Consider the following 144,179-nt stretch of genomic DNA (forward strand, 5'->3'; position numbering starts at 1 on the left):
TGATTTGAAGTTTCTAATTGTTGATCCAATATGAAGATTGTTCTTGCTTCATATTATATTGTTTTCTAATCTTTCAAATGGCCATAATACCTTATTGTCCTGAGTAGAACTGGACACTTCTGACCAAGTGTTACCACCATTATAATTTAAGAGTAAATCCTGAAGGGGGGCCTGGGTGGCTCAGTCAGTCAAGTGCCCGATTTTGATTTTGACTCAGCTCATGATCTCACGATTTGTGATTTGGAGCCCACAGTCAGGCTCTGTGCTGACAGAGGTGAGCCTGCTTGGGATTTTGTCTTTCTCTCTCTGCCCCTCCTCTGCTTGTGCCTGTGCACATGTGCATTCTCTTTCTCTAAATAATAAATAAACATTAAAAAAAAAACAACTCCTGTTACGTTACAAAAAACAAATCCTGAAAATGGTATTTACCACAATGATCTGTTGTCCCATGACCCTTAGAAATGTGAACCAGCTAAAATCCTTCCAGTTTGAAACAATTGGAATTTTACTGTTCAGGAAGGGAAAAGAATTTTCCATGCACACAAAGCATGTGCAGCAAAACAAAAATGCTTTTAGATAAGACTCAGAGGGTTATTTCTCATTATTTTTGGCATCCCTCTTTCCACTGAAACAAGTCACGGGCATATCTACAGTTGATCAGTTGACAGATCAGCAATTCTATTAAGATGAAAACTAACCTTGGAAACGTTTAGAAGGGAAAGGGTGTCCTCTGATTTATTATGCCATTTTATGCTTGTGTCATTATTCCCCTTTCAGCTATGCAGACTATGTTAAGTGGAAACATCTAGCATTTTTAATAAAGTGCTGCATTCAAACCAAATATTAACCAGAAGCATTTTAGAAGAGCCTTCTGATTAAAGTAAATGAAATAAAGATCATCTAGTTCTGTTCAATAATAGAGAGTAAGGCATAACGAACAGAATACAGCAACATTCTTGTGATGACAAACTATGCTGTCATTTCTTTTTAGTGCCATCTGAGGTCTGGGTGTTTTCCTCAGAAATTATAGGGACATTTGCCTTCTAGTAGGTGGCAATGCATTCTAGTTATCTTGCACCTTAATAAAAGTTTTTTTTATGAGTGGTCTGTGCTTCATTTGTATATTTAGGTAAAGTTATTTTAAAAATGATTATTTGTTTTTGCCCAAAGTCAGGACCGATAGATATTTTATATAATTTAAGCTTTGAAGTTTAGGCAAAGTTAAATATTTAGATTTCCTTGAATTTCAAAATACGTATCCTCACCAATTTCTCTGTTTGCATATCAGAGATCCCATAATCCACTTTCTTCAGTGCATTATTCTATACTTTGTGAATGACAATTCTTAAATTCTTTTGGAATCTATAGTTTTATAAAGAAAGATTAGATTTCTGGGAAGGGTTTCTCAAGAAGGAAGACATAGAAGTGGAAAGATAGAGCTGATAATATTAGATACACTTTGGCACAGGATAATCGTGAAGCTGCAATAGTTCTCCATTAAACTTTAATTTTGGATGTTCCATTTACTAATTGAAACATAATATTCAATAATATTCTTGATTCAAATAGATTTAATTGTATAAACAATAATACTTTACAGACTTTTTATCTGTAATATTAAAAATTGTAGCTATGTTTCTTTTCTTAAGTGCTTTATTTATTTTTAATTTATGTTTTTATTTAAATTCCAATTAGTTAACATGCAATGCAATATTAGTTTCAGGTGTACAATATATAGTGATTCAACACTTCTATACAACACCAGAGGGGAGGTGGATGGGGGAATGGGTTAAATAGGTGATGGGGACTAAAGTGTGTACTTGTGATGAGCACTGGGTATTGTACGGAAATGTTGAATCACTATTTATTTATTTTTAATTTGAGTATAATCGACACACAATGTTACATTAGTTTCAGGTGTACAGCAGTGTTTTGAAAACATTAATTTGAGGGGCGCCTGAGTGGCTCAGTTGGCTGGGCGTCCGACTTCCGCTCAGGTCATGATCTCCCGGTTTGTGGGTTCAAGCCCCGCGTCAGGCTCTGTGCTGACACCTCGGAGCCTGGAGCCTGCTTCGGATTCTGTCTCTCTGTCTCTCTCTGTCTCTCTGCCCCTCCTCCATGCACACTCTGGTTCTCTCTCCTTCACAAATGAGTAAACATTAAAAAAACAAAAAAAAACCCAAAAACATTAATTCGAAAAGATACCTGGACCCCTATGTTCATTGCAGCATTATTTACAAAAGCCAAGGTATGGAAGCAACGTAAATGTCCATTGGTAGATAAATGGATAAAGAAGATGTGATATGTGTATGTAACGGGACATTACACCAACATAAAAAAATATGAGATCTTGACATTTGCAACAACACAAAAGGACCCAGAGGGTATTATGCTAAGTGAAATAAGTCAGGCAAAAAAAAAAGACACTGGATTTCTATTACTATCTACCTTATAATGAACATATTGAATGTGATTCTTTTTTTTTTTTGGTAATAAAGTAGTTGTTTCAAAATTTGTTCACCCTTTCAGAAATTAAATCTTCTCATTAAATTGAATTATTAATCTTAAGAACTATTAAGAAAAACTGTTGAGTGAATGGACAGCAAAAGTGCAGATTACATGGCTCCATTAAAAAGATGAAAAGAACTTTGAAAGAGAAGAGAATTTGCCAAGACTGAGTAAAAGTGGTTGATCTCAGAAATCATCCCACTGAGGTAGTATGAGAGGATTATGAAGATACAAAAATGGATAATAAACTTGAAAAAAATGTTGACTTGTGTTTTCCTCTGTTATCAGACAATAAACTAAAACTGCCAACCTAATTGGTATAACCTAATAATGCCTGGACTTAATCAAATAATTGGAAAGGAATAGAACTTTGTTGCCATTGAGATAATACAGGGTAAAACATATTGTTTGAATTTGTAAAGTTTTTTGATTATTAATATATTTTACTTTATTTGGTATTGTGATTTATGTATTTGAAATAGAGTTTTATCAATATAGTATTTTATAAATATTAATGATTTCATGGTGTTCTATCTCTGTGACTGGTGGATTTTTCTCTGATGACATTGCCAAACCCAGAGTGCTGTCAGTGTTACAAAAACTGAAGTCATTCTTTCATCTGAAGGTAGTATGTAGACATAAGACTAAAACACAAAACGGAAATTAGCAGACTATTTAGACTGTGCTACAGACCTTGAACTTTCCATTGAAGTTCAACTTTTAATTCTTTAGCATCTTAAAATAAGAAAACAAAAATCTTAAACATTCTAATTTTCAATAAATGAAACGGTAGTACCACAAAGATTCTTAGGCTATATTGATCCAGAAATAGCCACTAGTGTGACTGAAAGAGGTAAAATATAAATAAATAAATTGTGATAAATAAATAAATAAGTAAGTAAATAAATAAATAAATTGCAATGCCAATGACTGTAAACTAAAATTAGAGGTCTTTTCTTCAGCCATAGATGAGGTTTTTTAATCTCTGTGTTTGCTAGAACATAGAGCCAGAGAGGTGAATTAGTATTCTGTGAAATTAGTAATTAGAATGAACTTCTGCTAAAGTAAAAGAGAACAGGTAATTGACAAGATAAAATAGCCATCTTCCTGATATTCCCACTACTACATTCATCTATGCATCTCTATAACATCCATGGGTTGTTATCAACTTATCTACATTAAAATCCATAATCTTATATAGTATAAATAAAATACTTTTCAAACAAGCTATCTATATGTGTGTTGTGTGTATATGCATGTTTGATATAACAAATATGGCTTTTATATTTTCACTTTATTCACTTATTTTCACAGCAAAATGAAACAATATATGATCTAACTTTCACGTAACTATAGTTATCAATTAACTTTCCTACCTCATTTCATCTTCTTTTTAGCATCTCTCAAAACCAGTAAAATTATGCATCTTAGTTTCAGAACGTAACACCAGATTAAGAATGGAAAAATCTAGATACAAATGAAAGGTGCTAAGAAAACAAATTTGTTATAATATAAAATGTTGAAAACTACTAATAAATTTTCCTAACGATAGAGTAGTAGAATGCCAAATATAAAAACTCATTTATTTCATACATGCCATCCAATACAACATTCAGACACAATCTAAAAATCACCTCCTATCAGACAAATCTTGAAATATGCCTGTGAATATCGAAAAGTTTAAACACAAACTCTCTACTTATGTGATAATGGCAGTCTCCTGAAATTTCTCCTTGTTTGGCTTTTAAACTTACCCTTCTTTCTTTTTTTAAGACGATTCTGTAGTGGCATTTTTCCTTTAAGAGAAAAATCGCTCGACACAAGCAGAATTGTCAAGGAATGTCATATATTGAGAAATTCAGTGACAAATAAGAAAGGGCTGAGTCACTTAGAAAGTGCTGTGCAGACTGCTCTGGATAATGAGCAGAGCACTAACCTGAAGAAGAGAGTGGATGGTGGAAATAGGTCAAAACAGCCCAGTGAAGCGTAGTCATTATATGTCAAAATGACCAGTAGATATATTTACATTCTTAATAGGTAATCTGCTTATTATCAGAGGTTTGATGTTGATGATCCTCAAATTAGGTACTTTAATTCTGCCACATGCTTTGGTTTGATTTTACTTCTGCTCAATTTCAACATAGTGTTATTTATGAAGACCTTTTTAATTTATCTTAAATTTGTAATACTGCTCAAAATTGCTCTATAAATACGGTGACAACTCAAAGAACATATTGCTTGCATATTTCATGAAGCATAATTGGTAAAAATTTTTAAAAATTAATTGTGCATTAAATTTAAACTTTTGGAACTGGGACTGTAAGAAATTCAATCCAATTAAATCCTTTCAAAGAATGTTAAGATATGATAGCAATATGAAACATTACATAGGATATTAGTATGTATTAATCATACAATAATTTCAGTTGATGGTTTTTACTCAAACATAAGACATCAAATTATTGTTCATAAATGGACTTTGCTATCCCAGGCTGTATGAAATGATATATTATCAGGCAAAATAAAGCATATTTTTCACATACCAAAGAGTCTTTTGTGAGGAGATATTTTAGAATATACATGTTTCATATATTTTTTAAAGATAATGAGTTTTTAATTTTTATTTATTTATTTATTTATTTATTTATTTATTTATTTATTTATATTTTAGAGAGAAAGAGAAAGCATGAGCAGGGGAGAGGGGTAGCAGAGGGGGAAGAGAGAAAGAGAGAGAGGAGAGAGAGAGAGACTATCTTAAGCAGTCTTCATGCTCAGTGCAGAGCCTGATGCAGGGCTCAATCCCACAACGCTGGGAGCATGACCTGAGTTGAAATCAAGAGTCGGACGCTCCACTGACTGAGCCACCCAGACACCCCTAGAGATAATGATTTCGATATCACCAAGCTCAGAGTAAAAACAATTGAAGGGGGTGCTATATGAAGAAACAGCAACAAACTGTGCCTGCAAATAAAGATTTGTTTTATCTTTGTTGGAATATAATATGAATTTTTATAAACCTTCTTCCTTTCTTCCCTATATTTCTCTTGTGTCTCAGAAATTTATCTACTGTCATTCTTATTATGACTTTTTTCATACACTGGTAAAAGGCTGCTCAAAGACTTGCAATTTATGTTTTTTGTGTGTTTTTTGTTTTTACAATTTCGGATCGAATGAATGAAAAGAGGTAGGTCCCATTGGGATATAGAGGTAATTGCACAGCTATTTCCAAATTTCTCATTGATCCAACCTCTTGTATAATCCTTCGTCTTGGGGAAAGTTTACATTTCTCCAGGTATAGATATTTGACTCCCACAGTGATTTACTCCAGCTAAATCTAATTTTCCAAAATGTTCTTCAGATAACTGTGTTACAAAAGCTCTCACCACATGTCCTTTCATTTTCATACCACATGCAGAGACCACTCTCATCCTTCCTGCTTGCATGTGGTCAAAAATTTAAATTTACATCCCAATAACATCCATATTGCAAAATTCCCATTCAAATCCTGTCAAGCATTTTTCAGAGACAGGAATTTGTGGATCTTTCTATGAATTGCCATCACTTGTCCTCCAAGCCCAGCAGTTCTGAGGGATTTCAGTAGCATGTTAAGGTCATACCATCCAAATTCCTTCCTCCTATCCCTGGTCCTGTTATTCCCTACACAAAACATCAGTGCTTCCTACATCTTTCTATAGTTGATTGTTGGCCATCTTCTTGCCTTGCAGCATTAGTTCTAATTTCAGGGAATCTTCTTTTCAACAAGTGAGGTGAATTAAGGATTCTAAATAAATTCAGGTAGATCTACAACTGAATTTTTCTATCCCAAGAGTGGATGTAATTTCTCAGAATATTAGGCATCCATGATGGTTGCTTAAACCCAAATCTCCAGTCTGTTTCTTAGCTATATTCACATCCAGTAAATTTATCTGATGCTTTATAAGACCATACACTCTTTCTCTAAAGCATTCAAGTTCCAGTAATTAATCTCTTCTATACCATGATTCAGATAACAAGGCAACTTCTGTAGCTTCTGTCTGAAAGAGAGGGGATATTCCGATAACTCTCAAAGCTTAGACCAGGAGTGCCAGAAATAGTCTAGGCTTGGAGTTTTCTTTGTTGGAAGGTATTTAACTATGAATTAAATTTCTTTAAAAGATGTTGGACTATTCAAGTTATTTATTTTCTTGTGTATGATATGGTAGTTTGTATCATTTGAAGAAATTTGTCCAATTTTCTCTAATTTTTTAAATTTATGGGCATACTATGGTTCATAATGTTCTTTTAGTAATTTCCTAATGTCCATGTGTCTGTAGTTATTGTCTGACTTCAATTCCTGGTATAATTAATTCATATATTCCCCTTTTTTTTCCTTCTCTCTCATTACTTGCCCAATCTAGATAGAGTATATTAATTATATTGCTCTTTTCAAAGGCCAGCTTTAGACTTCATTGATTTTCTGTTTTTAATTTCATCAGTGTCTGATGTTATTTTTATTTCTCCTTTATTCCTGCTCAAGTTGAGTTTTTGACTTGCTTATTTTCCAAGTTTTCTAAAGGAAAAATTTAGGTTTCTGATTCAACACTTTTATTTTTAATAGAAACATTAATTACATAATTTCCTCTTTTAGTACTGCCTTAGCTCCATCCCTCAAATGTTGATATATATTCAGTTCTATTTATTTCAAGGTATTCTTAATTTCCACTGAGAGTTTCTTTTCTGTTTTTGGACACAGTGAAACCATAGGAACATATAAATACATGAACATAACATTGTGTGGCCATACACAATATTATGATCCAAACGCACTGTACAGTGTCATTGTACATTTGTTAATGTATTTGAAAGACACAAACTCTGGTGTGTCTTAATGAGTGTTCCATATGGACTTGAAAATAATTCCTGTTACTGTTGGGGGAAGGGTCCTTCAACTGTCAATTAGATCATAACATCTGATGGTGTTCAAGTCTTCTACATCCTTATTGATTATCTGTCTACTTGTGCTACCAATTATGGATAGCAAAGTGGGAAAGTCTCCAACTCTAAATATGAATTTGTCTATTTCTCTTCTCAGTCCCTTTCAGTTTTTGCTTCAGATATTTTGAAGCTCTGTTGCTAGGTGAATACACATTTAGAAATGTTATGCTTTTTTTAAAGTGACACTTTTATCATTATCTAAATTCCCCTTTTTCTCTGGTCACATTCCTCATTCTGAGATTTATTTTGTCCAGTGAAGTTACAGCTACTACAGCTGACTTTTGAATGGTCTTTGTTTGGTATGCTTTTTTAATCTTTTTATTTTAACCTTTCTATGTTTATGTATTTAAATGGGTTTCTTAACATCATCATATAGTTCTTGTGCATGTGTGTGATTTTAATGAGACCTGGCAGTCTGTCTTATAATTGATTTCTCTGTGTAACAAATATTCTTTTTCTACTTGTCTTCAAAGTTGTCTTTTTCTCTTTGGTTTTCATCAGTTTGAAGATGATATACTTAGCCATTGTTGTCTGCTTTTCTTTTATTATTATTGATCTGGATTGATATTCTCTGGGCTTCTTTGGTCTGTGGTTTAAGTCTATGATTTTGAAAAATTCTTAGCCATTGTTCCTTCAAATATTTATTCTGTTCTTTTCTAGTTATTTTCTCCTTCCTTATAATTGGGATTCTAATTTTGCATAATTCAGACCATTTGATATTGTTCTACAATTTCTTGGTTTATTTGTAATATTTTTCACTTTGTTTCTTTTTGTGTTTGGTTTGGATTCTTTGTAGTGAACTGCTTCTTCCTTTGGGTGTGTTGAGTTAAAGCTTTTCGATGTTTCTCATTTCTAGAATTTTTACTTGATTCTTTCTTATTGTTTTCACCTCTCTGTTAAAATTTCCCATCTGCTCATACATGCTGTCCACTTTTTCTATGATAATCTTTAAAATATTAGCCATAGTTATTTTTAAATCTTTGTTTTATACTTCAAACATCCATGTGATGTATAAGTCTGTTTTTCTTGTTTTTACAAGTTTATTTATTTATTTTGAGACAGAGAGAGAGAGAGAGAGAGAGAAAGAGAGAGAGAGAGGAGGGGGGAGAACATGACCAGGAGAGGGGCAGAAAGAAGAGAGAGAGAATCCCAAGCAGGCTCCGCACTGATAACACAACTATTGATGCAGGGCTCAAGCTCACAAATCATGAGATTATGACCTGAGCTGAAATCAAGAGTCAGATGCTTAACTGACTGAGCCACCCTGGTGTCCCTGGTTGTCTGTATTTTCATTACTTTGTACAGTCACTGCTTTTTCTTTACTTTTTAAATACTTCATAATTATTAGTTGTTGAAAACATACATTTAAAAAAAATTTTTAATATTTATTTATTTTTGACAGAGAGAGGGACAGAGCATGAGTGGGGGAGGGGCCGAGAGAGAGGGAGACACAGAACCCGAAGCAGAGCTGACCTGGAGCTGTCAGCACAGAGCCCGACGCGGGGCTTGAACTCACAGACCGTGAGATCATGACCTGAGCCAAAGTCGGACGCTCAACTGACTGAGCCACACAGGAACTCTGAAATACATACATTTTTGTTAAAATTGTGTCTAGCACAAATTGAATTATTTAGCTTTTAAGCCTGGAAATAAACATGCCTTTGCTTCTGTTGGGACTTTAGTGTAAAGGTATGAGTCAATTTAGAAATCTAGACAGATGTGAAGGAGGCTTGAGATCGACTGTTGCTGTGGTTATCCTCTGTGAATCACAGGCTAAAAATTTCTCCAGTGTTACCTTGTGTTAAGGTTAAGGCAGGTTTGCCATACAGTTTTGATAAAAATCTGCTTCACCCTCAGTTTTAGATATGCCATTTGCACTGCATCTTAGAAAAGCTCTCTCTTTCTCCACACCTTTATCCCTTTTCAAGCATTATTCCAACATTACTTAGCACTTGACATTTGTTTAGCCTGGTGGTGATATCTCAAGAGAGTAAACATTCCTTGCTTTTCTGGTTTTCCCACAGCTTTAGTCTGTGTCTATGGATCTCAGAGGTTTAGCATTTGTAGAATCTCTGCTCTGCACCAGTTCTTAATTCTGGGACCCATATATATTCTTACTTGGTCTCTGGACAGAGAGTATTTTTATAATTTCTTCTTTCAGCTTAAACATATTTTTACCATTGACCTAAAAGTGACAGTATTTGTTATTGTTCTCCCAGGATGTTGAGGCTTTTGTTTCATAGAGGAGAGAGGAATAGAGGATCAATTTGATGTTTTATGCCTTCACCATAACTGGACATTTATATTCCACAGGTCTTTACCAAGAGGTATAAATTCTCAGGAGCTTCCTTTTTTTTTTTTTTAAGTTTATTTATTTATTTTGAGAGAGAGAGAGAGAGAGAGAGAGAGAGAGAACGATCCAGGAAGGGGCAGAGAGGGAAAAAGAGAATCCTAAGCAGGCCCTGTGCTGTCAGCACAGGTGTGGGGCTCAATCCCCAAACTGTGAGATCATGACCTGAGACGAAATTGAGTCAGACGCTTAACCAACTGAGCCACCCAGGTGTCCCCTTAATTGTATTTGTAATCATCTTTGAGATCTTAGAGACGACCCTGCAAGTGGATGCAATTTTTCCTAGCATCACCAGCCCCTCACAGGTTCTATATTACCTTGGTAGCCCACACTTAGACATTTTTTAACAATTTTTGCTGATTTCTTCCTTTGGATGTAGACAGCACAATCAGTTTCAGTTAAGAAAGTTAGCTTGCTATCTTTTTTCACAGGTGCCTGTTTTTTCTTAGATTCAGAATTAGTTTGTTGATCTCTGATTTTTTAAAAAGTTGTCAATTTGCAGATTTTCTGGGGCTTTCTTATAAGTGTAAGAACAATGCTCTTTTCAACTTTGTACATCTTAAGTTGAAGCCAACAGATTCCTTCTGAAGTTTACCCACAAAAAGCCTTCAAAATCCTTCTGTAAGGATAAGGTTTAATAAGTGTTCACCCAACAAATGCTTACTGAGCACTTCTACATGGGATGTACTTTTTGGGAGGCAGGATAAATAATATCATTAGGATCTGAGAGCTCTTACTCTCATTGGGAAAGGGAGGACAGAAAATAAACAATGAAAATAATATGTACATAAATTTTATGGTATTTTAAACGTTGCTTAATGCTTTGGGGAAAGAATAAAATAAAAAAAGAATAGGGATCAGTGGTGACGTCAGTGGTATGTTTTTAACTTAAAATAAGATCAGGGAAAGTCTGATGGAGTTGGCAGACTTTCACCAGAAACTTGAAGAAGAAAACAAAGTTCACTCTGTAAAAATCTGGGATGGACAGGCAATATTTCCAGGACATGAAAATAGCCAGTGTGAACGGCTATAAGGCAGGAGCGAGCTCCCATGTATGAGAGAGCAAGGTGGCCAGTGTGGCTGCTTAGACTGGGTAAGGGGAAGAGTAGCTGTCAAGGAGGGGTTGGTGATGGGGAACAGATCATGAGTGTCCTGGCATGATTTGGGCTTTCATTCGGAGAGAAATGTGGAGGCATGGTAGGGTGTTGGGTACAGGAGTAATGCGATCTTTCATTTTAAAAAGCATTACTCCAGCCTCTGTGGGGAATGGAGTGGGGTGTTGAGCATGAATGGCATAATCAAATTGTCATGCCATTTAATAAGGGTGACCTTTAGAGAAGATTTCTCCTTTGAGTCCAATTCAGAGTGCTTTCTCCCTTCCAGTAAAATTATATTTAATTGTCAAAAATGAAGCATGGCTTTATTCTACAATTAATGGGACTTAAAATGCTAAACTGCAAATCATAGTGGCTTAAACCATACACCAGTAAAATTTGAAAAATATTCTGAGATATGTCAGATGATCAACTTCTTTGTGATGTCCCTGCTTTGCCATTAATCACATACATTTGGAGTGTCCTGTAAGAAATACGTACTAAATTTATAATATTTTTCATCCTTTTTAAATTTTGTTAATTTATATTTCCTATATTTCTTACTCAACAAGATAGTCTTCAACTTTAAGTACTTAGAGTTAATATTCTGTAGTTTGAAGAAAAAGGAAAAACAGACATGATTTTTTAAATTAAACATTCTGTCCTCACCTTAGTCCTCTAAGTAGACTTATTGTGTGTTAGATTTACTGTAACTCAAACTTTCCATTACACTTATTTGCATAACTTGTCTTCATGGTGGTATAATTAGCAGAAATCTGTTCTACTGTGTTTGTTGCAGGGCCAGAAAACATAAAAGCAAACAAAATTATTTACTCATAAACAGTATGCACATGTTCCTATTGGTATATTTTAATGTGTTCAGTGATAGTCTTTTAAGAAAATCCACTAAAACAATCACAAATTTTTTATTTTTTTTTTATTAAAAATTTTTTTTTCAACATTTATTTATTTTTTGGGACAGAGAGAGACAGAGCATGAACGGGGGAGGGGCAGAGAGAGAGGGAGACACAGAATCGGAAACAGGCTCCAGGCTCTGAGCCATCAGCCCAGAGCCCGACGCGGGGCTCGAACTCACGGACCGCGAGATCGTGACCTGGCTGAAGTCGGACGCTTAACTGACTGCGCCACCCAGGCGCCCCAATCACAAATTTTTTAATAATCAAAACGTCAGTTCAATTTTGGATGAATCCTTATGAATGTATTTTAATTTGTTACTTTTTTTTTCTGACTGCCCATCACTCCTATCCTCAAAGAAAATCCAAAAATGCAGGAATATCACCATCTTCTTCATTTCTAACCCCTGAAGAGCAAAACAGTACCTGGGTTAACAGGCTGTCAACTTTGTTACTGCTGTTAAATGAAGTACGAACAGTCTTACACAGTATTCGAAGCATTGTTTCTTATCCTTGAGCTCTCTATCTAGATAATTTTCGAAGACTTTAAATTCACTATGTCTATAACTGAATATATTGTTCCCACTTTCAGAGTTGTTCAGAAGCCTTCTGGTTCTTCAAACCAAGAATCTGGGAGTCTTCTTTGGTCATTCTTCTCCTTTACTCCTTGCATGCAACCACTCACCACCTGGCATAACTTCTACATCTTGATTATCCTTCAAACCGTTTTTATGTTTTGCATTTCATTATTGTCCCCACAGTTGATACTACCACTTCTTTCCCAGCGGCCAGCCATTAAGAGCTTTTTGAAATGCTTACTCTGGCTGCAAGCTAACTTCGTCTCCATTTTCCAGAGTCTGAGGAATTACTCCTGAATTCAGATCTATCATCTCACTTCCTTGTTTAAATCATTTTGCTTGTTGTCCATTGCTCTTAAGATAAGGGCAAAATTTCATATTATGGCCTATAAAGTCATCTCTGATCTAGGTTCACACTTAATCATTTCATGCCATATCCTGCTTCAGTTTTTATCTTTGAGCCAGGTTATTTCTTCCAGGCCCAAAGACAGATGGTGGATGTCCTGCATTGGTACCCTTTTCAATTCCTAGAGTGACCCCACGCCCCTCTTACTGCACCCTCCGCCCACTTTACCTGTTCCCCTCCCATAACCTCTCTCTTGGCTGAGTCTTACTCACTTTTCAGGTCTCAGCCTCAAGGTGTTGTTTGTGTTTGTGCTGTCTTTTTTTATCTTACAGATGAGTTTTTAAAAATTTATTATTATATTATTTTATCCTCCCATCCACAGTATTATGCACTTTTCTTTGCCACACTCTTTACTTTCTTTTTTTAAGATTTTTTTTTAAGTTATCTCTACACCATGGGGCTCAAACTTACAACCCCAAGATCAAGAGTCTCTTGCTCCACCAACTGAACCTCCAGGTGCCTCTTTACTTTTAATTACCATATTTTAAATCTATACTTCCCCCTTTGCACATGGTAAGCACAAAGAGGTCATGGGCAGTGTCTGTTCACTTCAATGATTTAACTCAGCTTTCAGCACAGTGTCTGGAACACACAGCGTGTAATTAATAAATATTTGTTGAATGAATGAATGGATAAATTTCAAATGAACTGTTTGAATACAACTGATTTTTTATCAAGTAAACTGTGAATAATATAAATGCTACTCATCCTATAACAGTAATGATTCAAATTAATTCTAAATAGGGGCACCTGGGGGGCTCAGTCAGTTAAGTGTCCGACTTCAGCTCAGGTCATGATCCCATGATTCGTGGGTTCGAGCCCTGCATTAGGCTCTGTGCAGACAGCTCAGAGCCTGGAGCCTTCTTCAGATTCTGTGTCTCCCTCTCTCTCTGCCCTTCCCCCACTTGTGCTCTGTCTCTCTCTCTCTCAAAAATAAATAAACATAAAAAGATTAAAAAACAAATTAATTCTATGGGGTGCCTGGGTGGCTCAGTCGGTTGAGCGTCTGACTTTGGCTCAGGTCATGATCTCACAGTCTGTGAGTTCGAGCCCCGCATCGGGCTCTGTGCTGATGGTTCAGAGGCTGGAGCCTGCTTCCGATTCTGTGTCTCCCTCTTTCTCTGCCCCTTCCCTGCTCATGCTCTGTCTCTCTCTGTCTCAAATAAAAACATTAAGAAAAAAAACAAATTAATTCTAAATATCATACATTTCTGAACATATATTTTTATAATTCATTTGACTATATTTTCAAAGAATTTGTTTTATTATTTTACAGAAAATGTCTAATCAGAACTAATAATACCATAATATAATTAACATTCCATTTAAAAGAGATTTAAACTGCTCTAATTAGATACCATTTTGGGGGTTGGGAATATGTTATCCATGTGAAATATCCAATTTGTAATTAAGAAATAATGACTCTTCATACAAAAAATAATATCTCTAAGGACATTTTATTGATGCTTTTACAAGTTTTGTGTTTTAAAAATTGTTTAAAAGTGTCTTTTTTCAGATTTGATATTTGATGCTTATTTTAGTTTGAATATTGAAAATTCTGGTGCATGTATTTGGATTTTTATTTATAACTTAAGGCGCTAAGGCAAAAAAAGTACATGGATAGTAGCAGAGAAAAACTGAGTTAAAGAATCACATAAAATAATGACAAATAAACATACTTGAATAATTAAAAATATTTGCATAACTATACCTAAGGCAAAAAAATCACTTAAATAGCTATACCTATGGCAAAAAATATATTTAAATATTTGTATCATAAACAGGATTTATAGTGTGCATTTACACTCTGTTCTTGTTAAGGTGCCACTGGTGTTTGTAATGTGGAACAGATACCTAAATTCCAATATCATTAATATATGCCAAGTATTACTCCTTTATCTGACACTATTCATCACATTCTAATTAATCATCAAGGAAGAAACCAACTATTCCTTTTCAGATATGGACCAATAACTCTTGGGAAAATTAAATCATCTTTCAGAAACATTTCATTCCTTGGTGCTAATAATTCAGTGCAAATGAATTTTCAGAATAACAGTCAGATCATATTATATAATTTTCTTTAAGATTCTTCATCTCATGTATTAAGATTTCATTCTGCCTTTTAAATCTGCTTTTGTCCCCCAAAGTCATTTGCAGTATTGTGATAAGTAGCAAAAGGCCATTCACAAAGTATAATATGAGCTTCAACCAAAGCTACAAAATGAAAAAGAACACTTTTTGTTTGCAAAGGCAAGACTGAATGGTGGGTCATTGTGAACAAGGAGGGAAATGCAGGATATTCTCATTCTTTTAGTAATATTTAATCTCATTTTAACCTTTGTCTCTTCACTATTATACTTGATAACATTTCAGTGGCCTAATTTTCTAGGATAATTTGCAATTCACTTATGCACTTATCACAGTACATAAACAAAAGTGCAAAGGGGAAAAAAACACCTTCAATGCCCATTTATATGTGTTATTATTTTAGATCCATTATTTCATTTTTGATGAGAATGAGTTGCCATAAGTAGGTGTGATACTAAAACCTGAGTCATCAAGGCAATTATGCACGGATCCTACTGTGGTTCTCATCCCCTCTTAGTACCCAACAACCATTACCATACTCCACAATCTCCAGTTTTGTATCCTTGAACCATGAGATGGCATGGAAAAGATAGAGGGACCACTTTAATGATTTTACCTTTTTGCAATTTGGGGGCACCGGCTCCATTTTATATTTTTAACAGATACAATAGTCTTTGTTATTTTTGTTGCTGTTATTTAAAAACTCATTGGTAACATTTCTGAGTGCTTCATTCTAATTAGAGGTAACTGGACTTACCAGCATAAGGTAATGTTAACATACCAATTAATTCATTTTTTTAATTTAAAAAATGTTTATTTTAGAGTCATACAGAGAGAGAGAGAAAGGGGAGGGGCAGAAAGAGAGGGAGAGGGAGACAGAGAGTATCAAGCAGGCTCTGCACTGTCAGCATGGAGCCTGGTGCTGGGCTCGAACTTATGAACTGTGGGATCATGACCTGAGCCAAAGTCAAGAGTCAAGGGTCAGACATTTAACTGACTGAACCACCCAGGGGCCACCATACCAATTAATTCTTAATGCTTTAAAGTTTCACCTGTTGCAGAGTAGGACCTCAGATTCCCCAACTCTACCCTCTTTGGCAGTTTTCCTCTGCCTTTGTTACTAGCATATGATTAAATAGAATAATCATTCTTCATATATATGTCCTTCTTCATATGGTCTGTGTCATATAATGGCACTTCTTGCTTTCTAGGTTTCAGTGATCATCTTCATGTTAGTTTGTGCCAAGAAGTGTTAGTGGGACATTAACCAGCTACTATCATCTCAGTGATCTAGACTCTTCTATAGCAGGATGGTATAAAAACCCAATTCTCTTATATAAAAATAACAGAAGTATTAAAATTTTTTATGTAGAATGGATATATAAGAAATGAAAAAAAATCAATTTATGAAATTTTATGCTAATCTAAGCAGGTACATTAGAGATTTTCTCTGTGTTGAAGTTCTTCTTTGGGAAAGAGTGAAGACATACTAGAGACAGAATATTCAACAAGTGGGTAATAATAAAGGGATTGGCAAATGACTATTATCCTCAATTGTAGCTATAAAGAATCAGTACATTCCTTAAGTATATTTAGCTTAATTTCTTTCAGGACAAGTGTGGAAGTAGAGATTGGATTCCCAGGTGAAAAAGAACCAATCATACTTCAAAAACATGAGTATCTTCCAATAAACCAGCAGCCCCAGATGTTTTGATGGATGTTATTCCACAATTGAGAGCTATCAACTGAGATATGACCCTGGTCTGGATGCTTCCTTGAGATACATGTTGGGATTTGGCAATGGCCAACATGTGGGATTAGTCTGGATAAGGGTGCTTACCTGTACCTCTACTGGTTTCTGTTAAAGAACTCAAAAGCTCTATAAAAATGATCACATAATGGGGTGCCTGAGTGGCTCAGTTGGTTAGGCATCTGACTCTTGACTTAGTCTTGGGCCATGATCTCATGGTTCCTGAGATTGAGCCCCAGAGAGCCTGCTTGGGATTCTGTCTCCCTCTCTGCCCCTCCCCTGCTCATTCTCTCTCTCTCTCAATATAAATAAATAAACATTAAAAGAAAAAGAATTAGCCTACTCTTGAGTTAAAATGTGATGAAAGAAAGCTACATAGTTTTGTTTCATTTACTAATATATCCTCAAATCAGTTGACTTTTATTTTAAGAGACTTAGTGCTACAAAGTCTTTTTATTAACTTTTTAAGTTTATATTGAGAGAGAGAGAGAGAGGAGAGAGAGAGAGAGAGAGAGAGAGAGAGAGAGAGAGAGAGAGAGAGAATTCCAAGGAGGCTCCATGGTGTCAACACAGACCCAGATTCAGAACTCTATCTCATGAACCATGAGATTATGACCTGAGCTAAAATCAATAGTTGGATGCTTATTTGACTGAGCCACCTAGGCAACCCAAAAGTCTTTTTTTTTAATTTATTTATTTGAGAGACAGGAAGAGAGAGAACAAGTGGGGTAGGAGCTGAGAGAGAAGGGGACAGAGGATCCAAAGTGGGCTCTGTGCTGATAGCAGACAGCTCAATGTGAGGCTCAAACTCATGAACCGTGAGGTCATGACCTGAGCTGCAGTTGGAAGCTTAGCAGACTGAGCCACCCAGACACCCCCAGAAAGTCTTAATTTAAATAATCAACATGGTCAATCATGAAGACTAAAATAAACTCTTGTCTATTTATCTCTTTAAATGTAAGGATTAAGCCTGGAGTTTACTAGTCTAGGTGAAGCAGGTCCAAGGAGCTCCCACTACAAGTTTGAGACTATAGGGAAGAACACACTTTTCAAAGAAACAAGAATTAGTACATAAAACTAGGGCCATGGGTGGATGTTGTACACAAATACTTTGACATCATTTTTTGAGAAAAGGTCTCTAAAACCACAGAAATTAATTGAACACAAAGGGCCAATATGAATAAGACCAATGGAGAAGAATGCCCCAACTTACTCATAGTGACTGAATCACAGAATTTGCAATTTATTAGGATGATTAACAGTGGGTAATGTTCATGTCCTTTAGAGAAGAAGTAACACCCAAGGCTGTGACTTCCTACAGTGATTTCAATGGGTCATATCAGAAAACAATATCCCAACTTTGGTGCATTTCCCATAGTCAAGCTACTTGATGCGTGGATAATATTGTGACAAACTACATTGTTGTGGTCAGTGTAGGTCCAGTGTATGTCCTCATCCTTAGACTTTAGGCTTGGCCATCTCGCTTGTTAGGGCAATGGTGTATGGGCAGAAGTGACAGAATGCCAATTCAGAGCCTAAACTCAAGACGTTTGTGTGCTCCACTTGCACCGTGCAATTGTAAGAGGAAAATAAACCTGCCCAGGTAGCCCACATGTGCAAGGAGAGTGACAGATACATGGGCTAAAATTACCCTAAGTGACCAATAGGCCTACAGTGAGCAGTGTTGTCCCGCTGTTCCTAAACAGAGACATACAGCAGAGCCCAGCCTAGATTAGCCAAACCCCAACTCATGTGCAAACTTATGAACCATAATAAATTGTGTTTGAAGCCACTGAGTTTTGGGGTGATTTGCAACTCAACAATCCTTTGTGGATACAATCATCAATAGCAATCCAGTCCAGACTGAGCTTTCACTGAACCACTTTTTATGTCCCTCCCCTGTAGGGTCAGGTGAAGTTCAGGTCCACACATCCCTCTGGGGCTCTTCTGTCTCAGCTCTGCATCTCCTGCAAATAACTACTGAATGGAGAAGACAGCTCCACAAAAATTGAGCAGTAGAGTACAGCACAGAGCCATCAGACTCCACTCCTAGAACAAGAAGCATAAATCCTAAGAGCCACGATTTCTGCAGAGACAAACCTCTCATAAAAAGCACAATAAATAAAATACATTCCACACAGAACATTTGGCTTCTCTAAAATATTTGTGTTCAGGTTAATGGTTTCTTCTCAGTTTTTTCCTTCTAAATGTGGAGAATATGCTTGCTTTCTATATGAGTAATTAAAGGACTGAGTAAGGAAGTTTTCTCAGGTAGAAGGAAACTTACACAGAATAATTCAAGTCCTTGCCACTGAAAAAGACAGAAATCTTTTGTATTTAAAATGTCTCTTGGAACTTTAGTTCAGACAGTATAACACATTAATAAAAATACTGAAATGAGAAAATCCTGTTATATATACAGTTACATATTTCACTTTCCCCACAGAATGCATTATGTGCATTTTTTCTTAATATTCAAATTTTATAAGACACAATATTGATTGCTGCATAATATATCATCACATCAATATACCAAAATTCACTGAAACAGCTTTCCCTCTCTACACTAAAGTTATTCCCAAAGTTTGCCTGTTATAAAGATGGAGATGGACATGTGATTTTTAAAATTGTTTCTCTGGTGACTTTTTATGCTAAATCAGAATTTGAATTTCTTGGTCAAAGATTTAAAATGGTTTTAAGCTGCTGATTTAATGTTTTCAATAAAAAGCTTTTTATGCACCTTAAACAACATTCTCAGAATGACATGACCTGATTCTAAACACACAGTTATTAATTTTTCAATATATGTATTCTCTGCTAAATGCCATATACTTATAATATATAACATTACATATAATATGATAGAGACTAAGGGCTATTAATTATTAACTATATATGCCTCTATTAAAATATAATCTCCATGAGGTCAGGGACTATTTCCTCACCACTGTATCCAGCACCCAGAATAATATCTGCCGACAAAGTAACGTTCCATGAACATTTGTTCAGTGAATGAGTAAGACCCACAGTTGGATTTTAACTTGCTTTAAAAATTATTCTTTAATAGTTGAATAGTTCAATTTCCTGGTATTGAGTCTGTGATTACTATCCTTAAATTGCACTTAGATACTGCAGGATCCAACATTAATAAGAGTATCAGCTATAGCATAATTCTTTTATTAGAGAACTCTATTTTCATAGTCGTTTAAAAGGGTTACTGCTATGGACATAGAGAAATACAATTATGCTGTAGAAGAATTTTTTTTTTTTTACTTTAGGGTAGATGATAAAGTGGCCTGGTGTTTATTTGTACAATGACCTTTATGTCTTTTATTCTAGCTAAATCTGACTTTTAATCCTCTAACTGCAGGTGTTTGAAACAATCTGAAGCCTGCTGACATTTAAAAAATATTATTACAGATAGAATGAGAAGAAAATAGAAATTCTAAACATCTGCTGTTTTAATATCTTCTATGTTCTAAATTTCTCTAGCTGGATGTTAAGCGCTGAATATTTCCTGATTATCCTTTTTGTCTATATTACATGATTTTCTTTATTCTTTGCATGACTTTTCTGAAATTTTTTTCTCTTGAATGTTTATGCTAATTCATTTTGTATTTACAAAATGCCCTATCTACATGTCTATTTTTATGATTATTTTCTAGGCTTGTAAACTTCTGTAGACTTTAAATTTAATAACTATGTCCTTACCAACTAACTAAAGCTAAATTATTTTTCTCCATGCTGGAATTAGAAAAAATGTTTACTGATAATGGACAAGTAATAATAAATTAGAGAAACAAGTACAAGTTTATGACAGATCTTGGAACAAATTTTGATTATTGGGATTTTCTGAGGGTTATAAAAATGGTATTTAAAAACTGTGTTTAATATTTACAAAAATTTGCAGGTAGTATCATATTTCATGGTGATAAACAGGACACTTTCTACCCAAGATCAGGGACCAGACATAGAAATCTTCTCTTAGCACTGCTATTAAACATACTGGACCCCGTAACTAGTACAGTAAGATAAGAAAAGGTAATTAAAGGTATACAGATTGGAAAGGAAACAATAAACCTGTCTTCATTCATAGATGACATGATTATCTATATAGAATATCCCAAAGTCTCAACAAAAAAACTTCCAGAACTCATGAATGAGTCTAGCAATGTCACAGGATTAATGGACAAAAGTCAGTTGTGTGTGTGTGTGTGTTTTAATATACCAGCAAATAACAACTGGGATTTGAAATTTTAAGAACAATGCCATTTAAGTGGTGCCTGGGTGGCTCAGTCAGTTGGGTGTCCGATGTCAGCTCAGGTAGTGATCTCATGGTTCATGAGTTTGAGCCCTGCATCGGGCTCTGGGATGACAGCTCAGAGCCTGGAGCCTGCTTTAGATTCTGTGTCTCCCTCTCTCTCTGCCCTTCCCCTGGTCATGCTCTGTCTCTGTCTCTCTCTCAAGAATAAATAACCATTAAAAAATTTAAAAAAAGAACAATACCATTTAAAATAGCACTAAAACAAGAGAAATACTTAGATATGACATTAACAAAACATGCAAGGAGCTATATGCAATACACCATAAAACTGATGAAACAAATCAAAAGAGTTCTAAATAAATGGAGAAATATGCCATGGTCATGGTTAAGAACATTCATAATTGCTAAGATTTCAGTTCTACTCAATGTGATCTATAGATTCAACACAATTCCATTAAAAATTTCAACAGGTTACTTTATAGATATTGATGAAAAAATTCTAAATTTTACAAGAAAAACCGGAAGACCTAGAATTGCCAATCCAGTATTGAAAAGGAATAGTTAACATAAAACTACAGTAGTCAAGACAGTGTTGTATTAGTGAAAAAACAGACACAGAGATCAATGGAAGAGAATAGACAGCTAGATAGACCATATCGATATAGCCAATGCATCTTTGCAAAGGTACAAAGACAATGCAATGGAAAAGTATGGTCTTTTCAACAAATGATTCTGGAACATTTTATGTCTATATACAAAGCAACAATAACAAACTGCTAAACATGGCTTAAACTTTATACCTTTTACACAATTTAATTCAAAATTGATCATAAAACTAAATGTAAAAAGCAATGCAATAAAATTTTTAGAAGAAAATGCCTGACCAAAATTATCTTGAATTTGGTGATGAGTTTTAGAAGGAATACCAAAAATGCAATCAATAAAGGAGAAAAAATGGAAAGTTGAACTTAGCAAAATTAAGAAAAGACAAGTCAGAGACTGGGACAGAATATTTGCAAAACATGTTTGTTAAAGGATTGGTATCCAAATCTACAAATAACTCTTAAAATTCAACATTAAGAAAGTGAACTCCCCAATTAAATAGTATCCAAAGGCTCTGAATACATACTTCACCAAGAAAGATATAGACATGCCAAATAAACACTTAAAAAAGATGCTCAACATCATTTGTCATTAGGGAAATGCAATTTAAAACACTGAGATACCATTGCACACATACTAGAAATCTAAAAAGCTGACAATACCAAACGATGGCAAAGATATAGTGCAATAGGAACTCTCATCCACTGCTGGTGGGAATGGAACGTGGTACAGTCATGATGAAGAGACTTCAGCAGTTTCTTACAAGGCTAAAGATAATCTTATCATGAAATCCAGAAAACACACTCCCAGCTATTTACACAACTGATTTGAGAACTTACATACCTTTCAAAAACTTGCATGTGAATGTTTATGACAGCTTTGTTCATAATTGCCAAAACCTGGAAGCCACCAACATGTGCTTCAGTAGGTGAATAATTACTGGATTTGAACAATTAAGTAAATAGAAGATGGATGGTGAGAGCCAGGTATCATACAGTTGGGGTTGGACATTATAGATAAGCAGAGGGAGGAAGTTATAATGATCCATGTGTTAATAAATTAGAGTTGGAGTCATCAGTACGAACTCACATTTAGCTTAATCTGGACACAGATTGTTACATATAGAAATACCTATAGATATGCTAGTATGCACCCATATATTTACCTATTTTCTCAGATGAGAGAACCTTGAAGAAATGACATTCCAATAGCAAAGAGCACACCTGGAACCAAGATCTTTGTTTCTAATTTCATTATAAAACAAATAAACAAAGGCTCCTTAGAGAAATGGATGATTCTAGGGCTGTAATGAAAATATACAAAATGACTGAAACTGAAGCATAATGTAGTGCCATATAGTAAGGAAGGTCTCCAACACATATATACACACATATACAAGCAAGATGGTGGTATTTTATTTTATTTATTTAGTTTTTATTTAAATTCTAGTTAATTAACATACTGTGCAATATTGGTTTCAGAAGTAGAATTCAGTGATTCATCACTTACATACAACACCCAGTGCTCATCACAAGTGTCCTCCTTAATGCCCATCACCCATCTAGCCCCTCTCCCACCCACCTACCTCCATCAACCCTCAGTTTGTTCTCTATCAGTAAGAGTCTCTTGTTGTTTGTTTCCCTTTCTTCTCTTCCCCCCTTCCCATATGTTCATCTGTTTTATTTCTTAAATTCCACATATGAGTGAAATCATATTGCATTTGTCTTTCTCTGATTGACTTATTTTGCTTGGCATAATACATTCCAACTCCATTCATGTCATCCCAATAGCAAGATTTCATTCTTTTTCATGACTGAATAATATTACATTGTATATGTATACCACATCTTTTTTTTATCCATTCATCAGTCAAAGGACATTTGGGCTCTCTCCATAGTTTGACTATTGTTAATAATGCTGCTATAAACATTGGAATGTGTGTACCCTTGTTCTCCAGAATGGCTGTACCAGTTTGCATTCCCACCAGCAGTGCAAGAAGGTTTCCCTTTCTCTGCATCCTCACCAATACTTGTTGCTTCTTGTGTTGTTAATTTTAGCCATTCTGACAGGTGTGATGTGTCATCATGATTTTGATTTTAATTTCTTTGATGATGAGTGATGTGGAGCATCTTTTCATGTGTCTGTTAACCATCTGGATGTCTTCTTTGGAAAATGTCTTAACTGCCAATTTCTTAAATGGATTGTTCGTTTTTTGGGTGTTGAGGTTGATAAGTTCTTTATAGATTTTGGATACTAACCTTTTGCCTGGCATGCCATTTGCAAATATGTTCTCCCATTCCCAAGTTGCTTTCTAGTTTTGCTGATTTTTTCCTTCACTGTGCATAAGATGTTTATCCAATGAAGTCCCACTAGTTCATTTTTGCTTGTTTCCCTTACCTTTGATGACATGTCTAGTAAGAAGTTGCTATGGCCAAGGTCAAAGAGGCTGCTACCTGTGCTCTTCTCTAGGATTTTGATGGTTTCCTGTCTCACATTTAGGTCTTTTATCCATTTTAAATTTATTTTTGTGTATGATTAAGAAAGTGGTCCCATTTCATTCTTCTGCATGTCGCTGTCTAGTATCCCCAGCACCATTTGTTGAAGAGATTGTCTTTTTACCATTGGATATTCTTTGATACTTTGTCAAAGATTAATTGAGCATATAGCTGTGAATCCATTTCTGGGTTTTCTATTCCATTCCATTGATCTATGTGTCTGTTTTTGGGCCAGTACCATATTATTTTAATGACTACAGCTTTGTAGTATATCTTAAAATCCAGAATCAAACAGTCTTAAAATTTGTATGGAAACACAAAAGACCTAAAATAGCTAAAGCAATCCCAAAAAAGAAAGACAGTGGTATTTTAAAGTGACACAGAAGCCAACCAAAAGATCACCCAATAGCCAACACTATAACACTTTGAGCAACAAAATTAAGTAGTTTGGATTAAAACTGAAAGTATGAAACAAATATCTATAAGTCTGTACTGATAGAAATAAATGATTGAGGGGCGCCTGGGTGGCTCAGTCGGTTAGGCGGCCGACTTTGGCTCAGGTCATGATCTCGCGGTACGTGAGTTCCAGCCCCACGTTGGCTCTGTGCTGACAGCTCAGGGCCTGGAGCCTGTTTCAGATTCTATGTCTCCCTCTCTCTGACCTTCCCCCATTCATGCTCTGTCTTTCTCTGTCTCAAAAATAAACAAACGTTAAAAAAATTAAAAAAAAAGAAATAAATGATTGAATAAATGAATACTGTAAATAAATGCAGAGAATAGACAAATCTCTCATATATTAGAATTCTAAATAATTTACATAAATACTTCATTCTTGAAGCATACTCTCCAATACTTAAGTGTTGACTGTACATACTGACTTCCTTTCAAGAAATACATTAGGGTGGGAAGAAGAGTTTTGGAGTAGAGAAACCTTAGAAACTATATCAGTCAGGTGATCAAAGTTAATACCAGCAGTAATAAGTCATGTTAGTAGTATATACCTTTAATACAGTGTGTTGAGAAATGTTCTTTACCCCTCCAAAATCCAGTCTAATAATGAAAAAAATATCAGACAAAACCCAAAGGAAAGATCGTTTACAAAACACCGATACTCCTTCAAACTATCAGGGTCACCAAACACAAGGAAAGTCTGAGAAATTATCACAACCAAGAAAAGCCTGAGGAGATATGATAACTAAATGTAATGTGGTATTATGGATGGGATCATGAAATAAAAAAAGGACGATAGATAAAAGTTAAAGAAATCAGAATAAAGTATGAACTTTAGTTAATAGATGCCTTTGATTTTTTTCTCTCAAGCATATTTTAGGGGCTATTTGAATTTTTTAAAAGAGTTTTTATATCCCATTCATTTTACATTTTAGTAGCTTCTGTATTAAATTCATTTCAATCATTTAAAAAATATGCTATAACACATTACAATTTTGGTCTGTAGAGAAAAGAAAGCCCAAGACTTTTCAGTTTTCTGTTATAGAATCAGTTTTGACATCATGTGTACACAGCAAACAATAGGGCAAAAATACTTATAACTCTTTTCTGAATGGTCTAAGCCAAGAAGTAATGTAATCCATATGTTTTTCACAAATGGTTCATCAATTATTGATTAGGCTTAATGAGTATGCTAATAAGCAGAACTCAAGTGGCTTCTCTAGCCCTTCTGTGCTTTCCAGGTCCTCATAAATGTTTGAAATGGTAGCTGCTGGAAATAGATGATGGATTGGTGCCAAGCAGCCATAATGCAGACCACATATGGTGTTCAAGGGCTGATGTTTGTCCTTCCGGGGTAGTATCAAAAATGCACTTCGTATGACATTTGTTCTCAATGTAAATTAATTTATAAAGTTTCCCCTTGTGTGCTTGCTACACATATTGTTTCCTCTTCACAGGAGATATTAAAATATGGATTTTGTTCATTTTAAAGGGTACATTGTGAACGATCAAATTAAAGCCATGTTGTCCTTAGAGATAGATACAGTAATGGAGACCGAGATTTCAAACAGAAGCATCTGTAGATTGGTCTCATTGTGAGAAGCTTTATTGTCAAAGTCCTGAAAATAATTTCCTGACCCTGACTCATTTACTTTCACTCTCTAAATGACATTGCATGTAGTAATCTATCCTTTTTAACATGGTAATGCATTCGGATTATTATATCATCAGAAACAGTTAAAGTGCAGTTGCGTTCTTGGACAGGTAAAGAGCAACACCAAATACATTCAGAGCATAATTAAAGTATAATTTTTGCTTGAGACAATGAGCTGCAAACTGTTGTATTTACATATAATCAACCTTCTATAACACGATCTGGAAATAATATGAATAAAAAGCCATTAAGACAGTTTATTAGAGACAATTACTTGAATTTTGCTTCAGATATTTCAAATTAACATCCTAGTTAAACTAAATTCTCTCTGAATGGATATTATAATGATGGCTTATTAAAATTATTGCAAATATATTGAAAAACTCTTATTTAACAGCATAGATGTTATTGTGGTATTACAAAAGATAAAATTTTTCCTATTGTTACTTCAATTTGTTCTTAGGATTGTTGTTCAAAACCCCTAAGAATTAAGAAAGATGGACAATAACATCTAGCTACAATGATATTGTTCATCAGAATATCAAATTCTTTGTTTTAAGATTCTAAGAAACCTTGCTGTACCTTCAATGCTGAATATACCTTTAACAACCTTCATAAAGAAAGCAACACAATAAAATAGATGCCACCGAGTGCTAAAATGAACACAGTTGGCTTTATTTTGGTGCTTGTTTTCCCTTTATGACTATGATCTTTACTACTTCTAGGTTCTTATGCATCAAAATACTAATTTCTTTCAGACAACTTTAATTTCGATAACAGCTTTTATGCTTTCATTTTGAACTTCAGTAAAATGATTAATGTTCAATTATTTATTTAATCCTGTTTCCTAAAGTTCAGACTGTCATTGTTGACATAAGTGTCATATCAAAGCTGTGGTAAAAGAGTAAAACCATACGAGACAGATTAAAGAATAGATAGATTTAAAAGAAACTAGATGCAATTATCCAGGGACAATAGTTTAAAATGGTGAATAATGGTGTCTGGGTGGCTCAGTCGGTTAAGCATCAGACTCTTCTTGATTTTGGCTTAGGTCATGATCTCATCATTTGAGCCCCAGTTGGGCTCTGTGCTGACAGCAAAAACCTGTTTGGGATTCTCTTTCTTTCTGCCTCTCCCCCGGCTCCTGCACATGCTCGCTCTCTCTCTCTCTCTCTCTCTCTCTCAAAATAAATAAACAACCACCACAACAAAAATCTTTAAAAAAATAAAATGGTGAACCAATAGTTGGTCACTTATTCAGGTATTTCATAACAAAGGTATAAAAATAATTTATACCAACCACTGAAACAAAGTGCTTATTCGGGTGTTTTGTTCCTTTATCAGTACAGCTTAAACTAAAGTCTTTCTTAACTTATCCTTTTGCTACCTTCTTTTGTTGAAAAAAAAAAAAAAAGAAAGATAATGAAACCAATATTCTAACCCTCTTCAAAAATTTACAGCCACCAGAAAAATACCATTTTCTTCCAAAGTTGTGTTTGATATATGTATTTAATATTAGTAGGTAGGACTCCTAGAGAAAGAGATTTCATCACTAAATCGTGACAGTTATAATTTGACCAAGAGCTAGCATGATTTTTAACTTCAATACTGTTTGTGATGTTATGGCCCTCTCTCCAGGCTCATTGATTTCTGGGAGTTATCAGTTTTAGCTTAAAGATATTTTACTTTCAAAAACATTAGTTCTTTTACCCTCAGAAAAATCAAAGTTTACCAGAAAACCATAAATAATCACAGAAATAAATAGCAGGATCCTAATTTACATTTAACCTTTGTTTTAAATGATTAATGGATGCTATTTATGTAAACTATTTCTACAATGCACCATGAAATGAAATTTAAATTGCAGATTTTACAGTGGTGTATTTTAACTAGTGACCCTATCCCCAAGAAGAAAAATAAAAGAAAACCAATTACATTTGTAATAAAGATGCTAATGCATTTCTTGTTTTAAAGTTAAGTTGTGGTTGTGTAAGAAACTTTTATTTCTAATGAACTAGGAATAGATGCTCTGTTTCGTGGAGCTTTCTAAGAGAGAAATGACTTGGTTTCTGCAACACTCTCAACTGCAACAAACTTCTCTCTCTGGACCAGTTCCTGCCAGAGTCAGCAAGTAGACTGGCATGAATCAGGTCTGGGATATTCTGTGCATGCAGACTGAGGGAGAGGTGTGAGATTTGTGTTTGGTGGGTCAGTCACTGGAGAGGCTGGACACACCATCAGCCTGTTCTAGTGTGGGGTCAGAACACAGGGCACTCAGAAGAATTCAATTCACAGAGATCTGTGGACCTTTCAGTAGGGTAGTTGAGTGCACCTTTGAGGGCACCTGGTTCCTCTGGTCCCAAGCATCCAAAGAGGAGCTATTAAGGTGGGCTATTTCTACTACTTTCCAAGACTAAGAAAACAGCCTACTTCTGCTGGTGCTACAGTGGGGGATTGAAAGCTGGTCCAACCACTTCAAACCAAGAATACAGCAGAGAATACTTTTCCTAATATCACTCACAGATCTATTAAAACTTATAACTTGCACCCAGGTCCCAATCTCAAATAGTAGACAAAGAAAAAATAGAACACCTCAATGAAGGGAGACAGGAAGAGACACAGAATATTGAGAGAATACAATCAAAGAGAGTCCGTGAAAGAAACAGAGCAACTTAAGGGCGTCTGGGTGGCTCAGTCGGTTAAGCTTCTGACTCTTGATTTCGGTTCAGGTCACAATCTCAGAGTTTGCAAGTTTGAGCCCCCACGCCAGTCTCTGTGCAGACAGGGTGGAACCTGTTTGGGATTTTTTCTTTCTTTCTCTCTCTCTCCTCCCGAGCTCTCTGTTCTCTCTCTCTCAAAATAAATAAGTAAACTTTAAAACAAATAAATAAATTTCCAAAAATATCAAACTAATAGTTAAATTTTTACTCTGGCACTTCTAAAGAAGAGCCAAAATATATAAGATTAATCATAAAATAGGAATAGTCACAGATATAAAAGAAGTTAGACAAATACTAGATACAACTCTTTGACAATTAAAGTTGAAGCCCTTGAAGTGTTACTAAGATTCCCAAGGACAGTAACTTTGTCCCCTCTGATCTCCAATGTCCTGACTCTATCCTGGGTAATGGAACTGTAGTTAGTCTGCATGGGTAGATCTTTCAAAGGCTGGGCAAGGCAGGGGTGGGGTGGGGCAGAGGAGGGGACAAAGTCTCCAGAGTCTCCAGGGCAATTGCTGTCCAACTTTCTAAAGGACGAGGTTGATCTCCTCATGTTTGGCTGTGACAAGGCAATAATTTTTGGATATTATAACTTCTCAGGAGGAAGAAATGCTACAAGAGGGGTTCCTTTATATTAGTAAGCATTACAGTAAAATGAACAACCAGATGTATACGTTCCTTTTATCTCTATACCGATGATTACGTGTTGTCACTCTTGTCCTAGTTTATTTTCAACCCTTTCTATTTTTATTAATTCATTTATTCCTTCTGTGCTAAGCCTGAAACCTATGAATATTGGTCAATGATATTTCAACTCCCAATATCTTTCACAAGCTATATTTAGTAAAAGTAGTCCTCACTATAAAAATTGTTTTTTGTCTCTGTTATCCACAATAACTCACACTGACAAAGGAGATGATATATTTAAATGACAAGAACACCCAGTGATAGCATGTTAGACTTTCAAATTTTATATATATATTACATATTATATATATATATATATTTGTGTATATGTTACATGTAATCACTATATAATTCATATTAGAGATATAATTATACATGTATATTATACATATGCAAGTAGTATATATAAATTATATATTATATATATTGCCAATATGAATTATAACAATAGAGTGCTCCTGGGAAAATAATACACCAAAACATTGTTTGCAGGTTTAGCAGTCTGTAAAAAGCTAAAAGTTATATATTAAAATTAATGAGGTACCTATATAAACATAAATAATTTTATTTACAATGTGAAGTTAAAAGCACATTCCTACCATAAACATTTTGTCTGGGACATTCACAGATCACTAATAGTTTACTGAGGCTGATATTAAAAAAACTGAATTCGCTTCAGTTTCTCCGGCAACTATGTTTTCTCAGTCCTTACCAACCTATCTAGTATAAAATAAGCATTAACTACATCCTCACTACACATCGTTTCCTGACGGCTGCATACACACGTCCCTCCTGACCCTTCACACACCCGTCTTGTGCTCCCAGAAAACACTTCCATTGTGTGACTGAATCACAGGTAATTAAAACTGTCTTTTCCATACCCTTCTCTCTGGCAATTAAAAGAGTGTGTGAGACAAAAGTAAGGATTTGAGCAAATGTGTGGTGAATAAAGGGGTATGATCTGCCAAGTGCCATTCTATTGAGCAACTTCAGTGAACAGTTCATCTAACAATTTAACTGAAAGAACAAAAAACAAAAAACCTTGGTATGTGTCTTATTAGCTGATGGCATTTTCAACTAACATTTTCTAATACTGTTGTTCAAAAATTTCATTCAGTTTTGCAGTCAGGCTAATTATGAGCCTCAAACAACTCTCCTTCCTTTATTTCAGGAACGCTAGGACTTGGAGATTTTTCCATTCATTTAATTTACTGTCTTTACAGTCAAATAGAATGTTGTTAAATGACATACACTTATTTTGAAAGAAATCAGGCAGACGTCTTAGAAGGTCTGTTTATACATTATTTTCTATTCGATTTGCAAAGAGTTTGTTTGAAAATAATGACTCTTGGAGCACGTGGGTGGCTCAGTTGGTTAAATGTCTGACTTTTGATTTCAGCTCAGGTCACGATCTCACAGTTCATGAGATGGAGCCCTGAGTCAGGCTCTGCACTGACAGTGTGGACACTGTTTGGGATTCTCTCTCTCTCTCTCTCTGTCTCTCTCTTTCTCCCCTCTTTCTCTCCTTGTTGCTTCTCCCCCGCCCCCCACACACTCTCTCTCAAAAAACATAATGAAAAAAAGAAAATTAAGCCTTTTAATATCTTGTTTACACAGCCAAAAAGATAACCTTGTTATCAGCTTGTGACCTGATTGTAGGACCAACTTGTACAGATTTGAGCAGAGGTTGATAAATCATCTTGACCTCAAGAAAGGGATCTTTCTCATCTTAACCATTAGCTTTGTGCATTGTGAGTTTCACAAAACTCCAGTGACAAAAGACTTTCACAACTGTGAAACAGAATAGAAGAATAGAGTCATGATATTCTATTTGCTGCTTTGCCCAGCAAAGCCAGGAGCCTGATTTTATGGAAACAAACAAACAAACAAGGCATAAATTTTAATAAAGAATCATACTGGAGAAAGATCAGCTTTATGACTTTTCTGAGCAGATGTAGAATTTGATGAAACAGAAACCAAACTGGAATTTTGATTTGTCCCTCAAGTTACAATTGAATTACATGTAACAGGAACCTTAGGTTGAGAAATTTACTATGCCATAAATAAGGCAATAATTCTTAGATGTTATAACTTCCTTGGAAGAAGAGATGCTGCAAAAGGTTTCTTTTATATCAGTAAACGTAATAATAAAATTAGCTGTGAGAGTACCCACCAGATGGATGTGCTCTTTTTATATCATTGTTTCTGTATCATCACTGTTGTGTCTTAGCTTATTCTCAACCCTTACCAAGTCTGGAAACCCTGACTATCAAATCTCTATCTCCAACACACACACACACACACACACACACACACACACACACTCTTCACACACTTTACTCCCTATTGGTGCAACACACATTTGTTCATTTCTTCTCCCAAATAATCTTATACATATTTCTATGATGGAAATAATACATAAAATGGTAAAATTATTTTAATTTTTTAATGTTTTTATTTATTTTTTTGAGAGAGGGAGAGAGAGAACAAGAAAAGGAGGGGCAGAGAGAGAGGGAGACACAGAATCTCAAGCAGGCTCCAGGCTCTGAGACGTCAGCACAGAGACCGTCGCTGGGCTCAAACCCATGAACCGTGAAATCATGACCTGAGGTGAAGTCGGACGCCTAATGACTGAGACACACAGGTGCCCCACTAGGAAAATTATTTTAAATACTTTTGATTTTCACTTCCCACACTGGCTCAAAATTTGAAAAAAAATAGACATCATTATACCCACATGAGTTTAAAACTTCTTACAGGTGGTTCCAGGAAGACTCAAGGAAGTTTGAAAGTTTATACTTCGAATTATAGGGAGTAAGTATCCATTGATTAAATAGCCATTTTTCTCATTTTCATACTTTGATAAGGGAGAGTGAGATTTTCCATAACTATAAAAGAAGTGTTTGCAGATAGACAAGAGTGATCCAATGCAAATAACACAATTGATGTGTCTGGAGAGAAGAAAGAGGGGGAAAAAAAAGAAACTGAAAATAGAAAGTACTATGGGATCAAGATGGCTTATGAACATGTAACAAACATCCCCTGTAAAAAGTCTAGAATTGCTGGATAAATTACAACCACTGTATTTAAAATATATATATATGTATATTCACAAAATGATAAGGACATTCATAAGGTGCTGGGGGAGAGGGTGGGAAACAAACAAAAAGGAAGATGGAAGGAGGGAAGGAAGGAAGGGAGGGAGGGAGGAAGGAAGGAAGAAAAAAAGAAAGACAGGAAGGAAGGAAAGTTAAGATAGGTAGCAAGCACAGAACCTGCAGATGACCTAGGATACTGTGCAAATACCAGATTTTAACATCCACATGGAGAATAGGAGACAGTTTGGGGGTTAAGTGAGGCAGGCAGTTGGGAGTTGAGATTTACTCACCCTTTCAACACACAGTGTCAAGAACTTCAAAAAAACTATAGTATCTGTGAAAGGGTGGGTTAGGAAACACCTTTTTCCAATAGCAAAAAAATCAACAAGGAGAATTGTATGTTATTTAGGGGGAAAATTGGAAAGTAAGTTTCCTTCTCAATCATTTGTAACCAACTTTAGGAACACCAAATAGAAACATTCGGAAAAGCCCAGAGCCAGGTTGATAGTGTCTGTCAGCCCAGTACATTGAGGAAAAGCTTACACAAATCATTGGCTAAGTCATTCATCAATTCTGTTGTTTAAAATCAACCAAATCTGAACTCACAAACTAAACTTAATACGAAAGGACTAAGCCACCAAGAAAGTCAAAAGTAGTGGCAAAAGCAGAATCAGGTCTCCAAAGACTTCTGTAAAAGGTAACTTTTAAAAAATGAGTTTTCTTTGCTTACAAAGGGGAAAGAGGCAGCTGTCTTCTCTTTATCTCGAGTCTCCTTAAAAATAATACTTTTTTGAAATGCAAATTGTTCTGTCTATGCACGGCATGATTTCCGTCTCCAGTTTATAATGCAGAGATGTTTTGAAGATTGTGGGCCTCATAACCCTGTGAAATGTAAACCCTCCTCCAGAGTCAACTTAGAAGCCTATGTCATCATGCAACCCTTTGTCTCTTGAGAGGATGAGAAAAATTTTGTTCTTTCTTCTGCTTTGGGGTATACATAATGTGAAATTTCATTGTGACTCACAGTCTCTTAAGGTTACCAACATGCATGTACTCTGTTGTGCTTAATAATAAAAGCAGATGGGGAAAAATGTAGAGCAAGAAAGCAAGGCGTTCGGAGGTAATTCCTCACATTCTAAGTATTACTTCGCCCAGTCTTCCCTGATCTGTCTGACAACCTGGATACCAGCTTCCTGGAAGAGTGATAGAATCCCTTCAACTGTCCTGAGCATCCCAGCAAGACCCAGTGATTTTTAAGCTAAAGTAGATAGTAGCCAGGCTGTGCCAAACCCTGGCAAAGGACAGGTTTAATTTGGATTTAAAAAAAACCACACCAGGATGTCCAGCTGTTTTCCAATGCCTGACCTATCCATGGGTATTGATACCCACTCCCCTTGGGCCAACGCTGGCAACTCTGAAGGTCAGTCCCACCCTCAGAGCTCTCAGCGGGGTTGGCTGCCATCTTACTGTGACCGCACTGCAGTCCAACTTTTCCCTTTGGCCAATTCTGCTCTCTTTCCTTCCCCCCACATGCCACAGGTGTTGATCCTGTGAGCACTCTCCAATAAATTGCCTACATGCTAATCTCCTTCTCAAAGTCATTTTCCCAAGGAACTCTATGTGAGATACCCCATAGTTTGCATAATTTAATTTTTTACCTACTAAATTATTATCGTAGATTTCACTATGTCATGAAGACACTAGTCTAACAAAATTAAGTTATTCATTTAATGCATTGTCAAATAAAAAATTTAGTAAGAACTTTTTTTGTAGAAATTGAGGAAATAATTTTTAAAAATATGAGTGACAAAGGGGCAAAATAATCAAAGAAAAATTCAGTGGGAAAGAACAAAGAGAAGGACCTGTCTACTAAAATGACCATGCAGTATTACCCAGAGGTCAACAAATTGGCCAGTGGAATATATAGGGAAATAATATAACAGAGGAGATGTTACAGATCAGCTGGGCAGGAATAGTTATTCTGCCAGTGGTCCTAAGACAACTGTTTAAGCACATGGAAAAACATTGTCCATCCACTTTACATCTTACAAAAAGCAAATTTTAGATGGATTAATCTTAACTACGAAAAACAAATCTTGAAACCTTTCAGGTGAACATGTAAGAAAATATATTCTTTTAGATGGGAAAGATTTTTTAAGTTACAAAAGACAACAATTATAGGAAAACTTCTCCAACTTGAATATAATAAAATAGAACATTTTTCTTCATTAAAGGATAGTATACTAAATGTAATGTGGTGTCCTGGATTGAATCTTGGAACACAAAGAAGATATTCAGCGAAAAACTAGTGAAATACAAAACCACAGCCTAGAGTTTAATTAATAGTAGTATAATAGTGCTGGCTTCTAAATTGTGACAATGTACCAAAATGTACCATATATTTATAAAGCATTCAGAGTATATGGGAACTCTCTGCACAATCTTTGTACCTTGTAGGTAAATCTAAAATTATTTGAAAGGAAAATTCTATTTTTAAAAATGATAGTATAAAACAAAAACAAAAACCACAAAGTGGGATAAGATACTTTATAATATATAACAAAAAATATTTTGTGCCCAGAGTATATAAGCAACCTTTATATCAATTTTTTTAAAAAAGAAGCCCAATGGAAAAATTAATTATAGCCTCTGCATGGAGGAAACTTAATATTATTTTGCATAATATTCTAAAAAGCAAATTGCAAAAGAATGCATAATATATGAATAGATATAAAGTTTTAAAACGTGTAAAACAATATTGCTTAGATATATATTCTCATGTAGTAAAATAGTAAAGCAATATGTAAAAAAATAAACTCAAATTTTAGAATAAGGAAGAATACATAGGAAATTTCAAACACTATGGTAAAGATTTATTTCCTAAAGTGGATAATATAAGCAAATTATACTTTTTTGTATAATTTACATATTGCCTGAGAAATAGTAAAATATAAATACTAATCTTTAAAAATTATTATATGAAAGTATGGATACATATGTATAAAGTTAGATGGTTCCTTAGACAAGTTTCAAGAATGAGAATGCATTAAAAATGATGGTAGAGGTTGACATAATTAAAAATAAAACAAAACTTGTAAATGGCAAAAGGCATCGTCTATGAAGTTAATGGATGGAATAATAAACCTAGAAACATTATTTGCAACATATAAAATAGATAAAGGCTAATAACACTAGCATATAAAATGGTTCTCAAATGATTAACATTTTATATACAAAAATTAATGTCAAACTATATGTTGAATGGTCACTGAAGAAAAATAAGTTGTATCAGTTTTCTATTGGGTTATAAAAAGTTACCATAAATGTAGTGGCTTGAGACACACACACTTATCATCTTACAGTTCTTGAGGTCAAAAGTTCAGTACAGGTTTCACTGGAATAAAATTGAGGTGTTGGCAAAATACATTCCTTTCTGAAGGCTCTAGAAAGAAAGGAACCTGTTTCTAATAGAACAGAATCCATTTCCTGATTATTTTGGTTATTGGCAGAATTCGTTTCCTTGTTTTTTAAAATGGAGGTCACTGTTTTCTAGATGACTGCAAGATAAGGGACATTTCAGCTTCTAGTGGCCACTATTCCGTAGCTTATGACCCCACTCCTCCATCTTCAAAGCCAGTGGGACTTTCCTTCTCTCGTTCTCATTGTGTTTCTATTACCCACTCTATTGCCTCCCCGCCCCCCCACTTTTAAGAATGCATGTGATTAGATTGAGCCAAACTAGATAATCCATGATAATTTTTTCACCTCAAGTTTCTTAACTTTAAAATATCTGCAAAGTCACATTTGTACCATAAGGTAATATATATTCACAAGTTCCAGGGATTAGGGGGTAGACATCTTGAAAAATCGTCATTTTTCCTACCACATTGTCTTATGTAAGATGGAAGAATTATGTAAACCTTTATACTCTTCGGAAAACAGCATTACATTTTTTTCATTCATTGTTGTTGAAAACTCTGATATCTATACAATACTTACTTGCATGTAGACTATCTCTTTTTGTTTTCTGGAAAAGATAGCTTTTTTTTTTATCCCTTTCTTTAACCTCTTTAAAAGAAATGCTTCTGAAGTTCATAGTCCAGACATGCTAAAAGGCAATAAAAACAAAACAAAACAGTCTAAAGAGAAAAACAAGCATCAACCAAACTCAGATGACACAGATTGTGGAATTATCAACTAAGGATATCATCATACTTAATTGTAACAGTTTTATGCTTTCCTCCTAAGATTGCATGGGGTATCTGTTGTTACCACTGCTGTTCAACAGCCAGTTGGTACAACATGGCAGAAATATTAAACTTAAGTTGTATAGTTTAGAAAGAAAAAACAAAACTTCTGAAGACACAATGATTCTTTTATGCAGAAAATCCCAAAGATCCTATAAAACATTTAATAGAACTAAGAAGTTAGTTTAATAAGATCAAACAGTGCAAAGTTCAAGTGTATTTCCAGGTATAGGCAACAAACATCTGGAGATTGAAGTTAATATAAAAAGTTCAATTTACAACATTACCAAAAACATAGTTATGAACATAACTACCCATATAAGTGTTTTTTTTTGTTTTACTTGAAAAATGTTTATTTATTTTTGAGAGAGAGAGAGAGAGAGAGAGAGAGAGCATATGGGCAGAGAGAGAGGGAGAGAATCCCAAGCAGGCTCTGCACTGTCAGCACAGAACCCAGTGTGGGGCTCAGATCTCATGAACCTGTGAGATCATGACCTGAGCTAAAATCAAGAGTCAGATACTTAACTGACTAAGCCACCCAGGCACCCCAAGTTTTTTGTGCTGAGAACTATAAAACACTGAGAGAAATCAAAGAAAGCCTAAATAAACACCTCTGGGGAGGGGAGAAAGGCTGGGATTTGGATCAGTTGCCAATGGCCAATGATTTAATCAATCATGCCTATGTAATGAATCCTCCATAAGCAAACCCAGAAACAAAAAACAAGTTTGGAGAACTTCTGGGTTGGTGAACACATGGAGATGTGGGGAGAATAGTGTACCTGGTGAGGGCGAGGAAGTTCTGCACCCCTTCCCGTAGACTTTGCTTTAAGCATCTCTTCCCTCTGGCTGTTTCTGAGTTGTACCCTTTTATAATAAGTCAGAAATCTAGTGAGTAAATGGGTTTCCTGAGTTCTGTGAGCCGTTACAGCAAATTAATCAAATCCAAGAATGGGGGTGTGGAAGGAAACCCCTGGCTTGCACTAGTATCTGAATTGGGAAGTGAGGACGTGCTCTCTTGTAGGACTGAGCCCTTCACCTGTGGGAGGTGATGCTGTGTGTAGTATATGGTGTCTGAGAGTTGCTTGTTGGTGTGGGAAAGCCCCTTCCACACATCCACATTGGCTTTGGGTCTGGGAATCCAAAAAAGGTATGATTTCACTAGACTTTTAGTTCTTCGGATATATTAGGGGCTTTTTCAGTATTGATTAAATATGGTATCAATTTCTTACTAGAGATGGAGTACTATCTTCTAATAGACAGAGGATAACTGAAATTGATTACATAAGTGAATGCAGGGTTTTTGCTCTAGCCTAAACATGACTGTACCAGAAAATACTCTAATCACTTGCACTGGAATACTTCATACTCAAGTCATTAAGATGAGATTAAAAAAAAACTATTAGAAGCAACTATCTCTTTCAATTCGTTTATTTGCAATTTTCCACATCACATTAAAGTTTATTTATTAGAGATGTACATAATTTCCTGCAATCCCTGATACATTTAATAATAAGTTGAGCCAAAAGGTAAGAGCTTTGGTATTTCATTCATCTAAAAACCAATTTATTTTTTCAAACTTTAATGCAATTCACAAAATAAATATAATAAGAATATTAAAATAAGGAAGGAATATTTTGTAATTGACCATGGTGAAAAGGAAACAGTAACTTTGGATCATGTTTATTGAATATAAACTCTGTTAAATTCTATCCTAACAAATTGCTTAACAACAGTGCCAGAATGAGTATCTTGCTTTTTCTACAGCTGGTTCAATATAATATTACCAGTTAACCTTTTTATCTGGAACATTGCTATTTTTAATACTATTGTTATTGACTCTCTTCTCCCTTATCTATGTAAAACTAGGGAAAGAGTACATATTTTTCTTTGATCTATTCACAGAAAAGGTCTTTACATAATCTGTCCAAGATTTTTCAAACAGACTTTAGGACATGAGGCGCATTTATTTGTCTCATTCAAATAAATACCATTTAAATTCCATTATAAAGTTTTATTTTGAAAATAAACGGGACAGGGTACAAATTATGAGTTCAATAAATGGCCATGCAGGTCAAGGAATACAAGAGCAAGGGCACGCTTCAGGTCGTCTTGTTGTCTCCTCCCAGCCATCACCAACCATTCTGAACTCTGTAAGTCTAACCACTAATACAATTAGTTTTGCAAATGTTTGGGATTTTTATAAATGAAGTTATATGGAATTTACCCCTTTGTGTCTGGGTTCTTTCACTTAATATTATGCCCATTTGAAACATTCATGTTAATGCATGGAACAGTAGTCCATTTATTTTCATTTCTGCTTTGTATGCTATTGTATGATTACAATATATTGATTCAATGTACACAGCTGGTAGATATTTGGGTTGTTTCCAAGTTACTATTATTATGCATACCACTGCTGTGTGCATTTATGTACATTTTGTATGCTTTTGTTTGGGTAGGTATTTGGGAGTGGATTTACTGGCTGATGAATGGGTGTGCGTGTTTTCAGCTTTGTCAGATACTATACCAAAGTTTTCAAAGTGATTGTACAAATTTCCCTTTCCAACAGGAATGAGTAAGAGATCTAATTTTTCCTGCATATCTTTGGCAATAATTGCTGTCAGCCCTTTTAACTTTAGACATTTTGTGTATTTGATGTATTCATTGTTATTATAATTTTGATTTTTTTTTCTCCTGATGACTTAGGTGATTGAACACTCTTTTATATATTTACTGGACAAATGGTTATTATTCGTTTGAAGTACCTGAACATTTAAAGTTTGCTGTCGGGGTATCTCGGTGGCTCAGTCAGGTGTCCGACTTCCACTCAGGTCATGATCTCATGGTTTGTGAGTTTGAGCCCCACATTTAGCACTGCACTGACAGCTCAGAGCCTGGAGCCTGATTCAGATTCTGTGTCTCCCTCCCTTTCTGCCCCTCCCTTGCTTATGCTCTGTCTCTCTCAAAAATAAATAAATATTAAAAATTTGTTTTCAAATAAAAAAAATAAAGTTTGCCTATATTCTATCTGTTCTTAAGGTTTTTTTTTTTTTGGTTAGTGTTCTCTATATGTTCTGATTATTAAGCCTTTTTCAATAACAAATATTGCAAATACCTTCTCACACTCTGTGATTTGTTCATTCTTTTTTCCTTAAGAGAGACAGAGAGCATGTAAGCAGGTGAAGGGGCAGAGGGAGAGAGACAGAGAATCTCAACCAGGTTCCAAGCCAGTGATTCAGGGCTTGATCCCACAACCCTGGAATCATGACCTGAACCAAAATCAAGAGTCAGATGCTCAACCAACTATAAGGCACATAGGCTTTTTAAGCTTTTTAAGATAACCTTTTTAAGATATCCTTTGAATAACATAAATTCTTTTTCTTTTTAAAAATTTGTTCAATGCTTATCTTATTTTGAGAGAGAGAGAGACAGAGAGAGTACGAGCAGGGGAGGGGCAGAGAGAGAGGCAGACACAGAATCTGAAGCAGGCTCCAGGCTCCGAGCTGTCAGCCCTGAGCCAGACGCAGGGCTCAAACCCACAGACTGCGAGAACATGACCTGAGCCGAAGTCAGACACTTAACCAACTGAGCCACCCAGGTGCCCCTGACTAACAGAAATTCTTAATTTAATATTGATCAATTTATCAATTATTTCCCTTTTGGTTCGTGCACCCTGAGTCCCATTTAATAAATCTTCTTTGGCACAATAGCGAAAAAGATATTCTATATTATTCTCTAATGCAGAGGTTAGCACACTCTATACGTAAGATCTAGATAGTAAATATTTTTGGCTTTGTGAGCCATATGATTTCTCTTGTACCTACTCAACATCGCTGTTGTGCCACAAGAGTGGTGACAGACAATACTTAAACTAGTGGGTATGGTTATGTTCCAAAAGGTATTTATTTATAGAAACTAAAAATTGAATTTCATGTATTTTTCACGTATCATAAAATGTTATTCTTTATTACACATTTTATATTGAAAAACAAAAAAAAAAGTACATTCCTTTGTTTTAATGTGTATTTATTTTCGAGAGAGAGAGAGAGACAGAGCGCAAGCTGGGTAGGGGCAGAAAGAGAGGGAGACACAGAATCCCAAGCAGGCTCCAGGCTCAGTGCTGTCAGCACAGAGCCCTACTGAGGGCTCAAACTCACAAACCCCGAGATGATGATCTGAGATGAATTAGGGCACTTAACTGAGCCATCTAGGCACCCCCAGAAAATCCATTCTTAGCTCACAAACCATACTAAAGCAAGTGGCAAGCTGGTTTTGGCCTGCAGGTAATTTCTTGACAATCCTTGCTATCCTTTCACATTTATATTTACAATGTACTTTCCGTTGAGTTTGGTATGTGATATGATACAGAGAAGTCAAATAGAAGCTGGAGAGGGTTTATAAATCCAACTGTCCTACTTGCATATACTGATAATCCATGTGCCACTGCTCTACTGTGCTACCTTTGCTCAGTTGTCATTGCATCTGTGGTGCTGTTTCTAGATTTTCCACTTTTTCCATTTTTCTGTGTGTCCATACTTGGAATCAAACCACATCTTCTAAATTGTTATTAAAAAAAAAAAAAAGAACTTAGCATCCAGTAGAATAATTTCTCCCCCTTTGTCCATCTTCAAGATTTTCTTGGCTTTTCCTAGTCTTTACCTTTCCAAATGTATTTTAGAAATTATCTATTCTGAAAATTTATTCTGAGATTATTGTTGGGATTATATTGAATCTAAAGCTCCATTTGGAAACTGAGTTTTCAAACCTATGAACATAATATACACCTCTGTTTATTTAGGTCCTCTTTAATTCCACTAATTATATTTATTTTTAGTATAGGGAGCTTCTATAATTTTTACACGATTTATCCTTCAATATTTGATGTTTCTTGATGTTATTATAGATTATATATTTAAAGTTCTCTTTAGGAATGGTCCTGGTATATGGAATATGTATATATATGGAGAGAGAGAGAGAGAGAGCTTGATTTAATTTTAAGTCACATCCATAGTCTAGTTTATATTTGTTTATATACACAATCATGTCATCTACAAATAATGATAATTATATTTATTTGTTTCCAATCCTCAAATCCTTTGTTCATTTCCTTGCCCTTTTACACTGACTAAATGCTGTACTACAGTGTCACATTGAAAGTATGATATGGGGTACATGGGTGGTTCAGTTAGTTAAGCATTCAACTTTGGCTCAGGTCATGATCTCTCAGTTTGTGAGTTTGAGCCCTGCATCTGGCTCTGAGCTGTCAGAGCCTGGAGCTTGGCAGATTCTGTGTCTCCCTCTCTCTCTGCCCCTCTCCTACTTGTGTTCTCTCTCTCTCAAAAATAAATAAACATTAAAAAAATTTTTTTTAAAAAAGCATGATAATAGACATCTTGATCTCACAGGAAAACTTCAATGTTTCACACTCAGGTATGATTCATAGATACTTTTATTCAGAAGTTTACTTCTATTCTTATTTTGCTTAAAATTTTTTATCATGGGGCTCCTGGGTGGCTCACTCGGTTAAGCCTCTGAATTCAGTTCAGGTTATGATCTCACGGTTTGTGAGTTCAAGCCCCGCATTTGGCTCTGTGCTGACAGCTCAGAACCTGGAACCTGCTTCAGATTTTGTGTCCCTCTCTCGCTCTCTGCCTCTCCCCCACTTGTGCTCTGTCTCTCTTTCTATCTCTCAAAGATAAATAAACATTAAGAAAATATTTTTATCATAAGGATTTTGTGTTAAATTTTATCAATGGTCTTTCTACATGTATTGAGATGATTATTTCATTTTTTTCCCCCTTATTGACATGATGAATTTTCATTGATTTTTGAATGATAGCTAAGATTTAATTCCTGGAATAAACCCAACTTGATTTTGATGTACTTTTATTTATTTATTTATTTATTTATTTATTTATTTATTTATTTATTTTTAGTTTTATTAGAGAGAGAGAGAGAGAGAGAGAGAGAGAGAGAGAATTTTCAGCAGACTCCATGCTCAGCCCAGAAGCTGATCTGGGGCTCCATCCCACACCCTGGAAACAAGACCTGAGTTGAAATCAAGAGTTGGATGTTCAACCAACTGAGCCACTTACACGTCCCTTGATGTACTTTTTTTTTAAACTAATACCACTGGATTAATTTTACTAATATTTTATTTGAGATTTCGGCATCTAAGTTCATGAGAAACATTGGTTTGAAATTTTTCTTTGTTGAAATATCCTTGTCAGGTTTGGGTATCAAGTTTGTGCCAATTTCATAAAAAGAGCTATAAAGTGAGGCCCTTTTTGCATTCTCTAAACGAACGTTTAGAAAATCAGTGCTATTTTTTCCCTAAAAGTCTACAACCATTTACCAGTAGAGGCATTTAGGCTTGGATCTTTTTTTGTAGTTTAAATACTGACTTCACTTTCATGGTACAATTATTCTTTGAGATAGGATATTCTTTGAGATAGCATCGTTCACACTCTCTATTTCTTCATGTTTTAGTTTTAGTGATTTGATTCTTCGCAGATATTTGTCCATTTCACATAAGATTTTAAATTCATGGGAAATATTCATTTTACCAAATCCTTTTGCAATCCTATATTGGTTCTAAGCTGATGTCCTCTTTTTCTTCACTGATTTTGAAAATTTTTGTTTTCTTTCTTATTTCTTTATAGATCTTGACAGTGATTTATCAACATTATTAGAGTTTTCAAAGCATCATCTTTGATTTAGTTTATTTTTTATTGTATGTTTTTTATTTTGATTTGTGTTTAAAGATTTTCTTCTTTCTACTTTATTTGGTTTTAATTTTCTATTATTTTTCTTACGTCTTAAAATGAATTTCTACATTTCTGATTTTGAGCCTTTTTAAAAAATATATACTTTTAATGCTATAAAGTGCCCTCCAACCTTGGTATACTTAAGTCTAACAAAGTTTCTTATGTGTATTAATCTCTCCGTTGTGTTGTACATCCTTTTTTTTTTTCCTGTGTGTGCGCTAATCTGTATATTTTCTATTGACCCACTTTCTGCTGTACTAACCCCTACAACAAGCAATAGCAAGTAGTGGTAAGCCTTCCTAGCAAAACAGATGATATGCCTGTTTAAATTTTATGGATTTTCAAGTTCTTAAATTAACTAAATGTACTTTTAATGAGATTGCTGTAATGTCATAGGCTTATACGAATACCTTCCTATGAATTAGACTTCTGTTTTACTAGTGTAGTGCTCAAAATGAGAGTGCAAAACTGTAAAACTTCAGCATTTTATGGAAGTATATGTTATAGTGCTCAAGCTCAATATGAGAAAATGACATAAAGTTTCATAATGGGTTTATTTTTAGTGGAAGATAAAATGGAATATTCAAGCAAGTACGATGTGGTACTTTAAAGTGAACACAGAATACTTCTGCAAATTGTTTTTCCATTATAGTTCTGACAGATTTTTTAAAAATTCACTCCATTGCTTCAGTATTGCAGTTGTGGATACAATTATACACACGTTGCTGAGTGCTTGGGATGACGGGTAAAATCCATTTCAAGTGCAGGTGCAATTTTATGACTCAAAGACTTAAATAAAGGCTCTAAAAGTATTCTTCACAGAACATGACTTGATTGTACAATCTTTGCACACAGAATTCTTTCAATAAAATCAACAACAGTTTTGTTTGTGAACAGGATACGTGGTTAGTGAAGTTTTTAAAGCAATATAATGACTTTTTTTGTGTGTACACGTTGTTGAAGTCATGGCTTTGGCTTTTTTCATTCCTTTACTGGAAACATGAAGGAGGGATATCCAGTGTATACAAATTCATTTGGATCTTTGCAATTTGTTTTTAGATTTTTATCTGTTTAGATTGTTTTTGTATTATATTTACATGATATATGTTTGGAACAGCAAACGTCATGCTTTTTGACAGAGGCACAAATTTATTCACAGATAATTCATATGTATAAGAGAAATAAAACATATTGAACCAAGGGCTCACAAAATTCTTTGACATTTTCCTTTAACAAATCTAGATTGTTGGGAAACTGAAAAATTGATGTTAATGACTTATTTGAAAATCCAATGTCTTCATATTATTAATATGTCATTTTCAAAATTCACATAGAGAGGTATACTGATATGACACAAAATTCTGTATAACCCTTCAATAAGCTGCCTTTGACTTTTTTGACATTGTCATTTTGATTTTTTTCCATTTTTTTTCTAAGTTAAATTTCTTTTGTATGTTCATAGAGTGCAGGAGTCTAGGTAAGAGAAGTAATACTTTAATATACTTGTTTAATCATAATTGCTATGCTTGTTTTATACATTTCTACTATGTGGTGGAAGAATCCACCCAAATACTTTTTTGTTTGTTTTGTTTCATTTTGTTTTTGTTTTCCTTTGTTTCCCCTGGGGGAAATTTTTTTTTCTTTAATTGGGAATTAAGATATAATTGTTTATTTTGAATAAATTGACACCACTGGATTGAAGTATGATTCAATTTGTAATCAGTTTTGCTGTTTCCATGTGGCCAGTACCATGGGGTCATGTGGAAGGGCATCGTGTGAAATCTAGACAGAGTGAATGAGTTTGGCCCTCTGCCCTGTCAGCCTAAATCAGAACATCTGCTAGGTCAGGGAGAGGAGAGCTTGGAAGGGTATGGAAAATGTATGACATCTTAAGTGATTATGAATAAACCAAAAGCTGGATCAATGCTACTTTTGTCTATCAGGAGGGGATTTTCCTGTATTTGCACTTTTAGGAAGACATACATTAAATCGGATGTGGAATAATAGTTAAGCACCAGAGTGGTATTCTTTACTGTGGGCCAGAGATGGTTCATGAGACTATAATTTGGATAATATTACAACTAACATTTATTATACTCTTTACAAGAGCTAGGACTTTTCTTGACCCATTACACGTATTAGTTGGGTTAGTTACCAACAAGCCTATAGGAAGGGTACTATTAATATCCTTATTTAAGGGGCGCCTGGGTGGCGCAGTCGGTTAAGCGTCCGACTTCAGCCAGGTCACGATCTCGCGGTCAGGGAGTTCGAGCCCCGTGTCAGGCTCTGGGCTGATGGCTCAGAGCCTGGAGCCTGTTTCCGATTCTGTGTCTCCCTCTCTCTCTGCCCCTCGCCCGTTCATGCTCTGTCTCTCTCTGTCCCAAAAATAAATAAACGTTGAAAAAAAATCCTTATTTAATAGATGAGCAAAATAGAACATATAGTAGTTAAATAATTTGCTCCAGGTAAGTTATTACTTGCTTGTCTAATAATACTTGGGTGATTTGTCCTTCAAGACTATGGATCTCTTTTGTTTGGGAGACAAGAGCCCTGTAGAAGCAGAATTTAGGACTTTATTCCCTCCTTACCCTTTTCCTCTGATCTTACACACATAACTGCAAATACCTTAGAAAAAGAAGTCTTCTAGACTTTGCCTTCCCCCCATTCCATGGCTTGGAATCTCTAGTCTTAACCAGTTTCTCTGGTGTTTTCTGTCCTATTGTTTCACCTGTTTCCTTTTTCTCAGGCCCTTCTACTTGACGTTTTGTTACACGGTGGTGTTACTCTTTGTTTTGATTGTACCACAAGTGTCCCTTGTCAGTATCTCAGCATCATAAAATGCTCCCCATTGCCCAGGTAGGATAGAGAATGAAGATAAGGCAAAAATGAAAAAGAACAATACTTTTGAACTAGACACCTTGATAACATTAAATAAAAAAGAACTGAGGTGCCAAGGCACCTGGGTGGTTCAGTCAGTTAAGCATCTGACTCTTGATTTCAGCTCAAGAAATGAGCTGATCCCAACGGTTCATGAGATTGAGCCCCACATAGGGCTCTGCTGACAACCTGAAGCCTGTTTGGGATTCTCTCTCTCTCTCTCTCTCTCTTCTGCTGCTCCCCTGCTCGTGTGCACTCTCTCTCTTAAAATTAATAAATAAACCTTAAAAAACAAAAAGAACTGAGGTGAATAAGTTGGAAGTATAGGAAAGTTGTCCTACTTGAGATTTAAGATTCTAGATCAGGATTAATTTGGGCTGATAATATAATCCAGAACAGATTTGGAGGGAGTAAATACATTGGGACTAGCATGGGCTATATTATTGCATCTTAAAAATAGACACTGGTGTAACAGTTAATGTTAGTCAACATTTGGAATTAAAAAGTTAAGTGAACAAGATACTAAATTCTTTAAAGAATGGTAAGAATTCACTACGTGGTTGGTATATAGTAATAGCAACGAGAGGGAAAGGTGATATATCCAGTGGGTACAGCACTCAAAGAAGGAATGTCTTGTTCTATTTTGTTGTTGCATGTGCATTTGCAGACAGTTCCACAAACACCAACATTTTCTGATAAATATTTAGTTCAAAATAGTAGCCCTGCCTCTGGTAGTGCTCATTTGATTATGTTAACTAAAATACCCATGAAAGATTCTTCTTTTAGCATTTGTGGCACCCAGAGTAGGTCTGGGTCTGAATATTTTGAAATCATAAATTAAGCTATGACCAATGTTTGACCTCTGTAGCTCATTCCCTGGGCACATTCCTGCTCCATGGAGGCAAAAGGAAATGTGTTCTGCCGCAGGCAACCCCTGCCTTGGCTTGATCTGGGCGGAGATCTGTTTGGACAGGCAGATGCAAACAAGTCCAGTTCCTCAAGGGGCCAGGTCAGCTAGGCTTCCCCGCTGCCCTTACCCCACCTCATTTCACTTTTCTATGAATTGTCCAGACACTTCCAAGTACCTCCTAAAACACATGGGGGCGGGGAGGGGATGGCTGGAGAGAGCATTGTTACCTATGGTACCAGTCTGCCTAGACTTCTGTTTTGGGTGATTTGAGGCAGTAAAATAATAATAATAATAAAGCCACTTCTTCTCTCTGGTTTCCTTCTGCACATACTAAAGTACTCTTAACCTCATCTATGCTGGTAGTGGGGAATGGAAGGAGACAGCAGAAATTACTAGTTTAGATAGATAAATTCTTTTTCCTAATTCCCATAAACTCAACCATTAATGAACTTTCAAAAATCATTTTTATTATACTGAAATACTGGGAACTATTAGTGCCCTGGTCTTAGGTCAATATTGTCTACAAAGAAAACAAACAAACAAACAAACCTCCAGCAATAGTTAAAGCTACAACAAACAGCAAAATGAAACAGAAAACCTGGACACCCTCAGATTGTTCTGCTATAATTGCTAAATATGATAGGATGGTGGAGACTCTGTTGAGATCTATCAAAAACCGTGGTGACTCAATAATTTTATGTTCAGCCAAACAGTCTTTTATATGTGAATATAAAACTAAGAAATATACTACATGTTAATTTCTATAAAATATTAGAAGATAGGTTTCCACTAGATGACAGCTCTGTTTAAAAATGGGTGTGCTTCACTTATTAAAGGACTCAAAATGAAGCAAAAATCAGTTGAAATCAAATATCCAAATATTTCATGTAGGACTGTTTGTGAAAATAAATAACAGTATTGCTGCAATAATCCTCATATCAAATCTTATATTTTACTTACCAACAACATTCACCAAGTAAGTTAGAACAATATGGGAGAGAGTAAAATGTGAGAATCTTGAGATTGCAATTTCATTTTTGACTTCATCATTTTAAGAAAGACAAATTAAATAATGTGTTAAAAATGAGTAAGTTTAGCCATCTGTAAGTAGACTTTGTCAAAGAGTTCCCATTAAAAATGGCAACCTTACTCCTATATTCTCCACTTCGAAGACCTATAGCTTAAAACTACTGACAAGGCAATTTTTTGAAAGCATAAAGCCACAATTACTCAAAAACAAGAATGAAAACATTTTTGGAGGAAGTTAATTATCACAGAGCAAGTGTGTTTTGTAGTAACTGCCTTAAAGATTAAATAGAAGTTTAGCCATAAACAATAGTGGGGAAAATAGAAAACCAGCTTGAAATGCAAGACAGAATTCTCAGAATACTCAGGGACTGGCGCCAATGGTTGCCTTGGACTTAAAGATGAAGGGCACATGGAATACGTAAGGAGTGCTATAAATCTCTTTGAAGATTAGATTCTCAATTTCTCTACTAATACGGAGATTCTTTGTCAAAATGCCCCACAAAGTCATCATGTAGTTAATTTCAATGACCTAACAACATGCTGAAAACTTCCCATCACCTTTTATGTGTGTGTGTGTGTGTGTGTGTGTGTGTGTGTGTGTGTGTGTATTAAGGATTAGCAGACAACTTCCAGTCACCTTTATATATATGCATATATATATGTATATATATATAAAGCATTAGCAGACAATGAAAATTACCAGATATCTGAGGAAAATCTCTAATAAGGAAAAGAGAGAACAAAATAAATAAGTTAAAGAAACTTTGAGAAAACAGAGCTCTTTTTGTAGGACAAGAAAACTTCAAAAACGATTTGCATTATAGCTTTAGGTAAATAAATAAAGATACTGCATTATTTAAGCAAGCACAGAATGTAGTAAGACAGAAAGATTTACAGAACAAAAATTAACTTTTGGAAATTGCAACAAAGAAAGAAGAAATGAAAACAGAATGCTTGGAAGGTAAATTTGAGGGGAACTCACAAGAAATAAAGCAAAGCAATGGAGTTGCATAATAGAAAATTAGGAAACTGGCTGACAAGGGCAATAGCCAAATAATATGAGTTCTATAATGACTTTAAAGGAAAACAGACCTGAGAAAATCATCAATAAAATATTTTAAGAAAATTGAATAGAACTAAAGATATGAATTGACAGGGGAAAACAACCTGATAAGTATCTGGCATGATGAATGAAGGTCAAATCTTTCTGAGAATCCTGTAGACAAAGAGGAGACTCTATAAGCTTCTATTTAAAAATGTTGATTTGCGTAAGTATTTTTATTGAGATATAATCGACACATAGCATTGTGTAAGTTTAAAATGTCTGATGTGTTGATTTGATAGATTTCTATATGGCAATATGATTTCCACTGCAACATTAGCGAACACCTCTATCATGTCACGTAATTATCATTTCTTTTTTGTGGTGAGAGTATTTTACATCTGGTCTTCTAGGAACTGAAGTGTATAATACAATATTGCTGACAATAACAACTATGCTGTATATTAGATATCCAGAATTTATGCATCTTATAACTAAAAAAAATTATATTCTTTAACAACTTCTCCCCAGCACCTGGTAATTTCCCCACCCCCAGCACCTGGTAACCACCATTCTACTCTCTACTTCTTTGAGTTCAGATTTTTAGAGTCCACATGTGATATCACATAGTATTTATCTTCCCTGTCTGCCTTACTTCACTGAGTATATTGCCCTCAAAATCCATCCATGTTGTCGCAAATGACAATTCCTTCTTTTTCACAGCTTGATAATACTCCTTTATCTACACAGTCAGTTCCTAATTTATGATGGTTCAACTTAATGATTTTTAAACTTTACAATGGTGAGAAAGTGATATGCATTGAGCAGAAACTGTACCTTGAATTTTGATATTTTTTTTCCTAGACTAGAGATATGCTGTATGATACTCTCCTGTGGTGCTGAGCAGCTCCCAGTCAGGTACATGATCACAAATGTAAACAACTGATACACTAATAACCATTCTGTATGCATAAAAACATTCCATTATTTTCACTTTCAGCATAGTACTTAATAAATTACATGAGATATCCACACTTTATTACAAAATAGATTTTGAATTACATAATTTTGCCCAATTTTAAGCTAATGTAAGTGGTCAGAGCCCATTTAAGGTAGATTCGCTAATCTGTGATGTTTGGTAGGTTAGAGGTGCTAAATACATTTACAACTTTGCTATTTTCAATTTATGATGGGTTTTTGGGGATGAAACCCCATCATAAGTCAGGGAATATGTGTGTGTGTGTGTGTGTGTGTGTGTGTGTGTGTGTGTGTATTCTTTATATACATATTCTTTACTCATTCATCTATGGACAGACACTTAGGTTGTTTCCACATCTTAGCTATTATGAATCATGTAAACATATGAATCCTATAAACATAGGAGGGCAGATATCTTTTCTCTTTTTAATTTTTTTAATGTTTTTATTTATTTTTGAGACAGAGAGAGACAGAGCATGAGCAGGGGAGGGGCAGAGAGACAGGGAGACACAGAATCCGAAGCAGGCTCCAAGCTCTGTGATGTCAGCACAGAGCCGGACATGGGCCTCAAACTCACAGACTGTGAGATCATGACCTGAGCTGAAGTCAGACACTTAACCAACTGAGCCACCCAGGTGCCCCACAGGTATCTTTTCAATATTTTGTTCCATTTTCTTTGTCTATATTCCCAGAAGTTGGATTGCTGGATTATATGGTAGTTTTATTTTGATTTTTTTGAGGAATCCATAGTTTTCCATAGTGGCTGAATCAATTTACATTCCCACCAACAGTGCTCAAGGATTCTTTTTTCTCCACTTCCTTGTCAACACTTGTTATCTCTTGTCTTCATAATGATAACCATCCTAACAGGTAGGAAGTGATATCTCATTGAGGTCTCTAGTGACTAGTGATGTTAAGCATCTTTTCATGTACCGGTTGGCCATTTGGATGTCTTCTTTGGGAAATATCTGTTCAGTTCCTCTGCCCATTTTTAATCCTTGTAGAGACATAGAAATATTAGTTGTTTCTCAACACTTCTTTCCCTAACTTCCTTATTTCATTCAATAGAATCATTACTTCAATTGCCCAGTCTCAGTCTTTCTTTTTCACACATGATATTCATTTATTATCAAATTCTGCCAACTCTTCTTTCAAAGTAGATCCAGATTTCAATCATTTCTTACCATCTTCTCTGCTAACCCTTTGGTTCAATTTACCATCCATCTCACCTGGATTAATGTAAATAACTTCTTAAATGACCTCACTGCCCCTGACCCTGCACAAAAATGTCCCTGCGTGTGGCAGTCCAAATAATCCTTTAATGTGCTAATATATCCCATTTCTCTGTCTTGGGGTGTTTGTCTTACCCCGAGAAAGCTATTAAGTTTTTTCAGCATGAAGTATACAGTTCTACATGACCCTGGACTCCATGACTTTTCTGACCTCCCCTACTACTTTTCCCCTTACTTGTTCTCTTCTCCCCATTATGGACTCTTTGGTTGTGTAAACACAGGACCACTTGAGAACACTTCGTGACCTTGGCCTAGAATATTCTTTCGGCAAATACTCAGAAAGCTAGTTTATTTACCTCCTTTGAGACTGTGCCAATGCCACCTATCTGAGATGCACACTTTTTCTCTGCCCTGCTTTACATACCACAGATGTATTGTTTCTTTATTGTCAGCTTCTTACCACCAGAAGATAAACTCCATGAGGGCAAGGACACTGTTTTATGCATGGTTGTATCCCCAGTTAGTAGAAGAGTGGTTGGCACAGAAGAAAAAAATATATTCTTTTTAAGTGAATAAATATTAAACATCAAAATTTGCAGACCAGATTCATAATGAATTCAACTGTAAACAGAAAATATACACAGAAAATGTAAAAGAAATGTGGGGAGTGTTTGAAAATGAAATGCATTCTAAAGGAAAGCAGAGGCTGAAATACTAACATTATGAAAGATGCAATTTCAAATAGAAATTATAAAGAGATAGAATATATTGAGAAGTACAATTTTCAATTGTAACATTGTTACCATGAAATGTCATGACTATTTTCCACTAAATATTATCTGGACTCAAATATATATATACAGTTAAAGGTTTAGAAATTAAATAAAAACTGAAATTTCACAAGGCATCTTGAGGAGGTACCATGGTTTTCTACTATCAGTTTCTTTCTCTTCTATTTCTTAGCAACTGATTTTCTCATAAATGCATAACATTAAGTGGAGATTTTTCTCAGACAGAATGATTTAGAGAAAATTCTCCTTGGAATTTTAGAAATTTACAGCTTTTGTGTCATGTTGCCCGACAGTATCCCTGTTGCCTCTAGTGATAAATGTTGTGTTTGGGGTTAGGAAAAGTTTACTTACCTGAGAAATACGACTTCTGTCTCTTCTGTTCTCCCTCTGGCTAGCCAGTTTCTATATCTTATTCAATTTTTTTGTTAGGTGTAGCACAGGTCCAATTTAAATGCAATAATAAATCCAGTCATTTTCTTTTACTTTTATTCTTCTAAAGTGATACAGAAATAAAATTGCATACAGAATTACCTTTCCAGTATCTTACAATGACTAAAACACTGAAGCTTCTTTCATTTTTTCATTTTTGTAGCTGACTTGCATATTTTTATCAATTCATTATTTCGTCCTATTTTCTTTACTTCTCACATGTAGTTGTCAAACCATTATTAGGCACTGGGTGGCTGGGATATTGCCTTTTCTCTCCTCAAGACTAATTTATAGTCATGTTTTCTTTTCAGAAACCATCTTTCTTTTTAATCATCTGCAACTAATCTTTACATTTTTGTTAGGTAATTTGATAGCATTTGATATATTGCTGTAATTATTTTAATAATAAAACCAAATTATTGTATGGCTATTGTCTCAGAAAAGTTCTTATGAGATGAAATTGAACTAAAGCCTGTATTATAATTAAGGACTTCAGGGAAAAAGGCTTAGATATGCAATTAACAAGCTTAAGCATACAAAGAAAACCTCTTTAGTTTAAAAAGGGGAGATTTAAGGGATTTCACTTTGATTTTTCCCACTGATCATGTTAAAAGTGACCTTGAGATGTACCTTTTTCAAAGAAAATGCCAGTTTGGTGTTCTTGTTCCAAATGTTGTCAGGACACCTTTGAGTTCAAAATTCCTTGAAAATTTGAAGCGTTCTAAAATATGGTTCTTGATATTTGCACATACGCAATGAGCAACCATAAACCCACATAGTTACTTAGATAGTGAACTGTGATCTGTCACATTACAAAGGGAGTATACTGTTATAGAAACCAAGCACATCATAATTTGATAAATTCAGCAATTCATAATTTCCAATCCATTGCTAAAATGCTCATTTTCCTTAAGCCAATGCTAGCAAATACCTAGGAGGGCAAAGGTAGGCTTTTTTTAAAAAAAAATTTTAACGTTTATTTTTGAGAAGAGAGAGACAGCATGAGCAGGGGAGGAGAGAGAAAGAGGGAGACACAGAATCGGAAACAGGCTCTAGGCCCTGAGCTGTCAGCACAGCACAACACGGGGCTCGAACTCACAAGCTGTGAGATCATGACCTGAGCCGAAACCGGATGCTTAACCGACTGAGCCACCCAGGAGCCCCCAAACATACGCTTTAAATCATTATGAATATTGCTTTCCTCTTACCTCTATTAATTTCCTACTTTCTGTATTATTTCAGCATCTCAACTTCGTTCTCTGCACATCTGTCCCTCTGTAACTTTTCTAATATAAATATCAGTATTAGCAATAGATCAGACCTCTTTTTATTGTGTTATTGTATCCTTCTTTAAAGTCAAACTATGAATGACAGGATGTATTATTTTGTGGGCAAATTGCCTTTGATGAACAAATTGCTTGAACCACTCATTAGGTGGAGAAAGATTCCGGGGGTTTGTCTGGACTTAGAATGCAAGGAAACCATTATCCGTTAGTGAAGGCTGCTTCGGGGCGAAGGGATAGAACAATGTGACTTGCATAACAGGGAATCCTTGCTATCCACTCCCTTCCCCCCTGGCACATTAAGATAAATGAGCGTCACCACTTGCTGGAAATGATTCTATCCTGGTCTATTCTACGTCTTCACTCTGAAATTTCCTTCGTAAGGCATTTCTCCAGCTGACACACACCTTCTGATCCATCACTGTCTCTCTGCAGCACAGATACTGTGCTAACAGTAAGTCCACGTTGTCTACTACATTAGCTCAAGGATTGCTACCCAGCTTGTGCCCTGTAGTGAGAAATGCCCGTGCCATCACCATCCTTAAAACTCCTACAGCCCTGCTGGCGTTCATGCATCGCCATCCTTAGAACTGGGAACCTCGTAAGCCGTACTGGGTTCATACATCACACCGACTGCGCACTGTATTCACGTGGCTCCCTGGCTGATGCTGTAGGGCTTCCTGCACACCCTGTCCTACTGGGCTCATCCTCCACATGTTGGCCTAGCATGGTCTTTGCTTGGTCATCTCCGTCCGTATCTCTTATTCATTTCCACAATAATACTCTAGTTGTGAAAGCTTGATAGATCTCAGGCCTCTTGCCTTTTGGACATTCTTTTTTTTTCTTTTTCTTTTTTTTTGCATTTTCTGTCTCAGAGAGTTTCTCCACTCTTATGTCTTCAATGATCACCTCTGCAGTTTTGATTGCCAATTCTACAGAATTTATGTCTTATAATAAATCAGAACACCTTAGGTAGTATTTGTATTTCTTGTGATTATGTTAGGGAAAAATCTGTTACATAGTGTTCCACAGGATTGATAAGGGAATTTCAGTCCCTGCCCCAAGCCTTCCCTTCTGGGTTCTTGTTCCCACCCTGCTTGCCTCAGGCACCAAATTACTACTAATTAGGAATGCGGAAGTAACAGACGATAAATTGTACCCTCTGTTGATGCTCTGGGCTCAGATCTCTGGAGAATGATCTCTAAGCCCACGGTTGTAAAATAAACCTCTTTCCTCTCTTCCAAGATCTCCGAGTGCCGCTTGGTGCTTCTGCTGGGTGATCCAGACTAGTTTTCTGTAACATCTGTATCCTGGGTCTTTTTCCTGAGTACCTCTACCTGCCTGACTTCAAATCAGATGTCTTTCAGCATCTCAAATTCAAAATGGGAGTCACTATCCTCAGAGCCAAGCAAGCTTCTCCTTTGTAGCACGTGCATGATAATAACAGCATCTACCGAGTTGTCCGAACTGAGTTATCCAACTGTCAAACCCAAATTCTCTTTTGACATTTTGCTTTGTTTTTCTTCTGGTCATCAGATCACTAATTCTAGAAATAAAGGAGGAATAAGGAAATATGCTGACTCAGGCAAGTGTTATGGTCGGTGCTTTCACATCTAATGCTTGATTATATTTTCTTTAGCTGCTTCTCTGATTTTCCTGTAAATTTTGTAACTGAATCTGTATACTTTTTAAATTCATAATTATATATTGCTGACATTTTTCAAGTTTTCTTATCCAAAGTGCCCTGACATTTTCACTTCTATATTAATTATATTTTATTAGTTTCTCTATATCATTTTTTATTTTGAATTTCAAACAATCCCATTTGTCTAACTTGATGTTTTACAATTTTTTCACATGCTTTTATGATCAATATGTATACTGAATTTTTATGTTATGTAACTTCTTAAATTAAAAGTCTCCTCCATACCCAATAAAAACATTCTCACTTTAAAATTTTTTCAGTGTTCATCCACATATGAAATAATTTACATCGCAACCATTATCATTTACATAATTACTATCTATATTGTCCAGATTATTTCATTAATATTGTCTCATTTTGAATGAATTTTCATAGGGCTCATGGGCAGAATATCACTTAATGTTGCTATATTTACATATTCCTATATATCCTATTCAAACTACGTAAAACTTCAAATTATGTTATGTTATTCTGAGAAAGCCATATAATAAAATAAACAGTAGAATTCCAATCAGTATCACTTTAAATTCCCATCAAACAATTTTGGGTGCAACTGAATATATTAGTCTAAAATAAATCTTCAGTTTCCAAAGTTCAGGTACAATTTTTTTTCATCACTTCCATATTGAATTGTCCTAAGTATAGGAAATAGAGATTTTTGTCAGCAATCTAAAAAAATACTCGTGAGAAAATTGCTTAGAGATGCATACGGAATATAAATATACTTGAGACAAAAACCAAATGGCAAGTAGATGTTTAGGCTTTAAAAATGAGATCTGTAAAGAGGTTTATTAGAATGACATGCTGTTTACACTTTTCTCTAGGCATCTGATATTTATTTTTAGCCTCTTTACTTAGGATAAGATCAGGGTAAATGAAGCAAGAAGGCCATAGTTATTGATGGTCCATTGAGTACACATGTTTACAGAGAATTTCCTTTTTCAAAGCCTCCTCATAAATCAATATCGAAGTTTATTTTATTATCCCTAAGTAAACTTTATTTAGCTAACTGATAATCATTCATTACTGAGCTATTTTAACTGGTCAAGTTGACACAAAATACACCCTGCTCTTTGGTTCAATGAACATTAATAGCTGCACAACATTCTTCTTTGTATAAAAAAAGAACTATAAATATCTATATGCGTTAGCAGGGTTTAAATGAACCATTCTTTGATGTGTCTGCACAAATAAAACTAAGTTTAGATGATTCTCAGCTGTTCATCAGAAAAATGCCCTAAATGACTGCTTCCAGAGACTTTATTGAAATTGCTGTTTTCGCTTGTCCTTTCCAGCTTTATTTGCATAGACTTGACTCAGTTTCCTCCAATTTTCACTACCTGAGATATATATAATTTATCCAAAATTATTGAAACCTCTTTCTTATATAAATACTTAAAACAGTTTATATGGTAATGATCTATGTCACAAGCAAATAACGACAAGATTAGAGAGATGATATAATTGAATGATAAGCAGAGTTGGAAAGCAGAATCAACATGACCAATATTTGTTTTCTATAATATTTTGGTCAAATCCTATGATGGTTCTCTCAATTTTTTTCTTCTTTTAAATATATCAGTGCTTCTTCCATTGACCAGTTATTCTACTTGAATGACTAACATCTTGTAACTCTTTGCATGCTTGTTTGGTCATTCATTTCTTTATTTCTCAAAGGTTTATTATTTGTCTATTAAGTTTCAAGCACTGTTATGATGCCACCAGAGAAAAAAAAGTCTCTAATTTCATCACTTAAATTCTAGCCAAGGAAAATGGGTACTTAACAACTAAGTGAAGAAAATTATAATTCTGTAATGAAAATTTCTCTACAAAGCATAAAAATATAATGGGGAGTAGGCAGCGATATGTCACTTTCAGTGGTCAGAAATCTCTGAGATGACATTGGTAGAGTCCAATATTTGAAGATCTGGGGAAATGATACTGCATGCAGAGAGAACATGAGTGCAAAGGCTCTGAGGTTGAACCTGAGCCCACATGTTCAATGGTTGACTGGCGGCTAGTTAACAAGAGGAGACTCTGTGAGACATGAGTTGAGATAATTGGAAACATTGAATTTTATTAGCCATGGTATGAAGTTAGGTTTTATTCTAATTACAATGAAAAAAAACCATTAGAAGAATTTCAACTAAAAGATGGTATAATCTGATTTATATTTGGAAGACGTGTCTGGCTATAAGTTTGGATGCTATTGCCATAGTCCAGGTGAGAAATGAGCATGCTTTGTGCCAAATTTGTCGCAATGGTGATGTTGAGAAATTATTAGGTGAAGGCTATATGTTCATGGTAAAGCTGACAAGACAAGCTGATTTATTGAATGTAGAGAGTGTGAGGGTGAAAGCAACTGTATGGTAGTGTTACCATTAATCGAGGCGGAGAAGACAAAGAAGAAAAGGATGGTAAGAAGAAGAGCTTGAATAAAAATCCATAGCTTTATTTGGGACCTGTTATTTTTGATAGTCCATGAAACATGAATATTGTTATATTCATGTATGGTCTTACCCATGACAAGTGCCACTTTTAATCAAATAATCACTTATTCTAGTTGCAACAAGTTTCCCCTTTGAAAGTGCCCACTTCTTATTTAGTCTTTTTTTTTTTAATTTTTTTTAACGTTTATTTATTTTTGAGACAGAGAGAGACAGAGCATGAATGGGGGAGGAACAGAGAGAGAGGGAGACACAGAATCGGAAGCAGGCTCCAGGCTCTGAGCCATCAGCCCAGAGCCAGACGCGGGGCTCGAACTCACGGACCGAGAGATTGTGACCTGAGCCGAAGTCGGACGCCCAACCAACTGAGCCACCCAGGTGCCCCTACTTAGTCTTTATAGACCCAACTATAACAGAATGGAAAGATTTTGTTCTTTGTACAGATGACATGAGGATTTTCTTTCAGGAAAGACTCCATTTATCAAGAAAGTGGCTTTATGAGGTTGGTTAAGGAGATGAGACGAGAGAGACCTGCTGAGTATGATGGCTGCTTGGTGTCAAACCAGGATGGTTCTACATGGGGTGGAAAGAGGTTGTTTTCCCAGAAGGAGAGGAGAGAGAGAGGAAGAAAAAGACTGGAGCAAGTGGAAGATACTGTGGCAGACCACTTGCTCGGCCATGTCACCCATCCTGTTCACTTCGATCTGAACTAAAGCAACAAAAGCCAGCGAACCTTAGCTCTTTTCCATATGTGTACATGCATAAATAACGAAGAGGAGCATGGAGTCACTTAGTAAGCTGGAAACTAAGGGTTGGTCATTTCTACCCTCTGATGTAGCCTAATAGATGAGAAGTCAAATGTGATTTTAAAGTGAATCATGTCAAAAGGATTGGAAGACACCACAAGAGTCAAAGGAGTTTTGAGTTTCCAGCAATGTAATCAAGATGCTAGAAGCACAGTGCACAAAATAACAAAACTACAAATTGGCAAAACAAATGAAGTGTAATCTGGAATGGGCAACTCAGCAAAAACACGCACAGAAACAGGTGAGTGCCCTACTTCTGTACTATTACATTTTGGACATCCTCATCTCCATGTATCTTGTTTCTGGAAGGGCTTCTAGTCTTCTTGAAGGTACGTTTATGCAGAAGATTTGGATCAGAACAGCAAAGACAAAATACTTGGCTGCCCAAATCCTTCTGTGTGTCCTCAATGTGAAAACAAGATGCTATCTCACATGATGTTTTGGTATCTTAAAAAAGGAGGGCAATAAGGTAGGGAATAGCCTTTATTTACCTCTATCAAAAGTTTTCAAATAGCTTTACAGAAAGAGGAAAGGAACAGGAGAAGAAAATACCTTGTCAGCCAGGCTGAGATATAGAGAACTTTAAGTTTGTTTTGCTGTGTGCCTGTTTTCTCTTTTTTCTGTCAGAATCTGTTTCCTACAAAATGCTCACTGCTCACATCAAACATTTGGATGATACACATAGCCACTTGCAACGTGTCTTGCTTTCAAATTGATAGTGATGTTGGGTGGGGTGGGGAGGGGCGTTCTGTTAAACTAGTCCTATGAGTGTGTGCACTGTAATCTCCAGATCTTTCAGACCCTTCTGCTGCTGTTCTCCCTGGCATTAAAGGTTCCCTGGGTGATCTAACAGATGATTCCTGACACAAAATTCAAACTGCAGGGTGATAAGTTACTATATAAAACAGATTTCAAACCTAGGAATGCAAAGATAGGTTTTAAAATAATAAACTGAGTCAGTTTTTTTAGCTGCTTTTAAAATCACTTTGAATACTTAAAAGTGAAGTAAATCACTGAAATAGATTTAAGTTGGGAAGTACTCTGTACTTAAAATGAAATATGAAAATTATATGATTTGAGAAAGAACAATTACAGATAAACAGCTAAAATTATAAATAGTGGTAAAGGAAAAAAAGGGAAGAATCTATATATTATGTAGGCCCTTAAACCACAAAGGCAGCATTTTGAAATGTAAGATAAAAAGAAAGCATACCTGAATCTGAAAGATATTTTCTAAACTGTGAAAACAAAATATGTCTTTACTTTGCTATATAAAAGAGAGGACTCTTTTGATTTTAGATTCACAAGTGCAAACCTTAGAATAAAGCTATATTTTGTGAAGTTTTAAAAATAATAGACATAACTGAGTATAAATGCAAATGACCTATGAACAGTGCCTGGTTTCAGATTCTCTGGGTTCCATTTCCCAATTTGCTAGTTAGAAGGTATGAGATTTGGGGCAAAATACTCAAGCTTTCTGGACCTTTGTGTCCACAGCTGTAAAATAAGGAAATTAATAATGTCTACATGGACTGACAGTCACCATTGGATTCTGGAAATAGGTTTCACATGTTGATGGAGACATGGATAAATAATTCAGTGGGGTAAATGGGACACCAGTAATGTCCAGAATGTGCTGACATCTTGTTTACTCATAACGGCACCATCATTGAATGAGTTGTAGTTGGAGAGAATGGGGGGATCAAGTAACTATGGCTCTTGATTGTTTTGGTGACCATGGTGATTACTGTGGACTGGGCTAGCCTTTTCTGACTTCCCTGAAAGGTTTTACACAAAAGAAAAGTCAAACCAACAATTTTGACTCTCCCAAAATGCACTGGTAGAGAATCCAAAGACTATGAAATTATTTTAAAAACTACATATCTTCTGTACTCTTGGCTTACAATGGCTCCAAGTCCAGACTGTAAATGTTGTAGAGTTGCAGCACCGAATATCACTTGCTTCAAGCCTCACCTATAAGGTAAGGGGAAAACTTAAAAAGCCCTGAGATATAGAATGAAGGCATTTGAACAAACAATAAGGTCTGAGATTTTGAACTTCCAAATGCCCTGAAATGATATTACTTGTGAGAAGAGATCCTTCTTACTTCTTTCTGATGGAACCAGATTTCATTTGGTTAAACTCACTCAGGCATTGTTCAAAAGGAATAACTCTTATTTTCAGGTTAATAGAGAGAGTTGGATTACAGAATTTCCTAGATGGAGTAGTATAAGGTCTTCTATGCAATTAGAGAATTATAGTCAGAGAAATTGCAAGATCTTGCCAATTTTTATTGGCAAATATGCAAAATGGGTTCTAATGCTATTAGATAGAAATATAAAATTGGATCAGGCTGCTTTTATTAGTATGAAGTTCACTTACTCAAAAATAAGGATTGAATATGCTGGCTTAAGTGCCTGGGAGTGGTATTAATAGTTGGACTCATTGGTAGCACATTATATAGGAAAGATTTTGGAAGCACAGGACAATGGGAATGTTGGAATGGACCTAGTATATACAAAATCTCAGGCATTCCTTAGCCAAATTCCTCAGAAATAGGCCAAAGCACTATTAGTGCATAAGAAATGCATTGGTACAGGGAAAACAAGCATCCTTTAAGAATAGCTCTAAGCTGTTTTTTTTCAGATGTCCAATATAATTGTTCGGGGCCACATAATATTCCCCCAAAATTCAAATGTCGAAACTCTTACTCTAGTATCTAAGAATGTAACTGTATTTGAAGATGCGACCTTTAAGGAGGCGCTTAAGTTAAAATGAGACCACTGGGGTGGGCCCTAATCCAGTCTGACTGGTGTCCTCATAAGAAGAGATTAAAACAACAAAAAAAGGGGGTACCAGGGATCTAGATACAGAGAAAATGCCTTGTGAGAACACAGAAAGAAGGCATACCTTTATAAGCGATGGAGATTCATTAGGGGAAATCGAAGCTGCCAACACCTTGATCTTAGACTTCCAGGCTCTAGAACTGTGAGAAATAAATGTCTGCTGTGTAAGCCACCCAGTCTATGGTACTGTATGATGGCAGTCCTAGCGAGCAACCCGATAAGAATGGGAAAAGGCCACCGCAGAATTTGATTCCCATGGTTTGCGAGAAGAGTGGGACTCAGAATGGTGGTGTCCAAGCAACATCATAGACCCGCCTGTCAGAGACAAGGTGGCTGCACTTACCATAATAAGCCACAGGAAAAAAGTGTCAATCAGACTATTCTGGCCCATAGCATCTGTTATGGTGGTATCACTGAGGATAAAATCAATCTTGGTATAATTAAGAATAAAATAGGAGCATACTCGGCTACCACTTGATCTACGTAAGTTGTAAAATTTTAGGTCAGATAGGCAGAGCTTGATTCAAGTAACTATAAGTGGAAATTTCTGCCTCTTTTCTAGGTCTCAGAGCCCCTTATTTGACGTGGCCAGGTCCTTTTAAGAAATGTTCCTGTGCGCCTCCTGGATGGCTCAGTTGGTTAAGCATCCAACTTGGGCTCAGGTCATGATCTCCTGGTTTGTGAGTTCGAGCCCCACATCGGGCTCTGTGCTGACAGCTCAGAGCCTGGAGTCTGCTTCGGATTCTGTGTCTCCCTCTCTCTCTGCCCCTCCCCAGCTCAATCTGTGTCTCTCTCTCTCAAAAATAAATAAATATTTTTTTAAAAAGTAAAAAAAAAAACATTCCTGAAACATAACCACAAGTAAATCTTCCTCCAAGACTTTAGCAGAGGGACTTGAAGTCATTTACAAGTGTAACTGTGCATGAGAGAAATGGATTTGTCCAGAAGTTTGGGGAGTCATTAAATACCAGCACTGAAATGACAAAAATACCAGAGTATCGCACAGGTCAAAGTGGGGCTTATGAAAGTCAGGTGATAAACAGAGTCTTGGCTCACATCAAACTCAGTGGGGCCGAGCAGATTGTAGATCCATTCTGTGTCTTTTTCCCAAGTCCAGAGTTTATAGTGGGACTATTTTTTATTGTTGTATATTTAACATTTTATGCTTCTAATTCTGTCCTTTTATTTTTATTATGTCACTCAAGGCTATGATGCTAAGTACATTCATGTTTACTGGGAAGAGGTATTATTTTAGGAAGGGGGAAAAGCTTCTGGAACCTCCCACTTCCCATGTCCTGATCAAAACAGTATCGCAATGTGTGACCAAACTCCACATTCCTACAGGAATTGCAGAGGTGAGTGCCACTGTGAAACAGCTGTAACATGAAGGGTGTTGACCCCTAACTTATCTCAGTTAACATTCTTGTTTGAGCAAACCCTGCTGTGGTCTGGGATCAAATAATTCTGCTGTTAATTGCTTAATAATCAGAAAGGAGAGGAAAAGAAACCAGTGTGCTTTTCTTCTCCAGTCACTCAGGCAGGGCTCACTGCTCTTTTATGAGGCTTCATCTATACTTCAAGGACACCCAGAATGGTTTTCATCCTCTATGAAAGCTGACATATGTGCATGTTTTGGGGTCTGCTTCTTTCCTCACTCAGATCCTATCTGCTTTCTTTTTGTAAGTTTCCTCAAATGTTGGGATTTTAATGTTACTTTCTCTTATTTTCTATTGCTATTATGGATTGATTAATTTATCAGTCCATTCTAAGTATTTGCAATTGGAAGTTACAGTGGGAACAGAAGCTCTGTCTGCATACGATCAAGAAATTTCTCCCTAATTTTTTCTTTAGCTAGTGTATATATAAATATATTAACTTGTGCCACATATGCATTGTTTTATGAGTATTTTTTCATCATGGAGTGGCAAATATTTAAATAGATAGAGTAAATTTATTTGACCATAATGTTGTCATTAGAAATTTAGATTAGTTTTCGATCTTTCGTATTTAAATGGTTCTAAAATGAACATTTTTTTCCCAAAATTTTTTTCATATTTATGATTATTATTTTAGGAGAGATTCCTATAGGAGAAATCACTTTTAACAAAGTATCTGTATGTTTTAAGATTCTTGTTACATATTGCCAAATTGACTTCCAGAAAGTGTGAACCTGAATTTCTGATTAGCAAGCTGTTTATACAAATATCCACCCTATTTCACACTTGCTAGCATTTGGGGTTATTCATAAGATAAAAAAAATAAAAAAAGAACTTGATAGATTTTTAAAAATACATTGCTTACTCTTCTAATAAGTCTTTAATGAGCAACTATAATATACCAGATCTTGTTCTAGGTGTCTGGGATATGGTGGTGAGCAAGGTAGACAATGGCTGTTTCTTAGTCCCTCATGGAGTTTACCTTTGGGTAAGGAATGGGGAGGGGAGGGTAATAGACAGTGAGTAGAATAAGTAAATTAATGATATAACTTAGAAATGACACCATAGTATGGAGAAAAATAAAGAGAAGAAGGGAATGGCAGTGTACTTCGGCATTATTGTCACTCATCAAATATTTGTTACTTTTAAACTTCTACCTAATTCTGGAGGCCTGTGGTTGGCTGGGGCTGTTGGCCCCAACCTGCTGAATGCATTCTGAGTCAAAGTGACCTGTGTCTTTTTCAAGCTAGAGCATTTGTCATTGAGAGCCACAACAAAGACCTCTGTTTTTTTTTTTTTGTTGTTGTTTGTTTTGTTTTGTTTGTGTTTGTGTGTGTATGTGTGTGTGTGTGTGTGTGTCTGTGTGTGTGTTGCCACGGCTGGCAAAGGTATATGGTTTCTGTGCCATCTTAGGTCTGGTCTGAAGGTACAGAGGTGCTAAGCAGAGCCCTTTCCTGACCCAGGAATGACATATAGCAAGAACAAGAAATTTTGCTGCTTTAAAATTGCATTTATTTATATGGGCATTTGTGGGTTTTTTTTGTTGATATAAGAGCAATTATAGATCAAAGATTTCAACGTTTTGTGTTTTTTTTTAATGTTTATTTTTGAGAGGGGAGAGGGGAGCAGCAGAGAGAGAGGGAGACACAGAATCAGAAGCCAGCTCCAGGCTCAGAGCTGGCAGCACCAGCCCTATGCTGGGCTCGAACCATGAATTGTGAGATCATGACTTGAGCCAAAGTTGGACGCTTAACAAACTGAACCACCCAGGCGATCCTCAATTCTGTAATGTGTTAAAAGTAATTTTTAATTTGATTTCTGTAATTTTAATTGACATAATTTTATAGTTGCTATTTTATGTTGCTAAAAGTATTTATTAGCAATTCCCAATTGATTTTTTAAAATATTTGATGATGTGTCTAACACATACAGCTAGATTTGAAATCTAAGGTAAGACACCAACAAAGGGACTGAAATAACCAGAAGCTTGTAAAAAGAAGCCATGACATGAAGGCCTCAGCTCTTATATGAAAAAGACAAAAACATTCATTTATTGTAATGCGTTAATTGGAAATTACTTAGCATGAGCTCAGAGCCTCAAAGGATTCGCTCTGTCACTTGTAAGAGCCAAGATATGGTCTGTTTCCAAATTCTATTGCCCCTGAGATAATCCTGCTTATGATCAGCAGCTTGACAAAATGTAGTGTCCTTACATGGCTGTGCATTGATTGATACAATTTTTTAGGGGCTAGCCCCCATCTGTCTCCTGTTGTTCCTAGATTTTGAGGGAAGAAAGAGTATTTTTGTTACATGGTGTCAAATTTTGTCTATAAAAAGAGAAAAAAAGGAAATGAAATATATTCATTGAGATTAACATGTTCTGAATCAATATTAACCTGTCAGTGGGGAAATAAGCCAAAAGCAATAAGTAAAACCTTAAATATAACCACACTACAATTATAAGCAAGGGAGCATATAATGGAGTAGATTCAGATAGGTAATATCTGAAGGTGCAAAAACCTTTTTCCCTTATTTTACCTTTCGGTTTGTTTGTTTTTGTTTTCACAAAGTGATCAATCAATTGCTGGGTACATTTTCTAGTATTTGGCAGCTGCTTAAAATACTTAAGCACCTCACATCATTGTTCTTTGGCCCTTTGACAGGGTTATTCATTACTACTGCACTCTATGTTATTCTTAGTTTGTATTCAGAAAGGAAAATGGAATCATCAAGCATAACATCTTCTCCAGGGAACCGAGAACCGAGTCTGTGGTGTGCATGGGCACAAATGTTCTTTATCATAGTCTGTAAAGTGTAAGTGCTTAACACATAATAGTGGCTCGATATATATTTATTAAATTAATAAGAAAATATATATGGTATAATATTTAATTTTGAGAATTTTTACTAAGGATAAGAATATCTCCAATGTATTTTGTTTTATAATCACTGACCTTTTCCCTGGAAAAAAACATATAATAAATGAATAAATAAAATCAATGAAACAAACAATTCACTACTAGTTACCAAGGAACATTTATGTGCAAAAAACTATTCTATGCAGATGATAATCACAGGCATACATACACCCAAACATACTATATCCCTATTTACAAAAAGCTTAGGAAATCTTGAGTGTGATAGTCATGTTTCCTTCAGTATGGTATCCTCAATTCTCAGATCAGAATTTCTTGCTAGGTAGGAGGTGCTGGACTACTGTTCATAAGGGGGAAAAAAATGAATGAATGTGAAAATCAAAGTAAGGAATTAATTCTATTTAGATGGTGCGACGTGTGTGTGTGTGTGTGTGTGTGTGTTTGTGTGTGTGTGTGTGTGTGAAAGAGAGAAAGAGAGAGAGAGAAAGAGAGAATGAGGAAAATAATGAAATACTCACACTGTTAGCAGTAGTTTCCTCCAGTGACATGAATTATACTTCCCTGGAAAAATAACAAAAGCCTGACTTTCCCCTTCATTAATGGAGAGAAACTTAGACACATTCTTTCCTTTAATTCTTTCTTGAATCTGTTTGTTGAGGTGGGTTGTGAAGATGTTCATAAAAAACACATTTGAATTTAATAGTCAGCAGTAGGTAGGTGTTTAAATAATATTTCCAGTAAGAAAGAGAATCCTCTTTAAGAAATACATATTTGCAAATTCTCCCTCTGGTTTCACATTCCATACTGTTCTCCGGTAACATAAGTTCATGCCATTCATTTTCAATAACAAGGTGTATATGAAAAAAATAAAAGATTCATGGGTTAAAGCATCTGTACTGTCAGCTCTTTTCTTCATATAGTCTCCCCACTTCTCTTTATCTTACTTTTTCTCTCCTTCTGCTTCTAGTCATTAGGACATTTGCTTGTATATCCATCTCTCTTATTTGCTGAGAAAAAAGAAAAACCATGGATCTATAAACTCTCTAAAAATATTCATATGTTTTATATTTTACAGGAACGAATACCAACAACTTAAAAAATCATAGTGGCTTCAAGAGCATGACATTGAACATTAGCAAAGAAGTTTAAAAATAATTTCAGTTTTTTTTTTTACCTTATGCCTGCTAGACAAGTCCAATCTGTTCTATTTATTGTCTACATAACTTCTTGAAGAGGAAAAATGAAATCCTGCTTAAGGAGATTTATGCAGTTAGCTGTGTATATGATATAATACAATGGGAGGTACCCAAACAGCTTTTCAGGAAAGTGTTCTTTTAAATGGTTGGAAATACCCTTGTTCTCAATTTCCATATTATGCCTTTAAAGCTTAACCCTTTATTCCTCAAAATAAACCATGGGGTTTAACTTCAAAGTCTCCATTCATATGATTCAATCAATGAAGGGATTGCCTACGATTACATTTTAAAACTTGTGACTTTATTGCACATCCCTGGAACATGTGGCTTTGGTTTCCTCTCTTCTATTGTTTGCTAATACCAATAGGTTTTCAAAATTCAGAGTAAGGTACTCACCGTCTTGTTATGTTGACTTAAGATATATCGTGGGTCAATCCCAATTAAAAACAAATGGCAACAAATCAAAACCAGAAAAAGGAGGAAGAAGAAGAGAAGAAAGGAAGAGAAGGAGGAGGGGGACAGGAGGAGGAGGAAGAAATCCTTAGAAGTGTATCTTTAAGTGAGTTCTCTTATCTTCAAAATTTTAGTCACCTGTAAAGGCTTGATATAAGTGCCATCTAAAATTGCATTGGTTTTCAAACTGCACCTCAAAAGAAGCAGAGGTTCTCGGATATTCACATTGGATGAGATATTCTCAATATTTTATTATAAAACCTTTCAAACTAAACAAAATTCCAATTAAAGTAGAGGCAAGGAGCACTTGATATTACTTTTCTTGAATTGATAAAATTTTATCAGGAAGGGGTTAAATCTTTATAATTAATCAGAAAAATAATAAGTATCTGACAATTCTGAGATTAGATTTCTGCTATTATATTTTTTGGAAAGAAAACTATAAAAAGTATTTAATGATTCTTTCAGTCTTACTTTTCCCAGTGATACATTTCCAAAATGTCTGCTATCTTGATTGATATATGTGACCTTGCCATCTAAGTAGCCAATTAGAAGGGGCACTTCTGGTATGGCCGTTAGAAGTCTACAGACTCTATACTAAAATGGCATTTAGGTTACCCATTAAAAAGAGCTTTAAAAGCCAAAAAAAAATGTTTCCAGTAAATCTCTCTTAAGCTCCTCTACAGGCAGCTTTCTAAGCTGGGTCTTTGGGCCCAGAGTAGGGATGAAATTCTTTAGTTCTTTCAACCTTTCTGACTGCTTGTCAATCAGGATATAATATCCCTAAGTTTAAAACACAAAATCCACATTTTGGATTTGTGAAAAGGGTGGTTAATCCTATTTCAAAGAACATAATACCAATTAAATAGTGGGGGATCAATTCAACTGCAGGACTATCACTTCTTAAAAACATAAACAGGAAAGTTATTTGAAATTTTAAGTATCATCATTCTAACATTCAGATGTGGCTAATGAGATACCTTGAGTTAATTGTATATTAAATAGTTTAAGATACTAACAGTGTCATGTTGGAGACACATAGAAAAAATGTGCATCCCTTTATTCACTTATCCAAGTATCTTCTCATGTTTTGAATCAAGTGGTAAACAATAAAGCGTTACAATAAAAAAATATATACCCTATATAAACCCCATGGTTGCCCCATCTGTTTGCATGTCACTGTCAACTCCCATGAATCTACCTAGTGGAGGGCCTGGGGGACAAGGAAGATTCAATGGCTCTGGGGCCAGGACAAGTGGAAATGACTGTTCCTACTGTCCAGTAATGCAGGGTCAGAAAACAAACTACAACAGACTATATTTAAAATTTCAACATTTTTGTTCCTCTGGAATTTTTTTCATTATTTTGATTTTTTAGATATTTATCTTGATTACCACGTTTTCTGGCAAAAATTCCCTTCATTTCATTCTTAATGTGCATTTATTTATTTTGAAAGAGAGAGAGAGAGCAAGCAGGGAAGGGGCAGAGACAGAGGAAGAGAATCCCAAGCAGGCTCCGTGCTGTCAGTGCAGAGCATGATGTGGGGCTCAAACTCAGGAACTGTGAGGTCATGACCTGAGCTGAAATCAAGAGTCAGACGCTTACCCGACTGAGCCACCCAGGTGCCCCATCCCTTCATTTCATTCTTCAGGTTCATGACTCATTCACATCACTGCAATCCCTGCCCTGAAGAACGCTAAAGCACAAGCAAAATTTGTACCCCTGGAAGAGTCGAAGGAATTAGATTAAACAGAGGAACTATCAGACAACAAGAGAAAATATTTGGGAGCTAACACTCATATCACTGTTGCTGGTACAACGAGGCTATCTTCTCACTGCTGATTTAATCAGGAGAAATTCTAAAATGCTTGAGCAGAGGGAGGTCCAGGACTGCCATCAACTTATTAATCAATCCAAAAAGTCCTCAATTTCTACTTTGAGATTTCTGCCGCTGAATGGAACTTGGCTATAAAGAAACATTTCTGTACCATGAGATCCTACATTTAAGCATTTTCTAAAGTTAACTGATGAGAATTCTTAATCTCATCCTCTATGGATCCCCATGATAAAGGATTCAATTTAATCTTGCCTTAAGGACAGAGGCTGTTTGTTTAACTCTCTTTTCTCAAGTGGTAGACATTAAAGCTTTAATCTCAATGCAGAACCAAATTAGCAGGGACATATCCCCAAATTTTGTCACTTACTCATCTCTGATAGTTCCCAAAGCTGCAGCCACTTGTCCTGTGAGTCATCTCACCGCGCCCTCTGGTATTGTGTATTCAAATCAACCTGCAAAGGGACAAAGGGAATGCTGCTCTCTTTTCCTCTGATAATGGATAATTGAGCCCACTATTATTTTATCACCAGCCCCTGCGATTTCCAAATAGTCTTAACAGGTTGCACTGTATAAAATCAAGCTAGGGAATGGTTCTTTTGGAAATTAGCATGTTCAATCAAAATCCAGCCGGCTTCCCTTTTTCAAAGCATCTGTTGTCATTTCAAATTCATGAACCACTTTAGCACTGTCTGTGACATCAATTGGTTTTTGAGCGATCAGTTCCTAGTATGTAGCAATATGTGTTCCGCTGAATGTTAGTAAAAGACAGTATCAGCCTTTGATGGCTTATCAAAGTGTTTTGATTTAGCTACCTTTCAGAATCATTTTTGTGGTTTGCTTTGGGGTTTTAGCCTAGGAAGATCCATTCATCTGAGAGAAATGGGGGAAATCCAGTAAGGGAGGTCTCAGCGTTACAGCTTTTGTTCTGTCCCCCAAAGAGCAATTCTTTTCCTTAAGAGTTAAAGAGGCAATGTCTCAGTCAGTAGTATTCATATACCCTCCTTAACAGATCCAAGCTCTGCCATTACAATTCAACAGAAATTCTTCTTATACATATAGTCAAGAAATTAAAAAATAAGAACTTAAATTATGTAAACAGTGTCTTTTTCAATAACTTAGTTTATGAAAAATTTACCTAGGAAGGGAGGACCTCACTAACATCGATCAGTGCTTCTCAAACTTTAGACTGCTTAGCAAATAACCAGACTTGCTTGTTAAAAATGCAGATTTCCCAGCCTCATCCTCAAAGACTTGGATTCTAATTTTGTAGACTAACAGTCAGCCTTGAAACATACCATTCCATCTGATTATGATGCAATTAGTCCAAGGATCTCAATCTGAAGGAAAAAATGCATGCATTTTGAGGTATATAATCACACATGGCACATAGAATCACACTGGGCTCTCAACAACTATTAGCTCCTTTGCTTAATTTCAACGCCCAGTTTTGTTACCTGAAAGGCAGCATGCTAAAATTAATACCTGCCAAATTCTAATTTGCAATTATACATTAAATTTAGTAATTTTTTCTCAGGAAAAAAAAATTTTTTTCCAAAGACTAAGTTTGAGTGGACTTTTTCTCGTGGTAATATTCGCCATACAGTCTTCAAGTTTATAATGAATGTCAAAGAGAAAATAAAATGCAAGTATTACAAAAAAAAATTCCAGCAACTCTCTTTCTGGAATGTGTCTATTCCCTAGAGTAAGCAACACTTATAGTAGAAAATCAATTTCTATTCTCACAAAGATAAGTATAAATTGGGAGTTGCTCATAAAACCTTAGCCTGAAATAAAGGAAGCTTTAAAGAAACCAAGTTGTAGTTGAGAAAAGGTTTAGTTAAATGCTTTTAAAAACATGTTTAAAAAAACATAATACTTCTATATTTTCTCCTGTCATGCTCTATCCAGTTAATACAGACGCCCCCCTTGTGACCTAGTTAAATGTGAGAATTATTGATTAAAATGAAAACAAAATTTAATTTGAAATTCATATGCATTTTATCTTGGTCTCAAAATATATGTAAACAGTACACATTGCTACAGTATATAATGTTGATGTGCCTTTCGACCTTTTCCAATAAGTGATGAACCATATTCTCTGTGTTAAGAAACTATGTTTTTTGGGGCGCCTGGGTGGCTCAGTCGGTTAAGCGTCTGACTTCAGCTCAGGTCACGATCTCGCGGTCTGCGAGTTCGAGCCCCGCGTCGGGCTCTGGGCTGATGGCTCAGAGCCTGGAGCCTGCTTCCGATTCTGTGTTTCCCTCTCTCTCTGCCCCTCCCCCATTCATGCTGTGTCTCTCTCTGTCTCAAAAATAAATAAACGTTAAAGAAAAATTAAAAAAAAACTATGTTTTTTATTTATTTTTTAAAAATTTTTGTTAATGTGTATATATTCTTGAGAGAGACAGAGAGAGAGAAAGAAAGAATGAGTAGGGGAGAGGCAGAGAGAGAGAAGGAGACACAGAATCTAAAGCAGGCTCCAGGCTCTTAGCTCTTCAGCACAGAGCCTGACATGAGGCTTAAACTCACGAACCACGAGATCGTGACCTGAGCGGAAGTCTGACGTTTAACCGACTGAGCCACCCAGGAGCCTCAGAAACTATGTTTCTTATATAAATGCACATAAAATGATCCCATGTGTTGTATACATGACTATTACCTACTTTTATGTATTGTTATGTGGTCCAATCAAGAGATATTCTCTGCCTGGAACTAACTCTTGTTATATTTACTGCCAGCTAAATAACCCCTTCTACTTGCCTTATGGATGATTTCTGTTTATTTTGAAGTATCTTTATAATGCTTTGCTTATCAAGTAAATATGTGGTGTACTTCAAATTTTCTATATATACTCAGTCCTGCTCAGAATCTACAATTTTGAGGTGATGGGCCTAACAAGGGAGCCCACATTACCTGTGCAGTTTAGGTTAGATATGCTTTACAAACTGATGATCACTTCAATTTGTGTGATTTCTGAGTCACAGGGAAGCAGGCCCGTCTGGCCATTTGCTTTATGAAATCTCACCAATACATATTCATTCCTTTGGGACCTCCCCTTGCATTTTTTCTCTTTTTTAAAAATATTTATTTATTTATTTAGAGAGAGAGAGGACAGAGAAAGAGAGAGATTCCCAAGCAGACTCCGTGCTATCAGTACAGAACCTGAAGCAGGGTTTGATCCCATGGACCAAACCATGAGATCATGACCTGAGCCTAAATCAAGAGTCAGGGTGCTTAACCGACTGAGCCACTCAGGTACCCCTCTCCTTTTTTTTTTGTTTCTTTTTCTTTTTAAGAGCAAAATACAAACACTACTAGAAATAATAACTCTAGGGGCATCTGGGTGGCTCAGTAGAATAAGCATCTGACTTCGGCTCAGGTCATAATCTCACAGCTGATGAGTTTGTGCCCCGCTTGGGGCTCTGTGCTGACAGCTCAGAGCCTGGAGCCTGTTTCAGATTCTGTGTCTCCCTCTCCCTCTGCCCCTCCCTGACTCACGTTCTGTCTGTCTCTCAAAACTAAAGAAACATTAAAAAAATTTTAAATCAATAACAACTCTATTACATTATAAATATTATAACTCATGTAGTCTGAGTTAGGTATTTAGAATTTCCTTTTTCCCTGACAGGAATTTTCCACTGGCAAGAAGTTGAAAAGCATTTGAAATTGACATCTCTCATGAGTATATGTATATATGTGTATGGGAAAGAAGTGGAGTCTGGAGAAGGATCTGTGGAAAAGAATGGGTGGAATGGACAGTATTACAATTATGGTACATTGTATTACTTAATAATTTAGTGTAGGGCTTGCCTGGGTTATCGCACTTTTAGGTTATTATGAAACTGTCATTTAGAAATATCCTATTTAAAAAGCATAATAATGTTTGCCAACTGACTTAGTTAACACGTGTCACTGACTTGTAGTGCAGAGAAATGATGTTAATAAAATACTCTTACAGACAGAAAAGCATGTTGTCTCTGTCCAGTGAAGGATAGTGGTAACTCAGTTTACCAGCAAAGTGCACTGGTTTCCATTCAGGACGCAGGGCTGCCAAATAGGTAACTGGGTGTGCTCACCAGTCACAAGAGGTTTCTGCCATCACATGGGAATTTAAATGCCTGGAATAGAACTTAAAACTAATTTTTGGTACAGTTAACCATTTCCTATTTCTGTATTTTATTTTAGCACAGTTGCCAAATACATGTTTTATTATTCCAATAAAGTATGTACACATAGGTCCAGCAAAATAAAAATAATATTTTAAATAGCACATTTAGATATTATTTATTTCTTATTTACTTTGTATACTTTTTATTTAAAGCATTTCTGAAATGTTATACAAAAGAAAGAAGGTTCATCTTTCATGAAGATGGGCAATGGCATTGAAGACTCAAAAGTGGAGAGGTAAAAACATTACTAAAGGAGGGGGAGTAGCACAAAATTAATGACTTATTTTTTCTCTCTTTAAAAATTTTTTTGGTACTATGTCTTTAATGAAAATGTTTGGCTGTCTGATAGACTCTTCCTAAAACCCAACCATTTCACTACTAGGTATTTACCCAAAGGATACAAAAATACAGATTTGAAGGGGTACGAGCATCCCAATGTTTATAGCAGCATTATTAACAATAGCCTGTGGAAATAACTATGGAAAGAGCCCAAATGAGGACTGGCTGATGAATGCATAAAGAAGATGTGGGCTATAAACAATGGAATATTACTTAGCCATCAAAAGAATGAAATCTTGCCATTTGCAATGACGTGGATAGTATTACACCAAATGAAATACACCAGTCAGAGAAAAGAAAATACCATGTGATTTCACTCATAAATGGAATTTAAGAAACAGAATAGATGAACATAGGGGAAGGGGAAAAAAAAGAGAGAGGAAAACCGTAAGAGACTCTTTTTTTATTTAAAAAAATTTTTTTTAACATTTATTTATTTTTGAGACAGAGAGAGACAGAGCATGAACGGGGGAGGGGCAGAGAGAGAGGGAGACACAGAATCTGAAACAGGCTCCAGGCTCTGAGCCATCAGCACAGAGCCCGACGCAGGGCTGGAACTCACGGACCGCGAGATCGTGACCTGAGCCAAAGTCGGACGCTTAACCGACTGAGCCATCCAGGCACCCCAAGAGACTCTTAATAATAGAGAACAAACTAAAGGTTGGTGAAGGGAGGTGGGTGGGAGATGCCTTAAGTAGGTGATGGATACTAAGAAGGGCGCTTGTTGTGAGCACTGGGTGTTGTATGTAAGTGATGAATCACTGAATTCTACTCCTGAAACCAATATTGCACCGTATGCAATATTGAATTAACTAGAATTTAAATAAAAATTAGAAAATATAAATAAAAGACTCATAAATATTTGAGTTTTTTTTTACTTATGTTTATTTAGACTGTTCACAATCTGGTGAAATAAAAATACTCAGGTGTCAGAAGATAGGTGCAGACTCTATGCAAGAGGCAGGTGAAGCCTGGGAGAATGGTAGAAGGTGCAGTCTGCAACCATCTCAGACACAACAGGCTCTAATCAAACTGAACTGACTGACCTTGACTTTCACCTTCCTATGACAGACTTTCTTTGGTCTGTTTCCCTAGTGAGGGCATTGCTTTGTTTCATTTACATATTAATTCCTCTTGGGAAAATGTATATTATGTGCATGAGAGAAAAAGAGAGAGACAGAGACAAAGAGAGAGAAAGAGAACCAGAAAGAGAGACAGAGGCAAGGTAAGGGAGAAGCATATACAATACCCACTCTTTCCCCCAAATCTGCTTTCTCTAAATATTGCTGCTAAATTGTTATTTTACTAATTCATTTATGATAAAATGATTTTACATTAATCCATCTTTTTAAATTTTTATTTATTTTAGCGTTTATTTATTTTGGGGACACAGATAGGGATAGAGCATGAGTGGGGGAGGAGCAGAGAGAGAGGGAGACACAGAATCCAAAATCCACAGCTCCAGGCTCTGAGCTGTCAGCACAGAGTCCGACATTGGGCTCGAACTCACAAACCGTGAGATCATGACCTGAGCTGAAGTCAGATGCTTAACTGACTGAGCCACCCAGATGCCCCACATTAACCCATCTTAATATGCCTGTGATGTTCTTGAACCATAACCAAAGCTTTAAGGGGGGGGGGGCAAAAATTATTTCTTTTGATGATTGGCAGATAACAGTTTTTAGATCACTGGCATCTATGGATAAGCATCAGGGACTCTGTGGACCACCCAAAACTGTATTTAAATCAAGAGAGGAAGTGTTTTTTTGTTGTTGTTGTTTTTGTTTTTTTGGGTTTCTTTTTAAAATGTTTTAAGAATGAAGGTTATAGAGCCAAAGAACAAGTTCAAATCCCCTAGGATCCAGTCCTTTCCAACTCTGGCAAGCTACTTGACTTTTCCATGCATTCAGCTCTTTTTTTTAACCATAAAAGAAAAAGCATAATACTAATACCTAAGTTATGACTATTTTTAAAATGAGATGACTTGATAAACAGAAAACATTTTAGAAGAGTGCTTGTATATTAGATTTCATTTACTACTGTAACAAATTATCACAAATTTAGTAGCTTTAAGCAACACAAAGCTCTGTGGTTCAGAAGTCAGAAATATGTCTCCCTGGACTAACATCAGCAGGGCTTTATTCCTTGCTAGAGGCTTTCTGAAGAATCTGTTTCCTTGCCTTATTCTAGCCGCTAGTTGCTGCTGACATTCCTTGACTCCTGGTCTCTTCCCATCTTCAGAGCCAGCAATGGCTGGTCTTGTCTCTCTTATATTACATTACTTCAATACTAACTCTTTTGCCTCCCTCCTCCACATTTAAAAGACCCTTGTTATTACATTGGGCCCACCCAGATAGTCCAGGATAACCCCTTCCTAATTTTAAGGTCAGCTTATTAGCAACCTTAATGCCATCTGCAACCATAATTCCCAACTGCTCTGTATTTAACATATTTACCAATACCAAGGATTAGTACATGGGCATCTTTGGCAGAGTCATTATTCTGTATGTATCATAGCCTGATACATAGTAAGAACTTGAGTTTGTTAACTATTGTTATAATATCTTTGAGAATAAATATATTTGGGTTTTTCTGTCAAGGTTCATAGCTTTAATAAACTCAAAACAATCAAAAAATGGATAAAGAAAGCACTATTTGTAGAAATAAAGTACATGTGTTACAAAATAATGTATATGCATTGAGGTGAATACTAAAGAGTGAATGATCAGAATAAATCCTCATGAATTATGATATATAATCCTTAACTGGATCTGGATTTTTATTTCTCTTAGACAAGTAGTCTCTCAACTGAAAAAAAATATTAAGTGCATTTGTTTTCTGTCCAATTCTAAACATCCCATTCTATGGAGAAATAATGAGAAATTAATAAAAGCTCTTAAGTTCTCTAGACAAGTATGTGCATATTGCTTTGTTAAATTCCACAAGACAAAAGTCACTAACATTAAGTGAGGAAGGATAACTAACCCCAAGTGACTACAGTGTTCTGAACATTATGGCAGGTGTTTTATTTGTTATTTCATTCTCACCAAAAGTCATGTGGTTCAGAAGAGTTGCCCCATTTTATAGATAAGAAATTGAAAGAACAAAAGAATGGAAAGAAGAAAAGAAAGAAAGAAAGAAAGAAGGAAAGAAAGAAAGAAAGAAAAAGAAAAATGAGAGGGAGGGAGGGAGAAAAGAAGGATGAAAGGAAGGAAGGAGGAGGAATCTGAAATTTGGAATGGTTGAGAACCTTGATGAAATTTACATAGCTAGTAAGATGTGAAACTAGCATATTGACTAGATTTTTCCAACTCAGGGTCTTGTTTTTTTCTCCACCTTCTGCTTCCTCTCAGAAGTGCCTTTTATGTTGGTTTCCCATCTGTACCATTAAATTTTTCATAAGACATTGCCTAGTCTCCACATAATATAGGCATATGTAACATTTATAACATAACCACACAACCTATAACAGAGCATTTTGGACCGTTGTGACATTATTTCCTAATGCCTTATTAAGTGAGCAGAAACTACTATTTTAAAGGCAAATAATTTTTTCCACTTAGTAGTTAGCATATTTATAATTTTCACTCAATGCATGCTTTCAATTTCATACTATGTGATTCTGAACTAACAATTTCAAATCAGTGATATTTGTCTTTGTCTCCTTCTTAATGAACTGAGCATTTCTTAAAAAACTTAATAATGTAATTGTGTTGCTAAGATAAAGTCATTTTCTCTGCAGAAAATATTCTTACTAGACTAAAAGATTGGAATTAGTTGAGAGTGACCCATAAGAATAATTAAGTTCAGTTTGGTCAAGCTTGGCAGCTGGTTTTCCTCAAGCATAAAAATTTTACTTAGGATTCTTTTTCCTTAAATATCCTATCCCTTACACTTAGTCATATTGTGTGTGTAATAAACATTTTCTAATGGTTCTAGGAGTTTTGAAGTTGATCATGAGCCCCTTGAAGACCAAGCTTATATTTCTGTCTTATCTTCATGCTGTATAACATGGAAATATAGTACTAGTATACTTCTTCATGTAACCAGTTAACAGAAAGGACGTTAGCACAGCTATTTACATCCCTGTCCTCATAAAGTTCTTTGTTTGCAGAACAACATGATAGATTGAATGCTTGTGCTCCCCTCCCCACCAAGTTAAATATGTTAAAAACCTGATCCCCAAAGTGATGGTGTGTTGAGGTATGGCATCTGGGAGGTAATTAGGACGTGAGGTGTTGCCTTCAAAATGGGATTAGCACTCTTACAAAAAAAGAAGTGCAAGACAGTTCCCTTACCCCCTTCCACCATGTGAGCACACAACAAGGAGGTGCCATCTAGGAACCAGAATGTGGGCTCTCATCAGACACTGAAATTCCCAGTGACTTGATCTTGGACATCCTAGGCTCCAGAACAGTGAGAAAAAAATCTGCTGTTAATAAGCCACCCAGTTTATGGTAATTTTGTTATAGCAGCCCAAATGGACTGAGATAAACACTACCTTAATACAGTTACAACAAAGCATGATAACAACTGCGGTATCCAGAGCTTCCTTCAGCTCGCCGTCTTTGAGTCTATTTTCCATGCTACACCAGCTCTTTCAGGAGACCCAGCGTGAGCCAAGTCACTAGAAATGTAAATTACTCCTTTATAGCTTGGAGTCATGGTAAGAAAAAATGTATTTGTGAAAAGCTTCAAATTATTGTATAATCAACAAAAATTTAAATGGTTCAGTGAGCAAAAGTAATATACACAAAAATAGATTTTTTAAAAAATGGGAATGTGTCTTATCATTGTAAGCAGAGATAGTTCCCAACTATAAAATGGCTTTGTTGAAACACAGAAGACCGAACCTATGACTTATCCATAGTCTCACCAGAATACATTTTGGAATCGGTATATGATTGACTTAAGCTGTAAAGACAAAGGATAATTGTTCTATTCCATGACTTTCAGGGGCATGTTTCCATATTGAGTTCATAACATAGGAAGGCAATTGTCTCAAATATTCTTTTCAGAGAAAAACAGGATACTATCACTATGAGAGAATTTTTTAACAATAATGACCAGGCTGAAATTGTTTTTAAATGAGGATTCTTACACAGAAAGGAAATAAATGCACTTTAAATGTTGCTAAAGTGTTAAATATTGTTAAAGTTTTGCAGTCAGAATGGGGACATGTTTGAGATTCATTAACTGGGAGTGTGAATTATGGAATCTAAAGATGTATTTTTAATAATTCAACTTTATTGTCCCAGACTACGATATCTTCCGCTCATTCATTAGACAGAAACACAATTGCATTTATTTACTCTTTGATCATTTCACCTGTTTTTGTTTCTCTGTTTGTTGTCTGAATCACCATAATTGGGCTACTTGCCAAAACACTGATCCCAGCTCAGGGGGATGACTCATGTGACAGAAGACTAATGAAATCCAGGTAATTGATAAGGAGGGAACTGAGTAGAGGGGAAAGGCCAGTGGAAAAGTTGGAGATTTTCTCTGACAGCCTATGTGTTAGACACAGTGTTCATTTTAGAGTTTGGATGGAATCACCTATGCCCAGTCCCAGGTTGCAAAGCACAACATCTGAGTATCACTCACGTCTTCGCTTCTGCAAGATGCACTGAACATTCCCAAAGTGGTGATCTGACCTTTCCCCCCATAAAGGCTACTGCAGTTAACAGTGGAGCTGAACAGTTTTGTTCTCTTTTCCATCGAATGCTAACACGTGTCATCTCAAAAAAGACATCCTACTCTTCTTCTGTTTATTTTCCTACTTCATAAACAGGTTTAAAAAGATTCGTGTTTAACTTAAATTTGTGAGTAAGCCTGAGCTTCTTTTAAACTCGTTTTGTTCTCTTGACAGTGTGGATCTTTCACATAATCAGCCATGATCTTGTAGCCCTTTTTCCAACATTTGTATAGATCATTAAACCTTCTGAGTTGAATCTAAAGCTCTCTGTCATTTGCATTAATTTAAGTGCCTTTTTTTTCTTCCTCACTGGAATAATGTGTGATTATATTAGCATAACTTGTATCGTCTTCAAGTCTTCTTGAGTTATCAATGTTCTTAAGACTCTTAGAATATAGGGTCATAAAAATATTTTCCTGGAATGTTTTAATGTTTTATTATTATAAAATTACTCATTAGTTACTATTAGTTGAGCTACACATGTTTTACGAATTTATGAATAAAAGTCAAGTAGGCGTATAGTCAATAGACTACACTTAAACGCTTAATGACCAGTTCCCTCTAGGGGGTGTGTGTTGGGGGTGTTGGAGGTGGGAATAAAGATGTGAGGCATTTCCTGAATTCTCCAGTGTCAACACTCCCACCATGGCTAATTGAAGCAACCAGCATTACATTACTGGACCAGGAGTAGGGACCAGATGAAAACAGTTAACTTGGGTGAAGCTGGTATGAATTGTCTGTAGCATATCCCGATTATGTTAACAATGCTTGTTTGTTTGTTTGTTTGTTTGTTTGTTTGTTTGTTTTCCCAGTATACCCTCCCACCCTGGTCTCCCAAGTCGTCTCTCCGGAGGTGGCAACTTTGGACTCTTAGCTGTTTCATCTGACATTTAGGCATTTATCTATATATTTTATTTATTTATGTATTTATTTATTTATTTATTTATTTATTTATTTGCAAGGTTATACAGTTCCTTTTGATCTTAGATATTATCCATTGACTTATTATTATAACAGAGGAGGATTTAATTGTCTAATCTCCATCACCCTTGCTTCCCCTCCCTCTGCCTTTCTGTATGGTTGAGTGACAGTTTTTGTTTAATCAGTGTTGTTTTACTTAACTATGTTTTTGAATGTATAATTCACATATTATTGTGTGCTGTTATTACTTTTCATTTACTGCTTTTTCCTAAAGCTAATAGATATCTTTTTTTAATTTGCATGGCTTTCTATGATTTTTTCCACATCTTCAAACAGCTTCTAAGTATTTTTCAAAAGATTAATTACATAATGTAACCTAATAATTCCAACATTTTTAAAGAATATTTTCTCTTTTTTTTATGTTTATTTATTTCTGACAGAGAAAGAGACAGATCATGGGTGGAGAGGGGCAGAAAGAGAGAGAGAGAGATACAGAATCTGAAGCAGGCTCCAGGCTCTGAGTTGTCAGCACAAAGTCTGATGCAGGGTTTGAACTCACAAACCCTGAGAACATGACCTGAACCACACTCAACCTACTGAGCCACCTAGGCACCCCTGGAATCTTTCCTTCTAGAGACCTCTTCTTCTATCTGATTTCTCTACTCTTTAGTCTTAGTAAATGACTCTTATTATGGAACTTTTCTTGCTGCCCTCCTAAGAACTCTCTATACTTTTCTCCTAGTTGTTTTATCTATTTACCCATATGATAGATCTTATTTGTCTTTCTAGGTCCCCCTTCCCTCTTCTCCCCGCCCCCCCCCCCCCCCCGCTGCCTCTCTCTCCAATTGGAGCACATCTTCTTGTAGTTTCATTCAAATAAAAAGGCAGCAAGGGTGCCTGGGTTCCTCAGTCGGTTAATCATCTGACTTCGGCTCAGGTCATGATCTGGCAGTTCATGAGTCCGAGCCCAGCGTCATACTCTGTGATGACAGCTCAGAGCCTGGAGCCTGCTTTGGATTCTGTGTTTCCCTCTCTCTGCCCTTCCCCTGCTCACACTTTGTCTCTCTCTCTCAAAAATAAACATTTTTTTTAAAGTCAACAAAATGGCAGAGAATATGGTGTTGATGGCCTCAGTGTATTTACTTTGAGCCACACTGCTTCAGACCAAGTTGTCCTTGCTTAGTACATACCTGCCATTCTGAGATTCCCTTCTACCATCACCCTAGAGGAGGATATTTTAATTTCTCTCCAGGGTTTATGCGACTGTTTCGGTTTACCTAGTATCTTACTATGTGTTGGTTTCCTTTCTCTTTCCTTTTGTGGAGCATATCTTAAAATAATTTTATGAGAAAGGGAGGTAAATATCTTGAGATCATGTATATCTAAAAATGTCTCTATTCCTCTATACCATTTAATTGAAAGTTTGGGCATACAGTTCTAGACTGAAAATCATTTTCTATCAATATTTTGGATGCAATTTTCAATTACCTTCAATTTTCAATTGCCTTTCAATTCACCAACCTTTGCTATTAAGAAATTTGAAGCCATTTTGATCCCTTTCCCTTTTCAATTACCTTTTTCCCTCTCTGGATGTTTGTACCACACTCAGTGCTACACCATTGCTCTGAGATATTGAAACAACACTCCTTAATGTGAGTTGCATTTCTTTAATTATTCTAGGATCTCAGTGGGATCTTTTAATCTTGCAACCTATGTCCTTAAGTTCAGGGAAATTTTCCTGAATTATGTCATTTACAATTTTGTTTTCCTTTTCTCTCTTGGTAGCACTTCTACTTTTTGGATACTTAGTTTTCCTAACTGCTTTTCTAATTTCATTTGTTTCCCCTGTTTTTATCTCCATCTTTTCACTTTACACTCTGGGAGATTTTTTCCATTTTTTCTCTAACTTTTTATTCAATTTTCAATTTCTTTCCTCATGTTATTTTCCAGAGCTCTTCTTTTTCCCCCTGAATATGTCCTTTAATATGTCCACTTCTTTCTTGGATGAAATATCTTTATTTCTATGATGTTATTAATAACAAAGTTTTGAAGATTTTTTTCCTCCTCCATGGCATCCGTTTCCTTCCAAGATTCTTTATCTTTTCATTTCTTTTGGTTTCTGTAACTCATGTTAGCAGACTTTTCTCACAAGTTCAGTAATCTTTGCTTCTCTGTGCCGTTAAAGAGTGAAGGAGTACAAGCTCAACTGGCAACTTTGAGCCTATGGGTGCTGCTTGTAAATACAGATATCACTGAAGGTCATTTGTTGACATGGTGGGCCATTTTGTTGGAGAAGCACTAAAATATGATGAAATATTTCTACATGAGCTTGTTAGATTCTCACAGAGAAGAATCTTCTGATCTTTTGCTTGCAGGGATGATGGCCAGCCAATGATTTTGGAGCCCAACAGCAGAAAAGACAAGTGGGACTGGGAGTGGAATAGAACATTCACCTTCCAGCACATGTTTATTTTCTTTGTTTTGGAATGGTATCCCCACCCTTAATCACGGGGGGCTGCCAAAGCCTATAAAACCTCAGTTGTAACCTCTCCAAAGAATGAAGCATCTGGTCTGACAAGACATGGGCAAATGGTCAGATAGGCACTGAAAAATATTCTGAGTCCAGTTTCTCTAAAAGCTTTCAATCAATTCTCAGTAGGTTAACTCTTCCTCGCTGGTATCCTGTGGTACCTGATGCTCCCAGTTCCTGAGCCACCTGAAAACTGCATGTACATATTGAGTTGTTGCTTGGCTCCTCCCAATCATTGCTGATTTAGAGTTTGGCTTTACAGTTTTGGTTTACTTTGTTTTATTTTTCCTGTCAAGTTAGTTAGAACTTGCATATTTCTTCGCAGTTTCTAAAAGTTTGTTGGTGTTTATTCTTCTCTATTGCCTCCATCCTTGTGGGTTTGTGTCTAGTTACAAAAAATCTGTTTACTGTCACTTAAATGGGGTTTATGGAGGGAACAGATCAGAAGCACGGTTAAATCTACCACCTGCATTCAGAAGCCCTTTCTTTGAAGTTTCTGAAGTCTGCTTTTCTAAAGCACAGAGTGCATTTCTGGTGAGACCCAGGTCTCCATCTGATGATCATAGACTCTGCAAGTGCATGTTCATCACATCCCTGAGTCCCTGTCGTTTCCACTTCACATTCTCTGCATTTGCTTGTCATTGTATCCATGGTTACGGTTCCTCTTGTTACTTACTCAAACTTCAGAGAGATAAAATAAAAAGCAAGTCATAGCATCTTTGTGTAACATATGCTGCCTTTCTGGACAAAGGCTTGCTTCAGGAGAGGAGACAGTGGTGATTAGGTGGGAAATATGAGGAAATGGAAGAGTATAATTGATGCTGAGAGGGTCAAGAACTTCCCACCTGTCCTTGTCCCCCTCCCCTCAACCAGCCAACAACAACTTTGCTGGTAAATGCTGGCTATTGGTTTTCTTTGGGGATTAGTCTTGAAAAATTGTTCTCACTCTCCAGAATTGAGCAGTATTGTATTTGAACAATTGTAAAAATATATGGGTCCACTTGTATCCAAGGTATAGTTGAGGTGAAACAGAAGCCATTCCTTAATTATGAAGACACAGGAAATGTACAGAAAATTATTTCCTTGAGCCTTAAAAGAGGAAAGAAATCCCCATTTTGTTTGTTTGTTTAAATGCTTATTTATTTATTTTGAGAGAGTGCTCATATGAGAGTGTGCACACGTGTGTGAGCCAAGGAGGGGCAGAGAGAGGGGGAGACAGAGAATCACAAACAGGCTCTGTGCTGTCAGTGTAGAGCCAGACTTGGGGCTCTATCTGAACCATGAGATCATGACCTGAGCCAAAATCAAGAGTTGGACACTTAACCAACTGAGCCATCTAGGTGCCCCACAATCCCAAAACATTATAAAAAAATTTCTAATAGCATTTTCCCTACTACAATACTCCTATAACCCACACCTTGGCACTGGTGTGGAGCATGGAGGTCCAGTGAAACTTGCATCCAAACTTGAGCTGTGCAGGTGCTTCCCTCTGCTGAGCCACAACATCAAGAACACATCATGGTCAACTCTCAATGGCCTCTTAATATCCTCTTTATCTTGTCCGTTTTTCCTAAACAAGATAAACAATATTGTACACGGGCTAAAAACTCTCCTTTATTTCTGTACCATAAAACATAAGAGAATGAAGACTATAATCACCACATGGTGGACATATCCATATTAACTGCAGTCTAACGTCGTAGTAACTTTAGCTTTTAATTATCAGCTTTCTGAATCCATTCATCTGTGTCTAGTCGAAGTCAGCTGTTTTTATTTGTTTGTTTGTTGTATGTCCCTAAACTGTGGCTGTGCTCAGGGTGCCAAGTTCAACCCTCTCTCCACTCACCACACAGACTGTGAGCAACCTCCCCCAACCCCGCTTTCTGTCACCACCAAGGTAAATTCACACCTCTTGCCTTCTCCTACCACACAATCCCCCTTGGCCCAAGCTCCTTCATGTTCTGCAGATAAGGATACATCAGCATTCCAGAGCCCTTGCCCTAGAAGATCATAAGGACCTTTCTTAGCCAACAAAGAAGAAATTAGGCCCATGGCTGCAGCAGGAGAATTATTGGCATTGAAGTCAAGGTTTTAAATCTGTCCAGTAGAAGGAAGCATGACTAGTAAATGTCCTTGAGCAGGTCACTTCCTACTCCTGAATCTCAGTTTCTCAGTCTATAAATGGAAAATGAAAAAAAAAATGCAGCTCTTAACAGCTCCTAGACCTCTTTGCAGAAGTTTTGAGATTTAGTAATAATATTTATAAAACATGAAGCTCTTTGTTTAGCAAACATAGATGGCCAATTAATAATATCTAATGTTAACATGTATACATGCTAATATAAACTGAGAATTAATTATGCTAAAATATTTTTAAAGTAAATAGCCTCCATATGTCTTCAATAAACCAAATAGTAAGTAATATTTTTATTTCATCTTCATAGGTTAAACTGGCAGACAGTACATTTCAGTCTCTGTGACCAATGTGTCCAATTGCTTAGCTTGTGAAATATGAGTATGGTTTGAAAGTTACATGTGTCAAAGAACACATTCATTACTGCTAATGGAGTTCAAACTAAGTATCTTTTTAATGGTCAGGCTTGAAGCCTTTTCATTAGAAGATTTACTGTCTCATCAGTTGTAGAGTGAATAGCTGTGCATTGTTTTTGAATAACTAATAATGATAAACATCTTAGACAAAAATTTAGACAACCTAATGTGCCCAATAATGAGAAAAGATAATATTAGCATTTAACTTTAAAATGACCTTTTATTCTGTCACTAGCAGTTCATCACAGTTAAAATTCAATTCATTTCTTACTTGCCCATGGTAACTAAAATGTAACATAAAGAGCTATAAAATGGACAGCCACAGTGGGAGAGTAGGGAACAAAAAAATCAGGGGAACATGTAGGTGCCCTGGAAAATTATATTGAATATTTCTTTATGCTGTTTTTTAGGAAACAACAACATTGAAATGTTGACTAACCTTGAGAAAGAAAACCCTACATAGATTGAACGCTTAACTGTATCTATTCATAAGGATAAAAAGCATAGTAAGACTCAGACCTTATCCATAAGGACTCACTATTTTTCTAGGTTTACTGAGAAATAATTGACATACATCACTGTGTAAGTTTAAGGTATACAACACAATTGCCTGCTTTACATGTATTGTGAAATGATTACCACAATAGATTCAGCTAATATTCATCTTTTTATTTGATACAAAACAAAGAAAAGAAAGAAAAAGATTTTCTTCTTAGGATGAGAATTCTTAGGATTTGTTCTCTTAACAACTTTTCTATATATCATACAACTGTGTTAGCTGTAGACATCATGTTGTACATTTCGTCCTTAGGACTATCTTATAACTGGAAGTTTGTTACTTTTTGACCACCTTCCTTCAATTGTCCCTTCCTTATCCTCCACCTCTGATACCGTAAGTATGATCTCTTTTCATATGAGTTTGGTTGGTTGGTCAGTTGGTCAGTTGGTTGGTGGTTGGTTAATCAGTGGTTGGTTAATTGATTGATTTATGATTCTACGTATAAGTGAGGTCATATAGTCTTTGTCTTTTTCTGTCTGACTTATTTCACTTAGCAGAACTCCTTCAGGGTCTATTCATGCTGTCATGAGTTGTAGGATTTCCTCAGTTTTCATTACTGAATTATGTATCTATATCTATAGATGTAGATAAATGTAGATGATATAGATACAGATATATAGATAAAAACATGTCTGCTTTATCCCTTCATCTATCTAACAATGGACAGATGGACAATTAGGTTTTTTCATTTCTTGGCTATAGAAAATAATGCCGCTATGACATGGGGTGCAGATATCTTTTTGAATTAATGTTTTTGTTAATTACTAGAAGCAGAATTGCTAGATTATGTGGTAGTCTATTTTTATTTTTTTGTGAATCCTTCATCCTCTTTTCCATAGTGGCTAAACCAATTTACAGTCCTACCAACAGCACACAAGAGTTCCTTTCCCGCTACATCTATGCCAGTATTTGTTAGCTTCTATCTTTTTGATGATGGCCAATCCAATAGGCACAAAGTGCTATCTCATCCTGGTTTTATTTTGCATTTTCCTAATGACTAGTAATGTTGAGGAACTTTTCATGTAGCTATTGGCCTTTCATATATATTCTTTGGAGAAATGTTTCTTCAGGCCTTTTATGCATCTTTTAAATTGGGTTGTTTTTCGTCCTTGAGTTGTATGAGTTATTTATTTTGAATATAACCCTTTATCGGGGTTAATGATTTGCAATTTTTTTCTCATTCTGTAGATTGTCTTTTAATTTTGTTGATGGTTTCTTTTGTCATTCAGAATATTTTTAGTTTGCTTATTTTTTTATTTTATTGCTTGTATTGTAGGTGTCACATCCAAAAAATATTACCAAGAACTATGTCAAGAAGCTTTATTCCTGTTTTCTTTTAGGAGTTTCATAGTTTTAGGCCTTACATTTAACATATAAGTTAAATGTAACTTTTCTCTATTCTCTTACTGCTCTTAAAATTTTGGTTTTTGTCTTTTAATTTTGACAATTATATTACAACATGTCTCAGTCTGATCCTATTTGGGTTCAACCTATTTGGGAGTTTTGGGACCTCCTGGATCTGAATATTCATTTCTCTTCTTAGGTTCAAGAAGTTTTTAGCTATTATTGTGTCAAATATACTTTCTGTCCCTTTCTCTTTTTCTTTGCCTCCTGGAATTCCCAAAATGCAAACATTGTTTCTTTTAATTGTGTCTCATAATCCCCATAGGCTTTCTTTATTTCTTTTTCATTCTCTTTCTCTGCTCTTCTGAGTTGGTTATTTCCCATAACCTCTCCTCCAGGTCACTGATTCTTTCTTCTGCATGCTCACGTCTACTTTTAAAACTCTATTGAGTTCTTCAGTTCAGTTATTATGTTATTCAACTCTAAAGTTTCTGTTTATTTTGATGGTTTGTACTTCCTTGTTGAACTCATTCTTCATGCATTGTTTTCCTCATTATGTTTAGTTGTCTGTTTGTGTTTTCTTGTGGTTCCCTAAACTTCTTTGAGAATTATTCTGAATTAATTTTCTGACAGTTTATAGATGTCCATTCCTTTTGGGTCAGTTTTTGCAGCTTTATTAGTTTCCTTTGGTGGTGTCATCTTTATCCAATTTTTCATGATCCTTGATTCCTCATGTTGGTATCTGCAAATCTGAATAATCAAGCTCCTCTTCCAGAGTTTTATAGATTTGCAGTGGCAGAGACAGTTCTTCATCTATCAGCTCAACTTGGGTTTCTGTGAATGTCTGCTGGTGATGTCTTTCGGCAGCTGGGGCCTGCTCCTATGGTCTATTTTTGGGCAAGGCAACAGTTTGAGGTCTGAGGATAGAGATGGTGGTCGTGCCACTGGCTGAAAACAGTTAGATAGGACCATTGGCTTGGTTCCCTATACAAGTGAGGCTTTAAGATGGGCTCCATGATTGCCTAGATTCTTTGGTCAGGTTTATTAGATGTTGGGACTCGGTACGATATTCAGTAGTAGATGAGAGTATGAATTAACTTTCCTGCCCTGGCAGGGCACCAAAACAAAACCAAGGGTCTATACATTTCACTGTGGACCCAGTCTAGACTGTGCATTAAATTCCTTGGTCAGGTGAGACCACTGGTTTTGCTCTGCGGGTGAGGGAAGCCATGAGCTCTAGTCTCTGTTCCAGTGCCACTGTACATAGGGTTGTTGAATGATCTATGAAGCTTCCTGTGATCTCTGGTTAGGGTTCTTGGTTGGACAGGCTGGAGGCTGTATTAAGCAGTGAGCAGGGCTATGAATTAGGTTTCCTTCCCAGGTGCAGTGGAAGGAACAGCTCTAAAGCAGGTTAAGCTTTTTGTTGTCTTAGTTCAAGCTGACCCATACTCCAAGTTTCCTGACAAAATAAGGCCTCTTGCTTTGCTCTGCAAACCATCAGCTCTGCTTATCCATCACTCAGCTTGAGAGCCGCTGGGCTACACAACTTCCAGGAATTGTCTCCAGCCCTACAGGTCAGATGGAGCTGGAAAATACTTTCCACAGCCGGTGGGGCTGTCTCAGATCCTTTGCCTAGGCTGGAAGGAGAAAGTCCTCTCTAGGCAATTCTCAATTTCCAAAATACACCTTCTGGTGGGAGGGGCAGGGACCTACCCTCAGTCTTGGCTATGAATTAATCTCCCTGCCTGTGCATAACATGGGAACACTCCATGCCTGGTAATGGCTTTGCTCTGGGACAAACAGTTCTGCTCACTTGCCTCTCAGCTCAAGAACCACTGGGCCGCACAGCTCTAAGGAGTTTTTATTAACTCTTTTAGTCAGATGGTGCTAAAAGGCACTCTTCACAGTGGGTGGGGACTTGACATACCATTTTGCCTGGGCATGGGAAAACTGGGTTCTGGAGCCAGTGAAACTTCTTGCTTGAGGGTCTGAATCAGCCAGATGTGCTCTCTGCAGAGTTCCCTGAACAGAATGCACCCTCAACTTGGTTCTACAGATGAGCAAAATCTCTAATTGGGATTAATACTTAAGAACTGCAGATACAAATTTGGTCTCTTTAGGTCTGTGTGATGGTTGTTGCAAGCCCTTCCCCCATTCTCCTTCATAGTCAGATTCTCCATCAATGAGTCCAGCACATCCTCCTGAGGCCAGTTGTCCCCCTTGGGTTCTTGGTTTCCTCTTGGAGGAAACTAGAGCTCAGTGGAGACATTTCCCTGTTATGCTGTGTTGGCATGGGGGAAGGGCAATGCGGTCAACGTTTAGCCAGTTCTCTCAACTTTCTATTATAGTCTGTTGTGGTCTCTGTGTTTCAGCCGCACTCTTTGTTGTAGGATTCTCTCAGTGGTGTCTTATTCCTGAATCATTGTCAGTTGTTCATCCTCTGAGGGGGAGTGCAGTCAGGAATAACCTATGTCCTCATATTGATAATGTCACAAGAACTCACCTTGGTGAAACAGATGATTGCAAGGCAGGACACTATGTGCAAAAATAGAGGCCAGTTCCAGGTGCTTGGGGGAATGAAAGAGGGAGCAGTCCAGGCAGAGCATTCAGGGAGGGTGTCGTAATGATTCTGGAAGACCAATATTAAGAAAGAAATCGAATAAACTTATCTGGTAGAAAGCTATGTCAAAAATGTAAGTGGCAGTGAAATACATGTTTTAAGAATTATCAATTTGATTGCTTTGAAACCATTAAGCAAACAACACTGCAGAAAAGACTTCAGGGATTATAATAGCATACACTTTTATTGATTTCCATTTGACTACTTCTTGTTAGAGGTAATGTCAAACAAAACTTTAGTTCCTGTTTGGATTCATTGTTCTGTCTTTGGCTGCTTGGTGCTGCAAAGCAGCTAATGACTGGGTACCTTTGAGAAAGCCACATTGACTATGAAAGCGTTCCTCCCAAATGCTTTATTCGTAAAGCACTGCCTATTCTCCAGGCCTGCATTTCCTTCCTGTATCAAATAGTTACTTAGCCCTTCTTTGTTTCTCTCTCTTCTTTAAGTCTAGCCCTATTTTTCTCTTCCATGTCTTTATCTTTCTTTTCTGTATCGCTGTCTCTTGATGTCTGCTTACTATGTGTTTATTGCCTCCAAGAGAGACAGCATGGGCAAGGAACAGAAAGTCATACTATGTCCTTCTGCTACCTCCAACCAGATCTCCAACTCCATTGTTGTAGCTCTCTGGTGTTTCATTTGGGTTAAAGACACTAAAAGAACAATTAATACCACCCACATTGTTGAAGAGGGGGAGAAGCAGGAAGCAGCTTACTTTTACCATTTAGATGAAGATACGATCTCCCTAGGATTCCCCCCACCACTCATGTATACAACTCTTCTTCCTCACGGTACACTTTTCTTTTTCTCCCATTTAGAATCATTGTAAAATATGCCTTTAAAGAAAATCAAAAAAAGATGATAGCATTCTCACATATTGGTCCACGTTTGCGGGTCCCCTGGCATTAAAGAAAGTGTCAGCATCAATCTCTCCTTCTTGAAACATTGATTTTTTAAATCCCATATTCTTCTACCCACAGCTACTAATTGCAGCTGTCTGTCACTCTGGCGTGGCCGGGAGAAGAAAGGCCATTGTTTCAGTGAGTGAATTTGATGGTATGCAAAGAGATGCCACAGATGAATTCTGCATCCACCCAATGTTTCCAGAGATTGAATATTAGTGCTACCTGTTCAGCTCCTCGCCAGCCAGCTTAGTAAGAGGGAGATACACAAAGCACCCCCACACTCTTGTTCCACGTCTCTTTTTTTTTTCTCTATTTGTCTTTGTCTCTGGGTGTTCTCTGTTTCTCTCTGTTATTTCCAACACTTTATTTAGTTTAGTTTAGTTTATGTTTTATACTGAAGACATAAAATGTCTTTGAAGGATCACAACTATTGCATCAACAAAACTGCCTTGAAGCTATTTGTACATCTATTTTTCATTTACTGAAGGCAGGGGGTGCTGTATGCAAAGAAATTAGCTGGAGTAACTAGGCAACATTTCCAAAGACAAACACCTGCAGACATTTATAGTGCCACATTATAGAATTGCTTTAAAATGTATCATTTCTCTCAGGTGCTGCCAAATGCACTATGATGCATGTATTTACTGAGATACACAGACAGCAAATGTCACACACATATTCTTGTCATCGAAGAAGCAATGTGTTGTAACTAATAATGATTTCTCCAAATCACAGATTAACCGGTGTGCAATTAATTTGGCATATCCTAAGTGTAGCAAAGAATCCTTCACCTGAGTTCATCTACAGTACTAAAACATTTTTGCAGGTAATATTGCTGGAGTGCCCAGATAGCGTCCTTCTCAATGAAAACTCCAATCTTCCATCAACCAGTTAAGTGAGAGGTTAGAGGAAATAAGAACTAAACATCTCATTGTTTCTCCTTCCAAGTAACTGACCTATTTTGAATTTTTTCCTCAAATGGTTAAAATTTTGAAATATCTCGCTGTATAGCTTGTAAATGGATAAAAGGAAAAATAAGGTGCAGCGAACATGATTCACATGAATTACAAGTACAAAAGGTAAAGTGTAGTACAGAGTATTACATAATTTCAAAAGCTCCCTAAAAGAGCTAGAACTACAAACTTTGAAAGGTCAGTGAATATTGAAGTGTTTTGACATGCCATAAGGATAAAAAGCGTCAAGGACAGGCAATTTGACTTGTTCAAAAAAGGTATTATTTCTCTAAAACATTCACTTTTGATATCTTCCCATATTACAGTTATCTGCAGACTAAATTGTACAGGTTAGGCACGTAAGGCACTTCAAAAAGCTTCTCTGCAGCAAGCAAAACCCAACATCCAAAATGAATTATCCAAGATGAAGTATTCATTTTTATATTCACGTCTTTTTAGGCATTCAGAAGAGGCACAGAGTAAATTTGAATGTTTGGTGGGACTCACAGAAAGTCAGATCAGTGCGAGTGAATCTCGAGGACCGGTTTATAGGTACTGAGACTCAACAATCTAAATGTGATGCAGCATTTTTTTTAAAAAGCCTAAAATGTTGAGTAATGAGATAATTAAAATTATCTTATTATTTTATTAGTAATTGTTAGTTATGATCCAATAACTCATAATGACCCAATCAACATATGTGGGGTCAGTGATAAATAGTAATTCGTGTTTACTGAAACTCTTTGTATTTGGAAGTTTCTCAGTTTGGAAAATTTGTAAAAACTACTATCACATTCAATACAAAACTGAGACTACTTTAATACCTAGTAATAAATTAGTTCAATGGTTTATGTGTCAAGGGGCTAGATAGCCAGCAGCCTGTACTAGAGAGCCTGCACTTACTGACTCAACATTCTAGAAATTTTTTTTTTTAAAAAGTAATAATAATGATAGCACAGTGGTAAAGCAAGAGTAGAAAAAAATTAATACATTTCGTTTGTAATGTATTGATGTACATCAATGTACATCAAATGTACATTGTACATTACATTGTTTGTAATGTATTGATGTACATCAATGTACATCAAATGTAATGATGATACATTTCGTTTGTAATGATGATAGCATAAGGAAAGGATGCCATGATTGCTACTGATTTCCATTCTTGGGAGCTTAGGAATAGTAGCCCTAATCAAGATAAATCAAGAAATATAACATATCATATCTTTAAAATATTTACCCATAAAGGGGCACCTGGATGGCTCAGTCCATTAAGCATCCGACTTCAGTTCAGGTCATGATCCCACCATTTGTGGGTTCAAGCCCTGCGTCGGGCTCTGTGCTGACAGCTGGGAGCCTAGAGCCTGCTTTGGATTCTGTGTCTCTCTCTCTCTCTCCCCCTCCCCCTCTCACGCTCTTCTCCCTCTCTCAAAAATAAATAAACATTAAAAAATAATTTTTATACAAAATATTTGTCTATATGCTATAAGATACATTTACTTCTGGGTAAGAAATAATTACTTGTGCCTACTTCATGAAATACTGTGTTCATTCCTTGGCAGCAGTAAAAAGGAAATGGAGAGGTAAAGACACATTCCATATTCTCGATAGTGTTTATAGTCTGATGGACGAAACCAAGAATCAATCAAATAATACAATTGCGGGACAGGGAAAGAGAAAGAACAATTGTTGAATGTGAACTGATTAGAACGATTGTGATCTGCTTTAAAAAAACAGACTGAAATAAGAAATTTCTAGGTTCAAATACTGGCTCAGCTGCTCTCTAGTTCTGTGATCTTTGGGTTTGTTCTTAATCCCTCTGAGCTGGTTATCTCATCAATAAAACAGAGATAAAACTACCTTTCATTTTGTCATTATGAGGATTAACATCAACAAGAAAGTGTATGTAAAAGTACTTGACTCATGTTAAACACACAAAATTGGTACTGCTCTCAAAATCTGTGCTATTCTAACATCAGTGTTCTAGTAAACTGCTGAATCTGCTTCCTCACTCAGAATCAACCAAGGAAACTCTGACTGGTCCCCTTTCCTCTTCAATCCCCCTCTGCCTTTTTATGCTGGTTTAAAGGCAGAAGTCCATCATAGGAATCGGGGGAGGGGGGCGGTATGGAGAAGCTTTAGTGGCCAGAGAAGGTGAAGAAAAACAAGATACTGCTTAAATCCTGGCTTATCAGGGATACTTCAGTTGGGGAAATATGACAAGAACCCAGTGGCCAGCATGGCATAAATGAGAAGCTCAGTTTAAAGAAACAGGATATAAGGATTAACAGTCAAACCAAATACCTTAATGTTGAATTTCCAGCTGAATTATGGCTCTTCAGCTTACTTCTCCCCAAATTTAATATGAGAAGCCAACATAAGACTGAGCCTGCAAGAGTGGGTAGGTAGTCCCAGTTGTGAGGAAAGAATGTCTATGGCAGCTGGGAACCAGAGAGACCCTGACTTGCATAGAAAGACATTCATACAAATTCATTCTTATACCCAGTATTTGTCCACCACTCACTGTTTTGAGTGGTGGGGATATAACACTGAAAAAAATAGACTGCATTCATGAGACATATTGTAATGGAAGATCAGTCAAGAATCAAGGCAACAAATGTGCTAGATGGTAACAAATGATAAAAAACCAGGGGGCGCCTGGGTGGCTCAGTCGGTTGAGCGTCCGCCTTCGGCTCAGGACATGATCTCGCAGTTGATGAGTTGGAGCCCCACATCAGGCTCTGTGCTGACAGCTCAGAGCCTGGAGTCTGCTTCAGATTCTGTGTCTCCCTCTCTCTCTGCCCCTCCCCACTCATACTCTGTCGCTCTCTCTCTCTCTCAAAAATAAATAAACCTTAAAAAAAAATTCAAATGACAAACAACAAAATCAGTAGGGAAAGGGAAACAGGATGCCAAAGGGTCCAAAATCGTAAGTTGGCTGGGCAAGGGAGGTCCCAGTGATAGGTAACCTTTGAGTAAAAATACAAAGGAGTTGAGGACAAGCATTGTGAAGATACCCGGGGGAAGAGAATTTTAAGCAGAGACAATAGCAAATGCAAAGCCCTGAAGTAGGAGCAAGCTTGTTTCCTGTTTGAGGAGGAACAAGGGCATCAGTGTTGATGGAGTGGAGCAGGTAAAAGAGACGTGAACAAGAGAGGAGTTTAGAGAGGTAGCAGCACAAGACCTCATTAAAGGCCAGCTTGCTCTGGGTAAGGCAGGGAGAGGGGCATTGGCAGATTTATCCATCAGCTTCTGTCACAATAATTCAGTGTAACAAATCATTTCTAAACCTACTAGCTTAGCAAACAACCATCTGTTCTCACTCATGCCTATTTGGTTGTGTTGGTCAGCTGATCTAATCTGGTCTCAGATGAGCTTCCTCCCAAGATAAAGATTGGTCCAGATCTGCTCCAGGTTCTCTTATGCTCCTTGGACCCATGGGCTACCCAGGTCATATTTTTTTCTAGTGATACTAGAGGTACATGGGAGCAAGTTTAAATGCACAAAGACAGTTCAAGTTTCTGCTTGTGTTGCCTCCACTAATACTTCACTGGTCAAAGCAAGTCACATGGCTGAGTCCAAAGTCAAGAGGTTGGAGGATGCATTCCACCTCTAGTGGAGGAAATATAAAGTCACAAGGCAAAGGGTATGAATACAAGGGCTCACTAGAATATTGTGGCTCATAGTTCAATCTATGACAGAGATCCAAGCAAAGGAATCCAATGGCTAACTTTTGTTTTAACAGGATCACTCTATCAGCTGTTGAAGGAGACTGAGGGAGGAAAGAACTCAGAGGAAGATCAATCCAAGAGTGACGATGGTGCCTCAGATCAGAGTGATTTGCAGTGCAGATGGCAAGGAAGGTCTGTATTCAGGTTACATTTTGAAATAATAGCATGACATTTGTCAAAGAAAAATTGCACTGGACAAATTAAACAGGCAAGTGTGACTTTATTCAAGGCTATTACAAGAGAGAGAGCTTGAACTCAATTCTGCTAAAAAAAAAAAAAAAAAGGAAGTGTAAGCACTGAGACAAGCTAGTGGAAATGTCCTAGAGAGGAAGTTGGTCAACTATGATTTGGTCATATGTGTTTTCTAATTGTTACTTATCACAGTTAGGCTCCCATCTTCCCACAGAGACTGGGGGATAAAACACCATCACCTTCTATGATTACATTTCAAAAGGATGGTTCCCCAATCTCTGAGAAAGGTACTCTTGGGTTGTAAAACTGGCCAAAACCTGGGAGAAAATTTATCTACGTTTCAAAGAGGTAGAGAAAGAATGTGCAATTACAAGTTTGCTGAAGAAAATGCTCTATGAAAAGAGAAGTAAGGGACCTATGGTCAAGAAGAAACCTGTCTGAAGTTTAGTGCAGTGGAGGGGACTTTATGGCCATCTTGGTCATAGTTAAGTGCATGTACTCTAGCATGAGACTCTCTAGATTAAATTCTGGCTCCTCCAATTCCTAACTTGTGACCTTAACTTAACATCTTGTGCTTCAGTTTTTTCATCTGTAAAATGGGCATGAGAAAGTGTCATACCCATGTGATTAAGTGGGGATTAAAATAGTTAATATATGTGTACAGCATTCAGAACAATTCCTAGCATGTAGTAAGCAATAGTTATTATTATTATTAATATCAAACTAACAGATTCTCCTAAGGAGTCAGAGATCAGGTATGAGCAGAACAGAGGAGTGAAGAATAACTTCAAGATGTTTTGTTTTGTTTTGTTTTTATCAGAATTACTGCAAAGGTGGAGTTGCCACTTACTGAGATAGGGAAGGGTGTACGCACAGATTTTAGTGTATGGGAAGTAATAAGTCCAACCGAAGGAAGGATTAAATTATGTAATGTCATTTGTAATGTCATTTCACTTTCTTCCTTACTTAAATATATATCATATACTGTATTTTAAGAGTTCTGAGTACAGGGGTGCCTGGATGACTCAGTTGGTTAAGCAACTGACTCTTGATTTTAGCTCAGGTCGTGATCTCAGAGTTGTGAGATCAAGCCCCATGTCGGGCTCTGCCCTTACAGCACGGAGCTAGCTTGGAATTCTCTCCCTCTCTCTCTGCCCCTACCCTGCTTACGTTCTCTCTCTTTCTTTCTTTCTCAAAACAAATAAACAAACATTAAAAAAAAAGTTCTGAGTAGGATGTTAAGAGGCTTTCATGTTATCTTTTTCCTTTATGTCCCCAATTAGACATTGGTATTTATAAGGGAAGATATATTAGACAAAGATATTAATTATTGTAAGCCCTAATTAAAAAGAACAAAATGCTATGGAAAACTATTCTTAAAAGTTTGTGTTGCTAGCCCTAACATGTATTTATTTGAGCCATTAAAGAATCACCCTTGGGGTGCCTGGGTGGCTCAATTGGTTAAATGTCTGACTTCTGTTCAGGTCATGATCTCGAGGTTCATGAATCTAGCCCTGCGTCGGGCTCTGTGCTGACAGGTCAGAGCCTGGAGCCTGCTTCAGATTCTGTGTCTCCCTCTCTCGGCCCCTCCCCTGCTTGCACTCTGTCTCTCTCTCTCTCAAGAATAAATTTAAAGGGGCGCCTGGGTGGCTCAGTCGGTTAAGCATCCGACTTCAGCTCAGGTCATGATCTCGCGGTCTGTGGGTTCGAGCCCTGCATTGGCTTCGTGCTCCAGCTCAGAGCCTGGAGCCTGTTTCACATTCTGTGTCCCCCTCTCTCCCAGACCCTCCCCCGTTCATGCTCTGTCTCTCTGTCTCAAAAATAAATAAACGTTAAAAAAAATTTAAAAAAAGAATACATTTAAAAGACATTAAAAAAATTAAAGAAGCACCCTTCGTTCAGAAAGCCAAGTATTGCCTTGAATAAATGTTCTACCTGCAAAGGCTATGCCTTGTTTATCACAGCGTCACCATGTCCCAGTGCAGTCCCAGCCACACAAATGTGCTCAATAAATATTTATGGAATAAATGAAACCATAGGCTGACACTTTATGTTTAGTGTAGTTGTGTCCACATAAATATTGCTTTGTAATCCTGTGAAATATTTGACTTGCTGCATGTGTAATTCTGTTAGCCTGCAATTTGCCAAATGATAGATCAATATATTAAAATTCTCAACTTGAGGTTTGCATTAGCATTTTTAGATAAAGAACATGGCCAGCAGGCTAAATTCCATCCAAACTCTTGATAGTATTACAACATAATAATTGTACTATTAATGAACGCATTAAAAACAAGTAGAAAAAAAAATCCAGATTTTACTTCATATAGATAGACAAGTTTATATAATGTGGCGGCCTGGTTTTTCTTTTAGTAAAGGATTAAATAATATGTTTCTGTGTAAGACTTTCCTAGTCCTAAGGCTAATGGTTATCAGGTTTATCTTTTGTTTCCCTCCCATTCTCCCTCCTTCATCCTTTCCTCTCTCTCTTCCTCTATTTCTTCTTTCTTTCATTCTTTTCTTCCTTCTTTCCTTAATTTCATTATCATTTTTTCAAGAGAGAAATTCTGATCTCTAAAATGAGAAGCAGATGTACAGAGTTGGGAACAGAGAAATGTTTTTAAGGTTAATAAAGTCAGAGTTGTATTTTGAATATTATTTGCTTATTTTATTGTCATCCTGATTAATAAATTCTTGGAAAACACATAGTTAAAACATTTCCTCAAAGAAAGAAAAGGATATCCATAAGAATCTGTTGCAAATATGTTATTATCTCAAGTATTGAGTAATTGCCCTATGGTGGGATTTTTTAATCATTTGAGACTTCATTAGGCCAATAGTGATTCCATACTCTATTTAAGAGAAGAAATAATTTGGAGAAAACCAAGAACAAATACAAACAAAATAAATTACTTAACACAATTACAATAATTCTTTTTAGCATTTTTCTTGCTTAGTAAATGATATTTAAAGTATTACTTTTAAAGTCTGTTAAAATAAATATGCACTATATTTCATGATTAAGAGAAGAGAGACATTTTTAAAGAAACAAATATCAGATTTAATGATTCCCTTATAATATTAGTAAAACTTCCATTGCGTTTGTTTCTCAAAAATTTCTGCATGAACTGAAGTTTTGTGTCCTAAGTTTTATTTTTGATGCCCATATCAGGGCTGTTTCACATTCACATCTGACTATTCTTTTATGGTAATATATGTTCAGTGTTAAGTCATGCACTCCTTCAGCCTCCTTGTTCAGTGGTTAATGATTTGTAAACAAACATTTAAAAGCTAATTAAGAAAACCTATATTCTTGTGAAAAAAATTATTCCCTAGTTTGATCCAATTTTTGTAAATTGAATCTGGACTGGGTCCTTGGATAGAAAATATGTTATTCTACAAGCATTTGCACAGTCTTCCAAGGATCTATGAGGGAAGCTTCTTGAAATATCTTCTGTTTGAGTTGTGTGAGCTTGATTAGCAAGATATATTCCAGGTCACAATCTCTGATACCATTCTGCTTATTTAAGTTTGTGTTTAAGGCATAAATCTAAGTTGAAGTCTGATATTGGTGGGATAAGAAAAAAACATTAGAAATGATATATATATACTTAATGTATTATTAAAAAATTATTGAACTTTTTTACATATTGAACAAGTTGTTAATAAAATAACATTTGTGATGAGCAAGAAAGGAGTATTTTGTAATTCTTTAACTTTATGAAAAATATATTTGAAAACATATAAGACATGTCCACATTTATTTTTATTCTGTTTCCTATTATGTTCCATTGATTGCTTGTCTACCCAGAGACTATGCTTTATGAGGGTAGAATCTCTTTGACATCTGATTGCAACCCAGGAATGGGTTAAAATATTTAAAAATCTGATTTTTATTATTTTCATAGATGCAATTGAACATTTAAATTATTATTCATTGTTTCTTATTTCCTTATTATTTATTGCGTATTCTCTGCTATTCAAGCAATTACAGGATTTACATTAGACTTCATTATATTCTCCAATACACTGGTCAATCAGGTGAATTGTTTGAGAATTCTCATGAGTTACCAAGATTGTTGCAATGGTATCATATACCACCCATGAGTCAATAAACTGTCATATTATTGTAAACACTCCACTCCCACTACTCTGCTAATTTATTTCTGTGAGGATATTTTGTGGGAGATGAGTGATATCAATAGCCTTTATTTTATTTTATTTTATTTTGTTTCTTTAAGTTATATTCAGTTGACTTAAACAGTTACAGATTATCTAAGATTTTTAAAAGTCAGATTTGAAAAATGGGAAATTATCCATTTGTGCATATAACTATATCTAGATGTTTAGCTAATGAATATATTCAGATATTTTTCAGAGTAAAGAGTTGCACTGTGAATTCTGTGTTAGATATGTTTTAGATTTGATGTTAGATGTGTTTTAGAGAACAAAGTAAGACTAAGATACCTTGCTACTAAATTCGGTTGTTTACATCTAGTATACTATGTTAAGACAGAAGTCATGCATTGACTTCCATGTCTTTAGACACCAGAGAGAGTTTAACTATCATTATGCTCTCATTAAAACATAGACTAGTTTTACAGAGAAAAATTGTTTTTCTTAAGAGGAAGATAAAACGAAAGTTTAATGCCTACATTGGTTGTTAGCCCAGTGGAAGTATATACAAATAATCAAATCTTACCGATGTAATTCGTATATTTCTGTAGCATTGGTTCTGAAGAATACAGTGGATTACATTAAAATGTAGAAGTGTGTTACACTTTCATTAGTTTTCTCTTTAAGTTCAACCCATTTCTTCTTTAATCTATTGATGAGGAGTTGGGTTTATAATTATTTGCATACTTTTTATATAACTCTTCAAATTTGCAAATATTGTAAATATAAACACTTCTCAATATTATTTGATTAATATATAAAAATCTGAAAATGGATGCTTATTAATCACAAGATTACAGAGTAGGGAAATGGATACACCAATAGAGCCAAAGTATTTTTAAAACTTCAAAAAGTTATTTTTTTTAAAATTACTGATTCTGACTTGATTTATGGAAACTAATTGAAATGGAGACGTGTGGCTAGGTAATGTGCCGAATGATAGGTTGTATAAATCTCATATTCTTCATAATCATTTTTGTAGCTCAAATCCTTTGGCCATTATGTTGGCTTACCATTTTGTCTTTTATAGACGTGTTCTTTTAATGAAATATGCAATTTAAAATGGAATATGTCACACCTGGGTGGCTCAGTCGGTTGATCATCCAATCGGCTCAGGTCATGATCTCATGGTTCTTGAGGGGCTCCATGCTGACAGCTCAGAGCCTGAAGCCTGCTTCAGAGTCTGTGTCAGCCCCTCTCTCTGCCCCTTAGCCACTCGCACTCTGTCTCTGTCTCTCTCTCAAAAATAAACATTAAAAAAATAAAAAATAAAATGGAATATAAATATAAGCATTACTGCTTTCAGAAGTATGTATAAGAGACCTTCCATTTCAATGGTAGTTTAACACATGACACGTTATCACCACAACACTTATGTTTCTTCACATATAACTAAGATTTCAGAGGAGGAAAATATAAATAAAATGGTATTATGTATGTGGTCAAACTACTTCAAAAAATACACAGGAAAATAAATTTTTAAAACATTTCATTTTTTTAAGTAAACAGAATGGTTACCTTTACTCTCATTACACACAAGATATTTACAAAAGCAATTGCTTTTTTTAAATTACGTTTTGTTTAAATCACATTTTAGAGGAAAGAAAATTTAAGGGATGATTCTGAAGAGAAAGTTATTTCCAATTATGTTTCTAAAAGTGTAATGAAAAGAAGGTAATCATTTAAAACATCGGGATAAACAAACTACCAGGAGCCTACTGATGACTGGAACTCTTACAATTAGCATTGTTAATTAGCACATATTTTGTATGTTATATCTACTATATATTCTTACAATAATATCTAACTTTTTCTTAATTTTTTCAGTATTTCTAGGCTATGCGGTTCTCTGTCAATTTTTCCAAATTGTCTCAAATAGCCAAGAAAATTTTCAATATATTTACTTATTTTTAAAATCTGTGTGTAAGTACACTCATGCTGTTTCAACCTGTATTGTTCAAGAGTCAACTGTTTATACATCTATGTTTGTAAAAATGTCCCATGAAATATATTTTGAAATCAGGCATGGAATTGGGAATCAACTTAAAAACCAGACTGAGAAAGATACAGAGAGAAACATTATAATTTTATCAAACTCCTTTTAGGACCCATTCTTATAAAGAAAGTTTGTTTTTGGCAGATTCACTCTTAGAAATATCCAACAATTACTATGATATAAATGAGCATATAAATAGATATGATCATATTACATGTATTATTTTCTAATTTTAGGTTTCATTTTCCATTGTTGAATTTTTTTATGGTTTACTCGAGGTTAATTTGAACATGGAAAACAATATAACAGTATTTGTTCTTGGGATCAATACTTTTTGAGTAAAATAGCAGTTTAGGATGTAGGTAATTTCCTTGGTGTGGTGGCATAGGTAATAGCCACCAGGAAGATAATGCAGATTTCTGTGACAAAGAAATAAATGACTAGAAGTCCCGGGACTCCATTCTTGAAAATCCTTACTCTCAAATCTCCAATTGCTTTGCAATTATAGGATAAATAGTTATAAGAATCCTTACTACCTACTTTTAAAGAACAAAATGAACGAAGTAATAAGAAGTGTCAAATACTCTATTGCAAAAGATGTATTTCCTTGAAATTAGTAGTTTCTGCAGGAGTTAATACTAAAGGTAAGACTCAGACATTTCTACTGTTGCTCTTGAAATGCTACCTGTTTTTCTTCAATTGCTTCCAATTGTTAGCATTTCTCTCTCATCAATGTGCTGTCTGACCACACTTAAAAGGCCAAGGTGACAACTACATTGTATTCCTGTTGATCATGCTTCTATTGATTAGATGGTTTGGGAAGAATGTTGAACTACAGGAAGTTTCTGCACTGTCAATCCCTAATTTGATTTACACAGTAACCATTTTAAGGACTAGAGTCGTTTTTCATTTTGTCCAGTTTCCAAAAGCTAAACTGTCCTTGATCAAGAAACATAATGCTCAGTCAGTTGGAATTTTTCTCTAGTACAAGATTTCACTTATCTTATTTACTATTATAATTTTAAGAAATAGTATCAGCCTGAATATTTAAATGTGGAATTTCCTAGCAAATAGAAATTAATTAATTTGAAGATAATTTTAGGCTGGATTAACATTGTGTATGTCATCCTAAATCAGATATTGGAAGACCCAGTTGGGCCATCAGTGAAATAAGTTAAATCCTACTCAGAATTTATGTAAACACAGAACAAATATAAAAACTAACTCCATGCAATGATGTGGTACTGTTTAAAAGGCACCCTTCTTTACTTCCTAGGACTCGAGAGTGATGTTCTGCTGAGACGGCACTGGGCCCCAAAGACACTATATGAGACAAGAAAACTGGCAAGACTCTGCTCTTGACTTCAGAGAACTTTTGCTAGACATCAACCATACAGAAGTGTCTTGTCTATTGAAAATGTTGGAGTAGCAGTATCAGGATGACCTTTTGTTACTTTTTGCCATCCGTCAATTATATTAGTTTTATGCTCTTTAATTTCATAAAAGAATTTCACACTAAAGCAGATAGAACAAATGGCAATTGTCATTGACTTTCAGTCCCCATTTACTAATTTCCCCAGAAAATCTGGCTTATGATTTTATCAGAAAGAAAATGATCATACATCATTGACTTTATAAAACTAGTCATATTAAAATTCAAAATTTGTTAAATTTAGTTATTATTAACATGTAATGTAAAATAACATGTAATGTAAAATATTTTATTGTTACTTTTTTTTTTACTTGTGAGCAAACCTGTGTGTGTGTGTGTGGCAGTCAGCAACTGAGAAAGGTTTCTTTAATTCTTTGCAAGAGAATTTAAGTACAATGGAAATAGCATATTAACTTCTTTGAAACAGAGTGTGGTAGACAAAATAACAGTTCTCTAAACAACCACATTTGAGAATAATATATTTCCTTTCTTGGCAAAAGGGACTTTGCTGATGTGAGTAAGAGTGAGGACCTTTTAGGTAGGAAGGTGATCCTGGATTCTCAATGTAGGTCCAAACTACTCATGTAGTCCCTTAAAAGCAGAGCACCTTTCCCAACTTTGATCAAAAAGAGGATGTGGAAATGGCAGATGATTCAGAGAGCTGTCATGGGGCCAGTTCTGAAGATAGAAACAGGCTGCACACCAAGGAATGTGGAAAGGTGTTGGAAAAGGTGGGGAAAGAGATTCTCATTTAGAGCCTCCAGAGGGTGACCAGCTCAGGTGGACATCTTGATTTTAGCTTTGTGAGACCTGTGTCAGACTTCCAACCTTCCAAAGTCCTACATATATTTGTGTTGTTCAGTTCACCACAATTGTGGTAATTCCTTCTGATAGCTGTAGACAATTAATACAAGGGTACTGTTTTTCAAAACTTACTGTCTCTCTGTTCCACTCCTGATTCTCTTGTGTATCAAAAGAGCTGTGTTTAATCAAGTTATATGGGACACCTGAGTGGGTCAGTTGGTGAAGTGTCCAACTCTTGGTTTCGGCTCAGATCATGATCTCACAGTTTGTGAGTTCAAGCCCCACGTTGGGCAGACAATGTGGAGCCTGCTTGGGATCCTCTCTCTCTCCCTCTCTCTCTGTCTGTACTCCTCTCTCTCTCTCAATAAATGAATAAATAAAAACAAAAAAATTAAGTTATATAGTGCTATATCTATCCATGTCATGGAAAAGTTATGAGTTTCTAAATAAAAAACTACTTGTATGTGTTTCATCAATCCTTCAAAACTTAGATTAAAAACACCTTTTCCCTTTTTGGTAGTAGTTATGTTCTCTTTAAAAACACCCTTGTTTTAGGGATACAGGAGTACTGATGCATAGGGGCACTTGTACCCCAATGTTTATAGCAGCACTCTCAACAATAGCCAAATTATGGAAAGAGCCTAAATGTCCATCAACTGATGAATGGATAAAGAAATTGTAGTTCATATACACAATGGAATACTATGTGGCAATGAGAAAGAATGAAATATGGCCCTTTGTAGCAACGTGGATGGAACGGGAGAGTGTTATGCTAAGTGAAATAAGCCATACAGAGAAGGACAGATACCATATGGTTTCACTCTTATGTGGATCCTGAGAAACTTAACAGAAACCCATGGGGGAGGGGAAGGAAAAAAAAAAGAGGTTAGAGTGGGAGAGAGCCAAAGCATAAGAGACTCTTAAAAACTGAGAACAAACTGAGGGTTGATGGGGGGTGGGAGAGAGGGGAGGGTGGGTGATGGGTATTGAGGAGGGCACCTTTTGGGATGAGCACTGGGTGTTGTACGGAAACAATTTGACAATAAACTTCATATATTGAAAATAAATAAATAAATAAATAAATAAATAAATAAATAAATAAAAACACCCTTGTTTTTTCATTAAATGAAGAATACCATAATATCAATGAGAGACTCACTGATTCTTCAGATTTTCCCAGTAGTTATAAATTGTTTCTCCCATGATCTGATACTGCTGGGATTAAACTTTACCTTCAGCATTCTTGGTTAATACATGACATTCTTCCTCAAGGTAAGATGGGCAGATAAAAACTGACTTGTAAATTCACGTACAACTTTACATTTATTCATCCTTTTCTTTTTCTGTAACTGCCTCTACTATTCTCATAGGGAGAAGCAGTTTAGAAAAACAAACTTGATGCTACTCGTACCTAAGACCCACCACCCCAAAGCAACACAGGAAATAACAGTGTAGATATTTTTCAATGCTTAAAGTTGTTTTTAGAAACGTCCTGAAAGCCATGTTGGCCACCGCTGTCAGTCCCACCTGGGTCAGAGACAATGACCCACAGGCGGTTCATTCTGTCTCCAGATGGAGATGGGAATTTCTAAATGCCTAGAAATCCTTTTCTTGCCTACATAATATTAACCCACATAAGTCACTTAAATTGTTTCATTTTATTTCAAAGAAAAGCAAAAAAAAGGTGTTAATTTTGTCTGAAATTTGTTTTATTGAATAGAAAACATCCATTTTTATGGTACTGATATCATCAAATTTAAGCCTGTAAACATGGACCTGTCTATGTAGGGATACCCTTTTATTCAGAAATGAATGTTAAACTTTTAGCATATGCTTTCCCTAGATAATTACAAAAATCTGTTCTCTTTTGAAAAGAAAATAGTTTATCTCTTCTTTCTGAAATGACTTGCAGAGACATTTAAAATGCCAACATTTTAGATTTCAAACACAATTCAAATATTTGGTGTTCTAGTAATTATGCAAATGATAAAATCAATGCATGTCAAGAATTTGTGTCTGATTTCTGATCAGATAATTCTGTTGTGAGATGTCATGCTGAAAGCAGTGAAGCTCTACTATGACAAACAAAATTAACTTGAAAGTATCACAACTATAGGGGCAGGTGCCTGGGTGGCTCAGTGGGTTAAGTGACCAACTTCGCCTCGGGTCATGATCTCACGGTTTGTTGGTTTGAGCCTCGCTTCAGGCTCTGTGCTGACAGCTCAGAACCTGTAGCCTGCTTTGGATTCTGTGTCTCCCTTTCTCTCTCTGCCCCTCCCCTGCTCATGCTCTCTCTCTCAAAAGTAAATAATAAAATTTTAAGTGTATCATGAGCTATTAATTCTCTCTCTGTCTCTCTGTCTCTCTCTCTCTCACACACACACACACACACTCACACACAAACACACAAGGTTTGGGGGAAAATGTTTCAAATATTTCCAAACCAAATGTTGTGTTGACAAGAGTGTTCACTGTGTTAAATGACTGTCATCTATAATTAGTACATATTGAGCAACAGGATAGGTGTTACATCCGGTGTTACAGCAGGTAGAGGACTGTGCTAAAGAAAGTTAATGGCAATTTCTATGGTGAGCAGTGATGTCCACTGAATACGGAAAGCCCAGTTTACAATCTTGCTAAAACGATAGCTTAATTTTCTCTTTAGCTTTTCCCAGAATGTGTGTTTTATCTGGAAAATGATGCATGCTTTTAATTTTCGTGACATGCTACATTGTTGCAATGCCATATAATTGAGCATTTATCATTGTTCCTATGCCGCAGCACCTCGGGTAGCATAGGAGCCAGCTTGCTTCCAAACTCTACAGCTTTCTTATGCAGATTCCTGATATGGTGCTTCTGTTGCCAAATGCAAAATATATTGTACTATCTTGTAAATGATATTTTTTCCCCTGTGTTAATAAGGTCACTCAAATGTAGCATTGAAGAACTGTGAATTGTGCTTAATATCTTACCTAATGGCTAAAGGCAGAGAAATGAAAAAAAAAATTGTCCTTTACATTACTCTGGCTTTTTAAAAAGATTTTCTTATGTTTTAATTGTTACTGGTTTTTATTCAACCAGGAAAACATTCCTATATATTTATTCTCACTTTTCTCATTTGAAGGCACTATTGTTGCAAAAATAATGATACTATTACTACCAAATCTAATAATATTCATAGCCCACACTTACATGGTACTTTTTATGGCCCAGAAGCTGTTCCAAGCACTTTCTGTATATTAACTTGGGTTTCATAACAGTGTTTTCAGATATTACTATTATTATCCCCATTTCATAGGTGAGATTGAGGTACGAAAATAAAAGAAAGTCTGTCCAGCTACTTGGTGATGCAGTTTGGATTTGAACCTCAGGATTCTGGATTTAGGGTCCATGCTCTTAAACCCTATAGAAAAACTGTTAACAAAATTTATTGGAATAAGACTGACAAAAATTATTGATCAAGAATGTCAATAATTGTAAAAGTGTCCACGATATTTTTTCTTTAGTGTTTATTTGAAAATAAGTTCTAATAGTAAATGCATCTTATGTAAAATTTTGTGAAAATACTTTTTAAGTCTCTAAATAAAATCATACATTCTCTCTTTATTCCATATGTATTTTGGTAGTACCCTTGTACTGTTTATTCTGCAGGTGCTTCTTTTCCCACAGATTGCATATTGCCTCCCAAGGAAGGTTATATTTACTGACATGTTATGTAATCTTCAACCATATCAAAGTTCATATCATGTTTCCAGCAAAATGAAATGTGTTTTATCCTATGGAGCCCCGATGTTGGTCAAGAGGCTTGTCCACATTCATAAATTGTCTGAAATTCTTTCAAAACTCTGGATGGACATCATTTGGTAGGTGGCTCACTTAGCAGGGTTTAGTTTTCACTATAGGAAAAAAAATTAAACTGGGAAAAATAAATTGGGAAAACTGTCATAATGTGGACAGTTTTCAGTTTCATTTAACAAGCTCTGTGTTGGGCACTTGCACATAAGCGCCTGCTAGAGCAAGTTGGGATATCAGCTGTGGAATGAAAAGAAAGCTGGAGCTATGCGGTGACCTTGCTGCGGTGCAGGCAAGGAACTGATGCTAAAGCTCATCCTACCAAATGCAGCCAGTCAGTAAGAGGTCCAGTACTAATATTGGTGTAGATATGATTCGGCCTGATTCAGCCACTTATCAAGACTGAGGCGCCAAACCTGGTTGGTGGAGCACAGTGATGGAGAATCTGAGCAAATATAAGATCTCCAAATTTGACAGGTGGCAATTATGGGCCTGTGACTGTAGCACATACTTAGAAGGTGATTAAAAGAAAAACATGCAAAAAGCTAAGCATAAGACTAGAGACCCAATTAAACTGTCTGCTATTCAGAACCACAGTGTGTACTGAAATATCCCATGACATAATGAATCATGGATTAGAAGAGGGATAATCAGACAAAATCACCCAGATGGAAGAGAAAGATAGAGAGGGAATTGTGTACTGTTCAGGTATCTATTCTCACCACCCGAACACCAAATCTCAACTCTAACACTATCACTCTACTAAGTTCTAACCGTTCAGAATATTGAGCTCAGGAGAACAGAAATGTAGAATTCAAGAAGGTGGTCCAAAAATAACTTCTGAAGCAACGTAACATTTTACACTATTAATAAGGGTCACAGGATTATGCTTGCATTCAAGACTTGGTTAAAAGATTAATTTAACATTCTGCTTAGGAAAAGGTATTGCTAAAATTTTTGGTGCTTAATTTATTGGAATTTAAAAAATAAATTAAACATATTTGAATTACAATTGGAAATAGACTCAAGAGAAATGCTACAAAATTGTTATGAATATAAGATATATCTTTTTTTCCCCCTAAAATAGGTTCTAGAGTATTGATTCATTTTTGGTGGGGCACATCCTGTTGAAGGCTACAGAGAAAAGGTCAGTTTTCTGCAAAATTACTTTCATTATGTTGTCCCCGAAGGTACAAGACAAGTTAATTTAAAAATGCAATTACATCTTCACACCAAATATATCTGGATTAAAAATAACAAGAAAGTGGGGTTTTTTTAGTTAAAATTTGAAACAAGTGAAATTAACTTAAATCTCATTAAGTCTGTCTTTTATTTTAAGTAAATATCCAACAAGGAGCTAGGTTATGAAAAGTTAAAATATAATACTTTTGAGAGAGTTGTAAGTTTAAATGAACAATTTGAACGGAAAATTAGAAATTCATTGTGAGTACTTTTTAAGCTTTATCAAGTTATAATTGACCTACAAACAATTGGACGTGTTTCATGTATACCTTTTGATGAGTTTGGATATAGGTGAACATCCACAATACCATCGCCACAATCAAAGTGCTAAACATATGCATCACTTCCAAAAATTCCCTTGTGTTCTTTTGTGGTTTTGTTGTTACTGTTGCTTTTTGTTTTTGTGCTAAGAACACTTAACATAAAGCTATAATATTAACATGGTTTGAAATGCACAATAACACATTATTAACACAAGATACCATGTGGTACAGAAGAACTATAAAACTTACTCATTTAGTATAACTGAAACTTTATACTCATTAAGTAACAATTCCCCATTTATTGCAGATTATTTTCATAAAACACAATGTTTATTTTTTAACAGGTAGACAATTGTGTTTACAATATTGTGGATTACTCAGTAGAACTCTACCTCTCATTTTAATATGAAATTGCTACTAAATAAATTATAATGCCATGTTTTAGGTAAATGTTCTCCATAGTAGACAGGTTCACAGGAAGAGAGGAAAGGTATCTGTTGGGTTCTATTATGTGCCACTATCTTAGGTGTGTTGTCTCATTTAGCATAGAAACGGAAGTCCAGAGAGGTTAAGTAATTTACCCAAACCACAAATGTACTAAATGTATTTTTAAAAAAGGTCTATATTTAAGCCTGTCAGACATCATATGAGTGCTCTTGGCCTCATATTTCCTGAGATGACATACTTTCTCCGGTCACTCATGCTGGCCTGAATCACCAGGGCCTCCTCTGTGGGCCTTGGATTCTGAGTCTGTCACGAGGAAGAAGCTTCAGCAAAGTCACCAGGCAGCATAGCTCCTGAAGCTGGAAGGGACCCACAAGAGCGCTCTAGTCAACAGCACAATTACTTGGTCTACACCGCTTAGTGAGGCCGCTTACAAATTGAGAACCAAGACTATCTGCCTCCACACTCAGACAGGACACTGAAAACCGAAACCACAGCTGCCTGTGTGTAACAGTGGGTCTTTGCCATTTCACTGCCTCCTTTGGCATTGCTTCACTTCTCAGGGAGACATCTACCCAAACGGTTTGATGGTTCATTTTATGTAGTCGCTTCTGAAAAGACTCATTTATTCCTCAATGGGAAATGTTAGTAGACAACAAAGCTTCAAAGGTCACTTTTTGCAAAATTACTTTCGTTAGGTTGTCCCTGAAAATAAAGACAGGTTAATTTAAAATTGCAATTTGAATTCGAGCCTTAATTTTTAAAAAATTCTCCCACCATTCCTGAGCTATTATATCTGGATTCATACCTAATCCTACACACACCCCTCTTTGAAAGAACTGCCTTAAATCCATTTCCCAGTTCTCAACAATTTCTGACATTCCTGTCTCTGCTCTGATACACCGGCAATGGTTTGCTCTTCCTTATGGCAGTAAGCAATAAACCTTTGCTTTTCAACAGATCACTGGTGATATTTAGGAAGCCAACTTTTTGCAACTTCAGACCCACAACTGTTTCCTGACAGGTGCATATATTGCCATCTGAGAAGAGTTCTTTTTTCCCCAGACGCAAATAGAGTTATCTCACGTACAGACCCTGTATCTGAGAGGTGCCTGTTCACTAGCCATACCCATGTAGCAGGTGCTTGGCCTGCTGTATCTATAGCTCTGTGACCTTTCTTGGAAAGAAGCATTTTAAAGGGGAATATCGGGGGAAGAAATCCATAATGCAAAGAAAATTCTGTATGAACAGGTACAAATCAAGAAGTAGTAAAACTTTGACATGTTCTTTAACATGTTCATGTTAAAGATTGAATATGTGAGGTCAGAGGCTGCCTAAACCTGAGACCTTTGGGTTTTGTACCAGGGCCACACTTAGCTTGTGTAATGACGAAGCTTCTCTCCCTGACTGATCTTTGGTCAAGCTCTTCTGAGCTCTCTTTTGACTAAGCCTTTGATTTTGGGCTCCTGTTTTCTTCTTTATGCAATCCAGTTCTAGTAAGAATCCAGCTAAGTCAGTGTGAGTCACAATCCCCACCCCTGGTGATAACCGTCACCTCAACATCTGATAAATTATCACCTCAACATCACCCGCAGGTGATGTCTGATCACCCTGACTTGCCTCTACCAATAGTCCTCTTGGGTCAACTTACCACAATTCTTCCTTACCTTAATGTTTATTCTTAGTAATTTTCCATCCTCCAACCCCCTCATCTTGATCCTCACCTGTAACTCCTACTTTTATGCATTGTATTCAGAATTGAGCCCAATCTCTCTCTCCTGCTGCAAAACCCCGTGGCAGTGGTCCCTATACATATCATGGTGATGCCCTTGAATAAAGTCTTCCTTACCATATTTCATAGGTGAATGAATAATTTTTTCTTTAGCTGTTAGTATAGTTGCATACAAATGAACTGTGAAATTTCCCCCTCTGATACAATCTTTGATTCTCACATTCTTGGTGTCTATCACAGATATCAAAATTGTTGCATATATCAGTAGTTCACCCCTTTCTATTATTGAGTAGTATTCCATCACATACCACATTTAATTTATCCATTTACCAGTTGATGGGCATTTGGATTATTTCCAGTTTGGGGCCATTTTAAATAACTGCTGTGAATAGTTAAGTACAGATTTTTATGTGGACATGTTTTCCTAATCCAACAAGGGATAGAATTGTTGGGTCTTACAACTTTTTAAGAAACTAAAGAACTGTTTTTCCAAAGTAGCTGTCACATTTTATGTTCTTACTAGCAATGCATGAATGTTCCCATTTCCTTACATCCTTACCAATACCTGAGGTAGAAAGTTGCTTATTTTAGTGTTATAATAGTTACATAGAGGTATCATGCTGTGGTTTGAACTTTCAATTCCTTAATGAAAAATGATGGTGAAATTCTCTTTACATGCATATTTATCATTTGTATGTATTATTAGGTAAAGTTTCTATTCAAATATTTTTGTTCATTTTTAATTACATTGTCCTCTAATGGTGATGGTTGAGTTGTAGAGTTTATTATATACTCTGGATACAACTCTTTCATCAGAAATGTGTTTTGCAAATACCTTCTGCTCATCTGTTGCCTATCTCTTCTATTTTAATGGTGTCTTTTGAAGAGAAAGAGATTTAAATTTGTATGGAGCCTGTTTTATCTTTTATTTTCTTTTAGGGGTTATGCTATCCTAAAGTCGCCAGGGTTATCTTCTGTTTCTTTTAGATGTTTTATAGTTTCTCACTTACATTTACGTCTATGATACACTGCAAGTTATTTGTGTGTGTGTGTGTGTGTGTGTGTGTGTGTGTGCTTCGTGTGAGGTAAAGGTTCAGACTTATTCTTTCCTTTCTCTGCTATGTGGATTTCCAATTACTCTAGAAACATTTTTTTGAAAAGACTATCCTTTCCTTTTGAATGACCTTGGCACTTTTGTTGAAAATCAGTCTTACATGGATTTCTGTCTGGAATCCCTTTTCTGCTTTATTAATCTATATGTCTACATTTATGCCAATACTATACTGTCCTGATCGCTATACCTTTTAGTAATATGTGAAATCAGGCAGCTTGTCTTCAACTTTGTTCTTTTTCAAAATTGTTTGGCTGTTCTAGATTCTTTGCATTTCCCTCTAACCAGTTTATATTAAATATATGTATATATGTATGGCACAAAAGCTTATATGCAGAAGTTTATAACAGTTTTAGTGATAATTGCCAAAACTTGGAAAGAACCAAAATGTCCTTCAGCAGGCAAATGAAAAAAAAAAGATAAATAAATAAATAAATAAATAAATAAATAAATAAAATGAATAAATGAATAAACAAATGCCCGGCACATCCAGACAATGGGATACTATTTAGTGCTAAAAAGAAATGAGTAAGAAGCCATGAAAAAAAAGAGGAAACTTATATGCATATTACTTCAGGTTTTTATAGAGACTTCTTTGCATTGGCATAAGTAATCTCATTAACATAACAACAGACACCTTTATTGCTCTCATCACTTAGGGAATTCCAAGGGTTTGGGGAGCTCTGTGCCTGGAACAGAAAAAGAAACCAAATACATATTTTTTATTATATAATTCACAATATCACATTTACCCTGTGGGGATCAAGGTCAAACTATAACAGTTCTAAATATATGGCCTGGGTCTTCCTTGAAAACTGGCATCACGTTCAATTCAGATAACCCCAGGCTTTACACAGGACTACAAGTATTTTCTGAGACTCATACTCATTAGCTTGAGGGTGGGCTAGTTATACACAAGCACTATTAACCTTGAGGAAATGTTATCTTCCATGTGACCTAGCTATTCAACTAAGGCTCAGTTATTAAACTCAACCACAAAAATACAACCAAACTGCAGAAATACAGGCCTCTGCAAACTTCTCACATCACCTGAGTTAATGCAGTGTCTCCAACACTTCAAGCTTCTTGTTCAAGACTCTGCCAGATTCCTCATTCTTAGGATTTTGCTCCCCAAATGTCCATCCTATAATTTCCATTTTCAGTACACCAAATCTTAACACTTTTCCTAAATTGAAATTGAAACTGCTACTTTCACAAACTTCAGTATTTGCCCCCCTTCCCTGCTCCACTTTTCCAAAGAAGGAATTCATGCTTTAGTTAAGTCTCACAGCGTGGAAGAACTGGAAGAATGAAGGAAGCAGAGAGCATGCATCTCTACAGGCAGGTAGTCACATCCCGAAGAGAGAGAGAAAGGGGCTGGAGGAAAATCATGCTGATCTATTCCTCTCCCTGTGAAGACCACCAATTAGTATAGAAGGCCAGGCATATTTTGCAAAGGAAACTCTCTATGCGGAAGGAGGCATTAGGTGTGGGAAAGAAGCATTCCTTCCTAACCTCATCCACAGTCACATACGTTCTCACAAATAATGTTACTACTCTTCTCTTTTCGAAATGTTGTCAATCTTTGATTCTGGGGAAATCCCACCATTGACATTTTCAGTGTTTGTTTTCGGCTTGGCAAATTTGCCAAGAAAACGGACTCATGAATATATTGATTCATTAACTGTATACATTTTTTTGGCTCTGATAATGTATTCTTTAAAAGATGTTTAAACTGTGATTATTGTTAATTGCTAAGTGTACTCTAAATGTGTTCTTTTTTATCGTGGCTGATTTTGGCAATGGTACTCAGTACTTACATTACTCATCTTTCAGTATTAATTAGTTGCTACAGTAGTCATTGGAAACGTTCCGTTTTCCTCATGTACCCACCTATTGAATTGCATACCTCAGATGACTTTTCATTTCCTCAAAGGTCTTCCCTCTTGCCCTTTTCCTCCTTTCTACAGAGGCAGATTGTCTTTTTCTTTGTAAAGTCAACACTTCCACATATGTATGTCTACAAAAGACAGCCAGTCTACTGTACTAATTTTGTTTATGCTATTGTACATTTCTTATACCAATGGTATTTTATTAGATAATCTCACCTTCATTTCCTGTGAGTAGTGCTTATTGCTGATGTTGCTTCTCTCTAAATAGCTTAAAAATCTAGAGAACGCTCAAATGTGCCCTACAGATTTTTTTCTTTTTTTTTATATGTACATCTTTTATAGCACGTTAGAGTATGCTTTAATATATTTGAAACCTTGTCATAAAATAAGAATAAAGTGAGAATTCTTGACAGTTCACAAAAAGCTTTGGTTGTTAATCATTTAAGATGTAAAAAGAGCCACAGATTATTTTCTTTGCCTCCTTTCTGTTTCACTGTGGGTCCATTGTTCCTGCCTTGTAAAAAAGCTCAGTGGTTTTGATAATCAGTTTCGACCATCTCACCATCTAGCCCTACTGCAGTAGTTTGTTAAAAACATGCTTCTGGCAATCTGTAAACCTAAATACAAAACAAAGCTTTCATTATTCTTCAACAAGAGAGACTGGCTGAAAGCGAAGCTAGCACAGAGGAAAGCAGAGCTAAGTTGCAGGGAGAAGAGAGGTGGGTACAGGAGCATGGCCAGAAGGAGACTTACTGGTCCTGGTTAATGTGATCAGTTGGACTCCGGTGTGCAGCCAGATCCTTTTTGTTGTCTTTCCAGTTAATTCAGTGAATTACTATACTTATTTACTAAAAGTAGTTTGAGTTGGTTGTCTGATACTTGCAAATACAATGAGATGGAATCAAAAACGTTGGTAGCAAGAGGCAATTTTTGCAATTGAAAGACCCCAAAATATGAAATCTGTTGATTCAAGGCAAGGTGAATGGCAGGGGAGTATCTTTCCCTCAATCTGGGAAGTTAATCTTTTTAATGAGGAGCAAAGCAACTAATTAGGCAGATACGTGTTGTACGTCTAGAAACAGACACGTGGTTGAGTGATGTCAGGAAGAAGGGACATCTTGTCTAATGTGACTGGTATTTTTGCTGTAGCATTTTGCCCCAAGCACTTTCACCACAAACATTTTTTGCTGTATAGCTAACTATCAGACAATTTTTCTATAAAAGATAAAATCACAAAAAAGGTGGGATATTCATTAAAAAGGACATAATGAAACATGACAAATGAATAATAAAATTAAAAGTAAAATACTTTATTGCAAAATACAAAATATTTGAATACATTTTAAAATGTGTGTAGATTTATGGCAATACTGTGCAAATAACATATTTTTATTTTGTGGATTTTACCTAAGCACTGTCTTCACAATGTTGATAGTATTATACATTTTTATTTTGTTTGTTGATTTGTTTCTTCATTTGGCATCACACTTTCTTTTTTTGCTGAAATTTCTTCCTTCATTAAGTGAGTATCAATTTCCAAATACTAGGATGCATCCCTGTGACTGACTTTTGTATTGTGTTGTGAAATCTTTATACACCGCTGTTTGTTCTTGGCATATCATGTGTCTGTTAATAGATGTTCCAAAGTCTTATGGGACATGAGGGTTCAAAACTCTGTGCCACTGTATAGACTGCTATGAGGGCTAAGATTTATATAAGAATGGAAGTACTGAGTCAATGGAGAAAGGAAACTAAACTGTCAGCCCGTTGATAAAACCAACAAACTGTCAAATCAACCTGTCAACCGGTTAATTTTTTATTTTATGGCAGATTGTCTTATGGACCATTAGTTATGTGGCAAAAATGTAGAAATGCTTGCAGCAAAGAAGCTTGTAGTAAAAACGCTTACTGTAAAACTACCTAAGAACTACTGTCTAATGCCTGCAGCCTATAGCAAAAGTATGGGGGGAAGAGAGGTCTAAGCTTCAGTCTCCACTGGCCTGACCAGAAGAAGACAGATAAGAGAATACAATTTCCTATGGCCACTCCTGCACTATGACTGAGAAACAGATAATCCTGCATAGTGGGAGATTGCACTAGCAGGAGCCTCTGCCCCTGGCAAGGTGGGAAGCAGGAAACACATTTAGAAATGCCCCTAGGAAATGGAAGACACTTAGATTCTTTGGTTTTATGTGAAAACTACCCATCCTACATTCTCTTTCTGATCAAATTAATTACCATCACATTGTATAGATTCACCCCCTGGGATTTAGCCTTGTGGTGTCAGGTAGAATGCATTTAGTCCATATTTCAGCCATTAATTTAGGGACAGTAGCCTGGAGGGAGGTTGTCAAGATATAGACCAAGGTTGGGGGTAGAGAACCAAAGCCTGTTGCTAAGAGGCTAAATCCAGATGAATCCAACTGCTAAATCCAGATGAATCAACTTTGAACAAGATTTCTAGGTTTGGTTACTTGACTGGGGAGGTAGAGAGAATGCAAACTTGCCAGCATTTTTTTTTAACCAGGGAAATCCCAAGCTAGCTGAGCAACTACTCATGATTGTTTACTCCTAAGGTTTGAAACCAACTCCATAAGAACAGAATACTCAAGCAGAATAGCTGTCCAATTTCCCTTCCACATATGAATAGGAAGGCCAATAGAAGGGTGAATTTTCCAGAGAATCATGAGTAGTGAGGCTGGTCAACCAAAGAACTCATTTCACTGCCTTGGAAGGGTGTCTTTGCATTCCATGTCCCAGAAGTATGAGAGATGCCTTATATGTGGGTTTTCTTTCTTCCCCTTTCTAAATACAAGCTTTATGGGATGCTTATCTGTTTCATGTGATCAGTGTGTACTCAGTGTTTTGTGGTGGTTAAATATATTCTTTAGTTTCACAAACTATTTATTCAATAGTTCACAAAGTATTGGATCTGAAGGCCCCATCTGGACCTGGTTGGAAAGGCTGGAAAGGATAAGTGAGATTTTTTTTAATGAATGGGATATCTGTATTTCATTATGCTGGGAATTTTTTAAATTATGTGAATGCCACGAAAGGGTATTTGTGGCTGATGAGAAGTCATGGGATAGAAGGCATCCACTATTTTTTTTATTTTTATTTCCACAATTTCTTTGCAGAAAAAGCACTTTCTCCATTTCATGTGATTCTGATGGAGTTGTTAATTAAGATGGTTTGATATTTCCAAAGAGAGGTATAGGTATATGACCTGTTTTGACCAGAGTAGCTCTTTTGCAATGGATTGAAATACACATTGAGAGAAAGCCATCGTCTCAGACTGTGATCACAGTGATGAAAATTTAAAGATAGAAGGGCTATCTTTGCCACTGTTAACCAGTGAACAAAAGCTATTGTAGGCAGAGAGGGGAACATAGTAAAGAATATCAAGCCTGAAGGTCTATGATATCTTTTACATCTGCTTCCATCCACATCTCTTTCTCAGAAATTTCTTCCTAAAGCCCCTTCTGAGTGGTGAGTAGATTTCTTTAGTCAACAGATGATTCAACCAACAATGACTCTGCATAGGGATATAGAACATAAATAATGTGGTTTGAAAACTTGAGCTGAACCCATTTGAAACCTCCATTTAGTAATCAGATCCAAGAGATGTAGCAGAGATCCAGTTAATATCAGAGCCTTGATCTGAGAGGTCCAGTTAGTATCAGAGCCCTGATCTGAAAGGTCTGGCAACTGTTGACATGCAAGCTGTCATCAGCTCCTCCTGAAGGTAATTCTTCCTCAGGAATTTAACCTTTATCTTTCAGGAAATTGTTGTAACATAACTCGTGTTGTTAGAACAAGACATTTACCATGTTGTTTTTGAAGTGCATAGCACCCTCTTTAAATATGGTACCCTTGTGCAGTGCACATCCTTTACAATTAAACACTCTGGCATCAGTTATGACAATATGGAGACACACGGACATGAAAATTGGAAATCAGCCTTGATAGTGCACTAAATAGTTTGGTATAATAAGGTTATATGGAAAGACTTGTAACATCCTCTTTCCAGATAACTGAGATCACAGTGTTAAATACCTTATGGCTATAATCTGAAGTTTAGACTTTACACAGTAAGCAGGGGTGAGTCACTAAAGGTTTTAAGGTAAGAAGTCAGATAATAAACTGTGATTCACAGGGTGCAGAGCTTGCAAGGAAAACAGAAGAAACTAGAATCAGTGACTACTATTAAGGACTTGTGGCATTGGAAACAGCGGTGAAATAAATACCCATTAGTTTTGCTTGTGTGATTAATAACACAAGTAGTGTTTACCTAGCATCCATCTTTTTTTTTTTACTTGAAAAGGCTCTTAATATGAAAAAAATTTAAATACTTTCTTTTTGGCAAAAACAAAGAGAAGGGCAGCCACCATCCCACAACCCTGAGTGAAATAGGAAGGCTTGGAAAATCACACAAAGAGCATAGAGACATGAAGTCTAACTTATAGCAGCTTCTGAGGAGGATCTCAGTCCAGGGGTAGGTTCCAGTCAACGGGTGAAATAGCCAGGATTCCCTCCTTCTGGTTGATGACTTCTGCCTCTTCTTCCAGCAAGGCCACCAGCTTCCACAGCAGGACTTCCTTCTTTGTGGGTGGGAGACCCTATAATTTGGGGGAAGCCTGGAATGGGGCACTCGGCAGCCTGACCTTACCTCAGCATGTCCTTCTTGAGTATGTGACATCCATCTTGCCCAGGGTTTTAATCCTTGATTATCCACCAGAACAAAGGGGAATTTTAGAGGATTTTTTGAAAAAAGATATGTTGGTCTCATTATATATCCTATAGCGTTTGTAAAAACATTTAATAAAATTTATTTTAAACGACAGAATGGAATAAGATATGCATGAATATAATATAGTTGCATATAAAAATAAGAGAAAATATATGTAAATTTTGTGATATGGACTTTGGTAGCAGAAAGTTCAGAAAGGAAAGAAAAAGAGGTAGACTGGAGTTGTCAAGTTCAAGATTTAACCCGCTATCAGACTTTACTCAATGATGTCAAGATCACAGGCAGTCAATAATCACACATGAAGCAGAAAGGGGTCGCCACGTCAAGAACAGCTTACTAGGTCCTGCTTTCCCACGTTGCACATGATGTTTGTGATGTGTGGGGTTACTCTTACTGGAAAGAATCTTCCAGCTGTGCTGAGTTATAGCCCAGAGTTGTATGACTTAGGTAATATTCTACAGGGAAGCTTGCATCATTGACACAGGGTTTTTTTAATCTAGGTAATCTTTAGCCAGAACCAACTTTCTAAGGGAATTTTAAAGGTAATGAATCTTTCTCCTAGCAAATATCATTAGTTTTCTTACTTGAAAAAGTCCAGTTGACAAGGATATTATGTCATCTGCTTCCTCTCCTTCCCAGGATCTTTCCCGTCTCCCACAGGACAATGACTAGATTCCTGGCCTGTTGGCTTAATTCTTTCCCCCCGATAATATTTCAGAGCCATTCTGAATTATTCGTGAAATAAAATGAGTCTTATGGTCAGGAAGTGTCCTACAGTTATGGCAACTTGATAGAAGGCGTGAGAGGAGTTTGGAAGAACCAGGTGATCTGGAAAATAAGATGGCTTTTTTTCACGGGGGAGTGAATTGGAATATTTCTTAATCCTGAGAGAACTGACTGAAGGAAACATGAAGCAGTAGGCTCTTCACTTGTCTTTAGCATATTGACTACAGCTTGATTGATTGTGCCAAGGTCATTAGACAATTTTAGAATCATTCTAGAAATCAGTATGTCTCTCACATGTAAAAATGTTTTCTTTTAAGTTGAATGCTTGTCTTCTTTTTCGAGAAAAAAATAAATCTCTATACTCTGGGTAAATATAAAGTATGCTTTAAAACTGCTAGCAAATAACCTACATAATTGGACAGCCCATTATCTTGATTATTATTATTATTACTTACCACAGATATAGCATTTGACTCAAATGGTATTCACTCAAAGTAAGTGACAGGCATTAATTACTTAATGTGTTCATGTTCTTTATGGATAAGTTAAATATAGTTGAATGTATATGTGAGTATACACACCCACTCTCCCAGGATTAGTATGGAGTAAAAGGAAATATTTGCTGCCCATTGAATGTATATATAATAATGCCTATAAAATTCCCAACAAATGGATATCAGTATTCTTTGCTGAAACAATACTGTCAGTAATAACACTTATAATCACTTTTAGACATGTTTTTAGCATAAAAATTATTTTAGTCAGGAATTTCTTTGCAGTTAAACTTCTGTGGTAATTTTTTCAAGTTTTATTAAGGTATAATTGACAAATTATAAATTGTGTATATGTAAGGTATACAATGCGACTTTAAAAAAAAATGCATTTCCGTAAAGCAGTTTTAAGTTCCCAGCAAGTCTCAGGGGAAGATTCGGGGATTTCTCTTATACCCCTCCCTCCCCCCACCCCCACATAAATAGCCTCCCTTGCTATCTACATCTCTTACCAGAGGGGTACGTTTGTTACAATTGACAAACCTCCATTTTTGAACAAATGTAGCCATTTCTGACTAAATGTACCACATCATCCATTCCATGTCATATATATATTCAGGACACATTGACTAAATTCACTTTGTCTTTCAACTGATCATCATTATAGTGTATAAAAGATAATAGAAAATATGGAAGTTTTCCTTCTCTGCCTCATCTATTAGACAAAGCAGAGCTACATGTAGGCAATGAACACTGCAGGCTACTGGAATAGTGGGAAGCACAGGATGGTAAAGCAATAAATATTCTACATGCATCTACAGGATGGTACAGTAGTATGGCCAGTCCCGGGGGAGAGACTTCTATAATATGGAAAGATAGGATTTCAACAGGAATTAAGCTGTCCTGTAATCTATTCCAATATACTGTTTTACTCTGGTGACCTTTTAGGTCTCTTTGGCTTTAAAATAAGTCTTTTTAAAAATTAATTATAATTTTTAAAGCTGCCAGGGCTTATTCTTTTCTTTGGGACATGGATCCTCTACTCAGATAATAGACATATTCACATGAGCACAGGATTGTAAGGACTTACATGTCATGTCCATCCAAAGACCACATCAGTGGTTTGTAAAACAAATGTGAAGAATCCCTCTACTTTATAAAATATAGAGGAAAAAGTTTATAATTTCATCTAATAATTAGATTAGAAGATTTATAATTGAAATTAATTATTCTTTAATGATTAAACTTATATATAACAACTCTCACTTTTATAAAGTGTTAAAGATCTAAAACTTCAATCCATGTGTATTATACTGTAATTTTAAAGTTTTACACTAATATTCATTTATCTGCTTATGAAAAACTCTGGTAAATAATTTTGAGTTACAAGTCTTCTTGACTTTTTAAATGCATTCCAATATTTTGCAACAATAAAACCATCCTCACATCTCCTTGAAAAAAATTTTGTTTCAGATGTTTAGAGTATTATTAAGATCTTTTCTTTAGGAAAATGACGTGATGGAGAACCAGTATAATCTACCCATGCAAGACTACGAAATATAATACCATATCCTTTTTGTGTCATGTGTACATGCATAGCTTTGTAGCTCTTTGCCTCCTACACATTTGGATTTCTTCAATTCCTTATTTAAAAGAACTACTTTATAAATGACTGCTAGTCCTTTGTCTGAGTTATATGATTATCAAAGGATACACCTACCGAAAAATCTGAATAAAAATATGAGTTATAAAAGATATTGGTTAATATCGATATAATAGTATGGGGGTATGAGAATGATAACTGTTCCAGTTACCCCATTGTTGTGCAAAAGCCACCCCGTAACCAAGTGGCTTAAAAAAACAATTTATTAGGTGTGCCAGGGTGGCTCAGTCGGTTAAATGTCCGACTGTGGCTCAGGACGTGATCTCACAGTCCGTGAGTTCGGGCCCCACGTCAGGCTCTGTGCTGACAGCTCAGAGCCTGGAGCCTGCTTCGGATTCTGTGTCTCCCTCTCTCTCTGCCCCTCCCTTGTTCGCTCTCTGTCTTTCTCTCAAAAATAAAATAAAACCATAAAAAACCCACAATTTATTATTTCTCCTGGTTCTCTGGTTTGGCTGCTTTCAGCCTGGCAGTTTTCACTTGGAGTCTTGTGATCAGCTGCAGGCAGATAGCAGCTTGGATCCAGGTCATCTGAAGGATAGATTGGAATGATTGCTGACACTCCCTGTTGGCTGGTTACTCAGTTACAGCTGCCAAAAGAGCACCCCCATGAAGTCTCTCAGCAGGCTCCGAGGGAGTCCATGCAGTACGGGTAGTTGGAATTCTTACATGGAGTCTGAGGGCTCAAAGAGAAATGGTGGAAACTTCCAGTGGTCTTATATAGGGTAGTAAACCTAGAACTGGGATCGTATCATTTTGCCATAGATAAAGGAAGTCATGAAAGCTAAACCAGAATCCAGGGGAGGGAAGTAGGACTCTATACTTAGCTGGAGGAATAGCAAGAAATGTATTTGATCTCTCACAGTATCCATTGAGATAATCCCCAGACATAAGCAGGGTTAATGAGCTAAAAGAATGGGGATATCAAATATTATATTTTTAATTGCTAATGTTGCTATTATGTCCATAAGATAATACTCAATACCCAAATTTTTAAAAAAAATTTTTTTAATGTTTATTTATTTTTGAGACAGAGACAGAGCATGAGCAGGGAAGGGACAGAGAGAGAGGGAAACAGAATGTGAAGCAGGCTCCAGGCTCTGAGCTGTCAGCACAGAGCCCGACGCAGGGCTCGAACTCACGGACTGTGAGATCATGACCTGAGCCGAAGTCGGATGCTTAACCGACTGAGCCACCCAGGCGCCCCAATACCCAAATTTTTATTAGTCTACCATGCACATATAGAAAGGTTGTGGACAATTAGGTGTAAGGATATTAAAAGGAAACATAACTTGCTTCTTAATCCCTTCACTGTTAATAATAAAAGTAATAAGAGAACAAGATCCTGTCTAAAAGATAATGTCCAGGGCATTCAGATAATGAGAACAAACTGATGGTTACCAGAGGGGAGGTGGGTGGGAGGATGGGGTAAATAGATGATGGGGATGAAGGAGCGCACTTGTGATGATGTGCACCCGGTGTTGTCTGGAAGTGTTGTATCACTATATTGTATACCTGACACTAATATTACACTATATGTTAGCCTAATGGAATTTAAACAAAAAACTTAAAAAAAATAAAGGTTTTAGGGAAGGAAAAAAAAAGGTAATGAGAAGCAGCCCAATGAACATGATAGCTAGAACTACATTAAATCTTCATCATATAAAATCTTAATCACAATAAAAAAATCTTTGAGAGGTCTTAAAATAAGACTCCAGATATATCCAGACTATATGAATAGTTCCCAAAGTTATTTCAACCTAGATTGTGTTATTTCCTTCTCTCTTTCTCTCTCTCTCCCTGACTGTTAATAGCTAACAGAATTGGTGTTTACTACACATATTTTTGAAAATGCTTTATAGCAAAATATGACAGAATATGTTGAGTTGATAAGAAGCAAAAAATATCTTTGGATTGCATCTTTCAAGGTAGCTTTAACTAAGGAGGTAAAAGTCTAGTAGAATAATTGATGAAACTTGTTTTAGAAGACAGGAAAGGAAATTTTCTTGGAATACTAGAGATCAGTTAGGCCAAGAGTTTTCATGTTTTCAGTGGAGTCCTAAGGTTTTTTCCTAAGGCATTTCAGAGAGGACCAGGAAGGGATGGGGGTGTACAAGCCAGTAGGACTCTACTATCTTGCCAAACAACATCCAAAAAATCTCAGTTTATACCTCTTCTCTATGAGGAGTTAAATATTAGATTTCACTTGAATGGTAATGTTGATGAAAAGTTTAAGAGCAAGAAAGAGGAGAGGAAGGGGAGGAAGAGAGTTAATTCAAAGAGTTAGTGGCACAATCAGAAATAAAAGAAAGAGGGGGAGCCTGGGTGTCTCAGTTGGGCGTCCGACTTCAGCTCAGGTCATGATCTCATGGCTCATGGGTTCAAGCCCTGCATCGGGCTCTGTGCTGACAGCTCAGAGCCTGGAGCCTGCTTCGGATTCTGTGTCTCCCTCTCTCTCTGCCTCTCCCCTGCTTGCACTCCGTCTCTCCCTCTCTCTTTCTCTCAAAAATAAATAAACATTTACAAAAGTTAAAAAGAAAAAGAAAGAAATAAAACAAAGATCATCTGACTTTTAGGCCAGGGCATTTTCAGTCTTCTACATCATTTCTGAAGAGGGGAAATTCTGAGAGAAATTCTGAGAAAATTCTGAGAAAATTAGGTTGTGGTCAGATTGTGAGCAACTTTGAATTCAAGGTGAAAATTTTGTCATTGTTCTTACAGATTTTGAAAATTTCACAAATATTTCTTAGCAGAAAATAAGGTTGCATTTTTAGAAGATAACGTGTGAGTAGTACAAGACAAAACTGAGGAGACAAATATTGCAATTGACAAGGAATATATATGAAAAAAAATTGCTTAGCTGTTTATTTAAATAATTCTGACAAGAAGTAGTGAATTTATAAGGACTGTATTTATTCCATGCTAATGGAATGGTAAACAGAAAAAGCAATGCATTACCTACATTGAAATTCAGACACTTCCTCAATTTGAATGAATTTGGTTTTTAGTTCTGTATTTAAAGTTTCTAACAATTTTAAGTCATAATTGTAGCAATTTGGTTCAGTTCCTGATATTTATGTATAAACATCATATCTGGAAAATGAGAGAATTTTTGACTCATTTAAAACAAATGTTTCTTTAACACTGTGTTGAGATAAATTTCTGCATCTTCTTAAATAATTTTGAGGTGAAATCAGCCAGTGTCATTGGACGGTTTACTGAAAAAAGAAATTAACAGTAGCTTAATACATTTCATTGTCTAGAAAAAGACCATCACTACAAGCTACTATCTGAAACATGCCACTTAAATTGTCAATTGCTAGTTTTTGTAATTAAGCTAATTTGTTAAGCTTCAGTAGGACAGACATGTTTGTCTTATTTGCTTTCGTTTTCTCAGTGTCTGTCACCTAGAAGACACTCAAGTAGAATACTGAATACTGTCACCTGGTACACACTCAGAGTTATCTATAGAATGAACACAAGCTAATACATGAAGCTACTTATTTTCATGTTGTTGAACATTTTGTATAATACACGATTACATTTTGAAATTTACTTATCCCTTAATAATATAAATTCTTTGAATAAATATGATCAGATAAAAACATGATTTTATATAGAACTGAATGTGTTGTAATTGAAAATTACTTAGAAACTCTTCAACAAAAACGTGTATGTAATATCATGCTGTTCAAGGTCATCACTCTTTTTCTGAGAATATATTCCTATTCAGCCTAAATTAGTTCTTCCAATCAGACAAACTGATGAGGCAATTTTTACCACACTTGAATTTTCTGCACAACTATAAAGATGGAATAACACATAATTAGAAAGCCTGGAAGAAAATCTGCAAAGCCACGTCTGATTTATTTTATATATTTTTTTGTTTATTCTTTCTCCTCTCGGCTGAAAATTCTTTTGTTGAATTTATTGATATAATGCTTGAAATAAAATAATAACATTGTAAAGTAAAACCTTAAGTCTCCCCAAATAATTTCTCAAAATTGAGTTTGATTTTATTTTTTTTGAATAAATACACACTTTCTAAAATTAGACTATTAAAATCAGTGCAATTGTTTTTTTTGTACGAGCAACCTGTATCAGGGACTTAGGTAATTTCTTGTAATCTTGGCTAGGTAGGATCTGATTGCAAACAGCGCAGCAGAAATTCTGATTAGCAGTTGTAGATTGGTTTGATTAATAACAGTGATAAAGTCATCATTAGTTAATAAATGCAGTTTGTTTCACAAATTCTCTTCCACACACATCACTCATGGGGAACTGGGGTCTTTTGTCTCTTGAGTGGCAAGAATATTGGGGCCCAATGCACTCAATCCGGTTAAAGGAATTAGTAGCTCTTTGATAGGGAGTCCACTGAAGTAATTAATTTGCTTTTCCTTCCAGGTTTTTAAATATCCAGCTTGATCTTTGTCCACCTGATTAACCAGTTAATTAAATTTTTATGTAAGTCTTCTGACCCAGTTAATTTGCCAGGAGCGTACATTAATGGAGAGTAACAGATGAAGTTCTTCGCGACCCCTCTGTACAGATTATTGCACCTCATCAGCTTCCACCAGTCGGAGCCCCTGCTTTCACTAACATGTGAGCCATTGTGGAGACAAGCAAACAGAGCCAACACTAAAACCGGGAGATTTTTGGAGTCTGTAAGGCTCTACGGTAGAAGTCAAGACACTGAAAGGAGAAGAAAACTGGCACGACCCATCAAGGGAAAAGCTTAAATGTTTATTCAATAAACAAAATGAACGAATGAATATGTAAGTGGCTTATGGGCTGTGCCAAGTTACATTGTGGGTATCTTCCTCTACCCAAAGATTCTGTCTTAATTTTTTTTTTATTATTACAGTTCCAATGCCCTTTTGAAGTCACTGATTTTAAGACTTTAGCAGGCATTGCCACTTAGAGGTGTATGATCTGTATAGTTTAGAAAGCTAAATTTGGAAGTGGCTGGAGGGCAGTGTTCATAATTAGAAAAGGGGAGTCACTTGGAGGCCTGGGAAAATGGGCAAAGGGATCAGAGAAGAGGCAGGGGGTAGAAATAAAAGAAATTCCGAGTTGCTTCTTAAGGTTAGGTCAACCTTTAGGAACTGACGATTAGTTTCTCCTCCACCTCATTCTCCTGTCTCTCTTCCCCTTTCTCCTCTCTAAACTTCAAGATTCTTATTTCCTAGGCTACAAACCCAGGCTAGAATTATTCTATACTTAAAATATGTTAAGAGTTAAGTGTAGTGTGGGGCCTTCAGTCCCTATCGTTATAGTTTCCATAGGAAATGTTGCTTTGTTACTAACTTTGCTTTTTTATAACAACAACAAGATCCCCAGTTTGGGGTATTTACATTTAACAGAGCAGTGGACTACCTATCTGCTTTACTTTTTTCCTCATTTAAATAAAAATTAAGATGTTCTAATAAATTCCTTTCACTTACTACCTCACTGATGATTTAACTCTCAAATACCTGTGAAGAAAACTAAGGAACTTCTGCTGAATACTGAAACCATGCACATCTTCGGAAGCTAATGTTGTATTTAGTTTCAGGCATGATGGATTGATGGAGCGCACTGTTTTACTTTGTGGTTTCAGAAAAATGATTTATAAGAAGAAAAACAGGCATCATTTTGTTTATGATTTATGGGCTTTGAACCTTAATCCTGAATTTTTATATCATTAGTCCTGAGAAAGGGATATTATAAGACAGGTGCAATGAGATTTAAAATATTTTCATATGTATAAATCAGTTTATTATCTGTACCTTGGTCATGGGCTTTATGACAGAGAACATAATCATGAAGGCACACGCAATCCTTAACTGTAGCATAATTTCTCAACTACATATATGTGCTAACTTGCATAACCATATGTATATTCACATAGACATCAATACACGTGTGTGAAAAATCAATTTAAGCATAAGATGATAAACAGTAGAGCAATTGTTTATTCAAAGAAATTCAGTGATTGAATATAAATAATCCGTGTAGAAAATAAATTCCTTTTAAATATGTAAGGTCACCTACGTTTTTGAAAATGGAAAGATTTTCAAGGACTTTTTGACCTGAGTTCAGGAGAATTGTCTTTCTCCTTGCCAGACCCCGAATAAATGAATAGGTTAGTTGTTATAAATGAATGAGTAGAAGGTCCAGAATTCTATAGAGACATCAGTCAGAAAGATTTTTCAAAAAATTTCCCCTCTTTTTTTTTTCACTTAAGATAACATTGAAAAATTATGAAACATTACTGAGACTATTTTTTTTAGTCTTCTTCTAGTGTTCTTTCTCCTTGAACAGTTTCGAGCTAAGTTTCAAGCTAAGCTTGAAGGTCTATGTTACAAGGCAGAATGTGTCTTGTCTATGTCAAGCCCCTGGAAACCACCAGCTCTTTTCCTTGAGGTGACTACTTCTTTTCCTTGAGGTGACTGATTTGCTCCTTTACAGCCAAGATAATGGAGAATTGTCAGAGGTTCAGCCAGAGAAGCAGAACCAATAGAAGATACATATTAAAAGATTTATTGCAAGGAATTGGTTTAAGCATTTCTGAGAGTTAGCTGGGCAAATTCAAAATCCATAGGGCAGACTGAAACTCTTATGCTTTGGTTGAAGCTGTCTGCAGATGAAATTTCTTTATCAGGGAAGTTTTAGAAATGATTTTAAGGCATTTCACTGGATCGAATCAGGTCCACCCAGATTATCTAAGATAATTGCTTTCTCATGTTTGACTTTTATAGATCATAAACAGGTAAGGAACTATCTAGGATAATCTCCCTTTCTTAAAGTTAATTGATTATGAACTATAATTATATCTACAAAATACCTTCACAGCAACACCTGGATTAGTATTTGATTGAAAATTGTAGATTGTAGCTTAGCCAAATTGACACATCTAAAGGTTACCACATCACAGTGATGATATGCAATTACACCTTTTCTTTTCTCCTTTGGGGCACCCAATGGCAAATGCTCTTATGAGTTGGTGCAAGATCAAGATACTAGGAACATTTTTATGCTTTATGTTTTTTCCTCCCATTACTGTAACAGAGCCTTGTCTTACTGTACTTCCTTAGTAACAATCCTGCCAATTCTATTTATTTACAGATGGAAGAAACATTGCCAGGAATATCTGTCACAGGCATAGAATGGTTCACATTGGAAATTTTGCTATTTAAGTTAGTTGGTAATTCTGTCTATTTATTACACTACAAAGTATAGGCTCATGGTTTAGGACGTTTCATTATCTATATAACAAATATTAAGGAGATCAAATATTTATTCTAAGTAAACATAAAACATCTTTAAATCATAAGTCTGTGCTCTTTTGGAAGATATTTATATTATTATAACATATTTACATGGATAGGGTAGAGATTAAATTAATGTTTTCATCTAATGTACTGTTATTCTTTTGTTTTGAATATAAGGATATAATCTACAAAGAAAGTAAAGGTCTGGCTGAGTGGCTCAGTCAGTTAGGCATTTAACTCTTGATTTCAGCTCAGATCCTGATCTCACAGTTTGTGGGATCTACCCCCAGTGGGGCTCCACGCTGACAGGGCAGAGCCTGCTTGGGATTCTCTCTCTCTCTCTCTCTCTCTCTCTCTCTCTCTTTCAAAATAAATAAATAAACCTAAAAGAAAGCAAGGAAAGTTTTTCTTGGAATATTTCAATTAAAGATACTTTTGGAAGAGAAATCAGTATCAAAATCATTTTGTATGGAGAAACTTCAATTATAGGCTTGGGTCCTTTATGTCTTAAAATGTCTTCTCCTCATGTCCCTTGAAACAAAAGTCAGTCTTTAAGGTAGTCTCAAGGCAAAATATGAAACCTAAGTTGGGAGGCAAAAGTCTCATTATTTTTGTCATAACAAAAATGGAGTCAAAACAATAATTTTTTTAAGAAACTGAGGATTTCTTCAGAATTAGAGAATACATGTTTATTGTTTTTCCCTCCTTTATTCAATCTCGTTTATTTGTTGCATGGCTACTGCATTAATTAGCAACTTTGTTTCTGAATATCTCTGAAGAAACGTGAAGTAAGCCAACCATAAAGCAATTTGGTCTTTTAATTTTTTTTCTAACATCACAGATTGCCTATACCAAAGCCAAATAATTCAAAATTTTGCATTAGTTTCTTATCCAGGATTAATTCGGTCTTGTATTTTCCTTTCTATATTATTTTATCACAGAGTTGGAGCATGCACATACCTAATCGCTGTTTTGTAAATATTTGTTGATTGATGACAGAGGCTGGTTAGAAGAATTTTAATGAATCATTAGTACATTAAATTAATAAATCATGACAACAATATTAATGTTGGCTTAGCTATTTCTAGACTCTGCTTTCATATACACAAATAGTCCATTGGTGGCTTTGAGTTTGCTGTTTTCTGTAAGTAATTAAACATAATATTTTAAATTAGAGACATAAGTAATTAAACATAATATTCTAAATTAATTAGACACAATAAAACTTTCTCACAAAATATTAATTTACCTTCCTATATGTATTTCTGTGTACTCATCAAGATATTACATTTGTTTAGGAAAAAATTAGAATGTTACCTTAGTCCGTTCACTCAGGACATTTGCACACTTGAATATAATTAATTTTTTACCTTGTGAACATCACTTCTATAACCAAGGCAAATGATTTATCACAATGAAGGGAGGTGTCAAAAGAGATGTTTTTCTTTCGGGTGGAACTGATTGTTTCTTAACTGACCAGAAATTTCACTTCCCTAGCTGGGTTTCCTTTATTTATTGTGTGTGTGTGTGTGTGTGTGTGTGTGTGTGTGTGTGTGTATAATTTGGTTTTTTTGTTTGCCCAGCCAACTCTCAAAACATATATATATATATATATATATATATATATATATATATATATACTTTCAAGTTTTTATTTGAATTCCAGTTCGTTAACATATAGTGTAATATTAGTCTCAGGAATAGAATTTAGTGATTTATCACTTACATATAACACCCAGTGCTCATCACAACAACTGTCCTCCTTAACACTCATTGTCCATTTAACCCATCCTCTGCCTACCTCCCTCCATCAACCCTCAGTTCTCTACAGTTCAGAGTCTGTTTTATGGTTTTCCCTTCTTTTTTTCTTCAACTATGTTTAACTTTAATTTCTTAGATCCCACATATAAGTGAAATCATGTTATTTGTCTTTCTGTGACTGACTTATTTCACTTAGCATAATACATTCCAGCTCCATCCATATTGTTGCAAATGGCAATATTTCATTTATTGTGATGCTATTATGTATCCATTGTGTGTATATACCATATCTTCTTACTTATTCATCAGTCAGTGAATTTTTGGGTTCTTTCCATGTTGCAGCTATTTTTGATAATGCTGCTATATACATTGGGGTACATGTGTCCCTTTGGATCAGTATTTTTGTATACTTTAGCTAAATACCTAGTAGTGACATTGCTAGATTATAGGGTAGTTCTATTTTTAACTTTTTGAGGAACCTCCCTAAGGTTTTCCACAGTGGCTGCACCAGTTTGCATTCCCGACAACAGTGCAAGAGTGTTCCTCTTTCTCTCCAACATCTGTTGTTTCTTGTGGTGTTAATTTTAGCTATTCTGACAGGATTTTTGGTGATATCTCATTGTATTTTTTTTAAATTGTTTTAAATGTTTATTTCATTTTGAGAGAGAGAGAGAGAGAGACAGAGTGCAAGCAGGGGAGGGGGCAGAGAGAGAGAGGGAGGAGCAAAATTTGAAGCAGTCTCCGAGCCACCAGCACAGAACCAGACGCGGAGCTCGAACCCACAAACTGTGAGATCATGAGCTGAGCCAAAGTCGGATGCTTTACCCACTGAGCCATAAATGATGTTGAGCATCTTTTCATGTGTCTGTAGCCATGTGTATGTCTTCTTTTGCTAAATGTTTATTTTTGTCTTCTGCTCATGTCTTAACTGAATTATTTGTGTTTTGGGTGTGGAGCTTATTAAGTTCTTTATAGATTTTGGATACTAACCTTTTATCTAATATGTTATTTGCAAATATCTTCTCCCATTCTATCATTTGCTTTTAGTTTTGTTGATTGTTTTCTTTGCTGTGCAGAAGATTTTTATCTTGATGAAGTCCCAATAGTTCATTTTTGCTTTGGTTTCCCTTGCAATGAGTCTAGTAAGAAGCTGCTATGGTCAAGGTCAAAGAGATTACTGCCTGTGTTCTCCTCTAGGATTTTTATGGCTTCTGGTCATTTTGGTCTTTCATCCATTTTGAATTTATTTTTGTGTATCGTGTAAGAAAGAGGTCCAGTTTCATTCTTTTACATGTTGTTGTCCATTTTCCCAATACCATTTGTTGAAGAAACTGTCTTTTTTCCATTGGGTATTTTTTTCCTGTTTTGTAGAAGATTAGTTGACCATTTAGTTGTGGGTCCATTCTGGGGTTTCTATTCTGTTCTTTTGATTTACTTCTCTGTTTTTGTGCCAGTACCGTACTGTCTTGATCACTACAGCTTTGTAATATAACTTGAAGTCTGGAACTGTGATGCTTCCAGCCTTGCTTTTCTTCTTCAATATTGCTTTGGCTATTTGGAATCTTTTCTGGTTCCATATAAATTATAAGATTGTTTGTTCTAGTTCTGTGAAAAATTCTAGTGGTATTTTGATAAGGATTGCATTAAATGTGTAGATTGCTTTGGCTTGTGTAGACATTTTAACAATATTTGTTCTTCCAATCTATGAGCATGGAATGTTTTTCCATTTCTTTGTGTCCTCTTTAATTTCTTTCATAAATGTTCTGTAGTTTTCAGAGTACAGATCTTTCACTTGTTTGATCAGGTTTATTCCTACGTATCTTATAGTTTTTGGTACAACTGTAAATGGGATTGATTCCTTGATTTCTCTTTCTGCTGCTTCATTGTTGTATATAGAAAAGCAACAGATTTCTGTACGTTGATTTTGTATACATTGTATATTGACTTTACTGAATTCATGTATCAGTTCTAGCAATTTTTTGATGGAATCTTTCAGGTTTTCTACATACAGTACCATGTCATCTGAAAATAGTGAATATTTGACTTCTTCCTTGCCAATTTGGATGCTTTTTATTTCATTTTGTTGTCTGATTGCTGAGTCTAGGTTCTTGTACTATGTTAAATAACAGTGCTAAGAGTGAACATCGTTTTTCTTCCTGACCATAGAGGAAAAGCTTTCAATTTTTCCCCATTGAGGACGATATTAGCTGTGGGTCTCACGTAAGTGTCCTCTATGATGTTGAGGTATGCTCCTTCTACCTTTACTTTGTTGAGGGTTTTTATCAAGAATGGGTGCTGTACTCTGTCAAATGCTTTTTCTGTATCTATTGAGAGGATCATATGGTTCTTCCTTTCTTTTATTAGTGTGGTAAATCACTTTGATTGATGTGGACCATCTTTGCAGCTTAGGAATAAATACCACTTGATCATGGTGAATGATTCTTTTAATGTACTACTGGATTTGATTTGCTAGTATCTTATTGAGAATTTTTCCATCCATGTTCATTAGATATATTAGCCTGTACTTCTTTTTTTTAGTGGTGTCTTTGGTTTTGGAATCAAGGTAATTCTGGCCTTGTCAAATGAATTTAGAAGGTTTCTTCCATTTCCATATTTTGGAACAGTTTGAGAAGACTAGGTATTAACTCTTCTTTAAGTGTTTTGTAGAGTTCCCCTGGGAAGCCATCTGGCCCTGGAGTTTCTTTGTCCAGAGATTTTTTATTACTGATTCAATTTCTTTGTTGGTAATTGGTCTGTTTAAGATTTTGATGTCTTCCTATTTCAGTTCAGTTCATTCAGTTCAGCTTCATTTGCTGTCCTTTTTCTAGATCCTTTGGTGTAAGGCTAGGTTGTGTATTTGAGGTTTTACTTGCTTCTTGAAGTAGGCCTGTATTGCTACATACTTCCCTCTTACTACTGCTTTTGGTACATCCCAAAGGTTTCAGACAATTATGTTTTCATTATTATTTGTTTTCATGTATTTTTTTATTACTTCTTTTTAAAAAATTTTTTAACATTTATTTATTATTGAGAGACAGAGACAGACAGAGCATGAGCATGGGAGGGGCACAGAGAGGGGGAGACACAGAATCTGAAGCAGGATCCAGGCTCTGAGCTATCAGTACAGAGCCTGACACGGGGCTCAAACTCACAAACTGTGAGATTATGACCTGAGCCAAAGTCGGACGTTTAACTGACTGAGCCACCAAAGTGTCCCTTTATTACTTCTTTAATTTAATGGTTAATCTATTCATTGTTTAGTAGGATGTTCTTTACCTTCATATATTTGTGGTCTTTGCAATTTTTTTCTTGTGGTTGATTTAAAGTTTCATAGTGCTATGGTCAGTAAATATGCATGGTGTGATCTCAGTCTTTTTGTACTTGTTGAGGCCTGATTTGTGACCTAGTATGTTATCTATTCTGGAGAATGTTCCATATGTACTAGAAAATAATATGCATTCCACTGCTTTCGGATGAAATGTTGTGAATATATCTATTAATTCCATCTGGTCCAATGTGTCATTCAAAGCCATAGTTTCTTTGTTGATTTTCTGTTTAGATGATCTGTCATTGTTGTAAGTGGAGTATTAAAGTCCCCCCCTTTCCCTATTTATGATATATAAAAGGCAAACATGAGAAAGCAATTTTTTCCCAGAAAACATCTTTTTAATACTTTTATTATGTTTTCATTTTTTGTAAAAGATAGATTTGTTCCATCTTTTTCATAAGCAAAAATATAGCTAGCAGTGGTTTAATTGTACGTCATTAATTGCTGATAGTAGTGTTTGAAAAAGATTCTTACTTACATTAGACTTTTAGCACTTTCTGAGAATGTTGCTGTGTATATGCTGCTGGGGAATCACAGACCTGCCTTGTTTTCCCTGTGGCTTCTTCCTGCAAGAATAGATGACTACACACCTGAGGGCAACTGGGCAAGTCCACAGAGCAGCGGAGCCAAAAACCATGGATTTCTGATTAATCATATTTACTGTGCTCCTCTTGTGCACCTTGTCATGGGTTGAATAAAGAGATAGTCCTTTGGAAATTTTAAGCTTGTGATATAGACAAGAATTCAACAAGTAATTGTAGAAAGAAAATAAAACTAGAGAACAAGGAGGCAACATTGGAAATGAAAGAACGGAACCTGAGGAGCAGACAGTCTAGGACTGAATCCTAAGAATTTCCATTGTTTAAAATAGGAATCTGCAAAGGAGACAGAGAAAACAAACAAAGAAATTCCAGGGAAAAAAATGCAGGAAAACAATGGGGGTATTAAAGGGAAATTGTATTTTGAGAAGAAAAAAGTGGATAATTGAGCCAAATACTACAAAAAGCCAGAGGAATATAAGCCTGGATCACCATATTATTTCCTAAACCATTGCTCCTCTATTCTTGATGCTGTGAGGTTTGGTGCTCCTACACTGATGTCCCTCCATCTTTGCCACCACCAACAAATTGGCGGTGGTATGAGCAGGCCTATGAAGCAGTTTGCCTTGAACCCAGATAGAAGCAGCCCGAGAGGACAACAAGCAGAGCCCTACTCTTAGGCAGGGCATGTTATGAGTTGTACAGCTTTTTGGCCTAGTGCCTTCTCCCACGCTGTGAGGGACTGCTCTGCTGCTGAATGAATGAGCGTGTCTCTACAGTTCAGAGGAGATACCTTCCCCAGGAGAGTCCTTAACCTCTGGGACACAGGAGCTACTGGATAAATGTTCCAGCATTTCTTCAGACACAACTCTGAAAAGCGTTCTTTTTACTTCTCAGAAGTTCTCATAGTGGTGATCATGATATCATGCCCTTCTATTGAACTTTTTTCCTTTCCTGTTCACCGAAATCACCTCTCAAATAAAGTCTGCATTTGCTTCAGTTTCAGCTTTCAGGGGAACCCAAATTAACACTGACTGACTGTTGAAAGGAGATTTAGAGATTCGAGGAAGAGTTTTGTTTATCTATTTGTTTTAAGATGGGAGCATTATAAATTCATGTAATGTCTAACCAGAATGATACCGGAATGAAAGAGAGAGTGAGTTCAAATGAGAGAAAGAGTATAGTCAATGGAGTGAATTCCTTCAGTGATAGAATTCATGATACTGAATGATTATCTTAAATGAGAAGAGGGACACACACATACATTCACACACAAAGAGGGGGAAATGGGTGTGGATAAATTCTGTTTTGTAGAGTTTTCATGGGGCATGCGTGCAGTTTTTTTCTGATGGCTTCTGTATTACCCACGGATTCTATTCACTTGTGTTCAACATGCACTTATCGAGTGCCCACCACAAGCCAGAAACTATGCTAAATACTTGATCCAGAGTACAAGATAGTGACCACTCTCAGAAAACAACAAATGTAAAGGAAAGGCACTTTTAAATAAATTTTACATTTTTATTTATTTAAAAAAATTAAATAAATAATGGATGGCATTCTGATTATTGTTTCTTTGAGTTTTATTTAATAAATGTGCAACAATCAAAGTAGAATTTAAGTCTTCATTTTGGAGGTTTACATTATGAAAACTATGTGTCATTATTCAAGAAAATTACAAAAATGAAGAAAAGTAGAATTCAGCAAACTCCCACCTGTGATTTCACTGATATAATTGTTATTTACATTTTTCATTTGTGTTCTTCCAGTTTTCCATGCTTATATTTAAAAATGTAGTCATAATAATATCATTCACATACATATGTAGTTTATTCACTTAATATAGCATAATTGTTTTTATGGCATTTCACAATCTTTACAGAATAATTTGAATTATTAGAGTTAGAATATGAGTATACTATAACATATTTAGCCATTCCCTTCTTTATGACATGTAGTTTTTCTCCATATTGTTTTTAGATACCATTTTAACGTAGGTTTTGAATAGGCATTAGATTCACATGGCTCAAAATCCAAAACACTCATAAGGCTACAAATTGCTTGAGCAAACTGGCACCTATCGTCTCCCCACTATAGCAGGTGGTACCTGTTCACCAATATTAGATTTATATCCTTGACTGCTTATAGCTTGCTTTCTTAAAGACCTTAGGAAAAGTCCATCTTACTAAATGAGAAGAAAACATTAAGGTACTATGTAGAACTAAATCCACCCAAACTTTGGTACTGACAAGGCCTAAACACCTATGGCACACCCTGAGAGTGTGTGAATTAGTGTTTGCTCACCTTTTGCCAGAGTCTTAATAACGTCGCTGTGGTTTTATAGGCTGCAAATAGTCTAGATCTTTTCCCTTTCCTGCTGAGAAGTCCACTATGGTTGTACAAAGGGAATCTGAAGGCTGCAAGAAACAGCCCATGGTGGGCAGGGGTAGCTTCCAAGGCCCTAAGATTACAACCTTTGCTTCTCCATTATACGCCAGTGAAAGAAAGCTAAGGCTAGGTATGGTGGCAGAGGCTTTGGCTGTATATTGTAATTGTTTTGTTGTTTTTAGCATATTTATGGATAGATAGGAGAAATTTGGTTTGGTTCGTAACATTCGGTTTGTAACATTTTATAATATATAAAGTGTAACAAAATTAAATTAGCACAATGCATTAAAGGCAACTTCAGCAAATATTTTGAGACAGTATATGTAAACAAAGTTTTTGTTTAATTATTTTTATCTTATTTTATATGCATGCATGATTCATAGGAGACACTAGAAATTATGGCTCTGCCTGACCTGCCTCAGACACTAGCAAGTGACAATTTGAAACACATTGACCAACTAAATCCAAATATTTTAAGTATCTGAAAAGTTAAGTTGGAAACTGAAAAGCCAAGCTCGTCTTTTGTCTCACCAAGATGCCCAAGCATTGGATTCTTTAATGTGGAATTATTTGCCAGAGCTCTCCTGAGCTCTCAGCATCAGGCAGCCTACCACATCTAAATGTTATAATCAATTCATAGATGAACTCCTAAAGAAAACAAATGTTCCCAAATTCCATAAAGATTGACGGTGCTCCTAAAAGGATGGCATATATTTTGTGACAGAGCAAGATTTCTTATCTGTCCTGGGAGCCACTGACTGCAGACACATTACTATTCAAGCCGTGGTAGTTAATGATTTAATCTTTATTAATAGGAGAAAAGATTCCATTCGTTTAATATGCAGGTTATTTGTGATGCTAAATGCAATGTAATTGATGTAATTTAAAAGTTCCAGGGATAATGTCATGATTAATTCATCTGTAAACAATCTGGCATCTTTCATTTTGTGGAGGCAGGCAAAATTTTTAACTAGCTGAAATGTGGGTAAGAACATTTATGACAACAATTATCATTTAAAAATATAATGCGATATGAAAGATGAATGTCCTACAGGGCATTTTGCATTTGCTGTAAGGTCTTAAGAGCTGTAATTCGGTATGATTCATTGTCTCTGGGTGAAAGAAACACAAGGGCCGCATAACTAGCTTCGTGTCTTTGGGCTGAATGAGGTTTTAGACTTTCATGAAAGAGGTTACTGAGCATATTTCAAGGGTCAATTTCTTGAGAGTTTTGCTGCCCCTGTGCAACTATTCATTCGCTGAATCACTTATTCATCCATTCAATAAATATCATGGAGTGCCTTTTAAAGGACAAGTGCCTTGGAAAAGACTGGGGAAACGTATACATATTACATATTCTGCCATCAAAGACATCTCAAGTATTAAGAAGATAGTTTAAGTGAAATGCAATTAATATGCCAGGGCATACATAAAATAGATACTTCGAGGGTAATGAGAGAGGGCATTTCATCCAGGCTTAGGGAATAGGTGGAGGAATTGACATGTGTCTTACTTAAACTTACTTAAAACGGTATCTTACTTAAAGGATGCATTTAAAGTCTAGGAAAATATACTCCAGGCAAAGAGTACATGGGAAAGCATGCATTTTTTTAAGTAAAACTGTTAATTTGTGAGAATACACAGAGCTGTTGGAAGATAATACACACAGCAAGAGATGTACTTGGAACAAGAGGAATGGAAAGATGCTAGAATGTGGATGGTCATGTGGACTCCATTACAGAATTTAAACCTCATTCTGTAGCTTGTGGGTAATCACAAGAGCACTATTATTTTAGATAGATCACCTTAGAAGTTTGAAAGGGACCAGATTAGAGGCACAGAGAACCTGGTTAAGATTTTGTTGATATAATCAAAGGAAGGGATCACAAAGGTGTGATTATCACTGGACCATGGCTGAAACTTGAAGGATGGGACAATTCAGCATCAACTTGCTGTTTCAGAAGCATAGAGATCAAAGGCAGAATAAACAGGGGCACTTCAAATGAGGATTATGTAGGGGCACCGAGAGAAGAGCCTGTAAAGATGACAAAAAAGGAATGGTGAGAAAAACTGGGAAAATTAGGGGTGTTATCATAAAATCCAAGGAACAAGAGAGCAACATGCAATGATGTGGTAGGAATAAGAAAAGTGGCTTTAACAATGAAGTTATTCGTGACTTTGGAAGAGCAGTTTCAGTGCACACTATGGGTAGAGCACAGACGACTGGAGTAATGGATGGAGTTGGGGAAATGGAGGTGGTGTGTTGATAGTTGTGTCTTTGGGAGCATATAGCCTGGTTACAAAATGCTCTGGATCTTCAACTTGCTATTGACTATGACCAATGTTGTAGCTGAATATATACACAAAGGACAGAAAGTAGTCCAATGATTACTCACTATTATTAGCTAAAACTTTTACCCCAAACTCCCATGTATTCTTCTATTAAAATAAGCAGAGTTAATGAGGCAAACTCTCCAAATGCAGGACTGCTTGCAAAACTGGGTCAACAAAGCAGGGGAAAGGGAAACATTAACTTCAGGGGCTGCACAAATGAACAAAAAATGAAGATGGAATAGAGTCACATATCAACAGAATAGGTCCAAGCAGGTGCGTCTTTTGGGGGGTGGGTGAGTTACAGGATGTCTATTTTATGTAACAAATGTAATACCATTGAAACTTTTAAAATGTTAACTACTTGAGGGTGCCTGGATGGCTCTACTGGTTGAGCATGGGACTCTTGATTTCGGCTCAGCTCATGATCTCATAGTTCATGGTTTGGAGCCCCACATCAGGCTCTGTACTGGCAGCGCTAAGCCTGCTGGGGATCCTCTCTCTCCCTCACTGTCTCTCTCTCCTCCCCCCATCTCAAAAATCAATAAACTTAAAAAAAAGAGTTATCTAGATCACATTTTAAAATAAAATAAAATAAAATAAAAAGTTATTTTAGTTTTTAGAATTTTGAAGTTGATAAGACAAAATTGTTATAGATGAGACAAAAGTAGTTATGTTATAAACATAAAGACAGAGTAAGTAAATTGGCCAAGGGTACAGTGTTGTGAGGAGAAGAGTAAGTATTTAAACTCAGCAGTCTGGCTTCAGAGTCCCTGCTTATCCATGCTCTTAACATGCTGTATTATATAGTTTCTTGGATTTACCAATAAGGACATTGAGTAATGATTTAAAGATATCATTTGAAATCTTCCAAATTCAATCTTTCCTAATAATAACAACAGAGGTCCTTAAATTCAGAACGTTAGAGATATGACAGTGGTTTAATTGTGAAACTCATATCATGTAATGAATTCCGACACCACTTATACATAATAAAAATAATATACAGGTGCACTTATACTGATATTTATTCATTGGTATCCTTAGCTTTGAGTTTCTAAAATAGATCATCTTCAAGAATGAGAAATCCAGGACTGGAAGAGAATGCAAATGTTTTGGAATGGGCATTGTGAAAAATGAGACAATGAGATGGGGATTCATGGAGACTAGTAAAAGGCATGTTAATCAGCTACAAAGCCTGACTGAGTCTGAATAGCATACACTGGCAGCGGACCAACCAGTTTGGCTTTATGACTTGACTTTCACTAACAACAGTCAATAGAGCAGGAAGATATGCGTGTATCTGTTGTGTCAGGGGTTGAGGAAACAAATGATCCTGTCTGCTCAGGGTTACTGAAGGGAAATGCAGTAAGGCAGATGGAGAAGAGAGCAGTTGGAATTTTAGGAATATATATTTACATAGTTCTGTACAGTTCAGTAATAATCCAGATAAATTGCCTGGGCCAGATGGTTGGTTTATCCAGCCATGCTGTGTGCTTTTTTGTATGCAAATGAAATGTCTACATATCAAGAGAGCTTTGGGAAGAGTCCAAATTGAAGCCACCAATTCAACCTAAAAGGTGATAAATTTAGGACCCAGAGATTAGAATTTTGGAGGTTGACAATATTGTTTCCTAATAGGTCCTAGTGATTTAATTTTAATAAATGAATGCCAACTCACTGTTCTCTAATAAATGTATTGTGGTGTAGTCTTTTATGTAAGCATGTTGCAGAATAGGCCAATAAAACGTAAATGTTCTTTAATTTTGGTTTATTCAAACCATTTCAATTTCAATTTCGCACAAACTAATCATTGAGAGAGAATGAAGAAGCCCCTAAGTGGTTAAGAAATTGCAAATTCTCACAAATTCTCATGTGGAAATGTCTGTTGGATTAAAGTTGGGGAGGAAAGCACAACTGACCAGGAAGGAAGGGAGGCCAGAAGTCATGATGAACTGATGGCATCTATTTCATCCAGAGACCCTGCTATCCTCAATAACTGTGTTCTTTATTAAGTTATTCTCCCTGCTCCCTTGGACAAGGGGTGTGGCTTTCATAGGTTGGCCAGTGCCTACTTCCATTAGAGAAGCTGGCAAAACAAATACTGCTATTGATAATTTAGGATTGGGAAAGTGTGTTATTGAGTTATCTAAGATTAGAAACCAAAGCAAAATTTGAAAGAGAGATATGCTACAGTGGCATAAATTATGGGTAAATAAAGGATTCCTCTCGGAAGAGAGAGTCCAGAGCATTGCTCTATGGTCAAAGGGAGGAGTTTTAGCATTTGAGACTTGAAAAAGTAGCAAGTTTGAGAGATGGTGAGATATAACAGAAGCAATGGCAGATGAATGTTAACTTGTGTTCTACCACTGTCAGTTTATTCTTCCTAAAGGCCATGAGAAAAATGAGTTTGAGGCAAAGGTGGAGAGTGCCTTGCTGTTTCATTTAGAAAATCATCCAGAGGAAAAGGACATTGGAGGTTGACAGGTCCCAACAATGAGGGTTTTGAAAATATGGTGTAAAAAGAGTGTGAAATGAGAAGGGAAAGACCGTTGAGCCACAGTGGGAGAGTAAAATAGCAGATGAAGCAATGATAACATAATAAAAGCTATTAACACACTGAGTGTCAGGTACAGGCAAAGCATCAGATTACATCTGTTTTAGATATTTTGCTTCAACTGGAAGGGTTTTTTTTGTTTGTTTGTTTGTTTTTTCTTTTCTTTTTTTGTCTGTTTGGATATTTTGGGTAACAAAGAACATTTACAAATAAGATCAAAGAAGATTCCTTTGGGAATAGAGACTTCAGAAAAGGCACAATTTATGTCCAGAGAGAATTTTGCTCAAGAGGACTATCTACTTAACTAGTGTTATTTTGTGATTATCACTTTGAATTGCCACAGGGACCAGAGATATTCCAAGGCCAAGGTATGGTTGAATATAAATATGCTCTCCAAATTAAAAATAATCTCCATTTGGTGGTAGCATTTATTTAACACTAGTCTTTAAATACATTTGTAGTATTTTTAATTACCTCTGAAATCTTAAGAATTTAACATACACTTTGGTATTGTCAACATGTGGGTTTCTTAAAGAATCATTTACTGCAGTAATGATTTTGTAGATGTGTCTGTGTCCAGGACCACCAGATGTTGCATCCTGTACAAATGCTCCTGACCAATCAATCCATGTACTTTGGCTTGGGCTGCCCAGAGAAAGGACACTTTTTAAAAAATCGATCTTTCAAAAGACAACGTATTTATGAATTTGCTCCAAGACACCAATAAGCTTATGGTTGATCAATGTGTCTCACCCTATTAGCTTAGGTAGAATTAAACTGCTAGAAAACAATTTTCCAATCCACTGTGCTTACTCAAGTATCACATTGGTATATTTTTGGCATAAAGTCACTTAATTTGATTAATAGCTGTCTCCAACATACCATATACTACAGAATGACAGGGGCCATGTATTTTATTCCAGTTGTATGAACCACAGATCAGAATAAGTCCTGAAAAATAGATTTTATATGAATATGTTTGAGTAAATACATAAACACAGAATATTTTATGTGATTACATACAAAGTATTCAGACATTAAAAAACTAACATATCCTCTTTCACTAGACTTTAGAACATATTTTTTTTTTCAGAAAGAGAAAACCGGGAAAATGGAAAGAGGTAACCAAGTTAAAGTCTTAGACGTACCAAAAATGAGTGATAACAAAGAATTTAGGCAGTGA

The 144,179-nt window shown here is 36.0% G+C and overlaps 2 long non-coding RNA genes across 2 annotated transcripts; one reads left to right on the plus strand and one right to left on the minus strand.

The window, feature by feature from the left end:
* The first annotated feature begins 38,836 nt into the window (after positions 1-38,836).
* Positions 38,837-104,779, plus strand: LOC128313036 (uncharacterized). Its single transcript, XR_008293149.1, has 3 exons — positions 38,837-39,033; positions 96,151-96,268; positions 103,777-104,779. It is a non-coding gene; the product is annotated as an uncharacterized LOC128313036 (long non-coding RNA).
* On the minus strand, positions 66,816-71,160 carry LOC113603985 (uncharacterized). The gene is made up of 3 exons (XR_003425805.2): positions 70,959-71,160; positions 70,191-70,275; positions 66,816-67,344 (listed from the first exon to the last, which is right to left on the minus strand). It is a non-coding gene; the product is annotated as an uncharacterized LOC113603985 (long non-coding RNA).
* Positions 104,780-144,179: the final 39,400 nt, after the last annotated feature.

Source organism: Acinonyx jubatus, chromosome E4 (assembly GCF_027475565.1).
Source record: "Acinonyx jubatus isolate Ajub_Pintada_27869175 chromosome E4, VMU_Ajub_asm_v1.0, whole genome shotgun sequence".
NCBI classification, from domain to species: Eukaryota; Metazoa; Chordata; class Mammalia; order Carnivora; family Felidae; genus Acinonyx; species Acinonyx jubatus.